Source organism: Oryctolagus cuniculus, chromosome 13 (assembly GCF_051225735.1).
Source record: "Oryctolagus cuniculus isolate XC-2025 breed Fujian yellow rabbit chromosome 13, ASM5122573v1, whole genome shotgun sequence".
In the NCBI taxonomy this organism is placed as follows: domain Eukaryota; kingdom Metazoa; phylum Chordata; class Mammalia; order Lagomorpha; family Leporidae; genus Oryctolagus; species Oryctolagus cuniculus.
The window spans coordinates 78,410,946-78,555,124 of record NC_142879.1 but is presented as its reverse complement, the minus strand read 5'-3'; the positions used below and the strand labels follow the sequence as shown (position 1 = coordinate 78,555,124).

General features: G+C 42.6%; 2 long non-coding RNA genes across 3 annotated transcripts; one reads left to right on the top strand and one right to left on the bottom strand.

Annotated features, from left to right (window-relative positions):
* The first annotated feature begins 59,375 nt into the window (after positions 1 to 59,375).
* LOC127487868 (uncharacterized) lies at positions 59,376 to 140,290 on the top strand. 2 transcript variants are annotated; one of them, XR_016219796.1, is made up of 4 exons: positions 59,376 to 59,593; positions 132,412 to 132,524; positions 137,027 to 137,289; positions 138,198 to 140,290. It is a non-coding gene; the product is annotated as an uncharacterized LOC127487868 (long non-coding RNA). The 2 variants fall into 2 exon arrangements; XR_016219797.1 differs by lacking the exons at positions 137,027 to 137,289; positions 138,198 to 140,290 and adding an exon at positions 132,952 to 134,122.
* Positions 121,179 to 125,379, bottom strand: LOC149122688 (uncharacterized). Its single transcript, XR_016219798.1, has 2 exons — positions 125,298 to 125,379; positions 121,179 to 123,675 (listed from the first exon to the last, which is right to left on the bottom strand). It is a non-coding gene; the product is annotated as an uncharacterized LOC149122688 (long non-coding RNA).
* Positions 140,291 to 144,179: the final 3,889 nt, after the last annotated feature.

The following is a 144,179-nucleotide window of genomic DNA, read 5'->3' as shown; positions in this document are numbered from 1 at the left end:
ATGGGAGAGGGAGTGGGAGATGGGATGGTTGTGGGTGGGAGGGAGGTTATGGGGGAAAAGCTACTATAATTCAAAAGCTGTATTTTGGAAATTTATATTTATTAAATAAAAGTTGAAAATAAAAGAAAATGGCATAATGAAAAAAATTGCACAAGAGCTCCTGAGTTTAGAGTTTTTGAAATCCTATATATAAGCTTCTTAGTAACATTGGATAGGTGTTCAGAAAGGAAAAAGGAAATGTACTTTCAGTCATAGAGCAGGACATTTGTAAGGAATTACAAAGTAGTTCTTCAAAACAAAAAATGTGTCCAACTGTGTTTCTCTCTGTTGTAAGCACATACTTACTGAAACAAATTTGTTGTGCATAAGTTAGTGAGTAGGAGAATGAATAAAGTGCCTAATGAGCAAGAATGGAGATCTAAAGTCAGTGTTTTAAGCTTACTGAAGCCAGAGATGCTCCTTTCTGTATAGCAGTCCTCCTCTTACTTCCATTCAAATAAACTCTATGATATATGGTCTTTAAAGAGGTCAATACCACAGTGCCAGGTAATCTAACTGACTGCCAGGGAGTATATGCAGAAAATTAAGTATTTGGTGTGTAGGGAAATGTCACAAATATTGATTGATTACATTCAGTGTGAATATACTTAACATTTTCATTATCTCTGCTTTAAAATGATATGACAGTGCAAATATTTTCTATGCTTACTAAAACAATCTCTAAGATAACCATTTTACTTAGATTATATGAAATGGTTATTCTATCTGTTAGTGTATTCATGATAGTGGTCACTTGAATCTGACTGACATTTGAATGGGAAACTCATATTTGTGTGTGTGTGTAAAAGGGAGACAAAAACACACACAAATTACAATTTGGGACTTCTTTAAAGTACAGTATATTCTTTCAAAGTCTTTTTTTTTAAAAAAACTTTTATTTAATGAATATAAATTTCCAAAGTACAGCTTATGGATTACAATGGCTTCCCCCCCCATAACGTCCCTCCCACCTGCAACCCTCCCCTTTCCCACTCCCTCTCTCCTTCCATTCACATCAAGATTCATTTTTAATTCTCTTTATATACAGAAGATCAGTTTAACATACATTAAGTAAAGATTTCAACAGTTTGCTCCCACACAGAAACACAAAGTGAAAAATACTGTTTGAGTACTAGTTATAGCATTAAATCACAATGTACAGCACGTTAAGGACAGAGATCCTACATGAGGAGTAAGTGCACAGTGACTCCTGTTGTTAACAAATTGACACTCTTGTTTATGGCATCAGTAATCAACCTAGGCTCTTGTCATGAGCTGCCAAGGCTATGGAAGCCCCCTGAGTTCACTGACTCTGATAATTTTTAGACAAGGCCATGGTCAAAGTGGAAGTTCTCTCCTCCCTTCAGAGAAAGGTACCTCCTTCTTTGATGACCTGTTCTTTCCATTGGGATCTCACTCATGGAGATCTTTCATTTAGGTCTTTTTTTTTTTCCCAGAGTGTCTTGGCTTTCCATGCCTGAAATACTCTCATGGGCTTTTCAGCCGGATCCGCATGCCTTAAGGGCTGATTCTGAGGCCAGAGTGCTGTTTAGGACATCTGCCATTCTATGAGTCTGCTGTGTATCTCGCTTCCCATGTTGGATCGTTCTCTCCCTTTTTCATTCTATCAGTTAGTATTTTCAGACACTATTCTTGTTTATGTGATCCCTTTGGTTCTTAGTCCTATCATTACGATCAATTGTGAACTGAAATTGATCACTTGGACTAGTGAGATGGCATTGGTACATGCCACCTTGATGGGATTGAATTGGAATCCCCTGGTATGTTTCTAACTCTACCGTTTGAGGTAAGTCAGCTTGAGCATGTCCCGAATTGCACATCTCTTCCCTCTCTTTATTCTTTCAAAGTCTTTTTAAGAAAATGGCCAAGGTGAGTTCCATTTATCAGACAGTATTATTCTGGTCTGACACATTATGGTGAACCCTTCAGTGGCAATGCTAGAAAATATTACTCTGTTTTTTATTCCAACATAATAGTGACAAAACTGGTCTCAGTGTTTTCACAGATATAATATATATAGGTTTGTGTGGTTTTGAGTGTGGGTATCTAAATTGAACTGGTAGAAGTTTCTGACTACTTCTAAAATGGTTTCTAGCTTGGTACAGGTGGTGTCAATGAAGAAAACCCAGCTCCTGTGTGTCATCTCCACAAATCATTTCTTGGTGGAATTCAGGGATGTCTACTAATCAGGCTCACTCCAGACAAGCTGCAACAGATGCCTTAGCACTGGATTACATTGGAAACCAAAATGGAATTGTGAGGTGAGATTTCATAGTAGAAAGTCATATAAAGAAAATTTTGACAGGAGCTATAGAATTTAGAATGTGTTCTGAAATACTACATGTAAGTCCCTGTTATCGTTGTGCAGGTGTTCTCAGAAAGGGTAAAGGAGGAATAGCTTCCACACCACAGAGTAGCACATACAAAAGGAGTTATGAATTGTTCCAAACAGCAAATGTGTTCAACCGCGTTTTTCTGTAAGGTAAGCAAATCTCAAGACAAACATCTTATGTGCAAATTAGAATTGAAGAATTAACAAACTACATAAAGTGCAAGAATACAGACCCAACTTTATTCCTAAATCTTCATATATGAAATACATGAAACCTGTATAATTTAAAGAATATTAAAAATAAATAATGATAAAAAGATTACTAGTGAAAAAATAAAGTCAGTGTTTTCAGTGCTTACTAAATCTAGAGCTGCTTCCTTTCTGTATAGTAGTCCTAGTCTTGTTTCTGTTATGTAAATAAGGTAAATGAAGGGGTCAATATCACAGTACCAGATAGTTTAATTGTGACTGCCAGGGATTATTTGAAAGCAATGAAGAATTGGAAAATGTGTGGGAAAGCTTACAACAAAGATTTATTGCATTCAGTGTGAATATACTTAATATTCTTATTAACTATGCTTAAAGTTAAGGATGATATCACAACAGAAATTATATTTGCATCTATTAAAATCACACCTAAGAGGAATGTATATGATCACCATATTACTTGGATTATGAAATGATTATTCAGTCTTAATTTATTTATTATAGTGGTCACGTTGTTCTCAATGATTTTTCATACAGGAACTTCAAATGCCAGTGTGTTTGAAGGCGAAAGAGAGAGAAAGATACAGAACACACACACACACGCACACACACACAAAGATTTCAGTTCTGGGCTTCTGCTTTAAAGTAGGAGAGGTTGTTTCTTTCATTCAAAGTTTTTCAAGAAAATAATTGTCAGGCTGAGATCCAATCATAGACCACATCCTCCTGGGTTTGTGACAAGATATTAACCCGATTAATTGAGTATGATAGGAAAATATTATTCTCAGTTTCTTATCCTTCATAATATTGGAAATCAATGTTTTCATAGATAAAATATATAGAGGATTGTGTGTGTGTGTGTTTGTGCATGTGTATGACTTTGAGTGTGGGTTTCTAGTTTGAAGTAGTTGAAATTTCTGACTCCTAATATGTTTGATAGATTGTTGTTTGCACATAGGTTTCAGTGAAGAAGCACACAGCTCCTCTGTCAGGTCTCCACAGACCATTTCCAGGTGGGATCCAGGGATATCTAGTAATCAAGCTTGCTCCAGAGAAGCTGCTACAGATGTCTTAGGCACTGGAGTCTATTAGAAGCCAAAAATGGGATTGTGAGAGATGAGATTTCATGACAGAAAATGGCATAAAGAAAAGTTGGGCAGGGGCTATACAGTTTAGAATGTGTTTTGATATATGAACTCCTATTAATACCTGTCAGTTAGTTGTTCTCAGAAAGGAGGAAAAGCTTCCAGGTCATAGAGCAGAACATAGAGTAAGGAGTTAAAAAGTAGTTGTTCCAAACAAAACATGTGTTCAGCTGTGTTTCTCTCTGATGTAAGCATGTCCTGAAACAAATTTTTTTTGCCTAAGTCAGTGAGTGGAAGAATTAATAAAGTACATTGTGAGCAATAACATATACCTAAAGTTCACTTTTTAAATATGTTTTATTTGAGATATATGTTTCATATATTTCATTTATACAGGTTCATAAATATAGTGGCATCCACCCACCATCCCTCCTGCCCACTCTCCAACCCTTCCTCCTCATCCCTCTCAGATTCCCACTCCTAATTTTTACAAAGACTTATTTTCAGTATACTTAGTGATTGCATAGATATGCATACCTTAAGTAAAAGAGTTTGACAAATAGTATGAAGAGAAAAGAAAAGAAATTACCACTCCTCAGTGAAAGAGACAAGGGCTATAAGTAATCATTGATTCTCCAAATATTGATTTCATTCCAATACACTATATTTCAGGTACTCTATTAGTTACCTTCGATCAGAGAAAACATATGAAATCCGTCTTTTTGGGACTGGCTTATTTGACTAAGTGTAACTGCTTCCAGTTACAAATATCTTGTTGCAAAAGACAGGATTACATTTTTTTAAAGATTTACTTATTTATTTGAAAGAGTTAAACAGAGAGAGACAAGAGGCAGAGAGACAGAGAGGTCTTCCATCCACTGGATCACTCCACAATTAGCTACAACAGCCAGTGCTGTGCAGATCCAAAGCCAGGAGCCAGGAGCTTCCTCCAGGTCTTCCTATGCAGATGCAGTGGCCCAAGGACTTGGGCCATCTTTTACTGCCTTCCCAGGCAATAACAGAGAGCTGGATAGGAAGTGGAGCAGCTGGGTCTTGAACCCGTGCCCATATGGAATGCTGGTACTGCAGGTGGTGGCTATACCCGGTATGCCACAGCACTGGCCCCCAGGATTACATTTTTTACAGCTTAGTAGTACTCCATAGTTTATATATACCATTATTTCTCTATCCAGTCAACAGTTGAAGGACATCTGGATTTTATTACATATCTTAACAACTGTGCTGCAATGAACATGAGGATAACAGATAACTCTTTCATATCTTGATTTCTTTTGGTTTGGGTAAATTCCCAGGAGTGGGATGGCTGGATCATATGGTAGATCATTAGTCAGATTTCTGAGGTATCACCATCCTGTCTTCCACAGCATTTGTGCCAGTTTACTTTCCATATTTCAAATGCTATATCTAAAAATTTAGATGATGGGCAATTTCCATATGGTTTTAGGAATAAAACAGATATTTATTCATCTTAACATACAGACATTTATTCTAATCTCATGTCATGTTAACTTTTTTCATTAACTGACTTTAGAATTGTATTACATATAAAATTTCACAATTTCCATACCCTAACCGTCAAAGGCAAGTCACAGATCCTGGCCACATTCAATAGAAAATTATATAATTTGAGAACACCAAACTGCTTCTCGACCTTTTGGCTAAGATCAAGTGTGAGAACAACAAGAGATAGAAATCATTTGGGCCAACCTCAAGTGTCCACCCCAATTATATTGAGGGTCTTCCTTTATTAGTTTCTAAATTTTTATCATGAGTGAAGGTTAAGTTTTATCAAATGTTTATTTTGCATGTCTTTAGATTAGACTTAAGTTTAGAGTAGGGTGCCTTAGAATTATGTGGTTTGATCATCTTTATGCAGTTTTAAATACTTTTGTTACCTGACCCTCCCTTAATGGTGGGTAGAATCCCAGGGCCTCAGGCTTGAAGCCTCTGAGGCTCTGACCACCTCACCTTTGCCCGCAGCAGGTTGAGAAAAAAAAGTCAGCTCCTTATGCGTTCTCAAAGATCAATGAATTAAAACTCATCCAGACTTCTAGACTTCCTAGGGTTTGAGCTGAAGTGTGTGTATGCATGGTACAGAAGGAAACTCATGAAAATATCCTGTCTGAAATTAGTAAGACCTTAAGGGGACATCAATCAACTTCCTGTTTTAATCTCTTCACCTCTAGCTTCTACGTTCTTTTTTAAAAGATTTGTTTATTTATTTTGAATGTCAGAGTTAGAGAGGAGAGAGAAAGAAAGAGAGAAAGGGAGAGAGAAAGAGAGAATCTTCCATCTGCTAGTTCACTCCTCCAGATGGCTGTCACAGCCAGCACTGGGCAGGCTGAGGCCAGGAGCGATGCTTCATCCAGGTCTCACCTGTGGGTGAGAGGAGCCTAAGCACTTGATTCATCTTCTGCTGCTTTTCCCATGACATTAGCAGGGAGCTGTGTCAGAAATGGAACAGCCCAGACATGAATTGGCACCGATATATGATGTGGACATTGCAAGAGGCAGCTTTATCCATTACACCACAATGCCAACCCCAGGCTCTGAGTTCTTAGCCCTTCAAATTATGATCTGAATGATGGTTACCCCACAGAAGTGAGGAGGATCCAGAAAGGTAGATCTGGCAGAGATGACAACACAACACTCAATCTGTTACAGCATGAGACCCACTGACAACCACTGGGAATAGCTTATAATCTCTTTATTTATTTTTTTTTTATTTTTGACAGGCAGAGTGGACAGTGAGAGAGAGAGAGTCAGAGAGAAAGGTTTTCCTTTACCGTTGGTTCACCCTCCAATGGCTGCTGTGGTTGACACGCTGCAGCCGGCGCACCTCCCTGATCCAAAGCCAGGAGCCAGGTGCTTCTCCTGGTCTCCCATGCAGGTGTAGGGTCCAAGCACTTGGGCCATCCTCCACTGCACTCCCAGGCCACAGCAGAGAGCTGGCCTGGAAGAGGGGCAACCGGGACAGAATCCAGCATCCCGACCGGGACTAGAACCTGGTGTGCTGGCACCGCAAGGTAGAGGATTAGCCTATTGAGCCACAGCGCCGGCCTATAATTACTTTAAATGTGGCCCCTGTTCCTCGGTCACCTCCTGCTTTCATCTTCTGGGCTTTGCTTAGGGATTGGCAATTCCCCAACCTAGTTCACATAGAACTGGGAAGGCCCACCTGCAGCTGCCCAGCTGTTCTATAAACAACTGACTGTGCATTTTAAAGCCAGGTAGACATTCCAAAATTAGTCATTTATATAAAAGATTCTTCTTGGAGTCTTTTGGATCCTCTATATATGGAATCGTGTCATCAATAAGTAGGGATAGTTTGATTTCCTCCTTCCCAATTTGAATCCTTTTGATTTCTTGTTCTTGCCTAAGTGCTCCGGCTAAAAATTCCACAAGACTATACTGAATATCAATGATGAGAGTGGGCATTTTTGGTTCCGGATCTCAGTGGGAATGCTTCCAACTTTTCTATACCCAGTTTGCTGGATTTTCTATCTGTGGAAACCCACCTTTCTCTCCCTACAAGGAGTAGGTTCCTACTTATCAGAACTTACTTAGGAGAAAGGAAACAGATTCTGAGGTGATAACCTCTGACTGGCCATCTGATTATATGTATAAGTTAACATGACACAAAATGTAGGTAATATTTATATAGATATATTATTAATATGACAATTCAAAAGATTATAAAAGCTTATATCTGATCCTTTTGTTATCAGCCATGGTGGTTATCTTAGTTAAAAAAAAAAAAAAGAACCTAGATACCTTTCAATAACTTTTGAGATAGTCCTTCCCAGCAAGGGCCTAGAGGCCAAAAAGGGACAGTTTTATAAACCCTTCAGATGTTTTTTAAAAATTGCATCTGCAGTACTGGATCTTCTCTAAAATCCTAACCACTAATTTTAAATACTATGTTTCTGATCTCTTTAAGATCAGTGGACTAGGTAAGACTGTCTAAAACTCGGGGGGAGGGAATCCTGGAAAATCTACAAAATGCCTAATGAAAAGCAGGAAAAAAATTAGTTACATGAAATTAAATGAGTTGATGAAATCTGAGGTCTTTCACTTAAAGAATTGTTGGTTCTGGATTTAAATGCTTCATTTTTTTAGTTTCAGGAAAACTTTTTCTTGTGATTTCTGTCATTTACAATGACTTGCTACAGTCTTATAACCAGAGAAGGAAGTGTTCACCTTCCTGTCTGCATAGCTAATTCCCCTCATATTCCAAAACGTTTATAAGTATTTCTGTGTGTGGCAATGTGATTGCATGAATTCCACAAGAATCTGTTCTCATAGCAGGATATAGTTAGAAACATTGGCATATCTAAATATCAGATATAAAATGCTTAGCTTGTAGAATTTCCAAGCCTGCAGTAATTAAATGGGCTTTAGTAGACTCTAAAACTTCAGAAGATTAGACACTGTAGTTAAAAAAAATCTTAGATTAGCCTTTTTTAAGTTTGATAATTTTCCAAAGCAAATTTTGTTACTTAATACAATCAATAAACTATAATATATGTGCTTTTAGACTGTAACTCTCTTCTTATGTTTTAGACTTGCTAACATTAAGTTTTCAGGGCATGATATTACTGTCTGGTTAGTCAATCTTTCATGCTGTAATTATATGAACAGTCAATTATAATGTGCCTATCATATTGTTTTTAGGATGTAAACTTGATTTATTACATTATTGGTGGTTTTGCTACATATTTTTCTAATTGAGTTTTATGCCTACTGCCTCTCAGAATTCTACAGAAGTATAATTCTCAGAAAGATAATGTTGGCCTTGCACTTTGAGGTGATGATTTGCACCTACAAACAGGTAAAGCTAAGTTCTATATTGTGCTTCATGTAAAGTTACCCTAAGTACCGACCGGTGCTGTGGCTCACTAGGCTAATCCTCCACCTGCGGCGCCGGTACCCTGGGTTCTAGCCCTGGTTGGGGCGCCAGGTTCTGTCCCAGTTGCTCCTCTTCCAGTCCAGCTCTCTGCTGTGGCCCAGGAAGGCAGTGGAGGATGGCCCAGGTGCTTGGGCCCCTGCACCCGCATGGGAGACCAGGAGGAAGCACTTGGCGCCTGGCTTCAGATTGGCCCAGTGCGCTGGCCATAGCAGCCATTTGGGGGGTGAACCAACGGTAAAGGAAGACCTTTCTCTCTGTCTTTCTCTCTCACTAACTCTGCCTGTCCAAAAAAAAAAAAAAAAAGTTACCCTAAGTACCACTCTTAAAACCTCTTTGTTTCTCAAATTTTGTTGGAAGCACTTTTGAAACTGTCAAGTGGTCATCAGTTACTTCCCTCCCAGCATATGAGCAGATCAACAGTGAGGTCGAGTCCGACTGGGCAATGAGGGGCAAAAAAACCCTAGTTACAGGATGTTGATCAGCAATGTACACCAAAAATTATCTTGATCACAATTAAGAAATAAAGATGAAGACACTGGTAACAGTGCTAAACAAAATTGGATAAATCTAAGAGGTTCTAATGAGAGGGTTATCAATTTCAATACTAACTAAATATTATACTTGTTATTCTCATATATAGCACTAGAATCTATATATATCACCCATGAGATTCTGAGGAAACTCTACAACCTCTTTGTACCTGAGAAGCAAGGATTAGGACTTGGGAGTATTCATCAAGGTGGCATGTACCAATGCCATCTCACTATTCCAAGTGATCAATTTCAGTTCACAATTGATCATAATGAAAGGACTAAGAGTCAAAGGGAGCACATAAACAAGTCTAGTACCTGCTAACACTAACCAATAGAATAAATAAAGGGGAGAGTGATCCAACATGGGAAGTGAGATACTCAGCAGACTCATAGAATGGCAGATGTCCTAAATAGCACTCTGGCCTCAGAATCAGCCCTAAAGGCATTCGGATCTGGCTGAAAAGCCCATGAGAGTATTTCAGGCATGGAAAGTCAAGACACTCTGGCAAAAAGATCTCTGTGAGTGAGATCCCAGTGGAAAGAACAGGTCTTCAAAGAAGGAGGTACCTTCCTCTGAAGGGAGGAGAGAACCTCCACTTTGACTATGGCCTTGTCTAAACAAGATAAGAGTCGGAGAACTCAGAGGGCTTCCATAGCCTTGGAAACTCATGACTGGAGCATAGGGAGATTACTAATGCCATAGACAGGAGTGTCAATTGGTAAAGTCAACAACAGGAGTCACTGTGCACTTACTCCTCATGTAGGATCTCTGTCCTTAATGTGCTGTACATTGTGATTTAATGCTATAATGAGTACTCAAACAATATATTTCACCTTGTGTTTCTATGTGGGTGCAGACTGTTGAAATCTTTACTTAATGCATACTAAACTGATCTTCTGTAAAAAAAAAAAAATTATCAATTCCCAACTTGACTCTCACTGGGATTAAACATGACAATAGGTCTGATCTGATTTCATCATCATCTAAAAAAATCATCTATTATTTTTCACTTTATGTTTCTGTGTGGGAGCAAACTGTTGAAATCCTTACTTAATGTGTGCTAGGCTGATCTTCTGTATGTTAAGATAATTGAAAATGGATCTTGATGTGAATGGAAGGGGAGAGGGAGTGGGAGGGGGGAGGGTTGTGGGTGGGAGGGACGGTATGGGGGGGAAGCCGTTGTAATCCATAAGTCGTACTTTGGAAATTCATATTCATTAAATAAAAGTTAAAAAAAAGGACTTGGGAGTATTGAGTCAAAATTTGGTGAAAATAAAATGAATGATGGCTTGCAATTCAAAAATCTGGACATTTCCACTCAAAGGTTTCTGATGTGTCTAAGAATAATGTAATGTATTGTAGGAGACAGAGTAGTTCACTTCTGGTCACCTCATAACAGTGCTTACAGTTTACTGTATGCTGCTACTTGTGGAACAAAGGGGAGGTTACTGGCTCATTTCAGGTCCTGTGGTAAATTACTAACCCATACTATTTGATTTCAAATGTTACTGGGAAACTACCATATTTTAACCCAGCCAACTTACTACCAGACCTCTCCATGGAATGTATATGTGACTGATTATAGGTCATTAAATAAGCGCATCCTAGCAGGCTGGACCTGACCAATATCCCTTTTCAGGTTTCAGATCTGGAAGAATTCATGTATGGAAAGAGCTTCACAAGCCAGAAAAATCAAATGTTGGATTTGCAGTTGTAACTCTCCTGGAAACTTCAGAAACAGTGGCATTGCCTCCAGATTTTTAGCCCAGAAGGCTGAGCTCAAAGCTCTCACCCATGCATTCTGCCTTAGAGCAGGTAAGACAGTAAATATCCACAGACTGTAAGTAAGGAAAAGGAACGTTGTTGCCTTCCCCTGGGATACAAAGGTTGAACTTTGGGACTTCTTTATATTCAAGAAAACTAGAAAATATATTCAGAAGCCTGCCAGTTTCCCAAATTTGCATCATAGATGAAGCAGATGTATCCTCCACTGGTATGATCTTATCTTTGTCCCACAAATGGACTGAAGAGTGCAATTTGGCACATTGAAACCCTGAACAATTATATCAACATGTTTCAGATGATTTATGGCTTAGTCAGTGGGTCTACTCTCAGTTTGGAACTGAAGGTTTCTGGTGGAAAAAGATTCATCTTTCTGGCTTTCATTATAGGTACAGAATGCTTTGTGTTATTGCTGTGGAATGATGATGCACCTGCAAGATAAAGCTGCACATAAAGTAACTGGGCCAAACTGTATCATGATTCTGAGTTCATCTTCACATAGTGGTCTGTCTATATTTTTTTTCACCTATTCCTGACCACTCCTTCCATGTAGCCTGCTTTAAAACCCACAAGTATCCCTTATTCAGCAGGGTGGAAGTTCTTGGGACAGATGTGTGCTATGCCCTCATCTGTAAATAGATTAAAATTTTTATTCTACCCTCAAATTTTGTCCTTTTTTTTAATTAGCACTGAAAACACAAACAGATCTCTCAGTAACAACCACTTGAGAGAGTAGAAGAGATCATTCCAATGTGTAATAAATAAATAAGATTCACAGTTGTCCATGATGGTGATTTTAAAAGTAGTAGATCTAACAGTGCTGAGCTTCTCTGTCTGCATCCAGATAAGATGGATACTATGCCTTCCTTGTCTTGGCTCTTTAAAAAACATAAAAAGGCATAGAGGTTCATGGAAAATAGAAAATCTCTGCAGGCTCTGGTGGGTGGAGAAAGCTTCCTCAAAAGGGGGAGAGGGAGCCAGAGCTTCCCTAGCCAAAGGAAGATATGGAGCAAGGCTGGGAAAGTTGTCCAGTGGAACTGTCCACCTGCAGCTGGGAAATAATCTTTCTGAGAGCCAGAAAGGGCTAGTTCAGAGATGGAGGTTAATGCCAGGTAGTGAAGGGCCTTGAGTGCCAGACAAAGGACTCAGATATTTTCCTCTCAGAAACAGAGAACCATTGGAGATTTAGAAGCAGAGAGTGATCTGTACAAGTCACATTTGGAGTAAAGGATAGTCTTAAGGAAAGAGAGAGGCATCAGGGAGAGGAGCATGGGCAGGATATGTTGGAAAGAAACTGAAAGGGCCACAATACAAGAAACTGAACAAAATGGCACAACTGATGTTGAGTATGAGATGGAGGTAGACATGGCTGGAATTTCAGCAAGTGAAAAAGAATAATGCTCAGGAGGAATATTAAATGAGACCCACATGGGCAGAGGTGAGAGTTGATGTGCTAGGGGATATGTGAAAGGTAGCATACAAATAGAAAACTTAAAGTTGGGTTTTAGGAGGGGGTGACTTATCAAAGAAAGAAAAATAATGTAAGAGATGGAGAGAGAAGCAAGACAGGGAAGTCAGCTCCTCACAGGAAACTTCTCAATTAGGCCCCTGGTTCTGTCCTAACACCAACTTCCTCTCCCACATCTAAGCTGGGTACATGCCCTAGTGTTAATTGGGTCCCATGGGATACCTACTATATAGAGGATACTGGGTACCATGGGATACCTACTGTATACATATAATACTGCTGGACTTTTCCAGACCTTTGCCAATACAGAACAAAGCCATGAAAACCAGATAAAAAGTATCAGCAATAAGAAAGGACAAACAAAAAGCTTCATAACAACTATGAAGACACCAGAGAAGAATGGCTTGAGGGAGATGTTCTGATAAAGCTTCAGGACCAGGAGGAAGGAGGGTGTGAATGCCTGTAAATGGATATCTAGTGGACAGTCCATTCTTTCAAGAACTTTCACAGTAAAGGGAGGGAACATTTTTTGGGAAGGAATCATCAATGAGGAAGGAATAATGAAATAGTTCTTTCAGTTAGGGTTAGGGTTAGGCCTCAGAGAAAACCTACCCACTCCTTGATCTCAGACTTCCAGCTTCCCAAACTGTGAGAGAGTAAAATGTCTATTGTTGAAGTCACAAAGTCTGTGATATGTTTATGGTAGCTGTAGCTAACCAATACAGCAGGAAATCCAGTCTGAAGAACCAAGTTTCTTTTCCAAGACCACAAAGTCAGAATATGGTAACATAGTTGTAACTAGGCAGAGAGGCAAGGCATTGAAGAGAGGTATAGAAAAGATGATAGCAATGGATGTAGCACAGAGGGAGAGGGACAGTTGAAAGTGAGGAAGAGCAGCAAGCTGGAGAAAGCAGAGCAGTTTGGGCTGGAAGTCTTACCATAGGCTCCAAACTCACAGGGCAATAACAGGCCACAGGAGAGACACCAGTCACCCAGTTGTCATTTCTTAGAACTGCTATAGTAGTAGACAAGTTCCCTGCAATTTTGTGGACAGGCACACTGAAGACATTTCTCTCATAACAAGATACCTGTAGTGGCTGTGTTGGGAAACAGGGATTGAGAAACAAAATAATAAAGCTAATGATAATAAAGGACTTACTTATGGCCATTTGTCATTATGTTAAGGACTTTATATTTTGCCTTTTGTTCAGTCCTCACAACAACTAGCGCTTTTATGTACATTTCAAAAATGGGTACATAGAGTGGTTTTTTCTTCATATTATTTGTTGAACTCCTTATTAGCTTAGGGTTAATCTTATGAGTATAAAGTAAACTGAAAGTAGATCTTTGTAAAAAAAAAATTAAGAGTGGGAATAGCAGAGGGAAGAGGAAGAATGTTGGGAGCATGGGCAGGAAGGAGAGTAAGATGGGAAGTCTCACTATGTGCCTAAATCTGTATATATGAAATACATGAAATGTGCTTACCTTAGACAAAATTTTTAAAAAGAAAAGGAGTTTAAATATCATATCTGTCCTTAGGATGTAAGCAGTGAAGTTAGATGCCTTGGTACTATAGAATCCAAGATTGTAACTGCAGTGCTTTGCAAGACTTACTACCTCCCAGGAATGCTGCAATACCTATAGTAACTGGAACCAAAGCAGTGATGAAGCATTCCTGAAAGTTTCCTTGAGGCCAGGGAAGATTATTCTATATGGAACACCCCTGGATTCTGTTAGAGGGGTTCAGCCTTTAAGAAAACTGGGTAATAAAAAACAAACTGAAGTAGGAATAGCACATTCAAGAAGTATCTTCTATGTACCTGGCTTCACATTAAGAACTTTCTAAATAGGAACTCAAAACTGCAAAATTATAACATAACAAATTTTGAGTCATAATCCCCAATCAGATGCTGTGAGCTAGTTGGGTTTCCCCAAAGTTTGTAGGCTGAATATCTGATAATGTGACTGTGTTTAAGTTTTTTAAGGAGGTGATTAAGTGAAAATAAAGTCACTGGCTTACTCCCTCATCTAGTATGCATGTCATCCTTACAAGAAATGGTGGGGCTGCAGACTCACACAAAAAGAAGACCAAGAGAGCACAAAGCAAGGTGGTGGCTACCTACAAGCCATGAGACAAGGCCTCAGAGAAAACCTACCCACTCCTTGATCTCAGACTTCCAGCTTCCCAAACTGTGAGAGAGTAAAATGTCTATTGTTGAAGTCACAAAGTCTGTGATATGTTTATGGTAGCTGTAGCTAACCAATACAGCAGGAAATCCAGTCTGAAGAACCAAGTTTCTTTTCCAAGACCATAAAGACAATGCTAGAGCCAACGTAGTCTGTGCGAATCCAAAAACACTAACAGAAGCCCCCTATTATAGTTGAAGGTCTAATCTCATCTTCACATCAGCTACACTGCTTCATTAAAATATGATTCATTTTAGAAAAGCCACTTATCTTTTAGGCAACGGTATTTCAAGCAAAGAAAATTTTATTTATTACCCTTGTGTTCCCTTTGTGAGTGACAATGTTTTCATCATGTTGAGTTTTAAGATATTTGATTTGATATCACACCATCAGGATGGTCTCTTATTAATCTGATACAAACAATGGTTGCATACTGATAAATGACTGAAAACAATCTGAGAAATGTAAATGATTTATTTTCTTAAATGGGGTGATGGGAAAGTGAGTTTTTAAGTGTTTATTTTCCACACTATATAAGAATGCCTGGAAAACAATCATTTAAATGGTGTTAACATTTTTGTCATTCATAATTTAGACTGTTTTCTCTAATTCTCCACTCAAAAATTAGCCTCCTCAAAACATTCCCTAATTAAATGCATACAGAATTTTTCATTTTATTTGAAAGACATAAAGAGAGTTCTTCCATCTACTGTTTCACTCCTCAAATGTCAAAACTCTGAGCCAGGAACTCAGTCTGGGTCTCCCTCACAGGTAGCAGTACTTGATCTATCATCTATTACCTCCCAGGATGCATGTTATTAAGTAACTGGAATCAGAGACAGAGGCAGAAAAGTATTCAATGGCAGCCAATATTTTTCTTCCTTTCCTCCTGCCTGCAACTGTCTGAAACACAAATTTGATGACTGGGTCGTGACTGACATTTTAGACCAAAAGCATGAACCTTTGTTAGGCCTATCCAGGAGCTGCCCTATAAGTCCTCGTCTGCCTCAGATTTGTTTTGTATGTCGCAAGTTGCACTGTGATTTCAGAAGTCTGTCATTTGTATAGAAATCTAGGCCTCTTTGATACTGGTAAAATTCATTCTCATCACAGGGTAGAGCATGGGACCTATATCCAGGCCACACAGCTGGTCACCTTCCATTATTTCAGAATTAGGCACTCACTACTCTGTTATCCATACAAAACAGCATACTTACAGCTGCTTTAGGACCACTATTCTGCTGGAAAAATCTTGGTTAATGAAAGAGTTCAAACTAAAAATCAGAAGTTCAAACTAAAATATATTTTTCTTCAATATAAAAGTCCATTTGATATTGAGACAAAGAAAAACAGGGAAGACTATATAAGGTTTTACAGGATGGCATTGAATAACCACAGGGTTATGCAATTAAAATAAACATTTGGAAACAATGCAACATGTTTTTCAGGTATCAAAAACATGTGATTAAGATGTGGTGTAGTAGGTTAAGACTCCACCTGTGGTGCTGGCATCCCATATGGGTGCCAGTTCCAGTCCTGGCTGCTCCACTTCTGATCTAGCTCCCTGCTGATGGCCTGGGAAAGCAGCAGAAGATGGAACAAGTGCTTCGGCCTCTGCATCAATGTGGGAGACCTGGAATAAGCCCTAGGCTCCTGGTTTCGGCCTGGCTCAGCTTCAACGATTGCAACTCTATCTCTGTCAATTCTCCTCTGTTTCTCATCCTTTCAAATAAATACATAAGTCTTTAAAACATATGGTCCGATGTGTGTTAAGCAATTTTAGAATATGTAGAATGCTGTGGCATCTGGCCCTTAATGGTATTAAGTGTTTTGTGGCAAAGCATTATCCATCCAGGCGATCTTCACAGTTTCCCTCCAATCAATCCTCTGGTTAGCCAGCTTGTGAGAAATATAATAAATAAGCTAAAACTTTTAATCTAAAGCTTTCCTGGCTAATAATACCAAGAAATATTGACTTCACTAAAGAAAACTTTCATGTCTTAATCATCAAAGAGGATTAAAATAAATTTATGGAGCACCTGAAATGTTATTTATAATTCATAGGCCTATTACTTAACAGTATTTACATATCTCAGTTATGATTAATGGTCCCAATTACATTCAACCAATATTGAATTATACATACTATTATTATGTAAAAAATACTATATGTGCTCTACATAGAGTACTAAATAAAAGAGAAATCTTCACTTCTGCAGAACTTGCATTTGAGTGATGATATTATATAAATGACCTAGCCAGGTTTTAGACCGGTTTAGGGAAATGGATTAGAGTAATGAAGAATGTAGAAAAATGCTTCTCAGATGAGAAGAAACCTGTTTTTCAGTTTCCATATTGACTAAAGCCTACTCAGGTAGTTTAGAAAATGACTGAGGGGTGGGTGTTATGGAATAGCCACCACCTGTGATGCTGGCACCTCTTATCAAAGTGCTGATTTAAATCCCACCTGCTCTGGTTCTGATTCAGCTTCCTACTATTGTGCATGAGGAAGCAGCAGGTGCTTGGGCCCCTGCCATCCATGTGGGAGACCCTGTTGCAGTCCCTGGCTCCTATTCATTTAAATTAACGCACATAATTTTAACATATGTACCAACAGGAATGGACATTAGGGGTAGTGGTTAAAACATATATGCAAATGGGAGTGCTCTTTCTTTAATTAATTAATTAATTAATACTTAAATATACACACTAATAAATATATTGTACAATTAGTTTCAAATCAAACTAATTGTACTTAGAAGCTTCACAGGAAGTGTTCTACAAATAAGTAAGTTGTGAAATAAAGCATATATATTTTTCTTCCTGACAGATTATCTTAAAACACAATAACAGGCCGGCGCCGTGGCTCAATAGGCTAATCCTCCACCTGCGGCGCCGGCACACCGGGTTCTAGTCCCAGTCGGGGAGCCGCATTCTGTCCTGGTTGCCCCTCTTCCAGGCCAGCTCTCTGCTGTGGCCCGGGAGTGCAGTGGAGGATAGCCCAAGTCCTTGGGCCCTGCACCTGCATGGGAGACAAGGAAAAGCACCTGGCTCCTGGCTTCGGATCAGCGTGATGCACCGGCCGCAGCAGCCATTGGAGGGTGAACCAACGGCAAAAGGAAGACCTTTCTGTCTGTCTCTCTCTCACTGTCCACTCTGCCTGTCAAAAAAAAACACACACACACACACAATAGCACTGAAATTTTGTCAATTATGATTTAAAGGAACATAGTTGGGTTTTTACTTTAATGATTGCACAAATTATTTGAGATCAAGCATGTTTTGCTTATTGCTTATTTTTACATAAGTCATACATTCTGGAAAATATTATAAGAAATATAAAAGAAAATCTAACATGTTAGGGGTGAGATTAAAGCTACCCAATATTTTTAAATATTCCAGCAAAATGTATTCTATAATGCTAATATTAAACATATAAACAATATAAAGAAAAACTCATTTCTTCAATATAGTAGGAATTACCTTACACAAATTGCCATAAACATATTGATAAATAGTAATTTTAAAATCTCATTGATGTAAATGACAGAGCACCAGAATGAGGTGGAGAGAGAGGGAGAGGGTAAGAGATGACAGATATAGGTGTAGTGTCCTTGATAACAAGAGAGTCCCCTTCAGATCCATCATTTTTTCCAGATCTGAGAAGAATATCTTTGGTATTTTGATTGGTATTACATTGAATCTATAAATCGCTTTTGGAAGAATGGGCATTTTGATGATACTAATTTGTCCAATACATGAACATGGAAGATTTTTCCATTTTTTGGTATCCTCTTCTATTTCTTTCTCTAGGGTTTTGTAATTCTCATTGTAGAGTTCTTTCACATCCTTGGTTAAGTTTATTTCAAGGTATTTGCTTTTTTATTGTTGCTATTGTAAATGGGATGGAGCTTAGAAGTTCTTTCTCAGCCATGGCATTGTCTATGTATACAAAGGCTGCTGATTTTTGTGCATTGCTTTTATATCCTTTTACTTTGCCAAACTCTTATATGAGTTCCAATAGTCTCTTAGTACAGTTCTTTGGGTCCCTTAAGTAAAGAATCATATCATCTGCAAAGGGGGATGGTTTGAGTTCTTCCTTCCCAATTTATATCCCTTTAATTTCTTTTTCTTGCCTAATGGCTCTGGCTCAAAATGCCAGTACTACATTGGATTGCAATGGTGAGAGTGGGCATCCCTGTCTGGTACCAGATCTCAGTGGAAATGCTTCCAACTTTTCTCCATTCAATATGATGTTGGCCATGAGTTTTTCATAAATTGCCGTGAATGTGTTGAGGAATGTTCCATCTATACCCATTTGCTTAGAGTTTTTGTCATGAAAGGGTGTTGTATTTTATCAAATGCTTTCTCGGCATCTATTGAGATAATCATATGGTTTTTCTTCTGCAGTTGGTTAATGCAGTGTATCACATTGATTGATTTGCAAAAGTTGAACCATCCCTGCATACCAGGGATAAATCCCACTTGGTCTGGGTGGATGATCTGTCTGATGTGTTGTTGCATTCTATTGGCCAGAATTTTATTGAGGATTTTTGTGTTTGTGTTCATCAGGGATATTGGTCTGTAATTCTCTTTCTCTGCTTCATTTTTTTTCAGGTTTAGGAATTAAGGTGATTCTGGCTTCAAAGAAAGACTTTGGAAGGATTCCCTCTTTTAATTTTTGGATAGTTTGAGAAGAATTGGAGTTAGTTCTTCTTTAAATGTCTTTTCGAATTCAGCAGTGAATCCATCTGGTCCTGGGATTTTCTTTGTTGGGAGGGCCTTTATTACTGATTCGATTTCTGACTTCGTTATGGGTCTGTTTATATTGTCTATATCTTCATGTTTCAATTTAGGTAGGTTGCATGTGTCCAGGAATCTATCCATTTCTGATAGATTTCCCAGTTTGCTGGCATGCAACTCTTTGTAGTAATTTCTGATGATTCTTTTTATTTCTGTGGTGTCTGTTGTTATATTCCCTTTTTCCATCTCTGATTTTATTGAGTTGTGTTCTCTCTCTCCTTTTTTTAGTTAGTTGGGCCAATGGTGTGTCTTTGTTCAAAAGCAAACAAAACCAATTTTGATTTTCCTTCAGAATTTTGTACAATATAGCACTAGGTATTATTTTGCATTATTTAAAGATGAAGCTAAGGGAGAACAATATGTTTGAGTTTTTTTATTTTTTTTTTTTTTTGACAGGCAGAGTGGACAGTGAGAGAGAGAGACAGAGAGAAAGGTCTTCCTTTTTGCCATTGGTTCATCCTCCAATGGCCGCCACGGCCGGCGCGCTGCAGCCGGCGCACCGCGCTGATCCGATGGCAGGAGCCAGGAGCCAGGTGCTTTTCCTGGTCTCCCATGGGGTGCAGGGCCCAAGCACCTGGGCCATCCTCCACTGCACTCCCTGGCCACAGCAGAGAGCTGGCCTGGAAGAGGGGCAACCGGGACAGAATCCGGCGCCCCAACCAGGACTAGAACCCGGTGTGCCAGCGCCGCTAGGCGGAGGATTAGCCTAGTGAGCCGCGGCGCCGGCGAGTTTTTTTATTCTAAGTGTTCTATATGCTAAGTGCATAATGGTCATGATTTGGAAAATCTGCATATAATTAAAATATATTTACCATAAAGTCATGTGCAAGAATGTAAGTCAGATTTTAAAACCAGAAAAAAAATTGCTTTTACACTAATGATCATTAAGAGAAATCACTTTTTACTATTCTAGGTATGTATTCATTGAATTTAGACTGTTTCTCTAGTTTAGTATTGTTGGATATTGAAATTACCCATTTTCTGAGGAGTATTAACATGGAGGCCTTTATCAAGAGTTCCACCAGGAGCCCCTGCTTATGAATCATGATGCAGGAGATGTCTCAGATACTGGTGACCAGGCACCTCTTTACTGGTTAATCTGTGCTGCTTAGCAACTCACATTATTGGAGCTATATCATGGGGGCACAAATTTATGGCAGTAAATTTTGTCACTTCCTGAAAAATAAAATAATTTTGTTTTCCTTAAAGATTCTTACTTATCACTGACCATTACTTGTATGCTTTGTTTCATTTTGACTCCTTAGTCCCTCAAATTGGTTTGCTTAGAAGTTTGGAGACCTGTGAGGGGAGATGATAACAACTAGTCCACACATGACATCTGGTTATGGGTGGGAAGTGTTGTCAACCTGTAAGCAAGTTAGCAAAGAATTTTCTTAGTCATTGTTTCTCCAATGCTTTGAGGAACAGTAAAACTCACAGCATAAAACCTGGAAGGTAAGGCAATAGTGCAAGGATTAATAGTAGTCTTGTTCCCTTCTGTTAGCTTGTGGATCAGAGATTCAGATGCTTGGTATTAGGTATACTTGTGGGAGGGTTAGTCAGGTAGAGAACAGAGGAACCAGCCTGGAAGGATGATGATCAGGAGTCAAGGAAAACTGAGGAAGAGGGCATTGAACACAACTCTGCTTGAGAATATTGGCAGATAACTCTTTTGATAATAATATCTGAAGATAAAAGGTTATTTTCATATATTTTATCAAAGAACCAGATCTGAGGCTCAGGCTTGGTCTGTTTGTGTGTTCCCAAAAAGAAGCATTGAACTTCCTGGTACTGCAGGGAGATAGAAAAATCAAAGAAACAACTGATAAGATAACCCTGAATATTAATTCCATATTTATCAAATACTTTTAGAATTTAAAATAAATTTTGACTTTTTATACTATGCCTTTAAATATCTAAATATAAAATAGCCCAAAAAATATGAAACCAAAAATATCCCAAAGCCATTAAGTCATGTAAATATTTAAGAAGCCAAGTTATATATAGAATCATCCAACTTATCCAAACTATCAAAATGATTTTAAAAGAGTACGTGTAATACCACACAATGCTTTATAATTTGCTAAGTTTGGAGAAGATCTTTTATAAAGATGCAAAATGATTGAGTAATTTTTAGTGGGACAAAAATAATCAACTATCTGTGGAGGAAACATTAATTTCAAGTAGTATCTCCAAAAGTTGGGCCAATGTCATGGCTGCTGGACAAAAAAACACAGAGAGAATGAAAACTGTTCAAGACCTGGGTGTGCCTGGAAACATTTAATCCTTCCGCTGTTTTTACCCTTCTGATAACCTTTTTCCTGTCAAATAGGGTTTTCCAATCCATGTCCTCTAGTTGAAACATCTCACCAAAATGTGTAGCCCACAATCTTTCTCCAAATAATTCATTACTAGGATTAAAATAAACTGTGAACTTGGAGAGCGCTGGCACATTTTTGGTACTTTTTTTTTAAATCTTCACTCCTTTCACTTGATGGTCATAGATATTCTAACTACATGAAAACATACAAAAAACATTACAAGACATAAGGACAGGCAAGGATTATTTGAATAAGTCCTCAAAAGCACAGACAACAAAAGCAAAAACAGACAACTGGAATTATATTGAACTAAAAATAATGCCTTTAGATAAAAGTAGAAAGCTAAAGATCCAGCAATCTTATTTAGTCCTAGTATTTACCCTGTTTCTACAAAAAGAAAAGGCAACAGGTAAAAATTTCTATTGGAGCCAAACTGAGAAATCTATCTTCCTTAATCTACCTATGTTTTCTGAGATCCTGCAGTAACTGTGTGGGAAGGGTCAGCTCCGGTGCCATGTGAAGGTACTGAAGTGACCTTGTCATCGCCCCGCCACTCAAACACTACACTCTAGTCCTCTGTGCCATTATGCTCTGGAGAAATGAATGTTTGGAACAGAACAAGCTTTTTAGTTTATACTTCATTTGGGAGTTGGGTATGAACTTGACAGTTAAGTTACATTAGAGAATGAATAAAAGTATCAGTTCGGAAGAGGAATAAAATGTTATCAAGATATAAACATATTCATCATGAAGAGAGTGTTTACAAATATATAAGAAATTTTACTGATTCTCTTAACAAGACAAACTAAAAATTACAAAAGAGCTCCTTATTGACAAACATGCATTGCATTTAGCTGCTTAAAATTCAACCAATCTGTATTTAATGAGAGTAATTTCAACATTCCATGGGGAAAATAACTATTTTTTCTTGATCTGATAGCTGAAAAAATATTTCCTATACAGTGCACTCAATTTCCATTCAGAAATTAATGTGAATAAGAATGAAGAAATGGTATCTTCTGTAACTGATCTATTTGTTCACTATAAACCTCAATCTTTTGTGAGCATTTGCAGAGGAGTCTACTGTCTCACAGATATTGATGTAACACCTTTTATTGGTCCCATTAGTTATTATTGGCTGTTTTCACCAAGTTATTCAGTATTCCCACATATTTGGCAATGTAATTCTACTGGAAGAAATGACGGTAATCTAAAAAATAATTTTTGTATTTCCTGCTCTATGAGGATGCTCACTACTGGACAAAAAAAATCTGCTGTTTACGAGAAAAACAGATCAAAGATTATTGCTCAAGAGTACTGAAAGTTAGTGCAATTTATTTGGTCACAAATCCTGGGTGATGCTTCAGGATAGGCCATGTGTTTCCTACCTAAAAGAAATTGGCTTTGTTCTTTCTCCCAGTGATGAACCCTATTCTCTCAGAACTATGTAGATCATAAGCCTCAGTCTATCTGAAAGTGGCAGCTTGAAGCTGATAAAACAGCAAACATTAGGTTTCATATCACATCTCTAGCACAACAACAGCAAACAAAACAGCATTTCAAGTAACTTAGAATTTATTTTCCATAGAAACCTTGAAACTACTAAAAACTAGGGGAATGGAAACTTTGATTTTTCTTTTCACAAATAACTAAAGTAGCAACCACCATCCCTTCCAAATCATGGAAATTTAACCATGACTTGGGTCTGTAAAAGAGTAAATAAAAATGGAAGTAAATTTAATATTTGTCTCTCTTAGACAATGCCAGCAATGACAGTAGCCAACAGTTTGATTAATTACTATGCAGTAATCAGGACTCTCAGTCAATTTAAATACCCAAAATCTTCAGTAACTAATAAAAGCAACAACAGTCCCCTGCACTTAATAGTATTGTACAGTTTTCCTAATTGGTATGACTTGGGTCTTACCCAAAAGAGCATTTTTTCCCACATTTCATTCAAGTGCAGTACCCAGAACTCAAAATATAACATGACCAGGGCAAAGGCAGGAACAAAGAAGTGGCAATTTTGCACTGGGAGATGGTAAATCCCTTGCAAAAAGAAAAGTAGTTAATGCATTATAAATAGCAAGTACTAAATAATATTCAATATTTTCATTGTCAGAAAGGGATATATACTTCATCATATTAATTGCAGCACTGTCCTAAATAGCCAAAATATGGAATCAACAAATATGTTCATCATGAACAGATAAAGAAAATGTGATACACACACACACACACACACACACACATACAAGCAAGGAAATACTAGTCAGCCACAACCAAGAATAAAATCCTGCCATTTGTAGCAAAATGGATGGAACTGGAAGACATAACCTTAAGTGAAACCAGGCAGATTCAGAAATGAGAATAGCATTGTTCTTCTTCATGTGTGAGAATTATAAAAGTATTTTTTTCTGAATGTGGAATGTTGAGTAGTAGAGTTTTTACAGTTTGAGGGGATGGAATTAGGATCAAAAATAGGGGAAGCTGGGTGTTCATTAAATTAAACAAATATATAAGGCTTAATATGAGATGCTAATTAATAAAGTGGAGTATATGGAAGATCTTTGTTCTACTTCATAATTTGTATTTTATAAATTAAAATTATATTGAAAATGTGTATTTTTTAAAGATTTATTTATTTATTTGAAAGTCAGAGTTACACAGAGAGAAGACAGGCAGAGAGAAAGAGGTCTTCCATCCACTGGTTTACTCCCAGATGGCTGCAATGGCCGGAGCTGTGCCGATCCGAAGCCAGGAGCTAGGAGCCCCTTCCAGGTCTCCCACATGGGCACAGGGGCCCAAGAACTTGGCACATCTTGTACTGCTTTCCCAGGCCATAGCAGAGAGCTGGGGCAGAAGAGAGCAGCAGGGACTAGAATGGGCACCCATATGTGATGCCAGTGCTTCAGGCCAGGGTCAAGAAAAGCAAAATTGCTCAAGTGGAGAATATCAAACTTAAACTCTTCTATACATTCAATACTGTAATCAACAAAATGAAAAGGCAACCAAAACCAATATAATGGTAGAAAATATTTGCACATCACAGAAAAAGAGGTCAATTTCAAGAATATAAAAAGATTTGTATAACTCAAGAAAATACCAAAAACCCACACATGATCAAATGAAATGGAGACAAAGAATTTAATACACATTTGCTAAAGATGACATACAAATGATCAATAGCATATGAAGAAACACTCAACATCACTAATCATTTGAGAAATACTAATCAATAGCATATGAACAAACACTCAATGTTACTAATCATTTGAGAAATACTAATCAAAACAATGATATTACATCAAACTCATCAGATCCACTAAGATTTTGAGGTTACTAATCTCTATAATTTATTGACTTTTTGTGGAAAAATATGTTGAGTTTGGTTAAATATGTTTTCCACATCTGTTTAGATGACCATATCACTTTTGTCTCCTTCCTGTTAATGTGGCATATCACACTGTCTGCTTTGCTTTATGTTGAACCATACTTTTATTGCAGGGAAATATCCTACTTTATCACAATAAAGATTCTATTTGATTACTGATAAATTTTGCTTGTCAGTCTAAGAAAATGCAACAAATAGGAGTTGATATTCAAAGAGATTACTTCAGTCCCTAATTTTTCTGCACTCCTTATCTTTGAGCTGCTGGTAAGGAACACCTGGACTCCTAGTCATTTTAAAAAGTATTCTTTTGACTTGAGCTATCCATATAGCTCAAGAATATCTATCCATATATATATATATCAGAATATATGCTGTGAATTTTCTTGTTCTCCAATATTTGCAGAGAAACGACGCCTAGTAAATATGTGCTAACTGCTACTTTCCTACAGGCCGAAAACCCCAAAATGTCAACAAAATGGCTCTAAAGGTCTAGGCAAATCAGTTTTTGTCCTAACGAGTCAGAAGGAAACAAACCATAAACGAAATACAGTCAGTGATAGGTAAGGATCTTTAGAAAACACAACAATCTATTGTTTTGCAGAAAGTGACAGAAATTTTGTGTGTTTCCTGCCCTATGGACATGGGTGTAACTGAGTGTGAATTGCTAAATAGCATGGATTACAAGAGAGATGTCCAATCACCGGCATCTGGGACACCTCTTGCATCATGAACCTCACATAGGGGCTTCCAGTAGATGTTATGACAAAGGCCTCCATGTTAAAATTCATCAGAAAATGGATGCATTGTTTACCTAGGAACACTAAAATTCAAAAGGTGCACCATCTGGGCTCAATGACTTCATGTCTAGGGTGCTAAACAGGTGATTTCTATGAAGCTGCAATTAAGGTGAAAGTTAATTTACTTACTGGTTATAGAATCTGCCCCACTTTCATGAATACAACTTTACAATAATTGTTTATTAATAATAATTGCTAAATTATTCAAATGGTATTCCCTTGCCTAGAACTTACACAAAACACAAAATGTCAACAACAGAAACATCTCCCTCTCCCTTAGTTACATCTATCAACTTAGGTGAGAAATATTCCGTTGTCTTTTAGTTCAAATTCTCAAAGAAAATGGAAACTGATCCTTCCAAGTTTAGAACATAAATCCATCTAGCTTTTTGTCAACAGTAAAAACTTAAAGGTGTAAAAATTTTTGGTAACAAGTTCACATCACTTTTACTAATTCATGGATTCTGTGTTCACTGTGCAGCATATACAACACTGTACTAGATTCCACAAATAGAAGGAATGATGTTTGCAAGACAGAATCCCAAGTTCAAGGAATTGAGAGATCTTCATACTTTCATAAAAGCATAATATATAAACTGATAAAATGATAATTTATTACAATACTTAACAGGTAAGAGTTACTAATTGTCACTGCTTCTGTCCCATTCCATATGTTTATACTTTGATCTTTATTTTACTTTGCACCATTAAAATATTAGCAATGATAACAATATATCTCTCATTTTTGAGTACATACAATTTCACACTGTATTAATCTGTTATACACTACCATAATAGGAATAGAAGTAGCTTTTATTAAAAAAAAATGGGAAGCTGGGTGTGGTTCATCAATCCTGGTGAGTACAGTAATATAATATGTTAATAATAAGGAAGTGGGGCTTCAGGGACAGAACTCTTTGTATTAAAAGAAAAGACTTCATATGATAGAATATAGTCTTGTTACAAGAGCCTAAAATTTATTCAATGTTTGATCAATTTTTTTTCCCAAAATAGCTCCTCTGGCTTTCACAATATTACTTTCTTGGCTTCAAATGGCTAACTAAAAGTAAATACTTCCTTAATTGAATTCCCATCAAATTTTTTTGTGTGTCTAGCACAATGCTTAATGATTAGAAGGAGGATAAAAATAATTATTTTCTGACTTAATAGTTACCTTAAAATGATACTTTAAAAGAAAAAAAATGTTGCTGATAAAGGTAGACAAGATCCAGCCCAGATCTGCCTCTCCTGTGAAGAATTTTTGGTATATTCAAATGATAGAAATATAAAAGTAAAGAGAATAGCTAGCATTAATAAAGTGCCTACAATGTATCAAACATTGTTCTAACTACTTTATGCATGTTATTTCACTTTGGTCTCCACAAAACCTTTGTGATATGAATGATCATTAGTTCCCTTTTAGTGAGAAAATCTAGCTAGTCTTTAAGTAACTTGCCTGAGGTCAGATGATACAATGATGGAGACAGTTTTGAACTCAGGCAGTCATACATCATATTCTCTGTTTCCTCTGGATTCTGACTGCATGAAACAAAGTGGGAACAAGGTCATATTTCCAAGGGATTATTTACTCATTCTCCAACTAGAATGGAAGATTTCTGTTGCAACTTTATTGAAACTGTATGCTCTTTCAAGCTCTGGATGTCAAGATATTCAATAAATATTTCTGGGCTGATTGCACTGAAAGAAGTTATAGGGATAGGTATAAATTCAAAAGCCCCCTCAAAATGTTGGATGTTCAGATAGAGGTGCAAATGGAAGTGGGAAAAAAAAGAAATTCCTAAGCATAAGGGTTTTTTTTCACATTGTAAAGTACTTGATCACTTAAAAATTAAATAAATGCAGGCTGATGCTGTAGCGTAGCAGGTAAAGCCGATGCCTGCAGTGCCTGCATCCCAAGTGGGCACTGGTTTGAGTCCTGGCTGCTCCGTAGCTCTCTGCTATGGCCTGGGAAAGCAGTAGAAGATGGCCCAAGTGCTTGGGCCCCTGCACCTGCATGGCAGACCCAGAGGAAGCTCCTGGTTCCTGGCTTCAGATTGGCACAGCTCTGGCTGTTCTGGCCAATTGGGGAGTGAACCATCGGATAGAAGACTTCTCTCTCTCTGCCTCTCCTCTCTCTGTGTAACTCTTTCAAATAAATAAATAAATAAATCTTTTTTAAAATTAAATACAGCATATAAGTCAGAAAACAAATTACTGACTTGTGCTACTGATAAAGTGTGTTCTCTAAAAAGCATGGTGCATCATTTAAGTCTCTGCTCGGTACCCTCACATCCCAAATGCAGTGCCTATATTCAAGTTCCGGCTCTGCTTCTGATTCCAGGTTGTGCGGATGCAGACCTTGAAAGACAACTGCTTGTGGATCAAACACTTGGGTCCCTCTCATGTGAGTGATCTTTATTGAGTTCCTACCCTTTGCTCCAACTGAAATACATTCCCAGCTGCACAGGCAAAGACTTCTTGGAAAAGACCCCAGAGGCACAAGCAGTCAAAGCCAAAATTAACAATTGGGATTACATCAAATTGAGACGTTTCTGTACTGCAAAAGAAACAGTCAGGAAAGTGAAAAGACAACCGACAGAATGGGAAAAAATATTTGCAAACTATGCTACAGATAAAGGATTAATAACCAGAATCTACAAAGAGATCTAGAAACTCCACAACATCAAAACAAACAACCCACTCAAGAGATGGGCCAAAGACCTCCATAGACATTTTTCAAAAGAGGGAATCCATATGGCCAACAGACACATGAAAAAATGTTCAGGATCACTAGCCATCAGGGAAATACAAATCAAAACCACAATGAGGTTTCACCTCACCCCGGTTAGAATGGCTCACATTCAGAAATCTACCAACAATAAATGCTGGCGAGGATGTGGGGAAAAAGGGACACTAACCCACTGTTGGTGGGAATGCAAACTGGTTAAGCCACTATGGAAGTCAGTCTGGAGATTCCTCAGAAACCTGAATATAACCCTACCATACAACCCAGCCATCCCACTCCTTGGAATTTATCCAAAGGATATTAAATCGGCAAATAAAAGAGCTGTCTGCACCTTAATGTTTATTGCAGCTCAATTCACAATAGCTAAGACCTGGAATCAACCTAAATTCCCATTAACAGTGGACTGAATAAAGAAATTATGGGATATGTACTCTATAGAATATTATACACCAGTAAAAAAGGAAATCCGGTCATTTGCAACAAAATGGAGGAATCTGGAAAACATCATGCTGAGTGAATTAAGCCAGTCCCAAATGGACAAATATCATATGTTCTCCCTGATCGGTGACAACTAACCAAGCACCAAAAAGGAAACCTGTTGAAGTGAAAGGGACACTATGAGAAACAGTGACTTGATCAGCCCTTGTCCTGACTGTTGATGTACAACTTAATACTTTACCCCTTTTAGTATTTTGTTTTGTTCTACTTAATACTATTGGTTGAACTCTTTAATTAACACACAATTATTCTTAGGTGTTTAAATTTAACTGAAAAGTGATCCCTGTTAAATATAAGAGTGGGAATAAGAGAGGCAGGAGATGTACAGTTTGGCACATGTTCAATCAGACTTGTCCCAAATGGTAGAGTTAGAAACGTGCCAGGGGATTCCAATTCAATCCCATCAAGGTGGCATGTATCAATGCCATCTCACTAGTCCAAGTGATCAATTTCAGTTCACAATTGATCATAATGATAGGATTTAGAGACAAAGGGATCACATAAACAAGACTAGTGTCTGCAAATACTAACTGATAGAATCAAAAAGGGAGAGAACGATCCAACATGGGAAGCGAGATACACAGCAGACTCATAGAATGGCAGATGTCCTAAATAGCACTCTGGTCTCAGAATCAGCCCTTATGGCATTCGGATCTGGCTGAAGAGCCCATGAGAGTATTTCAGGCATGGAAAGCCAAGACACTCTGGCAAAAAAAAGAAACCTAAATGAAAGTTCTCTGTTAGTGAGATCCCAGTGGAAAGAACAGGTCATCAAAGAAGGAGGTACCTTTCTCTGAAGGGAGGAGAGAACTTCCACTTTGACTATGACCTTATCTAAATAAGACTGGAGTTATCGAACTCACAAGGCTTCCATAGCCTTGGCAACTCAGGACAAGAGTGTAGGGGGATTACTGACGCCATAAACAAGAGTGTTATTTGTTAAAGCAACAACAGGAGTCACTGTGCACTTACTCCCCATGTAGGATCTTTGTCCTTAGTGTGCTGTACATTGAGATTTAATGCTATAACTAGTACCCAAACAGTGCTTTACACTTTGTGTTTCTGTGTGGGTAGGAGGGAGGTTATGGGGCGGGGAAGCCACTGTAATCTAAAAGCTGTACTTTGGAAATTTAAATAAAAGTTAAAAAAAAGACATTGAACCAATTATTGAAAACACTACACTTCAAAATGTATGTGACACAGCTGCTGGAGGGAAATATTTGGAACTAAATTTTACCTTAGAAAGAGGAACTGTCCCAAATTGATCATCTAATTAACATGTTGGAAACCTAAAGTTAAAAATGATCAACACCCAAAGCAAGTATAGGTTAACCAGGTGTAAAGTTCAACAAGCTGTGATCTATGCAATGTTCCTCAACACATCTGCCAATTGGGAAAGTAAACAAGAACAAAAGTCTTGGAAAAGCATCCTTGCTGGGGATTGTACTGGTCTCCAAGGGAGAACCAAACAAGAAGTGAGTCCACCCTGTTCTGACACCACAATCATGTAAACTGTCTCTTCTGCAGCTGGCTGAGCCAGCAGCCTCATGACACCATGAAAAGGCTTTGGTTTCTCATTCTTTGATAGCCAGATGCCTCCTCGTGCTATCTGGTCTCATCAAGAGTTTTGTCTTCTTCCTTCAGCTCAATTGGAGAGTGTGAGAGAGAATGATGCTCTCATCTTTTAATAATTTTTCTTTGCCCTAAACCTGTCTGGTTCTTCATCCACATGCAGCACATGCAGGACATTATTTTTCTATGATCAAGAAGACAGAAACATGCTTCTGTAGGAGCAGGTGTTGCCTGCTCCAGATGCCTGCAAGGCTGCACCCTGTATGAGTGCTGGTCAGTGTCCTGGCTGCTCCACTTCTGATCCAGCTCCATGCTAATGTACCTGGATAAGAAATGAAAGGTGGCCCAAGTTCTTGGGACCCTGCAACCATGTGGAAGACCCAGATGAAACTTCTGGCTCCTGGCTTTGGCCTGGCTCAGCCCTAGCCATTGTGGCCACCTAGGGAGTGATGCAGAGAAAGTATTTTTCCCCTCTCTCACACAATCACTCTGCCTTTGAAATTAAAAGATTTACTTGTTTATTTGAAAGGCAGAGTGAGAGACAGAAAAGGAGGGACAAATATTTTCCATCTACTGATTTACTCCCCAAAATGGCTGCAACACTTGCTGCTGGGGCAGGCCAAAACTAGGAGCCCAGAATTCAATCTGGGTACCCCATATGGGTGTCTGTAGTCCAAGTACTTGGGCTATCTTCCATAGGTTTTCCAGAAGCATTAGCAGGGAGTTGGATTAGAAGCAGAGCGGCTGGGACCTGAACTGGTGCTCATGTGGATGCTGGTGTTGTAGGCAGATGATTAACCCACTGTACCACAACACTGGCCGCGGACTCAATGCCTTTAAACACCACTAGACATTCATCACATCTCACAGTTTCAGTGGTCAAGAATTCAGGAACAATTTAGCTTAGCAGTGGCTGTATGGGATCTCATGAGGCTACAATCATGCTAACAATCAACACAGGGAGTAGAGTTGGCTGCCACATGGCTCACTCCAGGGTTGGACACTTGTGCTGGCACTGATGAGAGATGTCATGTCCTTCCCAGGCTGCTACAGTGGCCTGCAGATTGGGGGAGGGAGCTGAAGTGTATACACTGGAGTGTATGTACCATGAAGAGTGGGGTTGCCATTGCCTCTGAGACCCTCATCTTGAAGATGCACACCAATTCTCCTATTGAGTGTAGTTGGAAATGAGTCATTAAATTGCAGCCCATGCTCAAGGGGAGAGATATAAGGTACCACCCTCTCAAAGGAGGATTGCTCAGGAATTTGTGCACATCCTTTAAAAATATTGTATCTGGCCAATGAACACAAGTTTCTGGGCCTCAGTCAAATCTAATGAATCAGAAACTCCGCATTTCAGTCCACCGATCTGTCTTTATAAGTCTTCTGATAAATGTGGATGCTGGGTAATGTTGGAGAGCCAGCAGGTTAGACTGAAGAACATGGAGCAGGGAGGATGTGTGGGCAGCAGATAAATCCTTGCTTGGGATGCCTCCATGCCATGCTAGAGTCCATGCATCATACCCAGGCTCCTTTACTTCCAATTTAGTCTCGTGTTAATGTGCACCTGGGGAGGTAGCAGTGAGGGCTCAGTACTTGGCTCTGCCACCCACATGGGAGACCTGGATGGAGTTCCCAGCTCCTACTTCATCCTGGCTCAGTGAACTGGTGGCTGAGATATCCTCTCTCTCTCCTTTCTCTGTTCCTCAATGCTTTCTAAAGTGAAAATCAACAGATAAATATGTATGAAATAAGAACACTGAGCAAACCTCTGATAAATAATTTGTAGACAACCATGTAGTATGTCTCCTATTGTATAACGAAGTCTATTTAGCTCACATTTCTGGTGGAGAGCCCCTGGCCTTGCACGGTGGGAGTGTATAGCAAAAGGTATGATAGAGTGATGAGAAGCGAATCCAGAGATGGGTCAGGCATTTGTCCTTGCCAGGAACTCCATTTGGGTCTCCCATGCGGGTGGCAGGGACCCAAACACTTGGGCCATCTCTGTTGCCTTCTCAGGTGCATTAGCAGGTTGCTTAATCAGAGGCAGAGCAGCTGGGACTTGAGCTGGCACTTGGGCATGGGGTGCAGGTGCCCCAAGCAGCAGCTTAACCTGCTGCACCCCTCCCCGTCCCAGGTTTAAGGGATTTGTTTCCATTCAGGAAAGCATCCCCCAGCACTATCTCCCAGCACAAGTGCCCAGTGCAGTTTTCCCTTCCCTCTTCTGCACTAAATGGCATCATGACAGTAGCAAGCCACTAAGAGCTGCCCATGCATGCTGAACTCACCCACGTCCTCCATGGTATGTGCAGATGTGGGACTGCAACAGCCCTGGCAGCCCTGGCAGCCCTGGACACACCGGCCCCCATGTCAAAGCACCTGGTTTACAGTGCTGGCTCCTCTGCTACCCATCCAACTCTATGCTCACATTCCCTGGGAGCAGCAGAGATGCACAAATGCTCAGGCCTCTGCATCTTCGAGGGAGATTCCAAAGGAGCTCCTGGCTCCTGGCCTTTGCCTGGCCCAGCCCCGGCTGCTGTGGGCATTTGGGGAGTGAAGCAAAAGGTGGAACTTTGTTCTCTCTCCCCGACACCATGCTCTGCAGCAGAACTTGGTGTTTTCATCAACCATGAGCTCTTCTCATCAATCCAAAACCGGGGAATCTAAGACTCACAGGGGTGACCCCAGTAGCAAGAGCAGAGCCAGGGCTAAGGCTACAGCAGCTTTGCTGTTTGGAACTCCTGAAGGTCCCCAGGGCGCCCACACCAAGACCTGACCCTCCCAGTCTATGCAGCCCTGGAACCCTCCTCACAGTAGGCTCCTGGTCCAGGCCAAGGTCCATGAGCTGAGCCTCATTAGGCAGTTCCAGATCATGTGATTCATGGAGGTCATCTTTCACTCTTATTGGCCTGGATGGAGTTATGTGACCAGATATGAAGCCAAAACATGGCGTCCACCCAGAGAAAAGATAGCCTGAGTGTCACCTGGGGAAGAGGAAGCTCCAAAGGAGTCTCCTCATTCTCACTCCTTTCCCCCAGACCCTATGCAGAATGCAGATGCTGCCAATAGGTTCATCCTGAACACCTACTTCAGGATGTATGATGGGTGCACCAACAGCCCCAAAGGCAGCAAGATGGGCCAATGCTCCCGCCGCCTTTTCTGCATGTCTGTGGCACACCTGTAGTGGCTGAACATTCGCAAGCTCTTCAAAGATGTGCAGGACTTGGTGCTTGTGCACTACCTAGATGAGATCAACCTGCTGTGACGCAGGCGTGTCGTCCCATGACTCAGTTCACTTCCTTCCATAGGAGGGGCTTGGTGGCCACCGAGCTGCCAGAGAGGAGCCCCAAGCAACGTTGGATACAAAGATGCCCAGGGAGGGTTCCAGGTCCCCAGAGGTGGCTTCAGGTGCGGGCTCAGGTGCCCATCTTGTGGCCAGCAGGGACATGTGGCCACAGTGAGAGTCCAGAGTGAAGACTCAGTGCGTGGCAATTCAGGGCCAGCAGCTCCCTAGCCAAGGAGGGAGCCAGAAACCCAAAGCCCTCTCTTTTGTATCTACTCCCTGTCCTTGGGTGTGGCCTTTGAGGGATAAGCATGAAAGGAATGGCATGCTGGAGGCCTTATTTCTTCAGGCCGTGACCCTGCCTCCTGCTTGTCCTGGCTCAGGTTCATTGCTTCCCCCAATCCCTGGAGCCACTAGTTCTTTTTATCCACCCACTGTGAGGCTCCAGCATGGGGTTCTGTGTGGCTGCACTGAGTGGTGGATCTCCCTCTCCCCCGCACAGGGCAGGGGCACAGGCCTGCTGCCCTCTGCTCTGGCTCAGATTGTGCGGGATGTGATGGGCAAGACCAAGAGCAGGTTTCTCTCCTCCTGGGGTGGCCCCACTTTGTGTGCACTCAGGGACCTTGTGCTGGGAGCATGCAAGCCAGTGCAACACGTATGCTGGGTCCACTGCCCACATGCCTATGTCAGCCGCAGCCAGGAACCAGGTATACCTTCTGGGTCTCCCACGTGGGTGCAAGTGCTCAGGCACCTGAGCCTGTCACTGTTGCTGCCCAGGGCCTAAAGGCAAGGCTGGTCCTGGGACTGGGACCAATCCCCACAATGAGGGCATCTTAAACCGGGTGGCCATTTCAACTGGAGGCTCACGTGATGGTTGCGCCACTTTCAGTGTCTACTGCCACCAAGTGCATGCCAGGGCTGGGCAGTCGCTGCTTCCACCACCCACTCCAGAACCTCCCCTTCACCCTGAACCACAGCTCAGACTGCAGGGGACTCACACTCCCTGGCCCCGGCCCCAGCCCCTGGAGCACATGTGCACACATCTCACCCTGCTTCTGTCTCCAGGGATCCAGGCACCTCAGGAACTGCTGGGGAGGCTCCTGTAGGTTCTTTGTCTCTCTCTGGGTGTGACACCCTCTGGTCCTTCCCAGCCAGAGCAGGTGCCTGTACCGCTTTCCTTTTCCTCGCTTCCACATCTTCCCCAGGGTGGCCAGCCATGCTTTGCTGTGCATGGCCATCTTACCTGGAGGAACATGTGGGCCGCTCTCTCTGTGCCCTTTGCGGATCAAGCATGACTCCCACAGCCCTGCCTGGCTCCATCCCTCCCACTGCACTTTCACATCCTCCTCCCTCCAGGGACAGCAGGCCCCAGTGCTCCTGGTACTAGGCAGTTTGTTGGGCTTTCCTGACAGTATAGCCCTTTGTGGAGAACCACCCCTCAAGTCCTTACTGGTGGCCCCACCCCTCAAGTCAACACATGATGGACCAGGTCCCATTTGTAGTGGCTCCGCCCCTTGCATCTACACTAGTCCTTGTGTGTGGCCCTGTCTCTAGTGGTAAGCACTCTCTCCCATCTCCCATGTGCAAGGTTTCCAGGGAACAGGGGTCTGGCCCTCAGTGTCTCCTTGCGTCCGAGCAGCAGATGCCAGCACCCATGGACTCCCGCATCTGCAAACCAGGTGTGCCTGCTCTGCGCCCCTTGTTTCTGCTGGTGTGTCCAGGTGGACATCCAGGCCTCACCTCCTCTTTGTGCCCATGGGGAGCCCTGGCATGTGTTGGTAGAAGAGGGGGAGGAAGCATGCTGGGGTCCCAGGTAGCAAGAGGCGGGCTGTAGGAGACATCTGTCACTCACCCGCACATTTGGGGTCATGAATCCAATGTCCCCAGCAGTCTGTGCTTAGAGGCTGGGAGCTGCGAACTCTGATGCCACCTCTTCTCAACCCTCCCCTTTTGGGAACTCAGCACCCCCTCCCCTTTGGCATCCTCCACTGCCTCTTTGTGGGGGGGGGGCAAGAGTCTCGTGGCCTCACCATCCTGCCTGTGAGAGATGGGTTCTGTGTGGATCTTGCCTAGGTATGCCACCCAAAGAGCCCGTGTCCCAGGGACTGGACCTTCAAGTGAGTCGTGGTGGGCCCTGAGGCAGCCCCGCAGGGGAGGGGGCTCCTGGTTCCTGGACCCTCCGTCACATGTCTGTGTTATGGGTGTGGGTGGAGATGCCAGCGCACTGCACGCACACTGCACCAAGCAGCCACGCCACTGTCCTGGACAAGGTCATGCACTGGCCCTTCTGCACCCTGAGCCAAGGCCTGTAATTTCCTCCAGCTCCTGTGTGGGATGAGTTTATCTGGAGTCCCACCAGGGTGGGGTCACCCAAGGACGTGGGGCCAACCCCATGCCCCCCGGGCTTGGCTTAGGCCTGTCATCCCCTACTCCCGGGGCACCTACCTGGCCGCTCTTTCCCTTGTCAGTCCTCAGGTGATTGGCAGCCTGCCTGCTCCTGAGACTTCCAGGAATGTCTTCCTGGATCTGTGTTCCCGTCAATGCTCTGGACCCTCCCTCATCCCTCTTTTGCTCTGTGGGTCTCACCCTGTGGGTCTCCTGTGGGAAACCCCCTAGGGCCGAGTGCTGTGCATCCTGAACCCCAGCTCCCACCACCCAGGGCGGGCCCTCGAGCCATGTGACTGTTGATCCAGAGAGTGCACACAGTGGGTGCCATGGGGAGCAGGCCCTAAGCACAGCAACTTCCACCAAGCCTGCCTCTTCCTTCACTTCCTTACAGAACTGCTCCAGGAGGCGTGACGTGGGTGGCCCCTTGTGATGTGTGTGGCACTCCACCCACGGCAGCCAGGAGCCCCTGCAGCATCCAGAGCACAAAAGGTACTGGGTGTTGGTCATAAGCTGGGCTAAGGCAGGTGGGGGTGCTGGCCTGAAGCAGCCCAGATGGGGTTCACGCTGCTTCCTTTTCCTGGGCTGCCAGGAAACAGTGTGGCCAGGGCCTCCCACTCTGGACGCTGTCTTCAAATGGCACAAGCTTGCAAATCCAGAAGAATCCTCCACTGCTCCAGTCTGCCCAGCAGCCCTCCTGCAGCCCTCCCCACCCCCACCCCACCCCACCCCAGGCCTGTTTCACAATCCAAACCCCACACGGGGTATATGAGGAAGGCTCTGTTGTGGCCGTGACTGAAGCAACCCAACAAGCTGAACCCCAGCTGGGACCTCTGATTCTGACCACATCCTCCTGCTCTCCTGCAGAATGGGAATGAACGTCACCAGCTCGCAGAGGAGTTGGGAGGTTGACTGAGCCCCTGCCTTCCTACCTCTACTTCAGAGCCCACTAGAGTCCCCATCTCAGGGCGGCCCCAGCAGCACTTCTGGCTTTTTACAGTCCTCTGCTTCAGACGCTCCCCACCTGTGTCCCCTCCCTGAGGTGGTACAACAGAACTATTTAATCAATGAAAAGAGGAAGGGAGGCAGCAAGGAAGGGATGCAGCCTTGGGGAGCCAGCAAAGATGGAGGAAGGAGGCAGGGCACTCCCAGAGACTTCCCTAGGACAGATGGAGAAAGGGTGCTGGACGGAGGAGGGCAGGACAACATGGGCAGACTGCAGTGTTGGGGAACATGGCCCCTGCCTGGCAAACCTCCATCACCCAGTTCCCACGCAGGCACAGGGCCTTGTATGCATGCAGCATGTGCACCAATGTGGTGCACCCTAGGCAGCCAGGCAGTCGTGTCATATGGGTGCCAGCCTGGAGCGTTATCTCAAGGCTGGTGGCTAAGGCAGTATCCATGCAGCTGGGTGGGCAGGGCTGGGCCTGGGAGCTGGCTTTGGAGTAGAGGCAGTGGGGGCTGCTCAGGAGGTGGCTGCCTCCATCCTGGGCTTCTGGGGAGGAGACAGGAGTGTCCTCACCACCACCATGCTGACCCGGGAGGTGGGAAGGGGCTTCCCAGTGCAGCAGACCAGGAGGTCCCAGGTTCAGCTGTAGGCTGGGGAGATATGGAACAGACTCCCTGGGTCCCTGACAGCAGGCTGGCAGCAGAGGTTGGTGCTGGGGGCAGATTCTGTCCCTGTGGCCTCCTGCCCTCTCTGGGCTCACCCCAAGAGGTAGTTTCCATGGCAACCCCATCTTCATCTGCCCAAGGTGCTGAATGGGAGAGGTGAAGGCCAGCAGAAGAGAGGTGGGCAGGGTGAGGGAAGCAGGGTGCAGGCACTCAGGTGTACACCCCACCTTCCTTCTTCCATCCCCCCACCCAGGAGCTGGTCCCATCACTTGTGATAATCTCCCTCCTACCACCAGCCAGCAGAGCGTGGTATCCAGGTAGAGAGGGCCCCAGTGGGCGAGGGTGTGTGAAAGTGGGTGAGGGACCCAGGCAGACTGGGTTGGGGAAGGGATAGCAGAGGCCAGAGTCCCTCTGAGTGTGCGGCTGGAGGAACTGGGGCCATGGAAAGGATAGGGGGACAGAGACCTCTCTTTTCCTGGGGTTCCCAAGGCTGAATTGAAAACCAGGCAGCCCATGCATGGGGGGGACTCACAGAAATGGAGAAGGTTGCAGGAGGAGGAAGGGTGAGGACTCTGAGGATGGAAGGGCTCAGGGAAAAGGGAGGGAATGGAATTGAAATGAAGTAGGAGCTCACAGGGCTGGGCGCCAAATAAAGGAAGTGACTCAGAGCTGGGGTGGGGGTGTCAGGGAAGGGGTTGGGTGGAAGGGAAGCACAGAGGCAAGGAGACTGGGGATCCAGGATGGGGAGGGTGCTCTGCCTGTGGGAGCGGGTGGGAAGATGTCTGAACCCAGTTCCAGGACGCCTTACTCCACTCCCCCAACCCCCAGACCTCTGACAACCAACTTCTAATGGGGTGACAACTGTGCCTGTCTCCAAGCTGTCCCAGCAGCTGTGCAGTAATGGGCAAAGGGCAGCATTCTTCAGCGCCTTTCCTCTCTAGTCTCAGCAGTGAGAGGTGTCAATGGCATAGCACAGAGCCCCTGAGGCTGAAGAGGTGGGCACCCATCCTGGCACTGACAGTCCAGCGCACCTTCCAGCCCCAGATGCCTTTCCTTGCTAGGGGAGGTTGGCGGCTTGCTCAGGCCAGCAGATTCCTGTCACTGCTCTGAGTCCTCTGCTGTATGTCAGGTGATGCTGCAGGCCCTAGTCTGGAGGGAGACAGAACAAGACGACATACACACACAGCCTGAGGCAGTGGGAAGACAGTGCCCCAAGGACTGGGAGGATCTGCTGGGGGTGATCGAGCTGAATGAATAGGGGTTTTGGAGAACAGACTCCCAGGCACCCCAGGTTCTACTCCCAGTCAGGGCGCTGGATTCTGTCCCCGCTGCTCCTCTTCCAGTCCAGCTCTCTGCTGTGGCCCGGGAAGGCAGTGGAGGATGGCCCAAGTGCTTAGGCCCTGCACCAGCATGGGAGACCAGATGGAAGAACCTGGCTCCTGGCTTCGGATGGGCCCAGTGTGCTGGCCGTAGCGGCCATTTGGGGGGTGAGCCAATGGAAGGAAGAACTTTGTCTCTGTCTCTCTCCCTCTCTCACTGTCTAACTCTGCCTGTCAAACAAACAAAAAAAGAAGAAGAAGAAGATATCCCTTAGAAACAAATGATCGGTTGTCGCCATGGCTCAATAGGCTAATCCTCCGCCTTGCGGCGCCCAAGTGCTTGGGCCCCTGCACCCACATGGGAGGCCCTGAAGAAGCTCTTAGTTCCTGGCTTCAGATCGACCCAGCTCCAACAACTGTGACCATCTCAGGAGTGAACCAGGAGATGGAAGACCCCTTCTCTGTAGCTCTACCTTTCAAATAAAATCTTAAGACAACAACAACAAAAACACGACATGGCTGAGCCACGAGGAGGGGTAGAAGATCTGTAAAAGTGTGTTTTCATTTCTCTTGGAAAACGTGCAATGGTCACACCTCCTAAACTTGCACTCTGCCTGAGTCTCTGAAGCCACAAAAACTGCCCTTTGTTGTTGCCTCTGCTAAAGTGCCAGGGAGATGCACTGGAACCCAGCTGATTTGGGGGAAGTGAGGAGATCCATAGAGGTATTTTTATGGGAATTCTGTAGCGGACCATACCTTCAGTGTCCAGGGTTTCCCAGTCTAGAGCAAAGACTGCTCCCCTCCCCCACCCCACTTCAGTAAAGAGCTAAGACTGCTCCCCTCACCCACCCCACTTTTCTCCCCCTCGCTGCTTGTGTTTGTATGTTTTTGTGGTTGATTTTGTTTGTCTGAGAGGCAGAGAAAGAGCCTGGACAGACACAGGAGGGCTCCCATCGCTCCCTAAGTGCTGGCAGCTGAGGGGTATACCATGTATATACCAAAATACTTGAACAAGAGAGATCCAAGAGATACCTGCATCATGTTTTTAGCAGCCCTGTTCAAAATAGCCAAAATCTGGAACCCAGCAAGGTGTCCATCATTAGATGAGTGGGTAAAGACAATGTGGTATACATACACAATGGAATGTTACCCAGCCACAAAAGCAATGAAATTCTTATATTTGCAGCAAAATGGGCATAACTGTAGCACATCGTTTTGGGTGAAATAAGCTGGACCCAAAAAGAAAATACCACTTGTTCCCCCTCATATGATTTTAGGGGTAAAAAGAATTGCTTTTGTGCATCAGTATTGCTGCAAATACAGTTTTCTTAAACTTTATTGTATACCTTTGTGAAACCAATGGTTAACACTCTTATACTACCATAGTTTTAATGATAAGTAATTACTTTACAATTTACCACATAAGAGTGAAATGATCATTTTTTATTCAGTTGCTGCTTACAGTCATTGTCTATATTCTCACTAAACTGGTGGCATTTTGTTTTTTACATTTATTTGGTAAAGTATTAAGCCTTTTTACTGCAATGTAATTTGAAACTTGGCTCTCTCAAAATCTTAAACCAAAGACAAAGAAAAGGGAGAAGGAAACACGGCAGAAGGGAGAAAGGGGGAGTGAGGAAGGGACTATCATTAAGTTCTTACAACTGTGTCAACAAAGCACACTGAGTCTGAGAAACCCTAATCAAAATTAAAAGAAAATACAAAGAAAAGCGATGCACATTAATTTGTTCTCTGCATCACCACTTACCTATATGCTAAAAGAAATGCAAAATCTCAGTATTAGAACTAAGAAATGAGGTACATTAAATAAATAACAGACATAGAGACATATTAACTTTAAACATGATGGCACATAAACAAAAACTACATATGTCACAAGATGCATATCTTCCTTTCTCTTCCTTTAGCATATTATAACAATTATGACTAGCTTTCCTCTCCAATCTCTTCATTTTTAAAGCCTACCTGAAGTCAAGTCCTGAATTCATAAACAAGAGTACAAGCCCAAAACAACCATTTTAAATTGGCTACTATCTGTCTGGTTACTAACAATTCATGTCAAGAGAAATAAATAGGAAACGACAACAGCAGCAACAACCAAAAAAAAAAAATAATCTTAAAATGTTCTCCCCACATTAGTCACATAAAAAGATTTAAAGAAACTTTAAACTCTGTGACAACAGGAAAAATCCTCCACACTGTGAATCACGTAAGACAAATATTTCAAATACACTTGCCTATACTCATCGATTTAAAAATTATTCTAGAATGCGCTAGTAATTATTCGTTTTAATACAATCAAGGTGAGAGTTTTCATTGGAAATGACAATAAATAAACAAACAAAAATAAACCGCCGGGCTACATTCTGTCTTAGCAGGAAGACAGGAGTGTCCAGCCACTCTCCCAGGGTGCAGCCCACTGTGTGTGTGTGCTGAGTTCTGCTTCCCAGACCCTCTGTGAGTAGTGAGGGCCCCGCCAAACACTAGGGCTGCAACTTGAAATAGAGTTTCACTCCTGCCACAACCTGCAGCCACCGTCTCGTCAGCACCCAAATAACAAAGCCAGATAAATGCTGTGGACCACAACCTCTAGGCAAGAGTATGGTACCTGTACTCTTGTTTCTGCTAATAGCGTCTAAATGGAAACATATACAGAAATTTTTAAAATTTTCTATCTAACATGCCTTTCTAGCTAACTATAGAACTAAGAAATGAGGTACATTAAATAAATAACAGACATAGAGACATATTAACTTTAAACATGATGGCACATAAACAAAAACTACATATGTCGCAAGATGCATATCTAACACTGCGCTTCTTCGCTGACCGCTGACTTCTCGACCTCTCAGAAGTCAGCACCGCTGCTACTGTATACATCCTCGCTACCGCCAGTCGATGATCTGCGCCACTCCGCCCACAGCATTCAATGCTACGGACACAACACTGCACACGACTCAGCGTTGGGGTCGCGTGGGACGTCATGGGTGGAGCAGCTCGGTTCACTGGCTGGCGGCAGCGGTGCTGACTTCTGAGAGGTCGAAAAGTCGGCAGTCAGCGAGGAAGCCCAGGTAGGCAGGGGCGGTGGTGGTGAAGCCGTGGGTAGCGGCTGTGAAACAGGAGGCGGTGGCGGCTTAGGCCAAGGCAGAGCCGCAATTCCCGTCCAGGACACCGCCAAGGAGCCGCCACCGCCACCTGTATCCTGCCACCCCACACAGTCGTTGCCGAATTGCCCAAGGTTTCACCTGCACGGCCCCTACTTACCCGCGCTTCTTAGTTAACCAACCTCTCTCCTAACTTTCAGAAAAGTCGCCGCATCCTTCCTTGCCGCGCGCAGATGAACCCAGCCGCTCTGCCCCTGACGTTCCACGTCCCGGTCGCAGCGCTGTGTGCGGCGTCGGCATCCGCGCCAGAGCCGTGTGCGGCGTCGGCGTCAGCATCAGTGTCCATAGCGGCGTCGGCGTTAGCGTCTGTGTCCGTAGCGGCGTCGGCGTCAGCGTCAGCGCCGTGTGCGGCGTCGGCGTCGGCGTCGGCGTCGGCGTCAGCACCTTGTGTGGCGTCGGCTTCAGCGTCTGTGTCCATAGCGGCGTCAGCTTCAGCGTCAGCGCCGTATGCGGCGTCGGCGTCAGCGCCGTGTGCGTCATCGGCGTCAGCGTCAGTGTCCATAGCGGCGTCGGCGCCAGCGTCAGCGCCGTGTGCGGCGTCAGCGTCGGCGTCAGCGTCAGCGCCTTGTGTGGCGTCGGCGTCAGCCTCTGTGTCCATAGCGGCGTCAGCGTCAGCGTCAGCGTCAGCGTCAGCGCCGTGTGCGGCGTCGGCGTCAGCGTCAGTGACCGTAGCGGCGTCGGCGTCCGCTTCAGCGCCGTGTGCGGCGTTGGCGTCAGACCAGTGTCCATAGCGGCGTCGGCGTCAGTGTCTGTGTCCGTAGCGGCGTCGGCGTCAGCGTCAGCGTCAGCGCCGTGTGCGGCGTCAGCGTCAGTGTCAGTGACCGTAGCGGCGTCGGCGTCAGCTTGAGTGTCCATAGCGGCGTCGGCGTAGCGTCTGTGTCCGTAGCGGCGTCGGCGTCAGCATCAGCGCCGTGTGCGACGTGGCGTCAGCGTCCGTGTCCGTAGCGGCGTCGGCGTCAGCGTCAGTGTCCGTAGCGGCGTCGGCGTCCGCGTCAGCTCGTGTGCGGCATCGGCGTCAGCGTCTGTGTCCATAGCGGCGTCGGCGTCAGCGTCAGCGCCGTGTGCCGTCGGCGTCAGCGTCAGTGTCCATAGCGGCGTCGGCGTCAGCGTCCCTACGTCGGGGTTGCGTGGGACGTTTTGGGCGGGGAGCTCCGTCCATCGGCCGATGCTCACGAGAAAGGATGAAGAGGCGGCGCTGACGACTCTTGAGAGGTGAGCGGTGGTCAGCGTTTATTGAGGAAGCGCAGGTAGGTGGGGGCTGTGGTGAAACCTTGGTGTGGCGGGGTAGGCGGCAGAGGCGACAGCGACTGTGAGGGGAAGCAGTGAAACAGGCGGCGGTGGCGGCTCCGTGTCCGGCGTCCTGGGCGGGGAATTGTGGCTCTGCCTCAGTCTAACTGAAGCCTTTGGCCTTCTAAGCAGAAAGCCTCAGTGTTTGGTGGTGATGGCTGTGGCAGCAATTCGTCTTGTGGTGGTGGAGAACAGGTAGCAATGCTGTCAGTGTCAGTGCCCCGTAGGGGGGGGTCGTGTGTGGGTAGCACAGTTTGTTGGTGGGAGGTGGCGAGGAAATACGCGCGGCAGCAGGGCCATTCTGATGCAGAGTCTGGTAGTCTGTAGCGTTGAGCGGCTGGCAAGGAAGAAGTTTGTATGCCCGGCGGCGACGAATGAGGTGACAGCGGCAGAGAGAGACCTGGTGGTGGCAGCTTGAGTCGGCAGTGGCGTCAGCATCAGGTAGGTATTTCAAATTAACAGCTTGGTAGGAAAAGTAGTTATAATAGTCATATATGCTAAATGAAGGGAAAGGAAGATAGGCGGCCAGCGAGGAAGCAGTGTGTAGGTGCAGCAGTGGAAGTGTGTGCATTTCAGGCCCCCCACTCCCCCAAAACCCCTCAGCTGCCAGCGCTTAGGAAGCAATGGGAGCCCTCCTGTATCTGTGCAGGCTCTTTCTCTGCCTCTCAGACAAACAAAATCAACCACTCCAACCGGAGTCTGGTGGTCGGCGAGGTAGCAGTATGTAGGGACGGCGGTGCTGACAGATTCGGCAAGTTTCTGAGTTTGATATAATTCAAGTTTGTAATGTTTTGTTACCTATCCTTTAGAGTCTTTTCCGAGAAATTCTTGCCCATATCATTGTCTTGAAATATTTTTCCTGTACTTTTTTGTAATAATTTTAGAGGTCCAGGTATTTCATGCAAGTCATTAATGCACTTTGTGCTGATTTTTTATATATAATGAGAAGTAGGGATCCAGTTCCTTCCACGTTTTTATTCCATCACCACTTATTGAAAAGACTACCCTTATAGATATGTAGGCTCTGAACATGTTAGTGAAAATTCAGTTGGCTGTATGTATGTGGGTTGGTTTCTAGGTGCCCTGTTCTGTTCCATTGATTTGTGTGTTTTGTTTGCTTTAGCCTGTCCCATGTTGTTTTAATTACCATGGCTTTTCAGTATACTTTCAAATCAGGAATTGTGATGGTCACAGTTTGAATTGGTTTTTCTTTGTTTGTTTGTTTATTTGTTTTGTTTTCTTTTGGCTGGGGATAGCTGTGGCTATGATAGGTCCTTTATGGTTCCATATGAATTTAGATTTTTTTTCTGATTCTGTAAATAATTGCGTCAGTATTTTGGTAGGAATTATATTCTGTAGATTGCTTTTATATGCACATTTTGATGATGATATTCTAATCCCTGAAAAAAGTTTTTTTTCATTTTCTGTTTCCTTAATGGCTTCTGATTAGTGTTTTGGAATTTATTTTACTGTAGAGATCATTCACTTTCGGTTATCTGTTACTAAGTGTTTAAATTTTTGTAGCTTTCTGAAAGGTATTTCTTCTTGATATCTCTTTCACCAATATCGTTACTGGTGAATAAAAACGCTTTTTTATACCTTGACTTTATATCCTGAGATCGTACTGAATTGGTTTCTCATTTCTACCATACTTTTGATGATTATTTAGATTGTTTATGACAGGTTTGATAAAGGCCGATTACAAAAATTAAATGCACACGTATAGGTGTTAGCTAGAAAGGCATGTTAGATAGAAAATTTTAAAAATTTCTGTATATGTTTCCATTTAGACGCTATTAGCAGAAACAAGAGTACAGGTACCATACTCTTGCCTAGAGGTTGTGGTCCACAGCATTTATCTGGCTTTGTTATTTGGGTGCTGACGAGACGGTGGCTGCAGGTTGTGGCAGGAGTGAAACTCTATTTCAAGTTGCAGCCCTAGTGTTTGGCGGGGCCCTCACTACTCACAGAGGGTCTGGGAAGCAGAACTCAGCACACACACACAGTGGGCTGCACCCTGGGAGAGTGGCTGGACACTCCTGTCTTCCTGCTAAGACAGAATGTAGCCCGGCGGTTTATTTTTGTTTGTTTATTTATTGTCATTTCCAATGAAAACTCTCACCTTGATTGTATTAAAACGAATAATTACTAGCGCATTCTAGAATAATTTTTAAATCGATGAGTATAGGCAAGTGTATTTGAAATATTTGTCTTACGTGATTCACAGTGTGGAGGATTTTTCCTGTTGTCACAGAGTTTAAAGTTTCTTTAAATCTTTTTATGTGACTAATGTGGGGAGAACATTTTAAGATTATTTTTTTTTTTGGTTGTTGCTGCTGTTGTCGTTTCCTATTTATTTCTCTTGACATGAATTGTTAGTAACCAGACAGATAGTAGCCAATTTAAAATGGTTGTTTTGGGCTTGTACTCTTGTTTATGAATTCAGGACTTGACTTCAGGTAGGCTTTAAAAATGAAGAGATTGGAGAGGAAAGCTAGTCATAATTGTTATAATATGCTAAAGGAAGAGAAAGGAAGATATGCATCTTGTGACATATGTAGTTTTTGTTTATGTGCCATCATGTTTAAAGTTAATATGTCTCTATGTCTGTTATTTATTTAATGTACCTCATTTCTTAGTTCTAATACTGAGATTTTGCATTTCTTTTAGCATATAGGTAAGTGGTGATGCAGAGAACAAATTAATGTGCATCGCTTTTCTTTGTATTTTCTTTTAATTTTGATTAGGGTTTCTCAGACTCAGTGTGCTTTGTTGACACAGTTGTAAGAACTTAATGATAGTCCCTTCCTCACTCCCCCTTTCTCCCTTCTGCCGTGTTTCCTTCTCCCTTTTCTTTGTCTTTGGTTTAAGATTTTGAGAGAGCCAAGTTTCAAATTACATTGCAGTAAAAAGGCTTAATACTTTACCAAATAAATGTAAAAAACAAAATGCCACCAGTTTAGTGAGAATATAGACAATGACTGTAAGCAGCAACTGAATAAAAAATGATCATTTCACTCTTATGTGGTAAATTGTAAAGTAATTACTTATCATTAAAACTATGGTAGTATAAGAGTGTTAACCATTGGTTTCACAAAGGTATACAATAAAGTTTAAGAAAACTGTATTTGCAGCAATACTGATGCACAAAAGCAATTCTTTTTACCCCTAAAATCATATGAGGGGGAACAAGTGGTATTTTCTTTTTGGGTCCAGCTTATTTCACCCAAAACGATGTGCTACAGTTATGCCCATTTTGCTGCAAATATAAGAATTTCATTGCTTTTGTGGCTGGGTAACATTCCATTGTGTATGTATACCACATTGTCTTTACCCACTCATCTAATGATGGACACCTTGCTGGGTTCCAGATTTTGGCTATTTTGAACAGGGCTGCTAAAAACATGATGCAGGTATCTCTTGGATCTCTCTTGTTCAAGTATTTTGGTATATACATGGTATACCCCTCAGCTGCCAGCACTTAGGGAGCGATGGGAGCCCTCCTGTGTCTGTCCAGGCTCTTTCTCTGCCTCTCAGACAAACAAAATCAACCACAAAAACATACAAACACAAGCAGCGAGGGGGAGAAAAGTGGGGTGGGTGAGGGGAGCAGTCTTAGCTCTTTACTGAAGTGGGGTGGGGGAGGGGAGCAGTCTTTGCTCTAGACTGGGAAACCCTGGACACTGAAGGTATGGTCCGCTACAGAATTCCCATAAAAATACCTCTATGGATCTCCTCACTTCCCCCAAATCAGCTGGGTTCCAGTGCATCTCCCTGGCACTTTAGCAGAGGCAACAACAAAGGGCAGTTTTTGTGGCTTCAGAGACTCAGGCAGAGTGCAAGTTTAGGAGGTGTGACCATTGCACGTTTTCCAAGAGAAATGAAAACACACTTTTACAGATCTTCTACCCCTCCTCGTGGCTCAGCCATGTCGTGTTTTTGTTGTTGTTGTCTTAAGATTTTATTTGAAAGGTAGAGCTACAGAGAAGGGGTCTTCCATCTCCTGGTTCACTCCTGAGATGGTCACAGTTGTTGGAGCTGGGTCGATCTGAAGCCAGGAACTAAGAGCTTCTTCAGGGCCTCCCATGTGGGTGCAGGGGCCCAAGCACTTGGGCGCCGCAAGGCGGAGGATTAGCCTATTGAGCCATGGCGACAACCGATCATTTGTTTCTAAGGGATATCTTCTTCTTCTTCTTTTTTTGTTTGTTTGACAGGCAGAGTTAGACAGTGAGAGAGGGAGAGAGACAGAGACAAAGTTCTTCCTTCCATTGGCTCACCCCCCAAATGGCCGCTACGGCCAGCACACTGGGCCCATCCGAAGCCAGGAGCCAGGTTCTTCCATCTGGTCTCCCATGCTGGTGCAGGGCCTAAGCACTTGGGCCATCCTCCACTGCCTTCCCGGGCCACAGCAGAGAGCTGGACTGGAAGAGGAGCAGCGGGGACAGAATCCAGCGCCCTGACTGGGTTCCACTCTCATATCCTGGGAGAGGCCTCAGGTGGTGGCTCATGTACATTGGGTCACTGCCACACATGTTGTATACCTGACTTGAGTTCCTATCTTCGTTTTCTTTTCTGTCATCTCCCTATACCCACAGGTAGTATGATTTGCAAATAGTTGGTTACTATCCTGTGGCAAGACCATCTAATGCCCAGTAAAACTAATGCTTGACAGCAGAGAAGGTTCTAGCTGCTGTTACCAAGGAATCTAGTGTGTGTATATTTCACATATTTAGGTGGGTAGTGATGGAACAAGGACATAAGCCTTAGCCCTTAGCCATTTGGTTCTTGTTACCCCTTCCATCTTTGAAGAGACCGATTTTGTCTCATCTCCTGTTGTTCTCCACCCCACCCCATGCATTCTAACACATGTTTATTCTTACATATTGTGTATGTCATAATAATAAGTCATAAGGCTTATTATTCATGTTAGTCATGAACTCTGTTACCATTGTGGGCAAGAGGCCCACACAGGAAGAAGTAATACAGATTTGGGTAAGCTGAAAATATATTAAAAATTCTGGAAAAAGATTTGAATCTGTGTCTATCAGATGTTTCCTGCTTTCTTCTTAAAAACAGAATAGTTAATGCATTTGTACAAATAGCTACGATGGAAGAAGGATTCAAAGTTTGTAGCATACATTGGATGTTTTTGTAAAAGCTGCTTTGGTTTTCAGTCTTTTACTGTATTTCACTGCCTTTTCATTCTTGTGGTTAAACTATTGCACTGTGTTAGACAGTCTTCTTGCCTTTACATTTTACATAACTAATGTTTGTATGCTTCACAGTAAAAGTGTACTACACTCAAATTAGAAGAAATTGAAGCAAATAGCAGTCAAATTCACCTAAATGAATGTTAGGGGCTCAAGGAGTTTTAAGTACTGATTTGGCAACATGTGTTATAAGTGATGAGTGTATTTCTTTTTTTCTAACTTTTATTTAGTATATATAAATTTCCAAAGTACAGTTTATGGATTACAATGGATTTTCCCCCCATAACTTCCCTCCCACCTACAACCCTCCCATCGCCCGCTCCCTCTCCCCTTCCATTCCCATCAAGATTCATTTTCAATTCTCTTTAAATACAGAAGATCAATTTAGTATAAATTAAGTAAAGATTTCAACAGTTTGCACCCACACAGAAACACAAAGTGTAAAATACTGTTTGAGTACTAGTTATAGCATTAATTCACATTGAACAACACGTTAAGGACAGAGATCCTACATGAGGAGTAAGTGCACAGTGACTCCTGTTGTTGACTTAACAAATTGACAGTCTTGTTTATGGCATCAGTAATCCCCCTAGGCTCTTGTCCTGAGTTGCCAAGGCTATGGAAGCCTTTTGAGTTCGCCAACTCCGATCTGACTGAAAAGCCCATGAGAACATTTCAGGCATGGAAAGCCAAGACACTATTCTTATCTTCAAATGACCAACAACCTTACCCATAAACTGAATTTGTGATGTATAAAATAACATTTTGCTGTGTGTGAATATTGTGTAATTTCTAATCCAATCTATTTCCCATATATGAATTATCTCGCATAATTTTCCATTTTCCATAGTGAAATAACAGTCTACTCTTACAAATATTCAGGTATACACTATACTGCTACTATTGTGGTTACCACAAATAGGTTCCTGGAATGTGTTTCTGTTGTCTCATTGACATTTTAGATACTTTTCCAACATCTTCCAACTTTCCCTACTCTGCAGCCTCAGGTAACCACCATTTTCTCTGCCTTTTCTTTTAGTTTGACTTTTGATTTTTGACATGAGTTCCTCCTTCTGTAACCCTGAAAAGAATTCTGAAGTGTAAGAGTATATACACTACATGGTCTTTATCCATTCAGCAGTTGGTGGGCATTGCGGTGGGCCCATAGATAGCATATGGTGAATTCACTGCAATGACCATGAGTGGGCAGATATCTCTTTAACATACTGAGTTAATTTCCTTTAGATATGGATACAGAAGTGGGATCCAGTATTGGTATCATATGGTACTTTTACTTTTAGTCTTTTGAAGATTGTTCAGCGTCTTCTATAAAATTTGTTGTAATTCACATTCCAACCAATTTCAAGGTGCATATTTGTCATAGTGTTTAAGATGCCATTTGCGATGCCTGATTCCCATTAGATTTCCTGGTTTTGAGTCTTAGCTCCACTTGTGATTCCAGCTTCTTCCCGATGTCCACCCTGGAAAGCAGAAGATGATGATTGCTCAAATACTTGGGTTCCTGCCACTCTTAGGGGAGACCCAGATTCATTTGATGTTCTCATTGGTTTACTTTCTCCATTGAAAAAAGATATAGGTATTTATTTTAAAGGCAATGCAGCAGAGAGAGAGAGAGAATGTGTGTGTGTGTGTGTGTGTGTGTGACAGAGAGAGAGAGTTAGATAGATAGAGAGTATGAGAGAGAGAGAGAGAAGGGGAGGGGAGGGGATCGGAGAAGAGAGAAGGAAGGAGAATGGAGAGGAGATGAGGGGAGAAGAAGAGGGAGGGGAGTTTATTCTTCAAATGACTGAAACAGCCATGCCTGAATCAAGTCAAATACAGGAGCCAGAAAATCTTTTCCTGTCTCCCACATTGGTGAGAGGACCCAAGTATATGGGCCATGTTTTACAGTGTCCCAAGTGTCTTAGCAGTATGCTAGGTTGATGAAAAGAACAGCTGAGACTTGAATCAGTACTCCAGTACGGTATGCTTGCTTCCCAAGTAGCTACTTAACTTGCTGTGCCACAACATTCAACCCTCTGTCTTCAGTTTTCAAAGAACAGTATCCACATTTCCCATGTCTCCTTCATATTACCACCCACTCTCCTCCATTTCAGGATAATAGAAGACGTTGCTGGTACAGGCTGGGAAGCAGCAATTTCCACAGACCAGATTGAGCAGGTGGCTTGTTTTTGTACTGCTCAAAACATGAGAGGGCTTTTACATCTTAAAGAGTTGTTTAAAAAAGAAATATATGCAACAGAGATCCTGGTGCCTAAAATACTTACTAAGTATTCCTAATTTTTTTCTGTCATTGCTTGCAAACAGTGTTGCTATCTCCTGAGTATGCCATCATGATTTCTAAGATTAAACCAAAAGTACCTGGTCCTGGTCTCTGTTCTATCACTTGGTTGTGCTTAGCTTCACTGATAGCCTCTGTGTGGTCGTCTCACAAACTTGTATATAACACACTTCTTAGTTCAGAACCACATATCCAGTGGTTGTGTATTCTTGTGTTGGAGATAGGGTAGAAAGATGAAGTTTGTTATCCCCCAAACTCAGTTTAGGGTCATTTCCAAAGCAGAATTCATTCAATTGTATTTCTTCTCAATGAGAGATTTAACTGTCCAACCAGAGACTGGCTCTGTGGTGCAGCAGGTTCATCTGCAGTCTGCAGAGCTGGCATATGTGCATCAGTTGAGTCCCAGCTCTACCACTTTTAATCCAGCTCTCTGCTGATGTGCCTGAGAAAGCAGCGGAGCATGGCTCAGATGGACCCAGATGAAGTTCCTGGCTCATGCTTCAGCCTGGTTAAATCTTCGTCATGGCAACCATTAAAGGAGTGAACCAGTGGATTGAAGATCTGTTCTCTCTCTCTCTCTCTCACCCTCTCCCTCCTTCTCTCTCCCTTTCCCTCTCTCCCCCTCTCCCCCTCTCCCCCTTCTCCCTCTCTCCCTCTCTCCCCCTCTCCCTCTCTCTCGCTTCTCTCTCTCATCTCTCTCTCTAGCCTCTCTCCCTCTCCTTCCCTCTGTCCCTCCCTTGTCACTCTTTCAAATAAATAAATAAATAACCCTTTTAAAAAACTGCCCAACAAGAAATGTGGGTGAGAAACTTGTGAACTATCCTCCATTTATTCTTATTCTTATTCTTATGAATAAACCATTCTTTTTAACCATACAATCTCTTGAGATTGTCTGCAACTCCATTTCTAGAAGTCTATCTTCCTAGATAATTTCAACATCTCTTTCATGATTTTATCACTATTAGTGCTCTGGAAACCTCTCTGCCTTCCAGTGCACTTTCTTTTTTTAAGGTTTATTTATTTATTTATTTGAAAGAGTCACAGAGAGAGAGAAGGAGAGACAGAGATAGAGAGAGGGCTTCCATCCACTGGTTGACTCCCCAGTTGGCAGCAACAGCAGGAGCTGGGCCAATCCAAAGCCAGGAGCCGAGAACTTCCTCTGGATCTTTCCATGTGGGTGTAGGGGCTGAAGCACTTGGGCCATCTTCCACTGCTTTCCCAAACCAAGCAGAGAGCTGGATTGGAAGTGGACCAGCCAGGACTTGAACCATTGCCCTTATGGGATTCTGGAATGGCAGGTGGTGGCTTTTACTACGTCACAGCACCAACCCCTCAATACGCTTTTGTATATCTTTCAAACCCAGAGTGATTGTTTTGAAATATACATCCATTTATATCACACCTTATTTTAAACCCAGTGCTGATTTCCTTTGTTCACCAGGTATCATTTCTTTAATTTGATCCACATGGCTTTGCATGATCTTGCCCCTGAAGTTGCCATAATTTCCTCTTTTTTTCTCCCTTTCTTTGGAGTTATGCAGTCATCTGGTCATGTGTTCTTATCTTTGAATATTTAAAGCCTGTAACTTCCTCCTCCCTCTCAATTTTTTATATGTAATTATTTTAATCCTGGGAGATAAAATGAAGCCTCTTATTGCTCTGTGGTTTGCCAATTTTCCTGTTCTGTGATTCCAATGCACCCTTTTCATAGAATCCAGCATGATTATTATTCCATATTTATTGGGGCCATGACTACATGTCTGACCATCCCCTGTGCTCTTCTTTTTCATTAGGATGCCTGCCATTACTCATTATTCGGTATTGCCCATGGTAAAAGTACTGAGAATTTGAGGACCAAAGTTCAACTACTGATGGGGTGACTTGTCTTGCCTTTGAGAAGATATTCAAAGTAACAGTGGTAGGAGTTGTCCCAGGATAGAAAGTGTAACCTGAGGAGAGGTTAGCTTTGCAGTGCAAGGGACCACCAAGGTGCCTGTTTATAAGTATTGCAGATTGATCAGCCAAGTGCCCTGCTTAGAAACTGGTGGCAATCATTTCAAGTTTGCAAAATGCTGAGGTTCCTGCAAGATGAAGTTTGATATTGAGTGTAACAAGACTGCAAAAAAAGATGACAAGTGACTATCAATGAATTCATTCACACTTTGATACTATTTTACAAAACTCAATTTGATTACTACATGAATTCTAATTATATGGACCCCAATTGTTTCCCAAATAAACCTTTCATTTAATGAGTACAAATTTCATAAATACAAGTTTAGGAATATAGTGATTCTTCTCACCATATCCACCCTCCCATCCTCACTTCCATCCCACCTCTTCCTCCCTCCCATTCTCAGTCTCATTCTCCATTCTATACTAAAAAAAAAAGATTTCAGCAGTTTGCACACAAACACTTGCACAAAAATACTTGTATGAGAGCAAGTTTTACAGCTAACTTTCATAATAAAACTCACTGAGGTCAGAAATCCTGCATGGGAAGTAAGTGCCCAAGTGACTCCTGTTGTTAATTGAACAATTAACACTCTCATGTATGACATCAGTGATCACCTGAGGCTCTTGACATGAGCTGCCAAGGCCATGGAAGCTTATTGAATCCACAATCTCTGTCAGTGTTTAGACAAGGCCATAAGCAACGTGGGCGTTCTCTCCTCCCTTTAGAAAAACTGTACATTCTTCTTTTATGGGCCCTTCTTTCCAGTGGGGTCTCACAGAGATTCTTCATATAGGACATTTTTTGCCACAGTGTCTTGGCATTCCATGCCTGAAATGCTCTCATGGTCTTTTCAGCCAGACCAGAGGGCCTTAAGGGCTGATTCTGAGGCTTGACCTAGATTTATTTGATGATGATCATTTGTTTCTTTTTTTTTAATTTTTTTGGACAGGCAGAGTGGACAGTGAGAGAGAGAGAGGGAGACAGAAAGTCTTCCTTTACCGTTGGTTCACCCTCCAGTGGCCGCTATGGCTGGCGCGCTGCGGCCAGCACACCGCACTGATCCAAAGCCGGGAGCCAGGTGCTTCTCCTGGTCTCCTATGCGGGTGCAGGGCCCAAGCACTTGGGCCATCCTCCACTGCACTCCCAGGCCACAACAGAGAGCTGGACTAGAAGAGGGGCAACCGGGTCAGAATCCGGCACCCCTACTGGGACTAGAACCCGGTGTTCCAGCGCTGCAAGCCGGAGGATTAGCCTATTGAGCCATGGCGACAACCGATCATTTGTTTCTAAGGGATATCTTTTTGTTTGTTTGTTTGACAGGCAGAGTTAGACAGTGAGAGAGGGAGAGAGACAGAGAGAAAGTTCTTCCTTCCATTGGCTCACCCCCCAAATGGCCACTAAGGGCAGCGCACTGTGCCAATCCGAAGCCAGGGGCCAGGTTCTTCCATCTGGTCTCCCATGTGGGTGCAGGGCCCAAGCACTTGGGCCATCCTCCACTGTCTTCCCGGGCCACAGCAGAGAGCTGTACTGGAAGAGGAGCAACCGGGACAGAATCCAGCACCCCGACTGGGACTAGAACATGGGGTGCCGGTGCCGCAGGCGGAGGATTAGCCTAGTGAGCCCCGGTGCCGGCTTAAAGGCTATCTTCTTAAAATATCTTCAGTCTTCTTGGAGAAGAATTTCCCTCCCTTTAATATATGATAATTTACACAGACAGAATCTATTCAGGCTAGTGGCCTTACTCTCAAACAATGTATTTTGAACTTCAGTGTTTATGGTAGCATAAGTGAGTATATACATGATGCATTGGGGGCCCTGTAATCAATTGCTCAAAGATACTATTAACTATAAGGGGTGATCGTGGACCCTCCCCAGCCACAGTGCAGCTCCATAGTTCTCATATTTCATTTAAGAATTTGAACTTCCTAGAGCACATGGTAAACTTGGGAGGTTTCTGACTCCCTAGATGGAAAATGCTCATCATTACATCAACATTGTGTTACTGTGCATTTTCCTTCTATGTAACCTCAGAAACATTTCTCCTAATGAAATAGAACTTGATTCTGAAGCCTTTGGTCTGTACTAGGAAACTTTATATAGTTATTTTTATACACAATTTAATAATTTATATAAGGTGATTGTGAATTACACATTTAGGCATTATTAAAATGCTAAGATGATTATACACATTAAGTATTTTAGATAACAACTTATAATTTTAGGTGAAAAGATACTGAGGCTTTCCTTACTTGAAGTTCTTAGCAGATTTCCTAGTCATGTATTGGGAAAGGACCACATGATAAGACCAGCCCTACAAGATGATTGTAAGGTTAATTAAAATAACTACGTACTGTGCCTTATGATCCCAAAAGAGAACTTTTTCAAACTTTTAAAAAAATTATTGACTGATTTTTATGTATTTGAGCGATGCAGAGAAATCTTCTATCTATTATTTCACTCCCCAAATGCCCACAGCAACTCAGGCTGTGCTGGGCCAAAGCCGGAAGCCAGGAAATCAACCAGGCCTCTCAAGTGGGTGAAGGGACCTGAGTATTTGAACCATCATCAGTTCCCTTCCCAGTACTGTGTTAGCAGGAAAGGAGGTCATGGTCAGAGATAGGAATTGATACCAGGCATTCCAGTATGATATGGAAGCATTGTACTTGTCCATTGCAAGATAATACCCATCCTGGAAAAGAATCTTTTAAATGCATTACTTAATTTTACTTGAGTTCCATTGTATCAGAACAATAATCCTATTTGCCAATATGATTTGTGGTGTTTTGCAATACTGTCATTTAGGTTGTTATACAATATTGTGTGTGATGAACTGGAAAGACTCCAAACAAGATAGAAAGGCTGATTTTTAGTAGGTTGAATGAAATCATGTATATATGTTGAAAAGTTGCAGTATAAACCTGAAGTATGTGCAAATGTTATGTCAATCCAGAATTTAAACAAAATTAGAAGGAAACCTAAAATCTGTTGTTTTGGTTTCTTGACTGTGCTTCCATAGAAATGTCCTTATGAACTATCGAAACTAAATCCCTTCGGTGGTCATACAGATAACAGCACAGTGTCATTTCTGCCACTGTTGGAAGTTTCTTATGGTACAAAATTTGTAATTCACTTAAGTTTATTGGGGGAAACAGCCAAGCTACTGTGTTAGTGATCACCCTTTAGTCGATTGTCGCTCCCCGTCTTCGTGGAGGAACGACACAGGACCCTGCGCTGTTCTTTTGTCTGCTTGGCCCTCCCCGGGTTTGCTGCTGGTTCTTCGCGGGTTGGCTACCGTCCCTTCCACCTCCGTGGAAGGGAGGTTCCCCCTGCCACTTTCCCCACTTCCGCGGGGGAGCGGCACACCGCCGGCCGGCTCTCTCGGGGGCTGCACAGGTGTTCCTTCAGATAGATGTTCCTGGTGCATGTTGTCTCTCTCCTCCTTTATAGTCCTCTTCCATCAATCCCAACTCTGCTACCCACACGCCGAGTACGCTGCTCTCCTCCAATCAGGAGCAGGTCCTGCTGTTTATTGGTTGAACTGAAGGCAGCTGTGTAGAAGCTGTTTCCTCCTCTCCCAGCGCCATATTGTGGGAGAGCAGATGCATAGAATAAGTCTTAATTCCAGTAACAGTCTAGTCCGAGTTGCTCCCCACAGTCGATGTTTTTAATGAGTGCCGTGCAGTATAAATGGGAGACAAAGCACTATATGTGTGTGTATTCTGGATAATTTAAAAGTGCTGAAAGGAAAGAGAAACTATTTTACAAAACCCACTCTTAAATATGTGATGTAATAACTCCTACCAATATTTTTATTTTTTTAAAATATGTATTTATATACTTGAAAGTTAGAGTTACACAGAGAGAGGAGAGTCAGAGAGGGGTCTTTCATCCGCTGGTTCACTCCCCAGTTGACCGCAATGCTTGGAGCTGTGCCAATCTGAAGCCAGGAGCCAGGTCTCCCATGTGGGTGCAGGGGCCCAAGGACTTGGGCCATTTTCTCCTTTCCCAGGCCATAGCAGAGAGCTGGATCAGAAGTGAAGCAGCTGGAACTTGAACTGGCAAGAGGCAGCTTTACCCGCTATGCCACAGTACCATTCCCCATTATTTTTATTTTATATACTTTATTGCATATGACATGACAGTAGCTATAATTACGACTTTATCTTCAGTCCTACTCAATTCATCACTTATTTACCAAATTTGTTCTATATGCCAGTGGATGTTCTCAGTACTGGAACCAAGGCATTAACTGTCTGGTAGATTGACTTCAAATTTTCTTGTATGATTACATGCTGGTCACAAATAGTTTTGTTTGCTCTCGGTCACAAGTATTTAAAGCCATCCCATCTCCAAGCATTTGACTTTTCTATAGTTCAGGATCCTTTGCAAAACATCACCGCTTGTTATTTCCATTCATACTATCTCCAATAGGATGTTATCCTTAATTTTATGCCAATTCCATATGCTCTAATGCACCACTGGCTATTTCTTAGAGGTACTCTCTAGGAAAATTTTGATCAGAAAGTTAGGTAGGGATGTTTTTTGGACATGATGCCTAAGAATAGTGTCCAAAGAGCATAATACATTTATTTTAATAGCTTGTTTGACTATATAACCATACACATTGGGCAATGCTTTTGATAGAATGCATTAATGTTTCTGAAGTTCATTAACTTTCTATATTCTTCAAAGTTTAGGTTCAACTCTCACCTCAGATTCAGCCCTTAAGCCTTACTGGTGAGGCTGAAAAGCCTCTGTCTCTGCCTCTCTGTTTATGCTTTTCAAATAAATAAACAAATCTCAACAAAAGAAACTCTCCACAAAAAAATAGTGTTCCTTAATTTGCAATGCCTTGAAAATAATTCAAGTATCTGTGGGGACACATACATGGCACGAGAGGAGAGGACACAAGGACATGTGAGCACAGGATGAGAAACCTTCCCTGTCCTGCCACACTCTCGAAAGGCCCCCAACTGCCGGTGATGGTCCAGGAGGAAACCAGGAGCCAAGAACATCAGAGGGTTGTGCCGTGTGAGCGGCAGCATCCAAAGCACTGTGGCACGTATGTGCGTCTTGGATAAGATCACAACAGCACGGGCCATGAAGACAAAAAGAGAAAAATGGGATTCCATTTTTAAACAGATGTTGTTGGCCAGCTCCGCGGCTCACTAGGCTAATCCTCCTCCTAGCGGCGACGGCACACCGGGTTCTAGTCCCGGTTGGAGCGCCGGATTCTGTCCTGGTTGCCCCTCTTCCAGGCCAGCTCTCTGCTGTGGCCAGGGAGTGCAGTGGAGGATGGCCCAGGTGCTTGGGCCCTGCACCCCATGGGAGACCAGGAAAAGCACCTGGCTCCTGGCTCCTGCCATTGGATCAGCGCGGTGCGCCGGCCGCGGCGGCCATTGGAGGGTGAACCAATGGCAAAGGAAGACCTTTCTCTCTGTCTCTCTCTCTCACTGTCCACTCTGCCTGTCAAAAAAAAAAAAAAAAAAAAGAAACATGTTGTTAATTTTTTCAAAACTCAGAGTTAGGGGAGGCAGAGGAAGACAGAGAGAGAAGGGACTTCGGTTTTCTGGATCACTCTCCAAATGACCACAATGGCCGGAGCTGGGCCGAACCGAAGGCAGTGCACTCCAAGGTGCACCCTCTCTCCCACAGATCCATTTCTCGAGGTCTGATGGGGGCCACCCGTGTCCTCTGCCCATGGAAATGGTGCATGTGAGCAAGCAGAAGTGGAGAAGCCACACTGGCACAGTGAAATAAAAGTGAACCAAAAACAAAAGTTCAATTTTCAGAACATTGAACTGAAGGAGCATGAGGTGTGTACATGCCAAAGATCAAATGTGCTCAGGCGAAGAAAAGTGATGTTAGGTTCCATAATCCGATTTCAGTGCAAGCCCCAAGGCAAGATCTAAAGCAAAGCTTGATGGGTTGCGTTTCTGCACGTGAAACGTCTTGCTTGGGGATAGCATGGAGGAGTGTGGCTGGTGCGAGCCGGGGCTGCCAGGTGTCAAAGGTCAGGCAGCTGTCCAGAGGTGATGGGGGTGGGGGTGGGTAGGTGAGAAGAAGGGGGCGGAGCCTCGGGCTGAGGGGCGAGTGCTGGGGTGGGTCTCCTGGGCGGCGCTCTCTGTGACGTCAGGACGTGCCTGCGTGCGTGGGCGGAGGGACGGGGCGTGATCCCGAGGAGGCGGCCAGCTTTGCGGGTCCTGGAGCAGCGAGCGGAGGCGAGTCGGAGCACCGGGCTGAGTGGTAGATGATCTTTGGAGGGGTCTCCTCAGCCCGCTGTGCCCCCGCCTGTCGCTGTCTTGGGACCGACTTTCTCCCGACACCCGGAAATGGTGAGTTTCTGCGAGCGGGAGGTCAAGAAGCTGCGGCGTCGGCGCCCCAAATGCCGTCGAGTCCCAGGCCCAGGCCCAACCCAGCTTGACCTGGAGCGGGCAGCCCCGGGCGCCGCTGGCAAGGTGAATGTGCTCGGGCTGTTGGGTGGCTGGGCACTGAGGGCCCGCACCCAGGCCGTCTAGATGTCCAGAGGGGGTTGGGTGAGCCGGTGCCTGGAGTGTGGGTTCAAGAGGTAAGGTGTGGGGGCCAGCAGAGGCTTGGTCCTCGCGCGAGGGTCGGGAGGGTAGGGGGAAGCGGCATGCTCTCGGATCCTCCCCTATGGGGCATGGCGGGTTTTTCTGCCAGGGTCCAGAGGGTGCTTGCTGACATTCTGTGGGAGCCAGGCAGAACGGCGGGTGCGGGCTTCAGGTGCCAGGCACCCTGCTGGCCACGTGGATGGGCTGCCAGTCCCATGGCTCTTGGTAGGACAGCGGCAGGTGGCGGTGGGAGTTGTGTTTGCGGTCCGTCGGGACGCTGGCCGAGCCTCTTAGCTGGTCTGCTCTTAGACAGAAGGAGTTTCTGGGATTGGAAGCCGAGTGGGCTTGGGTGGGCTTCCTTGGATTCAGGAAACACGCGCCCTCCAGCCCCCTGGAGGTTGTCTCCGGTAGTCCTGCCACACAGGGCTCAAAGGGCCGCTGGGCCAGAGGATGAGAGAAGCAGAAGGGCAACAGTCACCCCCAGCTTTCCACGGAGACTAAAGAGTCCCACTAGCGTGAGGTCAAGGGAGGACCAGCGGGTAGGCATTGGACTCTCTCCGACCTCTCAGACAGCTGGGCCTTGCGGCTGGCAGGAGTTTGGGCAGAGGCGCCAGATGCTCCCTACTGGCACCCACAACACCGGGCCCTTCATTCAGGAGGTTTTCAGTGACGTCGCCTCTTTGGATGTGTGTTGGGGAGGGAGCTTGTGCAGGGAGACTGGAGAACACGCGTTATCCTTGTCAGACGTGTGTTCAGGTGATGTGGGATTTCGCATCTGTTGCTGTGATAGTGACCATGGCCCCCTGGTCCATGGTCTTCATAGGCATCTGGGAGTTGTGGCCTGAACCTGCTTGGAAACTTCTCTTGGGTCTGCCTAGGTCCTCCCCCTCACCTCCCTCCCGCAGCCCTTCTGTTCACAGCTAGATGCACCTTTTTGGTCTCCTGTCCCAAAAGGCCTCCAGTGATGTGGGCTTTGAAGCGGGTACCCGGCTGAAATGAGGGGGCTTCAGGTGCGGGACACGCATTCCAGTACATGTGCCTCCCTGGGATGTGTCCCAGGTGTTGGCGCATTGTGAGGCCAGAGGCAGGAGTGGCTGGGTGACGCTTACTGCCCTGCTGACCTCACCCGCCAGATTGGAGGACACGAGACGCTTTGCAGTATTCACTGGGGCACACGTCCTTTCTTGGTGCTCTCTGGTGAAATGGCCCAGGCCCAAGACCAGAAAGACCAGAAGGAGGTGCATGAGAAACCCAAGGAAACTGCAGGTGTGCTGTGTTGCCTTACAAGATGGACTTGGTATGTGCTGGGGCGGTTTTCCACCTGTGCTAACTGAGTTGAGTTCAGTGCATGTTGGGGCACCTCGGGAGAGGAGAGGCCTCCTGTCTTTAGTGCAGCTGATGCTCCTTAGAACTGTATCCCTGGGCCAGCGTCGCGGCTCAATAGGCTAATCCTCTGCCGTTCGGCCCCGGCACCCCGGGTTCTAGTCCCGGTCGTGGCACCGGATTCTGTTCCGGTTGCACCTCTTCCAGGCCAGCTCTCTTCTGTGGCCAGGGAGTGCAGTGGAGGATGGCCCAAGTCCTTGGCCCTGCACCCCAGGGGAGACCAGGAGAAGCACCTGGCTGCTGCCTTCTGATCAGTGCATTGCGCCGGCTGCAGCTTGCTAGCCGCGGTGGCCATTGGAGGGTGAACCAACGGCAAAGGAAGACCTTTCTCTGTCTCTCTCTCAGTTTTCACTCTGCCTGTCAAAAAAACAAACAAACAAACAAACAAAAAAACTGTATCCTTGAAATCATTGAATTGCTTTCCTGGTCACTAACTGAAAAGATGTAAAAGGGAAAAAAAAATAAAAGGCCAGCTGCGGTGGTGGTGTGGAGGCAGGGTGAAGGGGATTGGGCTTTAGGGGGTGGTCCCTCGCCCTGGCCACCTGTTTCATCCTTACGAACCAGGTGTAAGGTGGGGGAATGTTCCAGTGCTGGTGGCAGCCCCAGTGTATGGCGGAGCCCTCACTAATCTTGTAGGGTATTGAAAGCAGCACTCTAGTATAGTTGCTGGGCACTCCTGTCTTTCTGCTATGTCAAAATCTCGTTTGCTAGTTTATTTATTTTTGTCTTTTCCAGTAAAAATTGTTACCTTGTTTTTATTAAAATTAAAAGGGAGGCCGGCACCATGGCTCAAAAGGCTAATCCTCCACCTAGCAGCACCGGCACACTGGGTTCTAATCCCGGTCGGGGCGCCGGATTCTTTCCCGGTTGCTCCTCTTCCAGGCCAGCTCTCTGCTGTGGCCCGGGAAGGCAGTGGAGGATGGCCCAAGTGCTTGGGCCCTGCACCCCATGGGAGACCAGAAGCACCTGGCTCCTGCCATCAGATCAGCGTGGTGCGCCGGCCGCATTGCGCCAGCCGTGGCGACCATTGGAGAGTGAACCAACGGCAAAGGAAGACCTTTCTCTCTGTCTCTCTCTCTCACTATCCACTCTGCCTGTCAAAAAAAAAATTAAGAGGGAAAATAATGAATGCATCTGGAATATTTTTAAATTAATGGGATAGAGAAGATGTATTTGAAATATTTTTGTCTTAGACGATTTACACTGTGGAGAATTTTTCCTGTTGTCACAATTTGAGTTTCTGTTCATCGTTTTATGTAGCCGGAACATTTTTAAATTATAAAGTGTATGTGTGTGTGTGTTTTGTTGTTGTTTTTGTTTTTTTTTTTTTTTGCTTATTGCTGCTGTTGTGTCCTATTTATTTCTGTTGACACAAATTGTTCCTATCAGAGAGATATTAGCCAGTGTAAAATGATTGTTTTTGGCCTGCACTCTTGTATGAAATGAGGCCTTTACTAAAGAGGAAAATTCATCATTGTTATAATATGCTAAATGGAAAAAGGGAGATATTCATGCAAATCCAAGGCAGTTTTTCTTTAGCTTTCAAAGATCACCTTAAACTAGTTTTAGGCTTTCTGACAGCCTTTGGGTGTCATTTGTGAGTCTAAAAAGTGTTATTGGGGGCACTCCTTGGTATGTCAGACCCTGTGTTAAAGTGCCTAGATTTGAATTCTGGATCCATTTTCAATTCTGGCTTTTCTGGTAATGTGTGTCCTGGGAGACAGTGTCTGGATCCTTGTCACCTACATGGGAGACAGAGTTCCTGGCACCTAACTTCAGCCTGACACAGTTCCAGCTGTTTGCAGGCATTTGAGGTGTGAGGGAGTAGATGGGAGAGCTCTCTTTGCCTTTCAAATGAATAAACTTTTTCAAAAACGTGGTTTTTATCTATTCTTAAAATTTATTTCAGAGGTAGACACTCATGCATGCACATACACATATGCACACACACAATATGCAAGAAACAGATATAAAGGGGACTCCTATCTGCTGGTTCACTTCCTAATTCCGACAACTACTGAGCCTGAGCCTGGCTGTGTTGAAGAGTTGGGAACTCATCCCGTGTTTCCCACATGGATGATGGGTACCCAAATATTTGAACCCTAACCACTGCCATCCTGGTCCACATTACAAGAAGCTAGAGTCAGGAGCCAGAAACAGGTACCCAATTTCATGAGCTATCACAACATACCTTCTAAGTCCCCATTAATAGGAAGTAGTGCCAGGAGCCGGAAGTGAATACTGAACCCAAGTACTTCTGGTAGGAAATGCAGGTGAACCTAATGAGCATGTTAACTAAGATTTCAAATCCTTTTCCCTTGAATTATAAAAATCATTACAGTTCTCAACAGTTTTAAAAGGAAATTGAGAACTTACATTGTGTTTTAATTTTATTTAGTTCATATAGTTCTCTTTGTGAATTATCTTCATCTTTTTCATATGTGTATACACATTTTATGTAAATGCATTAGTACTATGTGAAGTTTTCTCTTCTGACATTATATGAAATTTATTAACATATCACACTGATTACAGTTAATATATTTCAGTATTTGTTATTTACTTAATGTACCTCATTTTCTTAGTTCTATACAAAGTTTGGCATTTTTTGCAAATAGGTAAGCAGGGATGTAGGGAACAAATTAATATGCATTGTTTTCCTCAGTATTTATTTATATATTGTTTTTATTTTAATGGTGTTTGTAACAGACTCAGTGTGCTTTTAGACACATTGTAAGAACACAGGGACATTCCCTTCCTCCCTCCCCATTTCTCCCTTCCACCATGTTTCCTTCTCCCTTTTCTTTCTGTCTTTGGTTTAGTTTTTGAGAGAGCCAATTTTCAAATTATATTACAGTAAAAATGTTTAATACAATATCAGGTAAGTTTAACAAGTAAAATCAAAATGCCAGTTTAGTGAGAATATAGACTGAATATGAAGAGTGCTTTTCACCTTTGTGCAGTAAATTTTAAAGTAATTACAGATCAATAAAATATGATAGCATAACATCTTTAACTGTTGGTTTCACAAAAGTATAAAACAGAGTTTTACAAAACTGTATTTGTAGCAATACTGATACACAAAACATTTCTTTCTTCTTTTTTATTTTGTAAGATTTCTCCCTCTTCCAGAGGGAGTGTTCCCATTTCACCACATCCTTGCCAGCATTTTTACTGTGTTTTGGATTTTAGCCATTCTAATAGGGCTGAGAAGAGACCTCCTTGTGGTTTTGATTTGGGTTTCCCTGAAGCCTGGAGATGTGGAGCATTTCTTCGTGTGTTTTTTTGCCATTTGTATTTTTGCATTTTGAGGATGGTCTGTTGAAATCCTTTTCCATTTCTGAACTGGATTGACTTCATTGTTGACTTTTTTAAGTTGTTGATATATTCAGGATATCAATCCTTTGTCTGATGGTTTGCAAATACTTTCCCCATCCTGTTGGATGTCTCTCCACTCTAATTATCATGTCGTTTACTTCTGAGTTTGATACAGTCCCATTTACTTTGTTTTGCTTTTGTTGCCTGTGCTTCGGGGTTCCTGTCCAAGAAGTTGTTCCCTGCACCAGTGTCTTTGAGTGTTTCCCCTATGTTTTCTTTCAGAAACTTCATAATGTCAGGTCTTAAATTAGGTCTTTGATCTATGTTCAGTTGATGTTTGTATGTGGTGAGAGATACAGATCTAATTTCATTCTTCTACATATATGAATCCAATTTTGTCAGTACCATTTTGAAGATATTATCATTAACTCCACTGTGTATTCTGAGCACTTTTGTCAGAAGTCAGTTGGCTGTAGGTATGTGGATTAAATTCTGGGCTCTGTCTCCTATTCCATTGAGCTATATATCAGTTTTTATGCCAGTACCAAGCTGTTTTAATTATTATAGCTTTGTAGTATGCTTTGATATCAGTTATTGTGATGCCTCCAGCTTGTTTCTCTTGTTCAGGATCACTTCAGCTATTCTTGGTCTTTTGTGATTCCATATGAATTTTAGGATTGTCCTTTCTAATTCTGTGAAAACTGCCATTGGTATTTTGATAGGGATTCCATTGAATCTGTAAATTACTCTGGCGTAGATGTTTTAATGATCCTAACTTTTCTAATCAATGAGCAAGGAGTATCTTTCCATTTTTGTTTGTATCTTTCATCAATGTTTGATAGTTTTGATTGCAGGGATCTTTCACTGCTTTGGTTAAATTTATTTCTAAATATTTGATTTTTTTCAGTTGCTATTTTGAATGGAATTTCTTTCTTGAATTCTCCTTCTGTGAGTTCACCAGTAGCCTCCAAAACTACTGTTTTTGGGGCCTTCACTGTGGAGCCACCACCTGCAGCTCCTGCATCCCATATGGCTGTTGGTTCATGTCCTGGATGTTCCATTTACGATCCCGGCTTCCACTTTGGAAGGTAGCCAAAGATGGCCCAACTGCTTGGGTCCCTGCCCATGAGAGAGACCCAGATGGAGCCTCTGGCTCCAGGCTCTGGGCTCCTGGCTGTGGCCTGGCTCAGCCTCAGCCCTAGTCCTTGTAGCCAGGCAAGGAATGAAGCAGCAGGTGGGAGATCGCTCAATCTCTCTCCTCTTTTACTCTATTTCTTTCTAGCTGTATCTCTCACTCTGTAAATTGGACATTCAAAAAAATTAAAACAGCCTTTTAAAAAAGTTACTTTTCCCATGTGTTTATTTTATAATGCAAGTTTACTGAATTGAAGAATTTTAAAATTCTAGTCCTTGCAGTCATATTTTTTCCTCTGCTTTGTTTATTCTGCTGTTAAAGCTATTTTTTTCCACTGATTGGGTGTTTCATGTCCAAAATTTCTGTTTGGTTCTTCTTGGTGAATTTTATCTCAGTAATATTTTCATTCATGTTACTCACTGATTTTCTCATTTCTTTATCTAGCTGAATTCTCCTGCATCTCACTGAGCTACACTTATTATTTTGAATTCTTTTTCTTTCATTGCAAAAATTCCCTTCAGTTTAGGATCTGATTCTGGAGGATTACTGTGTTGTTTGGAGATGTCATGCTACTCAGCTTTTTCATGTCTCCTATATGTCTATGTTATTGTCTGCCCACGTTCTGTATTTGCCCTTTCATCTTTATGATAAAGAATGTATGGTTTAACTGGTTTACAGGGTATCACTTGTGTTGTTCCTTTTGGTTTAGATCTGGATGAGGCCAGGGGTATAGTCTCTGAGTGATTTCCTTTTGTCTTAGTATCAGCTGTGTTTATCCTTTGCCCCACACATTGCCCTGAGTCTGTGATACTGGTAGAAGAACAGAGGCATACTGCATGATTTTTCACTGTGGAATTTGTCTCTCTGAAATTGGGGTAAGGAAAGGAAGCAAGGCGGTTTCCCTGCTGTATGCCCAATGGTTGCTCACATCCCAGTCGGCCCTCCAGGCTGAAGTACAAGTGAGTGAGTCTCTCTCTGCCTCTGGCTCTCTGTAACTCTGCCTTTTAAATTAATAAAATTTTTAAACCGGGGGAAGCTGTGGCATAGTGGATAAAAGTGCCAGCATCCCATATGGGCACTGGTTCAAGTCGCTACTGCTGCAGTTCTGATCCAGCTCTCTGTTGTGGCATGGGAAAGCAGAAGGTGGCCCAAGTTCTTGGGACCCTACACCCAGGTCAGAGAACTGAAGGATGCTTCTGTCTCCTTGATTAGGATTGGCCCAGCTCTGGCTATTGTAGCCATTTTGGCAGAGAAACAGTGGATGGAAGACTTCTCCACTCCTCCTTCCCCCTCCTCTCTCCTCTCTCCTCTCTCTCTTCCCCTTCTTCTCCCCCCCCTTGCTCCCTCTCCCTCAGACTTTCAGATAAATAATTAAAACTTTAAATAAACATTCAGTGGGTGGCTATGGAATTCCCTGTAAGCTAAAAGAGTGAGCAGCACAGTTTGTTTCAATTTCTTTTTACCTTTACCTCAGGTGGAAGCTGGCAGCTGGCAGCTGGCTTTGCCACTCAGCTCTCCTTCCAACTCAGCTGGCTTCAGTGGGGCCTGTGTCTTTTCTAGTCCTGGGGAGGCTTCCTTGTTTGTTGCTCCCCCCCATAAGTCAGACCCCTGGAAAGGTAGTCATTCTTTTGTATTTTTCATATTTCAGAGCAACTTGTTAGTGTGGCCATGCTCAATTCAACCATATTGAATCTCTCTATATAATTTCTTGGAAATGGGATTATTTTTTCAAATTGTGTGAGTATTTATGTACTTTCAGTGATATTGCTTGTATGTAACTTACAAATCCCTTATTCTCTACCTTCATTCTTGACAGTGAAACACAGGGGAGAAATACAGAAGGAGTACAGTGTTTGAAAAGTAAAAGAAAAAATCTGATTCACTATCAGCAATTCTTCCAACTTCCTGTATTTGTGATTTCATTTTAAAAAGCAAATCAGTACTTCCTACACTTAATCAGATAAAGTTTTTTTTTCTTGCATTGTGTGAATTCACAGGCTTGTATTATTCATTCAGCAAATCTTTGAGGAGCTATATCCTGCTTTGACTAATAGCTCTTCAGAAATTCATATTCTTGGAGGTTAACCACACATAAGAATGTGTCTGGTATAGTGTGGTGAATAAGCAACAGATTCTCTGTATAAATTTTCATATCAGGTTTGAACTGCTTGTATGATATCTTGGTAAGTAAGTGTCAGCTCTTAGCTGCCTAGGGCTCCCACCGTCTTTAGTAGCAGGATGGGATTAATGGGAACTTTGGCATTGTGGACTTGAAGCTGCTTTCTTTAAGGGACTCTTCGGTGGTAGATAACCAAGTGGGAGTGTGCAGAAGAGAGAATCATTCCCTTTTTCAGTTTCTTGTGGGCTCAATTCATTTTACTTAATTATAATTAGAAACATGGGAACTGTGAGTAACTGCTTGTTTGGTTTGGAGTACTACATCTCTCTAGAATCAAATAGGTGCAGTGAAATACAGGACAGAACTTAGGAAACCAGAATAGCTTCTTTCTCTAATGGAGCTCATGGTTTGTATCGGCACCCTATTCTTTTACATAGATCAATTTTGTCATATGCTGTTTTTCTATTAGTGCTGCTTTTTAAATTGAAATGTTTCTTCTTTTTTAGCACTCCTTAAGCTACAAATCTTTATAAAATTACTAAGCAAACACCTTTAGATTTTCTTAACATCCGGTGGCTCAGTGGACTCTCTATGGTATTTTCATTGATTTTCAGTCTTTTTTCCAGCGATACTGGCAGTGATGCACAAACACTTTGAGTTTATGTTCTTAGTGCGTTAATAGGTTGGTTTGAAAGTCCATGATACAGCAGTTGTGTTTGTGCAAATTTGCATTTTTAAAAACAAGCATTAATAGAACTGGATAGTTATTTTTAAATAATCTTCTGTCAAATAGAAACTCTGCCAAAGTAGGCAGTGAAATTTGGTTATATGGATTATCCACCTTGTGTTCCGGTTGTCTAGAATAGTCCTGACACCTTGCAGCATTTTAATAAGTGGATGTGTTAAAGAAAAGTGAGATTGTCACATTAGGGAAAATGCAAGTTTTCTGCAACAGTGCCTCTCAGTATTCAGTGTGTCTATTGATCAACTGGGCGTCTTGTTAGGATGCATATTCTCCTTTAGCACTTCTGCAGTGGGGCCCAAAGATCTGCCTTTGAACAAGATCCCAGGTGATGTCCATGCTGCTTGCTTTAGTTGAATAATTTGGTCACAGAGTGTCACTTTACAGTGAAAAAAGACATTAGTGCCAACTTTGTGTTCATTTCTAGTAGTCTCATTTGAAAATGGTGTGAAGTCAATTTGTGGTTTTTCTTTAGCCTAATATACCCAAAGTATTATCGTTTCTACATTGAATTGATATGTTGAAAACTATTAAAGGATTGTTACAATTTTGGCCAAGTGTTTCAAGTCCAGTGTATATTTTGGATTTACAGCACATTTCAGCTTGGACTAGTCCTATTTAGTGTGTCCAGTTTGTCACCCATGATTGGTAGTGGCCGCTGGATAGGGCAGGGGAGTTCTGCAGAGTACTATTTAGCTTTGCCTCTCCCTGTAGTGCTATAAAGTTAGTTTTATGTGCCTGATTTCTGCTGTATTGTATGTATGCAAGGCAAGGTCTGGATTGATGGGAACTTGGCCTATAGAATGCAGCTCATTCTAACTTTATTCTTTGTTATTACACATTCAGTACAGAAGACTTAGACAATGCAGAGAATGGAGGAAAAGTAGGCAGTTTTTGTGCCATGAAATACTAGGTTTGCTTAAAACACTTCCAGAGCCTATTCTAAAACTTGTTTGATACACCTGTATTTAGTATTTACATAGTAGATTCAGCAGATACTTGGTGTTTACAGTATCAGCTTGAGAGGCTGACCAGGAGTACTTTTAGTGTTCAGGGAATAGTAGTACCTACATTTACCCTTAACTAATGTGTGATATAATTTTTCAGTTAGGTTTGTGTTTAAGTCTGAGTACCTGTACTTAGATGACATTAGGCAAAACTCTGGAGTTTTGTGTACGTTTCCTTGTGACTGTTATGAATTTGAATGAAACCCTGTATATATAAGATTTTAAAGCAGTTAAGTGTGTGGTCGTTAATGCTATAAATTATTAGATTTACTCTTATTCAACTGGATGTACAGTGTCAAGGAACAGTTATTTGGCATTGTTTGGGACACCAGCACAGAATATTGGCATGCCTGTTTTGTGAATTCTGGTTCCACTGCCATATCCTGGGTGAGGCATCAAGTGATGGATCATGTGTGTTGTATTTCTACCACACATGTGGTATACCTGGTTTGAGCTTCTATCTTAGTTTTCTTTACTATCTCCCTAGACCCACAGGTAGTATGATTTGTATGCACATTATATAGTTGAGGTAATATCCTGTGGCCAGGCCATCAAATGCCCAGCAGAAATGATGACACAACAGAGAAGCTTCTAACGGCTGTTACCAAGAAACTTAGTGTGTGTATATTTGACCTACTGGAACAGTCATAAGCCTCAACCATTTTTGGGTTTTGTTACCCCTGCCTTCTTTCAAGAGACCAATTAAGATTTATACCCTAATTTTCTCCACCCCATCCCCTATTATTTTTTCCCATGTTTGGAAGCCAGGGGACTCAACTTGAAAAACTTGTATGGAGAAGCTCACCTCTGCCTACTGCCCTCCCACCCCACCGTGCACCTGAGATATAAAAAGGTCCAGCCTACTGGGGTCTGGGCACTCTGCCATGTGTTTTGTGTGCATGCTAGCAGTTGAGTACCCGCATGTGCAGATTTATCTTCTTTGAATAAGTATGGTCTGGCTGAGAGTTCGTATTCTGTCTTTGCTCTGCTCTGCACCCTTTTGCTTACCTTTGGTGTTCCGTGTGAGGAGCGGAGTGAGGGATCACCATCTTGCCCCAGTGTGCCACTCCTGTATTCCCTGGCTAAGAGCTGTGACCCCTCCCCACTCTTCATCTGAATGTTCTTCTGCTTCCTGAACTCCTTCCCCTTTGTACTATCTCCACCAACCGCTACCTTTCTCTTTCCTACAGTCTCCTTTTTCCCTTCTGACCTGGATGGCCCTGGGAGAAGGCTCTCCAGAATATTTTTTCACTCCCACTTGCGCTTCTCATTTCCCAGTGAAGTCACTGCCAGTGCCTTTGCCACATCTCATTGCTACATGCCGACATAGGACCTAATTATCAACCCCATCAGATTGGAATAGAGGCCTCTGTCACCTCATGGTGTTCAGTCGGTTTCTCTCACTGTCTCCTCTTAGAGGACTCAGAATTTAGGTTCTGGGTTGGGGTGATTCTTTCCTAGGGAAGCTATGGGAATGGACCCTATTCCCTCAGACCCTCTTTTGCTTAATCCATGGGTTCAAAAGCCCTTGGAGGAGGGCATGACTTCTAGATCCAGAGCCATCATGCAGGAGCAACACAAGGCTGCTTGCTTTCCTTCCCCAATCAATCCGATCCAGTGTATAGATATCCTGTCCCATGTCTACACCCTATATCAGCAGGAAGTAGCCAGAAAGAGACTGACGCCCCACCTCCTTATCTATACTCAGAATCCGGATTGAGGAAACAAGTATACAAGCCTCAGCCATTTTAAGTTCTGGTTATTCCTGCCTTATTTCAAGGGGCCAATTTCATCTCTCATCCTATTATTCTCATTCTTCCCCAGGTTTCAAAGCCAGAAGGAAAAACTTGAAAAACTTTTATGGAATGTTCCCCTCCGCCTATGGCTCCCCACCCCCCAGCCCACTTAAGATACAAAAGGGCACAGCTTCCTGGGGTCTGGGCCATCTGCCATGTGTTCAGTCTGCGTGCTTGCTGGCAGTTGGTCCAACTCTGAGAGTTTATTTTCTTTGACTAAATTTGACTTGGCTGTGAGTTTGTTTTCTGAACGCTGTGGATCTGCACCCTTTTCCCTACATTTGGTGCCCAGTGTGAGGAGGCACTGCTCTGCACACACCCTTTTCCTTACAGTTAGCACTGGACTTCTGTTTAGTCTTTACTTCAAAGTTTGTATGACAATATGTCAGAAACAACCTGACACTTGGCAGCTTCTGAAAGGTTGTGGCCTGTTCCATAATTGCTTTGACCTGTTCTTTAGTCTTTTTTTTTATTTTTTTTGGTAGCTGATAGCCAAAAAAGCAAAGCAATACTAGTAAAATTATATTTCTCTGGGATATTTTGGGTAGTATGTGAGGTGATGAATAAAATTTTTTTAACTTAATGGTTAACTTTTGAAAAACGTTCTTTAACATTTTTGAAAGGCATAGTTACAGATAGTCACAGAATGATGGGGGCCGGGGAGTCTTCCATTGACTGGTTCATTCCCTAAATGTTTGCCATTTCAGGGCTGGTCAGAGCAAAAGCTATGAGCCTGGAACTCTATCCAGGTCTCCCACATTGGTGGGAAGGCTCAAATACTGAGCCATCTGCTTGCTTGCTGGATACATTAGCTGGAGGTTGGCTCAGCAGTGGAACAGCTGGGACTTGAACCAGTGCCCATATGGGTTCAAACCAGTGCCCATGTGGGATGCCGGCATCAGAGGCTGTGGTTAACCTGTGCCTCAGACCAGCTGAGGAGCAGTATTGCAGATAGTTTCCAGGATCATAGAAGTATCTGCCTTTTTTTTACAGTGAGAGAGAGAGACAGAGAGAAAGGTCTTCCTTTGCTGTTGGTTCACCCTCCAATGGCCGCCGCGGCCGGCGCGCTGCAGCCGGCGCACCGCACTGATCCGATGGCAGGAGCCAGGTGCTTATCCTGGTCTCCCATGGGGTGCAGGGCCCAAGCACCTGGGCCATCCTCCACTGCACTCCCTGGCCACAGCAGAGAGCTGGACTAGAAGAGGGGCAACCGGGACAGAATCCGGCGCCCCGACCGGGACTAGAACCCGGTGTGCCGGCGCCGTTAGGCGGAGGATTAGCCTAGTGAGCCACGGTGCCAGCTGTATCTGCCTATTGATTGTGGAGAGATGCATTCAGGTTTGGGGTGGTTAGGGAAGTAGGAATTCAGCGTAGATAGGTTGAAAGGAATAGGGTTCTCTGTTACCTTCTGCCTGTTCTCTAGGTCTCGTGCTGATTTCTGTTTCTGCTATCTCTTGCTCCTTAGAAGTAATCAAAACCATCTGTGTTTAATGCTGAATTCAGAAATACCTGAGTCTATATCCATGAGACACTGAAATGATAAAGGCTAGTAAGTACTAATTCATGAAACTTCCCTTTTTAAAAATCTAGGATTAATGGCTGGCGCCATGGCTCACTAGGCTAATCCTCCGCCTTGCGGCGCCAGCACACCGGTTCTAGTCCCGGTCGGGGCGCCGGATTCTGTCCCAGTTGCCCCTCTTCCAGGCCAGCTCTCTGCTGTGGCCAGGGAGTGCAGTGGAGGATGGCCCAAGTCCTTGGGCCCTGCACCCCGTGGGAGACCAGGATAAGTACCTGGCTCCTGCCATTGGATCAGTGCGGTGCGCCAGCCGCAGCGCGCCGGCCGCGGTGGCCATTGGAGGGTGAACCAACGGCAAAGGAAGACCTTTCTCTCTGTCTCTCTCTCTCACTGTCCACTCTGCCTGTCAAAAAAAAAAATCTAGGATTAATGGTTTTTAAATACAGTGCATGTGACTTTTAATATTTTGGCCCTCTAGATTCCCCATTTAATTTGACCTGGACTAGTTTTATATATGCCAACATGTAAATTTTTAAGCTTTGCTGTTTCGTTCTTACTGGATAGATTCTTATGCAGAGCTGTCATTTTTCATTCAGGCCAAAATGTAATTTCAGTTTTAATTTGTCTGTTTGGCCCAGATCTACTTTTGTCAAATCTAATTTTATGGCTTTTTGTAATTATCATTTTCTTTTTATCTCTGAATACTTTAATTGTGAAAATGTGTGGCACAGAGACCTCGGTCCACTGATGAAAGTCTTTATAGAATAAATATATAATACAAAGCTTTTATGTCAACTTTTACTTGATCTGCATTTCTTTCCTTACAAGTGGAATTGGCATTCTAATACACTGGGTTTCATTTCTTGCTTACAAAGCTTTATGTGTCCTGTCTTTATGTTTTCATGAATGTTTGTAATTGTTTTTGTAATTTGCTGTCTGAGTCTATATCTGGGGACATGCCTGAAGAATGGTTTCTTTGTATTTATTTGAAAGGCAGAGTTGTGGAGAGGCAGAGAGTGAGTCTTCCATCCACTGGTTTGTTCCCCAGATGGCCACAATGGTCAGAGCTGTGCTGTTCCGAAATCAGGAGCTTCTTCCAGGTCTACCACATAGGAACAGATGTCGAAGTATTTGAGCCATCCACTTCCACTTTCCCAGGCCATAGCAGAGCTGGATCGGAAGTGGAACAGCCGGGACTCAAACCAGTGCCCATATGGGATGTTGGCACTGCAGGTGGTGGCTTTACCAGCTATGCCACAGCATCGACCTCAAGAATGATTTCCTGAAGTTTATATAAATGTATAGTGTGTGTATGTAGGTAGGTATATAGGTAGATAGATAGATACATTTCTTGAAGTTTATATACATGTATAGTGTGTGTGTGTAGGTAGGTAGAGAGGCAGATAGATAGACAGACAGATAGATAGGCAGATAGATAGACACACACACACGATAATGTGTGGTCTGTTATCCACTGATTCACTCTCGAGATGGCCACAACAGCCAGGCTCGGCCAAAGCAAGGAGCAAAGAATTCAATCCAGGTTTACCCACATGGGTGGCAGATGTTCAAGCACTGGGGTTGTCATCTTCTGCCCTCCTAGATGCATTAGCCAAGAGCTGAAGTAGACGCAGAAGAGCAGGAATCAGACTGAATGGTCCATATGGGAAGCTGGTGTCTCAAAAGCAGTTTAACCCTTTGTACCACACCTCCAGATCCACTCAGCTTTATCCAATGTCAGACAAAATCTACTTTGTATTATTGAGTGTTAAGTTCATTTTCACACAAGATCTTGCACTAGTATTGGATCAGGGAATTCTGATAAATGGGAATTTGGAAAGCAGTATGGAAGTAGATCTTCAAGAATGCAAGATTCAAAAGGAAGATTGGGCCAGAGGTGGGAAAATTGTTTCTCAGGTCCATAATTTACCCTCCAGGAAGGTAGAAATAGCAGGCAGCATGTATTCTCATCTGTTACCGAGTAACCCTTCATGTTGAAATGTTCCCCTCTGCATATTCTGGAAGTGTTTTTATTTTTGCATAAATGAAAAAAAAAAATACTCTCTGTACCAGTGATGCCAGGAGTTGCTTCTCTTCCAGACCTTTTTTAGAATCTTTAAATTTTTATATCCATCTGTGTAGTTGAGGTACACATTTGAACATCTAGTAGATATTTCTGCCTTCTGGACTTGTCCCCAATTCTGTTCCACCCAGCATCTTTCTCCTTTTCAGTTGATGGCAACTCTACCTTCCTGTTGCTTTTTCCTTTTCTTTCACATCCCATGGCCAATGCATTGGGAAATCCTTTTGGCTCTACTGCTATACCCAGACCACTTCATCACCTGAACACATGCCAGTCTCCTTCAAACGCATCATCCTTCCCTTGCAGTAGTTTAACAGGTTTTTGTGTACGTCATTGCTCTAGTCATTGCCTTCTGCTATAATTTGAATATGCCTTGCCCCCCCAACATCATGCAGACATTTAAACTTAAAGCCATATATTAATTGCAATCAGAGGGTAGCAACTTAGTTCAATTATGGTGTCTTAAAAGATGGACTAAGAGAGACATCCTTATGCCATTAGGGGTGTGTCCTCTGAGCACAGTTCTTGGGAGATTTTGGTTATGACTGAATTGGGCCTAGCTGCTTTCAGCCTCCCCACTTGCCAGCCAAGTGTTCCTCCACATACATTCTGCCTGTGCCATACTTCTCCCTCAGTCTTTGACTTGAAGCTCCAATCTGTGAACTGAATAAACATTTCTCATTATAAAGTTAGGTTGACAATCACCTGCTACCGGACAGGCTACTCCAGATGTTACAAACATTAGAAACAGACTATCCAAAACATGCTTTCCCTGCTAATCAACCTATACCCATGGCAACGTTTACGGATGCCAACAAGTTACTGTTTGGAATAATGATCAAATCCTCAACAGAAAGAGATAAGATCCATGTAGAACCCCACGGGGGATCAGTACAATTGGGAGAAATAAGGGCAATAATCAAGGTTCTACTTCTTAGCCAGGATGGGCCGGTAAATATATTTTCAGACATCAAGTACTCAGTACAGGTAGCAAAGATGATCCCTTTTGCAGTCTTTAACCCGACCGATAAGCCAATTGACCAGATGTTCACAACACGTAAAGAGCTAACTGAGAACAGAAAACACCCATGTATATCTCACACGTAAGATCACATACTGGGTTACCTGGCTTTATTAACCAAGGCAGCAAAAAGGTTGATCCTCTTATCTCCTGCAACACAGCTTCCATTGGACACCTAGAACAAGCCCGCATTCTACACCAAAAATTTCATATGTCGGCAAGCAACATAAAATTGCTTTTCCCGGAGCTAACAATGAGCCAATGCAAACACCTAGTGCACTCTTGCAAGAATTGTGCACCCCTTACCCCATTAGGCCCACTGCAACAAACCCGCGAGGCCTTGCTCCTAATAAGCTCTGGCAAGTGGACGTCACCCACATTAACTCCTTTGGTAAACTTAAGTTTGTCCATGTGGTAGTAGATACTTACTCAACAGCCCAATCTGGAGAAAAGGCTAGTAATGCGATAAAGGCGGTTAAATCAGACATGTTGGTCCTTGCTATCCCCTGGACCATAAAGACTGATAATGGGCCACCGTATACATCACAGGAATTTAATTCCTTCCTGAAATCCTGGAACGTACAGTCTGCCACAGGTATCCCATACAACCCACAGGGACAGGCAATCATTGAAAGAACTCATAGGACGATTAAAGATCTCTTACAAATACAGAAAAACAATCATATGCCCAGACCCACAGCTTGCTTTGAATGAGGTCCTTTTCACTATCAGTTTTTCTTAGTTTTGATTCCCAAGGGATTAGCCCAGCTTATAAACACTGGGGATGCTTTCCATCCCAGACCCCAGCCCCTATGGCTAGGTGGAAAGACCCCCCCTGACAGGAGAATGGAAGGGACCACACCCTCTGCTAACCAAGGGTCGAGGATATGCTTGTGTCTTTCCAGAGAATGCAGGACAGCCCATTTGGGTACCAGCCAGAAACATCAAGCCTGCAACTGACAGCCAACCAGAACCAGCTGAACAAGACTGAGAGTCTGCCTATCCTATCATCCTACCCTGAGGAACTGCCCATAGCGACATCCGTTACTGTTTTATACCCCACTAGCTCTGGTCAGCCACTCAAATGGCCCACAGCCCACGTGCAGTCAAGCCATTCCTGATGAACATTGTTCCTCATTCCTACCCCCATCTGAGCAAGCACTCCTGTGGTCTCCCATTTTGAGCGCTGGTTAGTCAATGACGGGTAAGATCCCCTGGGGACAACCTAAGACAGGCACAGCCACATATGGAGACCACATGGAAATGGGGTCAACAATGGTATGGCCACGAATCATGTCTCCCATTGCTCAAAAATAAACTGAAAAGGGGGAAATGCGGTGGAATGAGAAGGCCATGCCAAGATGGCCACTGGCAACAGAGTCTGCCTGGCAACAGGCTGTGACTGGATGGTTTCGGAAACTGCATGATAACAGGGTGTGATTGGTTAGGGCATAGACGGCCCCTTGACTGGATTGGCTGCCTTGGCTATATAAGCTGTTATAGCAACTGAAATAAATGAGTCTTCGGGCTGCTTGCCTCAGGCCTGCTTTCACCCAACTCCCGGGGTCTGTGTGGTGACTCTGTACCTCTTGTCCCCACCAGGCTCCTCCTCACAGAAATGAATCCACAGCAACAGTTAGTTGCCTCTGATCTGCCGATGCAAAATTGAGTTATACACCTTCTTTTCATGTGAACATGGTAGGTGAAAGAAGTTTTTTAGATTGTCAGATCTGCTGTTGTCAACCCTGATTTTCAACAATCCTACATTTTTCTCAGAGGAATACTAGTCATACGCATAACAAACTCACAAGCGTCCATAACCTGGCTCCCCACTGCCCTGTAACTTTGAGATCTTTGCCTTACTCCAGCTGACTGTGCTTGTCTGCTGTTCCTTGAACAATGCATTCACGAGCAGCCCTCAGCACGTTTGTAATGACTCTTCTGATACTCTAGTGAACTCCTTTACGTCCTTCCAGTCTTTGCTGAGATGTCATCTCATTGAGCTGTGCTCCTCTCATTGCCTGCCTCCCGTCAGCCCTGGCTTTCTAATTTTCCATACCTGATGCTACACCTTCCCATCAATACGGAGTTCAGAGCTTTTTCTCACGCTGTTGGTCATGAGGGTGTTTCATGAGGGGACTTTCCATGAGCTTTTTGAAGTTCACATGCATGGATTTTAAAAAAAATTGCACCAAAATAAACTTGTAAACATCAGTTTCCATAAACTTTGTGAAGTACTCTTGTATTTCTAATTGTTTTGCCTTTATTGTCTTAAACCTCATTAGAACATAAGCTCTCTGAGATGACAAAAAATATTTTGTTTTGTTCAATAGGGTGTTAGTAACCCCTAACGCAAAGTATGTGCTCATAAACATTTGTCAGTTTCATTGAATCACAGAGTAAGTCCCAAGTCTAGCATTGAACACAATAAATTAGAAGGGCGTATAATTGAAAAACAGTGCAATCCTCTGTGCAGAAAGAAATTCGTTGCAATTTTTTCATCCCATGTAACAAGCCATCCTGAAACATTGTGGATTATATGATAATTATTAATTTCTCACTATTTTGGGCATGGAAGGGAGGTTCTTAACTTGGAGTCCCTTGTGTGTATAGTCTGATGGTGAGTGAGGCTGATGGTTCCTTAATTCACGAGGCTGCTGAAAGATGGCAGAAGGTAACCCTTTATTCCTCTAGGCTGCTTCTCTACTTGGCTCACTTTGGCTTCCTCACAACAAGGTAGTAGGTGTAATGTCTTATTCCAAAGCTGGATCCCTGTAGAGCCGGTGTTAGGAGAGGCCTCGGTGGCAGCTGCTGGTTGTCTTGTTGCATTAGAAGCCTTAAGACTAGGCCGGCACCGCAGCTCACTAGGCTAATCCTCCGCCTTGCGGCGCCGGCACACCAGGTTCTAGTCCCGGTCAGGGCGCTGGATTCTGTCCTGGTTGCCCCTCTTCCAGGCCAGCTCTCTGGTGTGACCAGGGAGTGCAGTGGAGGATGGCCCAAGTGCTTGGGCCCTGCACCCCATGGGAGACCAGGATAAGTACCTTGCTCCTGCCATCGGATCAGCGCGGTGTGCCGGCCGCAGCGCGCCGGCCGCAGCAGCCATTGGAGGGTGAACCAACGGCAAAGGAAGACCTTTCTCTCTGTCTCTCTCTCACTGTCCACTCTGCCTGTCAAAAAAAAAAAAAAAAAAAAAAAAAAAGAAGAAGAAGAAGCCTTAAGACTATTTATGCATGTTCCAGGAAAGAAAGAATTTATCCCTAAGAGACAAGCTACCCACAGAATAATAAACTCATGATGTTATAGCCAAAGTGACCTTATGAACAGAATGCCATGGAAAATATGATGCAAATAGTATTGAAGCATATGATTAATAATGGTGTGTCTGGTCAGATTGCCTGGGCAAGTCCTGACTTCACCATACACTGGTTATCTTTTTTGTTTAAAGATTTATTTGTTTATTTTACAAAGTTACATAGAGAGAAAAGACGGCGGGGGGGGGGGGGGGGCGGTGTCTGCCATCTGCTGGTTCACTCCCTAATTAGCTGCAATGGCCAGAGCTGCACTGATCCGAAGCTAGGAGCCTCTTCTGGGTCTCCCACATGGGTGCAGGGGCCAAGGACTTGGGCCATCTTCTACTGCTTTTCCAGGCCGTAGCAGAGAGCTGGATCAGAAGTGGAGCAGCCTGGACTAGAACCGACGCCCATATTGGTTGCCTTCACATCAGGCAGCAGCTTTACCTCCTATGTCACAGCACTGGTCCCTGTTATTTACTTTTATACATCTGTGGTAATTAAGTTTCCAAGGAAAGATTTCCAAAAATATTTCTCAGTGATGCCCTGGAATGAATAAACATTTATGCATCATTAAAACTGCAGGGAAAAGCTACCTTATGTGCCGTCTTCTCATTGTTTTTTTTTTGTCCCTTTTGTGATGTGTAAATAGTCTCAAAAAAAAGTAACACTGCCTCCTCTACAGCTACAATTTCTCCTAAACTCCATCATGTGCATGCCCAAAGATGTCTATTGTCATGGGAACATTTAACACACCATGTGTGGCCTGTGGCATGCTAGGATTGTTAATTATGAAAACTGCCATCATCCAATAACTTTGAACAAAGGATGTTAAGAGCAAATATTTTTTCACTATCAGTTGTTATTCTTGGAAACTATTCAAAAGGAGCATACGACAACAATATTCTGAATTTTAAAAAATCTGTTTATTCATTTGAGATATATATAAGAAAAAGACAGAGAACTCCCATCTTCAGGTTCACTCCTCAAATGCTCATGGTGGTCTGGACTGAGGCCAAAGCTGGGAATGAAGAACTCAATCCAGGCTTCCTGTGTGGGTGACAGGAGCCCAATTACTTGAGCTGTTACTGTCTGCCTCTTACTGTCTGTGTCAGCAGGAGCTGAAGCTACCTAGGTACTCTCATGTGGAATGTGGGTGTTTTGATTGCTAGGCTCAACTCCTAAGAAACTTTTTATATGTCTTGTTTTTTTTTCTGTTTAATGTAGTATGTTTAGAGAACTATAACCTATTACCACTCATCTTCTAAAGTCCATTTGGAGACTGGATTGACCATTTTCACTTTTGGATGTGCTTTATAGATGTGCTTTTATTTGGAGTCATTTCCTGTAACCCCCTTTGGGAAGGTAAAATTTCAGTCTCCTGTTGCCTTTCTTGCAGTAAGTACAGCTTAAATTAATGTCTTTTAGTATAAGGAATTCAAATTAGGTTGTATTAAAGTTTAGAAACTCTTAAATTCCTTAAATACATTGATAAATAAATACTATCAAGGCTTTGGGTATAACTATCCCTTCCTGCACTTGCTGCTCCAGGAAACCCATCTCGCTCACTGTTCCTCGGATTTGCCATAGGTTTTCCTACCCCATCCCTTTTCTACACTGTGCATCTACTTCTGATTCTGAGAGTTTGTGGAAGAGCTGTTGCTTATCTTGCACCTTAGATTCTGTATCCTGGACCACATGGATTACAGAAAGTGTTTTATTATCTGTAAAGTAGGAAACCACCTCAGATCAATTCAGCGTTGTAAACCTTCACTGAATGCTTCCTTTGTGTGAGTGCTACCTTTTAATATATACTTTTTAATTTTTTTAAAAATTTATGTCATTCATTTGAAAGAGTTACAGAGAGAGGTAGAGACAGAGAGAGGGGTCTTCCATCCGCTGATTCACTCCCCAAATGACCGCAATGGACGGAGCTGCTCTGGTCTGAAGCCAGGAGCCAGGAGCTTCTTCCAGGACTCCCACATGGGTGCAGGGGCCCAAGGACTTGGGCCATCTTCTACTGCCCTCCCAGGCCACAGCAGAGAGCTGGATCAGAAGAGAAGCAACCAGAACTAGAACCTGTGCCCATATGGGATGCCGGCACTTCAACCAGGGCTTTATCCCACTGGGCCACAGCACCGGCACCTTAATATATATTTAATATATATTTACACACTACATAGAACTTTATGAAAGATGGTGAAAACTGTGGGAAAAAGACATTGCTTCCAGACATTTTGAAAGCCCACTACAACACCAGAAACCCACAAACTGCTGATAATGACTTGTTGATAGGTTTAGTAAATGGGCATGCAGGAGGAGAGTGGTTAGTGTATCATCATTAGTAGAAAGGCTGGACCAATTAGCTTTGCTCACCTCCTGAATCTCTCAAACTGCATTTTTCATTCTCTCTATTCTCTGATTAATGCATGCTGTTTCCTTAAAGTCTAAGAGAATTTGGTTGACTTGACCCAAATCTAGCACTACTGGAATAGTTTATTCAGCAAGTACTTATTGGGCACAAAATGTGTGCCAGGCACAGTGATTGAATAGATGCTTTTTTTTCTGAGACTAGGAGGCTTTTATGAAAAAGCCACAAATGGCTTCTTTGGTTACTACTAAATTATGCTGTCAAGCAAAACTATTGCTAGTGAGATGCGTTTTTAGTTTTCTTATGAACAAAAGGTTCAGTGAAAGCTGAAGTGAGGTTAGTGTGGATGTTTTAATTCGCCATTTAGTTTGCTATTTATTTGCAAATTGCCTTACCATATTGGTAGCACTAGGTATACCAACAAACTATTTAAAAAATACTTTTGTTTTTTTAAAGATCTATTTTCTTTATTTGAAAGTCAGAGTTACACAGAGAGAGGAGAGGCAGAGAGAGAGAGAGAGAGAGAGAGAATTCCTCCATGTGTTGGTTCACTCCCCAGATGTCTGCATCAGCTAGAGCTGCGCTGATCTGAAGCCAGGAGCTTCGTCTGGGTCTCCCACACGGGTGCAGGGGCCCAAGGACTTGGGGCATCTTCTACTGCTTCCCAAGGCCATAGCAAAGAGCTAGATTGGAAGAGGAGTAGCCAGGAGTAGATCCAGCACCCATATGGGATGCTGGCACTTCAGGCCAGGGCTTTAACCCACTGCGCCACAGCGCTGGCCCTGAAAATTACTTTTGAAAACTAAAATGGTGAGAACTTTTATACCTTAATGGTTGGAAAACTGAAGTGAGTAAATAGACTACTAATCTGGAAGCTATGTAATAAGCCTTTTCCTTTATTACAAGCTTTTGTATTTTTTAAATTTTTGATAGATATTTTTATAACCTTTAGTATCATTAATTACACATTGATCTTAAGGATAGCTTTAGGTAATATACAAATGGTTCAGAATGTTTTTCACTAAGTTTCAAAATACCAATATTTCAGCTTGCTTATGGGAGCACAACTATTCCCCCATATGCTTCCTTAAGTGTTATTGCTTAACTAGTAATTTAATATTTCCAAATAATTACAGCTGATAGAATTTATGATTGAAAGTTTTGGCATAATTGTAGCATTTATTTTAAAATTTAAATAGTCTTGAAATTTATTCTCTCACATAAATATTTATTGAGTACTTTTTAGGTGCCGATTAACTTTATGCTAGGCACCTCATAATCATACAGTAATGAATGAAAATAAGTTCACCACATTTGAGGATTTTAACATATATAGTTTATACCATTTTTTCAGGTTATAGAATTAAATTAATCCAATGTATACCCAAATATTTTCCCCCATTAAATCAATTAGATTTTGCTTACCTAAATTTATCAAAGTTGAGATCTTACAGAGATTCTGTTATTCTAGGGTTTTCTTGATTTCATTGTGCTGTTTTATTATTATTATTATTTTCTCACGACCAACAACTTTATTTTCACAAAGTAGTTGACTTTCTGGTGGCCTTATACTTATATTTCATTACTATATCATTAAATTGTTAATTTTAGCCTGAAAGATAGCTCAGTAAACTTTATTTTTAAAACTTTTATTTATAACTTAGTTAAGCAGAAACAGAGACAGATCTTCTTCCTGCCAGTCATTCCCCAAATGCCCAACAGCCAGGGATGGGCTAGGCTGAAGCCAGGGATCTCCTATCTAGGCAGCAGGGACCCAGGAACTTGTGCCATCAACTGCTGCCTCCCAGGATATACCGTAGCAGGAAGCTGGAATTGAAAGTTGAGCTGGGTCTCAAACCCAGGCACCCTAACAGTGGATGCAAGCGTCCCAGTATTTCAACCTCTGTGCCAAACACCCCTGCCTCTGAATAAACTTTAATCTGAATTTATATCACCACCTTGCTTTAGGGAGCAAGGTACATGACTCAGTTTTATTTGCCAGGGATATCCCTATACATATTCTTGATCAATAAGTTGCATGAGATTTAATAAAAAAAAAATAGGTTTTAAGTAGTAACTAACTGTATTGAATGTCATCAGCAGGAATTGGTACAACTGACAGATTATGAATTGTTTCACAAATGAGCCATTACCCGCTGCTTCCCAAGTGCATCAGCAGGGGGCTGTACCAGAAGTGGAATAGCTGGCTGTTAAACCAGCATTCTGAGATGAGACATGGGCATCTCAAGTGGCCACCTAATCAGTTGTGCCACAAAGCAGGCCACTCTGTATCCTTTTTTAAAATGGATGATGTTTTGTTGTTAATTTGGACAAATTTCTTTATACATATTCCTTCTATATTCTTTAGATGTTTCTGTAAAAGTAGAGGAAAGATAATGTATAAAAGCTCATTACTTAAATGCCTTTGGTTTTGGCTTTTAAAAACAAGTAACACAATTTAGTTCCCTATGTTTCTGTCTCTTCCTTGTTTCCCGGTGAAGGTGATAAAGATAACTTAAGAGCAAAGGAACAGCAGATAGAGAAAGGGATGAGGCTGAAAGCTGTTCTTTTTTTTTTTTTAATCTATTTATTTGAAAGATTTACACAGAGAGGAGAGGCAGGGAAAGAGAGCACACAAGAGAGAGGTCTTCTGTCCTTTGGTTTACACCCTAGTTGGCTGCAATGGCCAGAGCTGCACTGATTCCAAGCCAGGGGCCATGAGCTTCTTCTAGGTCTCCCATGTGGGTTCAGGGGCCCAAGGACCTGGACCATCTTCTACTTCTTTCCCAGGCCAAAGCAGAAAGCTGGACCAGAAGTGGAGTGACCAGGACATGAACAGGTGACAATATGGGATGCTGTTGCTGCAGGCGGTGTGGCTTTACCCACTACACCACACCGCCGGCCACCGAATCTGATCAAACTGTACACTCATCCTTTGTATACTTTTAAGTAGCCTAAGTACAACTCTTAGCTCCCATAGATTAATAGAGAAAAGAAAACAAAAAAATAGATAAAAAATAAATATCACTGCATGGAAAATAAAAATAATTAGTATATTACCTTAATTATGTTTTTAAATAAAGCACATAATTTGAGGCATAGTAACTAAATACATAACATTATAAGGAGATCATTAGAAACAGTTTTCATAAAATCTCAAAGAATAAATGGGATTAAATATTTTCTCATGGGTGAGACTTTTTAAAAATACAGTTTTTATATATCAAAATTATTTACAGAAGAGTGCTGAATAAGATAGTATTCTTGGGATGTAGTTTTTAACATAAAAAAATCCTGTGGGCTTTAGTGAATTATTTCACTTCTTCATACTATTGTGTCTTTATTCTGTGACATCTTTCTTTTTTTTATTTAGTAAATGTAAATTTTCAAAGGACAGTTAATGGATTACAATGGCTTACCCCCCCCCATAATTTCACTCCCACTCACATCGCTCCCATCTCGAACTCCCTCTCCCATTCCATTCACATCAAGATTCATGTTCAATTATCTTTATATACAGAAGAACAATTCAGTATATATTAAGTAAAGATTTCATCAGTTTGCACCCACACAGAAACACAAAGTGTAAAATACTGTTTCGGTACTAGTTATAGCATTACTTCACATTGGACAACACACTAAGGACAGATCCCACATGAGAAGTAAGTACACAGTGACTCCTGTTGTTGACTTAACAATTTGACACTCTTGTTTATGGCATCAGTAATCTCCCTAGGCTCTAGTCATGAGCTGCCAAGGCTATGGAAGCTTTTTGAGTTCGCCGACTTCGATCTTATTCTGACAGGGTCATAGTTAAAGTGGAAGTTCTCTCCTCCCTTCAGAGAAAGGTACCTCCTTCTTTGATGGCCCCGTTCTTTCCACTGGGATCTCACTCACAAAGATCTTCCATTTAGGTCTTTTGTTGTTGTTGTTGCCAGAGTGTCTTGGCTTCCCGTGCCTAAAATACTCTCATGGGCTGTTTAGCCAGATCTGAATGCCTTAAGGGCTGATTCTGAGGCCAGAGTGCTGTTTAGGACATCTGCCATTCTATGAGTCTACTGTGTATCTGGCTCCCAATGATGGATTGTTCTCTCCCTTTTTGATTCTATCAGGTAGGATTAGCAGACACTAGACTTGTTTGTGTGATCCCTTTGACTCTTAGACCTATCAGTGTGATCAATTGTGAACTGAAATTGATCACTTGGACTAGTGAGATGGCATTGATACATGCCACCTTGATAGGATTGTATTGGGATCCCCTGGCATGATTCTAACTCCACCATTTGGGGCAAGTCCGATTGAGCATGTCCCAAATTGTACATCTCCTCCCTCTCTTATTCCCACTCTTATATTTAACAGGGATCATTTTTCAGTTAAAATTTAAACACCTAAGAATAATTATGTGTTAGTCACAGAGATCAACCAATAGTACTAGAACAAAAAAAAAATACTAAAATGGATAGAGTATTACATTGCACATCAACAGTCAGGACAAGAGCTGATCAAGTCACTGTTTCTCATAGTGTCCATTTCACTTCAACAGGTTTCCCCTTGGGTGCTCAGTTGTCACCGATCAGGGAGAACACGTGATATTTGTCCCTTTAGGACTGGCTTAATTCACTCAGCATAATGTTTTCCAGATTCCTCCATCTTGTTGCAAATGACCGGATTTCGTTGTTTTGACTGCTGTATAGTATTCTATAGAGTACATGTCCCATAATTTCTTTATCCAGTCTACTGTTGATGGGCATTTGGATTGGTTCCAGGTCTTAGCTATTGTGAATTGAGCTGCAATAAACATTAAGGTGCAGACAGCTTGTTTGTTTGCCAATTTCATTTCCTTTGGGTAAATTCCAAGGAGTGGGATGGCTGGGTTGAATGGTAGGGTTATATTCAGGTTTCTGAAGAATCTCCAGACTGACTTCCATAGTGGCTTGACCAGTTTGCATTCGCACCAACAGTGGGTTAGTGTCCCTTTTCCCCCGCATCCTCTCCAGCATCTGTTGTTGGTAGATTTCTGAATGTGAGCCATTCTAACCGGGGTGAGGTGAAACCTCAGTGTGGTTTTGATTTGTGGGTTTTGTTCCTTAACCCAGTCAGCCAATCTGTGTCTTTTAACTGGACAGTTCAGGCCATTAATGTTCAATGTGACTATTGATAAGTAGTAACTTTGCCCTGCCATTTCCCAAAGATATTTTCTAATATATGCTTTGAACTTCCTGTGATCTTTTGCTGTGAGGTTTCCTTCCTTTACCTTCTTTCATATTGATGGCCATGTTTCTGTGTTTCTGAGTGTAGCACATCTTTAAGTATCTTTTGCAGGTCCGGACAAGTGGTGGCAAAGTCTTTCAATTTCTGTTTGCTATGAAAGGTCTTTATTTCACCTTCATTCACAAATGAGAGCTTTGCAGGATATAATATTGTGGGCTGGCAGTTTTTCTCTCTTAGTACCTGGGCTATGTCTTGCCATTCCCTCCTAGCCTGTAGGGTTTCTGATGAGAAGTCTGCTGTGAGTCTAATTGGAGATCCTCTGAGAGTACTCCGACGTTTCTCTCTTGCACATTTTAGGATCTTTTCTTTCTGTTTCATTGTGGTGAGTTTGATTACAACGTGTCGTGGTGAGAATCTCTTTTGGTCATGTTTCCTAGGGGTTCTATGAGCTTCCTGTATTAGGATGTCTCTGTCCTTCTCCAAACCCGGAAAGTTCTCTGCTAGTATCTCACTAAAAAGGCCTTGTAATCCTTTCTCCCTCTCCATGCCTTCAGGAACTCCTAGAACCTGAATGTTGGGTTTTTAATAGTATCCTGTAGACTCCCAACAATATTTTTTAGATTTCTAATTTCCTCTTCTTTTCTTTGGTTTGACTGTATGTTTTCCTGTGCTCTGTCTTCTAAGTCTGATATTCTCTCTTCTGCTTCACTGACTGTTTTTAAGGCTCTCTAATGTGTTTGTCATTTGATCTATTGAGTTCTTCATTTCATTTTGATTTCTCTTCACTATCACACTTTCCTGTTTTACTTGTTTCTGCATTTCATTTTGATTCCTCCTTAGGATTTCATTTTCATGAATGAGATTTTCTATCCTGTCCGGTAAGGATTTCTGTAGTTCAAGCATTTGTTTTTGAAAAATTCTAAATGTTCTTATCATAAATTTTTTGAAATCCGTATCTTGCATTTTCATCTCATCATCTTCATTCTCGTGGCTTGGGGTGTCTTGTTCATTTGGGGGTGTCATAAGATCTTCCTCATTCTTGTTTCCTCAGTTTCTGCATTTGTTGCTTGGCATTGTGGAGATATTCTTTGGATTCCTCTTCCCTCACTGTGGTGTTTTTTTCTTGTTATACTATGACTGTGTTAAGTGGACTGTCTGCTTTTGATGGAGCCTTAGAGGCTTGAGATGGGTGTGGCCTGAGAGCTCTGTTTGGTTCCTCAGGGTTAAGGCTGTGCCAAAGGTGACACACCCAGGTTAGGAGTGGTAAATCTCTCTCTCTTTATTTTTTTTTTATTTTGAAGGGAAGTAATTCCACAAAGCTGAGAGGAATTAAAGGTAGTTAGCAAGCGAATGATATACCTACAAGAGCCAGAGATCGGAAGCTCTTTCCCAAGAACCACACAGGGAATCTGTCCTGCCCTCAGTGTGGGCTCAAATTCTCCTGCAGTCTCCCACTGAGTTGCCAAGGTTACCAAATTGTAGCGTCTCTGGAGAGTACTCACGTGAATTCTGTTAGTTCTCTCACCCACCGTCTCTTTTTTCACAGTCTCAGTTCATTAGCACCACACATTCACTAGGTCCTAATCTCCTGTTAATTCACCCCCCCACCCAGAGTCAGGTTTCTCTGCTTGGCTGAGGGCAGGTGCCCTGAGGTTGTTCGGCTTATTACATATGTCCAAAATGGCGCCTGCTCTTTGTCTTGCTCGCCTTTGAGAGGTGAGCAGAGAGAGAGAAACTCGTGTCCGTATCGGTCACTTTTTTTTTTCCCTCTCTCTTCTAGTTAGCCTGGTGAACTTTTCCCCACGGGGTTTCAAGCCTTGTTCCCTCTAGTCTCCTCTTTCCAATTTCCCGCCGGTGTCTCGGGCTATTGAGGTTTGGCTCACCTCGCGTTCCAGCGCTGGTGCATTGATTCTGCCGCTGGTGTCCCGAGCCATGGGCTCCCATGCCCTCCATGCAGGTCCACCATGAATCACTAGTTCTGGGGAGTTTCCTCTGCTGTTTCTTCCCCTACTCTTCCTTGAACCTGCAGTATCTCCACTTTTATTAAACTGTCTCTTCCCGGACTATCAGTGTGCTCCCTTCCTATTCTTCCATCTTGCCGCTCGGAAGTCAATAAAGGTTTTGTATATGTATGTTTTGTATGTGTCATCAGGAAGTAGAATTTATGGGTTCAGAATGGTCTAAGATGAACTTTACAGTGTGCTTGACAGTACGTGAGTCATATAATCTAAAGTGTGTAAATGGGAAGACTGCATGATCTACTTTTTTTTTTTATCACATTTGAGCTTCTCAAATGCAACAGTGCTCCACTAGAATCTCTCCAAAGAGTTTTCTTTTAAAATTTTGTAATTTTATATTACTGTTCTTTATATCATACAGCAAACTTTGATTCACTTGAGATGCCATCTATGAAATAGTTATTGTGAATTCTAAATGCAAAGATCAATTTAAGTTACAAAAGAAAAAGTAAATTCTTCAAGGAAATAAGATAGGGACAAATATTCAGTGTCTTTAAAACTAGAAAATTTCATCCCCCAGGAGTGTTTCAGGTTGCATTTTTCTGCTGTTAAGGCTAACAAATTTTAAAACTTGTGTTAATGTACAAATACAATGATGAATTAATTTAAATTAACACACTAATAAATGAAAAATCATAAGAAAATTTAGGAAGAATCAGTGTGGAAGAATTTTATTAGTAACTTCAAAATACTCAGATTGTACATCTAACCTAAGAATGCTCCTAAATATGTGGCACTCAATTGTCTGGCTCCTGTTCTTGACTTTCATGCATTTACTGTTCTGAGTAATAGAGCTGTTTAGCAGTACTTCCACACTAATAGGACCTGTTCCTAAAACTTCCCTATTATAGCTTCTTTTAAAAATATTTCAAGTGAAGATACATATTTTGCAGGAAACATTACTTTAAATTAGATGTATAGAAAACATTACAACTGAACTTTTAAAGTTGGATGTTAGGCCTCATGGACTTTTTTTTTTTTTTTTTTTGACAGGCAGAGTGGACAGTGAGAGACAGAGAGAAAGGTCTTCCTTTGCCGTTGGTTCACCCTCCAATGGCTGCCACGGCTGGCGCACCGCGTTGATCAGAAGGCAGGAGCCAGGTACTTATCCTGGTCTCCCATGGGGTGCAGGGCCCAAGCACTTGGGCCATCCTCCACTGCACTCCCGGGCCACAGCAGAGAGCTGGTCTGGAAGAGGAGCAACCGGGACAGAATCCGGCGTCCCGACCGGGACTAGAACCCGGTGTGCCGGCGCCGCAAGGCGGAGGATTAGCCTATTGAGCCGCGGCGCCGGCCAATGGACCTTTTTTTGTATGGATTATTATAGTGTACACATTAGGCAGATATTGAAAATGAGGGAACTTAACTAGTTTACTAAAACTCACCTTTTGGAGTTTACCTGGACTTTCTGTCAATTTAGTACATACTGGCTTATCAATGTTGGCTTAGTTCAGAGTAAGTTATGTTTGAGGCATTTATACTGACTTTGTTTTAAAATATTTTTCTTAAGGTTTTTTAAAGATGTATGTATTTGAGAGGCAGAGTTACAGAGAGACAGACAGAGAAATAGGTCTTCCATTCGCTGGTTCACTCTCCAAATGGCTCAATGGCCTGAGCTGGGCTGATCTGAAGCCAGGAATCAGGAGATTCTTCTGGGTCTCCCACATGGCTGCAGGGACCCAAGCACTTGGGCCATCTTCTGCTGCTTTTCCAGGCCACAGGCAGAGAGGCAGATCAGAAGAGGAGCAGCAGGGACCCAAACCAACACCCATAGGGGATGCTGGCGCTTTGGGTAGAGGCTTAGGCTGCTACACCACACCACTGGCCGTTACACTGTGACTTTTTGTTTTTGAAGTAGCTAAAGAAAAAAATGTGATGAAGGCTATCTCTGAAACTATGGGTGGATGTTTACTTCTGAATTCAGTTTTCATGCTTTTGCATGTAAACAGTATAATTTATTTTTAATTCCAAAGGTAGAGAGAATGCTCATTTAATGTTTAGAATGAAATGGTACCAGAATACTAATTGAAAATTGGTTGGCCAGTGCCACGGCTCACTTGGCTAATCCTCCGCCTGTGACACCGGCACCCCGGGTTCTAGTCCTGGTTAGGGTGCTGGTTCTGTCCCGGCTGCTCCTCTTCCAGTCCAGCTCTGTTCTGTAGCCCAGGAAGGCAGTGGAGGATGGCCCAAGTGCTTGGGCCCTGCACCTGCATGGGAGACCAAGGGGAAGCACCTGGCTCCTGGCTTCAGATCGGTGCAGTGCGCCAGCCATAGTGGCCATTTGGGGGATGAACCAATGGAAAGGAAGACCTTTCTCTCTCTCTCTCACTAACTCTGCCTGTCAAAAAAAAAAAAAAAGAAAATTGGTTGAACATAATTTGCTTCATTATATATCCACTATAAAAGTGTAAATGCTATTTTTTCTGGTCTGTTTTCTTATGTTAGTGTGGGAAGTTTGTTAATATTCTCACCCAAAACTAAATACCTTTGCTTTCAAGATATTTATTAGCAAATCTAGATAGAGAGTTGATTTTCTAATGAAATCGAAGTGCAAGCTGTTCTTTTCTTTAAATGGTGGCCATATGTAATATTGAAGCCAGTAATAAACATTAAAAATTTCATAATTTTTAAACAAAGCTATGTCATTTCATTTAACTTATACTCTAATCAAAAAGAAAATTAATTTTAAGAATTTTTGTTTAAACCAGCTGCTTTTATAAAGCAGCTTTGTTGTTCATTACAAGTTTAACCAGAGGAAAACAATGGAAACATTGATAAAGCCAGATGATTTTTAAAAACTGGATATAGGTTCTAAGATTATAAATTGCTAAGTAGTGTTATCTAATCTCTATAAATTCCTTTTATCCCACCTAAGCAATAAATAAAAAGTTCATCTGTTTACTATATTGCCTTTCCACTATGAATTTAAGATTATTATGGTTAAAAAAAAAGGACTGGATATGGGCATGAAATGTTTTGGGTAGCAGTGTATTTTGTCTTAGTGGTATATTTTCTGGTGACTTGTTTAGACTCTTAATTGAACTTTATCTTTTAACTCCAAGGGCATGAGATATTAGTAGTCCAGTTGATTCCTTTATCAGGATAGTTACAACTTCATTTAAATAACAGGAAGTTTATTAGTGTTTCCAGTATTGGGGAATTGAAAATATGATCTAAGTACAGTTTCCTGCTGTTGTCTCCATAATGCAAAATGCACAGAGTGAGGATTTGAGGGAGTTCAGAGGTAGATAGGAATATAGGTGCTGGGTATGAGGCCCTCTAAACAAAGAACAACTGTGTGTCTGCCCTTGTTACTAAAACAAGCATAGAAACTACTTTCAGAAAGGAATGGAAATTCCACTGAGACACACATTCTGCCTCTTCCTTTTTAATCTTTTTCTTTAAAGACTCATACAGGAGGAAGAAAGAGCCTTAGATACAAATCTTGTGTTTCATAGAATTTTTCTGACTTCCTCTTTTATTCCCCAATCTGATGGCAATCCACAAAGGGGCCTGCAGTTACCTCCAAATGTGCTTTCATGCTCAACAATAAAATTTCTGACATGCATGTCTCCTTTATCTCTGTAGCTAATAATATTTTGGCAATTTCTTTATGAATGTGTAACCATAGTGGATTCTAAAATACTGATGTACAGTTTGGGACATGCTCAATTGGACTTACTCCAAATGGTGCCAGGGGATTCCAATTCAGTCCCATCTAGATGGCATGTACCAATACCATCTCACTAGCCAAAGTGATCAGTCTCAGTTCACAATTGATCATAATGATAGGATTTAGACACAAAGGGATCACATAAACAAGACTAGTATCTGCTAATACTAACTGGAAGAATTAAAAAGGAGAGAATGATCCAACATGGGAAGCAGACTCATAGAATGTCAGATGTCCTAAACAGCACTCTGGCCTCAGAATCAGCCCTTAAGGCACACGGATCTGGCTAAACAGCCCATGAGAGTATTTTAGGCATGGGAAACCAAGACACTCTGGCAACAACAACAACAAAAGACCTAAATGAAAGATCACTGTGAGATCCCAGTGGAAAGAACAGGTCTTCAAAGAAGGAGGTACCTTTCTCTGAAGGGAGGAGAGAACTTCCACTTTGACTATAACCTTGTCTAAAGAAGATCGAAATCAGCGAACTCAAAAGGCTTCCATAGCCTTAGCAACTCATGACAAGAGCCTAGGGTGATTACTGGTGCCATAAACAAGAGTGTCAATTGTTAAGTCAACAACAGGAGTCACTGTGCACTTACTCCTCATGTAGGATCTCTGTCCTTAATGTGTTGTCCAGTGTGAATTAATGCTATAACTAGTACTCAAACAGTACTTTACACTTTGTTTCTGTGTGGGTGCAAACTGTTGAAATCTTTACTTAATATATACTAAATTGATCTTCTGTATATAAAGAGAATTGAAAATGAATCTTGATGTGAATGGAATGGGAGTGGGAGCGGGAGATGGGAGGGTTGTTGGTGGGAGGAAAGTTATGGGGAGGGGGGAACCACTGTAATCCAAAAGCTGTACTTTGGAAATTTATATTTATTAAATAAAAGTTTAAAAATGTATTTTATACATTGTAGTCTGTTCTATGACTGTAAAACTACTTTGAAAACCTGTTTCATTAGTTGTTAATTTATGTTAGACTGGATGCTGCAAAGCTGCTTATACATCTCATTCCCTCTTTTTGAAGGTTATTTATTTATTTGAAAGAGTTGGAGAGAGAGAGAGAAATATATGTTCCATCCACTGGTTCTCTCCTCAAGTGGCCACAATGGTCAGAGCTAGGGCAGGCCAAAGCCAGAAACCAGGAGCCTCAAGCCTCATCTTGGCTTCCCACGTGGGTGCAGGGGACCAAGAACTTAGCCATCTTCTGCTGCTTTCCCAGCCACATTAGCAGGGAGCTGGATTGGAAATAAAGTAACCAGCACCCACACATATGAGATGCCAATGCTGCAGATGGTGGCTTAACCCACTGTGCCACAGCGCTGGCCCCTGCCATCTGATATTTTATCTCAGTTAATACTTAACATCCATTGGAGATGAAATAGTTGATTTGTTACTGTAATAGCATTCAGTGTTATTAGGTAAACCTGGATGAAAAAGCTTTGAAACACTGTGCATTAGTAATTCCCCATGATTAACATTTTAGACCATGGGAGTGGCATGTGAGTGAAGTTTCATTTGCCAGTATACAACAAGAATCCACCCTGAGATATTCTTACTTGTTTGAATTATCCTCCAAGTCTCAGCACTTACTTATAAGAAAACATATCTATGACAGCTTACAGGAGGCTTTTAAGCTTAAATTCTGTTAAGTTAAAAAAACTATTTTCAGGAACTTGAGTGTGAATAACTTGTTGCATTGGTTTACATGCAAAACTGGGCAGGTCAGGTTTTCTGCTATTAATGCCAGCAATAGGTGTGATGTACTGCTCTTCGGATCCTGTAGATTAGATTTTATTTCAGTGTGTCAGTACTGAGAGTAAAAAAAAAGTGAACATAAGTATATTTTTAGGAAATAGTTCTAGAGAGTGATTTTCATTGATGGGTTACAGTGAGTTTCCATGGTTTCAAGGGAGAATTCATAGGATTGGGCCATTCATCACCTCTTCTGCTAGACCACCTTTACTTTAAAGTCTCAGACATTGGGGTTTCTTCAAAATTCTTTGTGATTCCATTGTGACAGGTGGATCTAGAGGATACTGCAGAGCTTCTTGACATCCCTAACAACATACACAGTTTTTGCAGATTAATTTCATTTTGATTCTTGTGTTCTATGATTACAATTATAGAGGAGATCTTGGGCCTTCTTGTTTCCTAAAGTGATACAATAAATTTATATGCAGATGAGTGTTTCTCCAAATAAAATTCAGAGGCCACTTGTAGCAAAGTACCTGGAGTGATTTTTTTTATTTTTTTTTATTCTCTGCCAAAATATTAAAACTGGGTCTAGAGGAAGAATTGAAAATTTCAGACCAGTAAAGGCATTTAGTTCTGAGTGTTTTTTCAAATAGTGATCCTGAGTGTTCCTTCAAATAATGATCTGTGGGCTTCATTAGTAGTCTGCTATGAATAGACAGAATGAACAATCTCTGAGACTTCCAGCCAAGGCCACTTATGGCACTTGAGTGTGACTGAGCTACTAGACTCAGACTTTGTTGTGTCTACCTGGAACCATCTGATTTGATATAGCCAAACAATTACTTGTCATTGTCTTGAGAATCCTTTGCTAAAGAACATGTATAAAATTTTCTGTTTCTTCTCTTAAAGTAAGGAGGGCAACTGGTCAGTTATCTATAACATTAAGAACATCTTACTTCAGTAGATGTCTTGCACAAATATATGTGCTTCATGTATATAGCTTCAGCTTATGTTTATTGCCACATTAAAAGCTGCAGCAACTTTGCTGTGTAATGAGAAGTTCTTTCCATTTGTAGATGTTGACCAAAGACATTCCATATGCTACTAGGTAATATGAACAGGTACCACTACTTACTAGGCCTTATTTTGGTGGATTCTGACCTAACACTGATACAAAGGCCTTTACAGAAGAATGCTGAGGCCTGCATTGTAGAGGATAGGTATAAATCGTATAAGCCTGTGAAAGCACTAAATCTGAAGCAGTCTGCAGATATTATGGAGCACTGTTTTTACGATGTGCTAACCTTGTTGTCGGAAACTGTTTGCTTAGTTATGTTATAAACAAAATAATGTTTATCTTAGAAGCTACTCCTGTAATTTCTGTTAGTCACAGTAGCTTTTACTCAAAATATTTTAAATATCTTAGTTTGGCTGGCAGACACCAGCTGAAACACTTCTCTGAGAATGCCAATGAGGCGTCTCTACAATCCATAACCCAAGAAATACCCAGAAATCACAGTCCTATGACAGAAGGTAAAACATTTGATTTCTCTTGTGAAATACTAAATTTAAACTATGGAAGTATAGGAAGGCAAACCAATAGTTTATCAAATATGAGAGAATGTCATAGCAAATATTTTGTTCTTACAAATTAGAGATATTTTGCTTCTTTTAAGGATCCTCTCATGTTTGTGTCAATTCACCAGGAAAGCTTCTGAGCCTTTACATCTGGGAAGCAGAATCTGTCAGCCACTGTGGCCCAGCCTTGGGTAGTGGGAGGTCTAGGACCACCATGCCATGATCAAATAATGTGTTAATGGGCATATAAGTTCTTGAGAATGGCCCTATAATGTCTGGAGTAGAGTCTTTTATTTGTCACTTGAAAAGACATATTGGGCAGTAATTAAAGAATAAATACACAAGGGCACATGGAAGCTTTCAGTAAAAATAATCCTGTTCACAAAATTTCTTTTGGTCCATCCTTTCATATAGCCAAAATCATTGTAGTTTCTCACTTTGGTAACTGAAAAGAGCCAAAAAACACTAAAACACAACTACCACAGCAATTTTGGCATATATAGTATTCCTTTTTGTGTAAGTAATCAGATTGAGACCATGCCGGATATGACAAGGATTTTTAAATAATGCAGATTAACCTCAAAATCACTTTCAAAGAAAACTTTTCAAGATACACGACTTTATGCTTTGAGTACAGCAGCAAAGGTTAACGTTGGAACTGTTGTCCCATTGTATGCCTGCACATGTTTCTTTAAGCAGAATGTTTTATAAAGTTGAGGTAGTGCTTCTCAGGACTGCATATCAGGAAAACTGAAGGATTTTTATAAAGTATGAATACATAGGTTCCAACCCTCAGCCAATTTTATCAGAATCTCTGGAAGTGGTACCTATACCTTGGTGGCTTTTTTACTTTAAGGTAAAATCTACTTTGCAGTGGCATGCAGAAATGTTCAGAGTACCATTTGAGTAATAGATAATGGCATACACTAGTGTAATCCCAATCCCATTGAGCCATAGAAAACTCACCACTCTTGTCCCTGCGATGGTACCCACTGCCATGCCCTTCTCCCCAGATCACCGTTGATCAGATTATTCTCCATTGTAGATAACTTTTGCCTGTTTTAGGACTTAATATTTATGGACATTGGTGCTTTTTGAAAGGCTCCCTGGGTGGTTCTAATGTAATAAACACACAGGTGTAAAATATCTCAATCTGAAGAGCACAATGCTAAATGAGGTCAAGATTTTCCTGGAGTAGTATATTGGAAGGTAATATATTGAAAGCATTCTGGATAGTTTCCATCAGATAGAGCTGAGAAGAATGGGAGTGGGTCTTACCCAGTCAAATTTCCTTGCACACTTTGCTGAAGGGTTCATTTTTCCAGACTCAATACCTATTTTAATTGTACTTAGAAGGAAAGAGATACTCTAGCAACCTACCTCTAAGCAAATTTGAACAGAATGTAAAGTCAGGTTTTCATTATTTATTAGACTATTTTGTTTTCTGAAGTTAATTCCATTGGCATGAATTGTGTTCAGTCATCCCAAAAGTAAGCATCACTACAATTGGTTAACACTAGATTAGCCATTCATCTAGAAATGTTTAAAGAGTTAAAATCAAAGTGTACGAGAACATATACTATGAAGGTTGTGTAGATTCTATATTGAAAGAGGGTAGGGATTGAATATAAACCTTTATTTAAACTAGATAATTATATCAACAAGTTAGTACACAAACTACTAACTTAACCAAAGTAAAGTAGGGGTTTCCATAACTGCTTCAGAGTGTTTGAATATTTGTTGTTGTTTCAAAGATAGAACAGTCTGGTTAGGATCTTTTAACTATAGTGATACTAAATCTGGTTCTAGCAATGCGTTATTTTTGTCCAGAGACAAACACTGGATCACTTTATTTTCCAAGGCTCTAAAAACAACAGAACTTAGATTCAAGCTAACAGAGTGAAGTACTTCATTGATTTATGTTTAGAGTGCAGGAAGGAAAAATATTCTTATGCACAATTACAGTGCACCGCAGCTCTGGGACTGGAGCATAGAGCTTTTGTACTGGATGTGGTGAGGCCAGTCAGTAGTGCTCAGACACATTCTAGTTTGTCACTGGTCAGGTGACCACAGACAGCCTAGAGCTTAGCCCTCTGATTGATCATTCCACTTAATGTTGAATTATTCAAAGGAAGGTCCAGAGAGCAGGATTTTTCCCACCCTGTTTAATTGCCAGAAGGGCTGGGGATAATATTTAATGAACATTAGAATTAATTTCAGCACTACATAGGGTTTTTTATTTCCTCTGAATAATACATTGCATTAAAAAAAACTATAACCCCATTGATGGTACCAAGTATACAAGATATCTAACCTGCTAGAGATTGCTATTATATCTGAATTTGTACAAATTCACAATCTAATGATGAGACCAAGATTGGAAATCAGTTTTAATAGTATACATAAAATGTTTTAGACATAGCATGGTAATAGGATACATAGCTAAAGGATTTGTTTTTATTCTCCCATTTTTTTAAAGAAAAAAAAAGGAAGATAGATTTTCTAAATGCTGAGAAAAAAGCACCTGCCTCTGACTTTGTTATTGCTTTCTCTTTCCTATATCTAACATTTTACCAGACTCTTATTTAGTGTAGAGAGCAATGCATTCAAGGGTATCCATGCTACTTGTAAAAACATTTGTCCCAAAGCTTCAGTAGCTTATTGTGTTTCAAATCCACTGAGAGCTCCTGTGTCAGTCACTATTGTAGGCTGACACATAGAGTGACCAGCCAATAACTCTCATGTTTGTATTAGAATCACTGGGACATCTTGCTAAAAATGAGAGTGATTTAGTGTTTTTACTATGACAAAAATGATCAAGTATGTGAGGTCACACCTTTAATTAGTTCAATTTAGCCATCCTACAGTGTGGATGTATTTGAAAACATGTTGTATACTCTAAGTACATACAACTTCTGTTTTGCAAGTAAAACGTTTTTAATTTAAAAAATGAATTGCTAATATAGGCCATTTCAGAAACAAACTTATTAGAGCTCATTTTTTTAAGATGTATTTTATGTATTTGAAAGAGTTACAGAGAAAGGTAGAGCCAGTGAGAGAGGTCTTCCATCCACTGGTTCACTCCCAAAATGACTGCAACAGCCAGAGCTGAGTTGATCTGAAACCAGGAACCAGGAGCTCCTTCCGGCTCTCCCACACAGGTGCAGGGGTCCAAGGAATTGGGCCATCTTCCACTGCTTTCCCAGGCCATAGCAGAGAGCTGCATCAGAAGTGGAGCAGCCAGGACTTGAACTGCTGTGCATTTGGGATTCCAGCACTCGAGTCCAGGGGTTTAACCTGCTGCACCACAGCACCACGCTCAGTGTTTGTTTTAAAGTTGTTAGGTGCTTGTGGCTAAATACTGTGCATATAAGCTATTTGAATTGGATCTTTGTTTTTCTTTTCATGTGCTTATGTTACTCATTTGAAATTCTGTTACATCTACTTTTTCCTGTTTGTTTGAAAAAGAGAATATCTCCCTTCCAAAGATTATAAACCTGGGGTCCAGGAAGAGAGGTTCCCAGCAGCCAAGTACAGGCAGCAAAGCACAGGTCTCCAGCAAAGATGACCCAAAAGCCTGGGCCAGCGGGACTTCAAGCAGGTCAGTGGCAGCCTCGGCAGCGGGGCAGGAGCAGAGGCGTGGCATGCAACGTAGGCGTCTGCGTCCAGGTAGCGTGGGGCATCATGGGAGAGCGGGGATGCTCAGTTCGTCTGCAGGCAGCCAAGGAGAAGGATGCAGTGGCGGCAGCAGCGACACTGGGGAAGTGTCTGGTGGTCAGCAAAGAAATGCGGGTATGTATCCATACCGACAGTGACATTGGGGCACCTCCCTGCCCGCTCGACTCCCGGCTCAGGTATCCCTCCCCTTCCCCGTGACCAGGTAAACTCACCGTTTGTTGACGTCCAGGGAGAGTGGAGTCTGCCCAGCAGAGTCCCAAGTTCGTGGCCACGCAGTGGGCCAGCAGCGAAGCACTGGCCCGCTAAGAAAGTTAGCGAAAACCTGGGCTGGCAACAGCCTCGCGCAGCTTAGCGTGGGAGCAGCGTCCCATGTGGCATAGGCGTGGGTACTTCTGGGGCGTCAGCGTGCATGGGACGTCAGCATCAGTAGTATCAGCAAAACAGGCGGGGAAGCACAGTGCAGCAGCCAGCCGCTGCGAGGAAGGATGCGGGGGCAGCAACTCGGGAAGCGTTGGGCAGTCGGCCAGGAAGAGCAGGTATGTACTGGTATTGTGGTGACAACATTGGACAGCAGTGGCGAAGCAGGCAGTGGTGGCGTTGAAGCGTCCCGGGTCCTGGGTGGTGAAGAAGACTTCGGTGGTGGTTACCTGTCTGGCAGCAGGGGGAAACCAAGGGGTGTCAGCAGTCTCAGGTCTTTGTCATCAGGCAGCAGCGTCAGCATTGGTAGCAGAGGCCTTGGGGGCATCAGTGACAGCATCCCCTGGGGCGTCGTGGGCGGGGAAGCGCAGTTCAGTAGCGTTGGGCAGCGGAGAGGAAGGATGAGGCAGCAGTGGTGACTCCGTAGCCTATGGCTGCCTGCGAGGCAGTGCAGATCTGTATCCGCGACGCATAACACAGTGGTAGCGAGGTAGGCGGCAGGGAAGCATGGCTCAGTGTTGGCGTCTGTGAGAATTGCGGCATTCTGGTCAGGCCGTGGAGCAGAAGTCTTCAGCGGCGGGAACCAGGCAGTGGCAGCAGCTTTGCTCAGTTCCGTGTTGGCCGGCAGCGGTGGCAGCCTCAGCGTCTGGGTGGCTAGCGGTGTGGGTGTGGGTGTCAGTGTCGCATGGGGCGTCATGAGCAGGGAAGCGCAGTTCGGTGGTGGGCAGCGGAGAGGAAGGATGAGGCAGCAGTGACTCCGCAAAGCATGGGGCGGTCTGTGACAGTGACACATTGAGCAGCCAGGGTTACGTAGGTGGTGGCAGCGACCCCTGGGGCGGTTTTGGTGAAGTGTCGGCGTCATTGGTGGGGAAGCATGGCTCTAAGTCGGCCTCGATGAAGCGTGGGGCTTCCTAGGCAGGGAGGTATAAGTCTATGGTGGCAGCAGCAACACAGAGGGCAGCTAGGGAGAACCAGGTGGTGGGAGAGCTGGTGAGACTAGGGGCAGCGGCGCTAAAGTGTAGTTCCTCATGGGCGGCGGCAGCAGCCGTGTCTCGGAAGTGTGAGGCCTTGTAGGCTGGGAAAGGCGAGTCTGCGTTGGTGGAGCATGGGGCGTCGTGGGCAAGGACGTGGAGTTTGGAGGTGGCATTGACTGTGGCAGTGTGTTGGGTAGTGCAGAGAAGCAGGTAGCAGTGGATAAGCACGAGTCTGAGGCAGTGGCAAAGAAGCCTCAGGCCATGGGCACGGAAGTGTGGGCTGCAGGTCCCCTTGGAGCCGGTGGGCCTCTTGGGTCTTCATGGCCTGCACACAGAGATGCTCCCCCTCCCCCTGCCTTTGCATCATGGCGTCCAAGAGGAAAGCGAGGGTGGGGGGGTCAATATTCTTTGGATGCTAGTTGTACACGCCACTGCCTGGCCATCAGCTTTTCACCTGGGGACAGGCTGCCTGCTAGCAGTCATTTCCCTGATCATCTGGGAACCGCCAGCTTCCAGAGTTGGTGATCCTGGTCGTGCTGGGTTGAGACCGTCCTGGTGTTGGCAGTGCATATTGAGAGTCAGATGGCAGGTGTGCCAGGACCAGCCTCTCTCGCCTGGAGGTTGTGGTCCACAGCATTTAGCTGGCTTTGTTATTTGGGTGCTGATGAGACTGTGGCTGCAAGTTGTGGCAGGAGTGAACCTCCATATCAAGTTGCAACCCCAGTGTCTGACAGGGCCCTCACTATTCGTGGAGGGTCTGGGAAGCAGCAGCCGGCACACAGACGGTGGGCTGCCACCCTGGGAGAGTGGCTGGGCACTTCTGTATTCCTGCTGGGACAAAATGTCCGGTGGTATATTTTATTTATTTATTTTTTGTCATTTCCAATGAAAACTCTTACCTTGGTTTTAATAAATTAAAAGGAATAATTACCAATGCATTCTAGAATATTTTAAAATTGATGGGATAGGCAGATGCATTTGAAATATTTTTGTCTTAGATGATTTACAGTGTGGAGGATTTTTCCTGTTGTCACAGAGTTTGAGCTTCATTAAATTTTTTTTATGTGACTAATGTGGGGAGAAATTTTAAGATTATCGAGATTTTTTTTATTTTTTGGTTGTTGCTGTTGTCATTTCCTATTTAATTCTGTTGACATAATAGTTACCAACCAGACAGATATTAGCCAGTGAAAAATGATTGTTTTGGTCTGTACTCTAATATTATGAAATCAGGACTGGAATTCAGTTAGGCATTACAAATGAAGAGATTGGAGAGGAAAACTTGTCATAATTGTCATAATATGCTAAATGAAGGGAAAGGAAGATATGCAGAAAAATCCAAGGGAGTTTTTATTTAGCTGTGAAAGATCACCTAATAACTAGCTTTAGGCTTTTTAACACCCTTTGAGTGTCATTTGTTGGTGCTAAAAGCTTTCTTGGGGGGGTGCACATTTGGTGTGGGAGTTCAGTCAGTCCTTGGGATGTCTGTGTCCTGTGTTGCAGTGCTCAGACTTGAATTCTGGATCCATTTTCAATTCCAGCTTTCCTGGTAATGTGTGTCCTGGGAGACATCAGGTGATGGCAAAAGTATCTGGGTACTTGTCACCTACATGAGAGACTGAGTTCCTGGCTCCCAGCTTCATCCTGACCAAGTCCTAGCTGTTTGCAGGCATTTGAGGTGTGAGGGAGTAGTTAGGAGAGCTCTCTTTGCCTTTCAAATCAATAAAGTTAACATTTTTTCAAAAATGTGTGATTTTTATCCTGAAAATTTATTTCAGAGGCAGGTACTGATACATGCATGTACATACACATATGCACACACAATGCAAGAAAAAGATACAAAGAGGACTCCCATCTGCTGGTTCACTTCCTAGTTCCTGCAACTTACTGGGCCTGAGACTGGCTGAGTTGAGAAGTTGGGAACTCATTTCATGTTTCCCACACGGGTGATGCATGCCCAAATACTTGAGCCATAACCATTTCCCTCCAGGTCCACAATACAGGAAGCTAGATTCAGAAGCCAGAAATAGGTACCCAATTTCTTGAGCCATCACAACTGCCTTATGGGTCTACATTAATAGGAGGCTAGAGTCAGGAGTTGAAAGTGGATACTGAACCCAAATACTTGCGGTGTGCAATGAAGTGACTTTTTTAATTGGCATGTTAACCTATGTTTCAGAGTTTTCTCTTGTGACATCATATGTAGTTTTCCTTATGTACCATACTGTTTCTAGTTAATATGTTTCTGTAACTGTTATTTACTTAATATACCTCATTTTCTTAGTTATACTGAGTCTTTACATTTCTTTTTGCAAATAGGTGAGCAGTGATATAGGGAACAAATTAATGTGCATCATTTTTCTTTGTATTTTCTTTTGATTGTAATTAGTATTTCACAGACTCAGTGTGCTTTGTAGTCACAGTTGTAAGAACTTAATGATAGTCCCTTCCTCCCTCCACCTTTCTCCCTTCCACCATGTTTCCTTCTCCATATTCTTTGTCTTTGGTTTAGTTTTTGAGAGCACCAATTTTCAAATAACATTACAGTAAATACGTTACCAAATAAGTTTAACAAGTAAAAAGCAAAATGATGTCAGTTTAGTGAGAATATTGACAATGATTGTAAACAATAATTGAATAGGAAAATGATCATTTCACCCTTATGCAGTAAATTTTAAAGTAATTACAGATCATTAAACTATGGTACCATGAGATTGTTAACTATTGGTTTCACAAAGTTATAAAACAAAGTTTTACAAACTGTATTTGCAGTAATAACTGATGCACAAACATTTCTTCTTTTCTTTCCCTATATTCAAATAAGGGGTAGGCCAGTGTCACAGCTCATTTGGCTAATTCTCTGCCTGAGGCATTGGCACCCCGGATTCTAGTCCCGGTTGGGGTACCGGACTCTGTCCCGGTTGCTGCTCTTCCAGTCCAGCTCTCTGTTGTGGCCCAAGAAGGCAGTGGAGGATGGCCCAAGTGCTTGAGCCCTGCACCCACATGGGAGACCAGGAGGAAGCACCTGGCTCCTGGCTTTGGATTGGCGCAACATGCCAGCCGTGGTGGCCATTTGGGGAGTGAACCAACGGAAGGAAGACCTTTTTCTCTGTCTCTCTATTTCTAACTGTCTAACTCTGCCTGTCAAAAAAAAATTCAAATAAGGGGGAATATATGGTATTTGTCTTTCTGGGTCCAGCATATTTCACTCAACATGATGTGTTTAGTGTCCATTTTGCTGCAAATAGTAGAAATATGTTATACCTGCAATATTACAGAAAAGTGGCTTTTAGTAACTTGGTTTTATCTTCTTGTGCTATGGTTTCATTCTTTGCAGTGTTCTCAAAAACCATACATCACAAATCTGTAACAAACAACAAACTTTAGGTTAGAGGTGAATGTATCAGAACACTCTTAATTACCAAATTAAAAACTGGACCCCACCCCATCACAGAAAGAACACATGCATGTATATGTGTTGTTTATACACATAACAAATCATTGACCAAAATCATATAATAAATGCAGATAATTCAGGCATTATATTATGAGTAATATTTGGGGATTTCATCATAACCAAAACAAGTTTTTTATAGATTTACCAATACAACTCATCACAACGTACATATTAAGCATAGTGGCTGATTATAAGATTAACTTTTCAAAAAAATTTTAAAGAAATGGAGTATTCTAAGACAGCTTCACAATATACAGCACTATTACAATGACTGCATGATTATGTCAAAATAAAAATACTTTCTGTTGAAACTGGCAAATCATTTTAATTTTGAATTACAGAAAGTCTGTGTATTCACATACTATTCAAATGAACAATGTCCCAAACAGAATTACTTTTTAGTCTCCTGTAACTAATAAATGATAAAATTCTTGAGGGTAAAAGGTATTCCAGGTTTCCAAATTACAGAAAAAAATTATGGTTTTAACCATACTATCTTTTTCACAAGTCACCCTCAAGATAAAAAATAACAGAAACTAGAGAACAGGAAAGTGGAAATCAGGAGAAAGGCGAATGGCAGAGCTAGGGGGAGACAAAGGCAGACCTCTGTATACAGGACAGGGGGCCAGTTCTGATGAGGATTCAAAGACAAAACACAAGGAAAGTCTAAGGATGACAGCTGTGCAGATGTTAAGTTTCCAGAGAGGTATCTATGGAAACACCATACAGTACTGAGAAGCACTTCACAGAGCTACTGGAGAGTGTGGGTGGCTACAACAGATTTTTTTTTTAACTCAAAAATGAAGCAAATATCAAATGAGGCCATTAAATATTCCAAGAATAACACAAAGCTGCATGATATGGGAAATCTAATAAGTGCTTTACCAGGGTCAGAAAACCACAGACAATATTCTTATTGTTATTACTGTGGAACAAATTTATGTTGGGATGGTAAAGGAAGAGAAGGAGTGTTAGTTACCTCAAATTATCACCTACTCTAACAGGCAATCAATAAATGCCTAAAGCTGATTAACAGGGAAACAGCAAATGTGCATACTGCTTAGAAACAGAGAAAAAAATAACAGAAGAAACTACTGCTATTCAAAAGTAGCTGATCTAGGAAAGAAGACAAAGAGGACAAGGGATGTACCTAATGTTTTCATCACAAATCTTTTAAAACTATCTGGCTTTTTTTGTGTGTATCATTTGTGTGAAATACTTTGATAAATATAAAACTCAACAATTCTTATGGAACCACATTACCTCACTGCTTGGTGCAGCAACAGAAACATCCAAGGAATCTTCCAGATCTTCTGCTAATATGGACACATTTTCTCTTGATGTAATAGACACCAGACCACTGTTCTAGAAAAAATGACAGGAACACCATCAGGAACCAGCACCTAAAATACTATCTCATAAGAGACAAAAATATATACAAATACATGAAACCATGACAAATGCTCTCTGAAATCCACCACCTTAAGCAAAAAATCATCTTGATGATATATTAAGACCATATTTTTCCTTTATAATATTATTCCTACTTTTTTTAAAAAAATTTATTTATTTTATTTGAAAGTCAGAGTTAGAGGCTGAGGCGGAGATAGAAGAGAGAGAGGTCTTCCATCTGCTGGTTTATTCCCCAGATGGCAGCGACAGCAAGAACTGTGCTGATCTGAAGCCAGAAGCCAGGAACTTCTTCCAGGTCTCCACATGGCTGCAGGGGCCCAAGAGCTTGGGCCATCTTCCCCTGCTTTACCAAGCCATAACAGAGAGCTGGATCTGAAGTGGAGCCATTAGGCTTGAACCGTCACCCATATGGGATGCTGGCACTGCAGGCGGCGGCTTTACCAGCTATGCCACAGCACCAGCCCCTATTCCTACTTTAAATTCAGCTTATTATTCCCAGTATCACATGTCAAGAACCTGTTGCTACTTGAAGCAGGCTGTGTGTCCTTCTGCTTAAAGAGCAATAAAAACTAGCTTTTGCAAGACAACAGTAAATACAGAAAGAAAATTCTGCATATGCATAGCGTTTTTAATCGGTCAGAGCCTTCTTGCCCAATTCTGTCTTTATATATTAGGTCAGCCAGTGGATGGGGGAGACTCAGTGCCTTAATAACAACCTATTACCAATGTCAAGGCTCTCATAGGAGGATTAGAAGGTCCACACTATGGCTTCATCTGCATTCTGTTATCTTTCATCTGCCCAACTTTTTTAGATTAGAAAATCTAGCTTTTTTCCACTCCTGGCCAGCTGTACCCACCCCGCACCTCCTCCTATAATAACCTGCTACCTGAATCTAGCATCTGGGATTCTTCTTACTCAGGGATCCAGACATACCAACTTAAAGAGTAGCAACTCAGAATTAGTCACTCTTACTAAGAATAAGCAAGTAAATCTCTTGCCTTCTGTTCTTTTCCTCTTGATCTCTATCACTGAGGTAAAAAATGTTAACTTTCTTTAGTAGGGCTCTGACTTCGGCTGCCAGAGATGTGGTGGTAGATGTCTCGGTAACACTTGGAAGTTTCAGGTCTGAAGCAACACTTATGGAAAGATAGCAAGAACTATGAAGAATGACTAACAAGCTCACAAATCATGCCGCTACTGTACCTTGTGTAAAAGCAGTTTTCTCCCAAGGAAGAGAAAATTTCCCAGTTCCTGTGCAGCACACATAGACAGCACTTCCAGTCCAGATATCAATCTGATTTGAAGTTTGGGATGAACAACTGCCACATAATCATGTCTTTAGATTGAAAGTTAAATTTAAGATTACACTTAATGAAAATGGAAACAAAAATACTTGTATCATTTTACATTTTATATGACATTATCTCATAAAAATAATAAAATGCTATGTCATTGGCTCGCCTAACCCTTAACACTATCCATAAGATGACTTACAAAATAGGACAGAATAAGTCTACAAACACTGGTGTGGCTTGAATGTCCCTCCAAAATTAAACACTGGTGTGGCTTGAATGTCCCTCCAAAATTCACATACTGAAACCAGTCCCACACTGATGGTATTAAGAAGCAGGGACCCCAGGAGATCCTGAGGGCTCTATCCTTGTGAATGGGATTAGTGTTCCTTATAAAAGAGGTTTGCTGGAACCTGTGTGTCCCTTCTGCCACGTGCAGATGCAACAAAGAGGGCCCTTCTGTGGAACAGGACCTACCTGACATCACAGCTGGAACTTTTTTTTTTTTAAGATCTATTTATTTGAAAGGCAGAGATAAAGAGATGAGAGACGGAGACACACACACACACACAGAATGAGAGAGAGATGTTCTGTCTGTTGGTTCACTTACCAAATGGCTACAACAGCCTGGGCAGGGACCTTCATCTGGGTCTCCCATGTAGGTGTGGGGCCCCAAGCACTTGGACCATCTTGGGCTGCTTTTTCAGGTGCATTAAGAGGGAGCTGGATTGGAAGTGCAGCAGCCGGGACTCAAGCCAGCATCCATATGGGATACCGGCACTACAGGTGGAGGCTTAGCATTCTACACCATAGCACTGGATTCTGTTGGAACCGTGAACAAGACTTTCAAGCCTCCAGAACTGTGAAAAAGAATTTTTTCTTGCTTATACTTTACCCCATTTAAGGTACTTTGCATTAGCAGCCCAAACAGACTAAGACAAACACCAATTAATCATTTGAGTTAGAAAAAATTAGCAAATATTTAAAATATTTCCATGGGGCCAGTGCTGTGGTGCAGCGGGTTAACACCCTGGCCTGAAGTGCCAGCATCCTATATGGGTGCTGATTCGAGAACCAGCTGCTCCACTTCCTATTCAGCTCTCTGCTATGGCCTAGGAAAGTAGTAGAAGATGACCCAAGTCCTTGGGCCCCTGCACCCACTTGGGAGACCCAGAAGAATCTCCTGGCTCCTGGCTTTGGATCAGCACAGCTCCGGCCATTGCGGCCAATTGGAGAGTGAACCATCGGATGGAAGACCCCTCTCCCTCTCTCCCTCTCCCTCTCCCTCTCCCTCTCCCTCTCCCTCTCCCTCTCCCTCTCCCTCTCCCTCTCCCTCTCCCTCTCCCTCTCCCTCTCCCTCTCCCTCTCCCTCTCCCTCTCCCTCTCCCTCTCCCTCTCCCTCTCCCTCTCCCTCTCCCTCTCCCTCTCCCTCTCCCTCTCCCTCTCCCTCTCCCTCTCCCTCTCCCTCTCCCTCTCCCTCTCCCTCTCCCTCTCCCTCTCCCTCTCCCTCCCCCTCCCCCTCCCCCTCTCCCTCTCCCCTCTCTGTGTAACTCTTTCAAATAAATGAATAAATATTTTAAAATAAAATAAAAATATTTTCATGGTTTTTGGAACATAGGTAGGGGCCAGCACTGTGGTTTAGCAGGTGACGCTGCTTCTTGCAGTGCTGGCAGCCATGTGGGCATTGGTTTAAGTCCCGGCTATTCCACTTGCGATTCTGCTCTCTGCTGTGACCTGGGAAAGCAGTGAAAGATGGCCCAAGTCCTTGGACCCCTGCTCCCACTTGAGAGACTCGGAGAAAGATCCTACCTTTAGATCTGTGCAGCTCTAGCCGTTGTGGCCATCTGGGGAGTGAACCGGCAGTCAACTCCATGTAGAGCATCGTAACTCAAAGACTAAACAGAGACTCTGAGAAACACAGGAGACATCAGGTAACATAAAGAAAATGTGGTGTTCTGTTCTGAAAATAGGTGGACTGGATGAAAATCCATGTCAGATGAGTTAGATGTTAGTCCTCTACCCTATCACATGTAATCAAGAAACCAACCCCATTCACCATATACAAGATACAAGAGATTTATCCCCTTATAAATTGAAATCAAGCAACTTTGAATCTAAGGGCAGGTTCAGTACAAAATAGAGAATGATAGACTCAAAAACAGAAGAATTAAGTGAGATTTTTGCAAAATATGCTACTTGTAGCTCATTTTTCCTGCATTGCTCCTAGAAAGGGAGCAGTTGGTTAAATAATACTTGCTTCTAGCCCAAGAAAGAGATTGAGGGAAATCTTCTTTAAAGAAATGGAATAGCCACTGAGAAAATGTCTATATGAAGTATTCCTGCCAAATTTGACTAAATATCAGGCTGGACATGATACAGTAAGTCAACCAAAAACAAATTAACAAAGCTCTACTAACATATGCAGTGCTTGCAATTACAGTACAACAGAGATATTTTGGTTCTTCCTTTGCAAATTTTAATGACAAGACACCAGATATTTGAGGAAAGTCTCCAATAACAGAGAAACGGAAGCATATATCCAGAGAAAAGAAAACACACAGAAAATGCAGGCAATAGTAAAGAACTTCAAATACATAAGTAATCAGTAACCCTCAGAGTCAAAAGAGAAGGTGTTTCATACTTCAAACCAGAAAAGGAGATCACAAAGGGAGAGCAATGAGCAAGAATAAAGAGATTGAGGAACCTCAGGTATGTAAAATGGGTAGAAAATCAACACAAATGTAGAAAATGTCTCAGAGTACAGAACATAATGAGGAAGACTTAGAAAGGGGAAGGAAGACGTAAGAAAATTATCTAATAAGCCAAGTCTCAGGTTGTTATGAGTGGCAAAATAAGTGAAAAGAGAAAGCAACATAAGTAGAAACTGGAAATAAAATAACACAAATTTCATGGCAAAGGGGTAAAGATTGATGGCACCTAACAAGTGCTCTGCAAAATTGGTAAAATGGGCCCCAGCGTTATAGCACTGCAGATAGAGCTGCTGCCTGCAACACCAGCATCCCATATCAGAACACTGGGTTGAGTCCCAGCTGCTCTGCTTCCCATCCAGCTCCCTACTAATGTGCCTAGAAAGGCAGCAGAAGATAGCCCAAGTGCCTAGGCCCCTGCCACTCATGTGGGAGACCAGGATGGATCTCAAGGCTCCTTGTTTGTGCTTAACCCAGGTCCTACCGTTGTGGCCACTTTGGGAGTGAACCCAGCAGATGGAAGATCGGTCTCTCCACCCTGTCACTCTGCCTTCCAAATAAATAAATCAATAAATCTCTTTCTAAAATGAGCATAAATTTCCAAACCAAAGCACTGAAGTGTAAACACTGAGATTTCACTCCTCTGAGGGTGAGAAGATCCTAAAAGCTTCAGGAAAGAAAAAAACAAAACAGATTACATACAAATGACAAAGAATTCAAATAACATCAGCTGTCTTTGTGGGGAGCAAACCGGACTAGACTGAGTTACTGGAATTAAGACTTATTCTGTGCATCTGCTCTCCCACAATATGGCGATGGGAGAGAAGTAAACAGCTTCCGCACAGCTGCCTCCAGTTCAACTAATAAACTGTAGGACTTGCTCCTGATTGGAGGAGAGCAGCGTACTCGGCGTGTGGGCAGCCGAGTTAGGATTGGCGGAGGAGGACTATAAAGGAGGAGAGAGACGGCATGCACGGGGAACATCTAAGGGGAACATCTAGCTGAAGGAACACCTGTGCAGCCCCCGAGAAGAGCCGGCCGGCGGTGTGCCACTCCCCTGCGGAAGTGGGGAATGTGGCCAGGGGGAACTGCCCTTCCACGGAGGTGGAAGGGATAGTAGCCAACCCGGGAAGAACCAGCAGCAAACCCGGGGAGGGCCGAGCAGACGAAAGAACAGCGCAGGGTCCTGTGTTGCTCCTCCACGAAGAGGGGGAGCGACATAATGGTGCCGTGACTCGGATATGAAGCCTAGGCAGGGTCCTGTGTCGTTCCTCCACGAAGAGGGGGAGCGACATAATGGTGCCGTGACTCGGATATGAAGCCTAGGCAGGGTTTAGTGTCGTTCCCCCATGAAGATGGGGAGCGACAGTCTTAGAGTACAATTGGTTCATAATAGTCACTGCAGGAAAGCTTTTAAAACTATCAAGGAAAATAGTTCTCAACTATACTTCTTTTTTTTTTTTTTTTGACAGGCAGAGTGGACAGTGAGAGAGAGAGACAGAGAGAAAGGTCTTCCTTTGCTGTTGGTTCACCCTCCAATGGCCGCCGCGGCCGGCGCACTGCGGCCGGCGCACCGCGCAGATCCGATGGCAGGAGCCAGGAGCCAGGTGCTTTTCCTGGTCTCCCATGGGGTGCAGGGCCCAAGCACCTGGGCCATCCTCCACTGCACTCCCTGGCCACAGCAGAGGGCTGGCCTGGAAGAGGGACAACCGGGACAGAATCCGGCGCCCCGACCGAGACTAGAACCCGGTGTGCCGGCGCCGCAAGGCGGAGGATTAGCCTAGTGAGCCGCGGCGCCAGCCTCAACTATACTTCTATATCCAGCCAAACTCGCGGTATAACTACCATTCTGCCTTTGCCCATTACCTGGTACCTGGGCCTCTCAGTGACTGCAGGGTGCAGGGCTCACCTCTCCTTAGTCTATGGATGCTCACATCACTGCTATGCTGGAGTTGGTGGCCATTCCTATCTGCACTTCTGCTTTCAAAAGTCATTTTTAATCTCCCATCCACTGTTGTCTTTGCTCTTTATGTCATTTTTAAATATAATTTTTGAATTACTTTCCAGGTTTATTTTATTTCTGCTAGAAGGGTACTTTCCCCCTAAAAAGGGGTGTTTCTGGGGGCAGAGAGTGGGCAGGGGGAAGAGATCACTCTCTAGTGGATTTGTCACATTATACAATCAAGAGTGAGGGTAAGGGGCCGGCGCTGTGGCATAGCAGATGAAGCTGCCACCTGCAGTGCCAGCATCCCATATGAGTGCCAGTTCGAGACCCGGCTGCTCCACTTCCCATCTAGCTCTCTGCTGTGGCCTGGGAAGGCCGTAGAAGATGACCCAAGCCCTTGGGCCCCTGCACCTGCGTGGGAGACCTGGAAGATGCACCTGGTTCCTGGCTTTGGATCAGCGCAGCCGATCCAAATTATGGCCAATTGGGGAGTGAACCAGCGGATGGAAGATCTCTCTCTCTCTCTCTCTCTCTCTCTCTCTCTCTCCTTCTCTCTATGTGTAACTCTGACTTCCAAATAAATAAATAAATCTTTTTAAAAAAAGAGTGAAGGTAAAATAAATAGATTTACTGTCATGGAAAGATTTTGAAGGATTATCTCTGTTTTAAAGGACTTGTTTCATCAAAAGGAAGATGCAAAGGATGTCCAAAGAGGCGAGTGATGAAGAAAAGCTCCAGGCAAAATCTTCTGCTGCAGCTGTAGGTAGCAAACTCTGCAGGTGCCAGCAGGAGAATGGAGGGGTGAAAGAGAGTTATGGAGCAGGAGAGAGAAAAGGAACAAAAGTACAGTGAGACCCAGTGAGAGAAAAAAAGAGAGAAATTAAAATAGTTTATTCAACGTCAGACAAATTTTGAAACAAATTTAAAATTTTGATAATTGATCAAACATTTTAATTAAGGTTAAATATGTGATCAGTTTTTTTGAGCATTTTATGCTATTTTGGGGGGAAACAGCCATCAGGATGAATAAACCTAAGCAAATAAAACAAGACATAATTATAAACTTGAGGGAAAATCCAACAAGTTGTTTGAATTATTTGGCTAAACTACAAATGAATTTTCATAGTAAGAATAATTCAAACATTGACTGTAGATCTTGAAAATTTTCTGGGGCTGGCATTGTGGCACAGTGAGTTAAGCTGACACCTGGAATGCCAGCATCCTATATGGACACTGGTTCAATTCCCAGTAGCTCCACTTCAAATTCAGCTAGGAAAGCAGTGGAAAATGGTCCAAATCCTTGGGTGCCTACACGTACCTGGGAGACCTAGATGGAGTTCCAGGCTCCTCTTTGGCCTGGCCCAGCCTCGATCATTGTAGCTATTTGGGAAGTGAATCAGTATGAAGATTGATATCTCTCTCTCTCTCTTCTCTCTCTCTCCCTCTCTCTGTAACACTGCCTTTCATGTAAATAAATAAATATTTTTTTAAAAAAAGTTTCCATATGACTTCATTGAGAGAACAAGAGAAGAGAAAGTGACAGGGAGGGTGTGATGACACAGAAGTGTGAAATTACCAACCAGCAAGAGAAAAGCAACAAATGCTGTCAAATATCAGTAAATTAAGAAGGAGTGATAGTAGAATTTATTGAGTGTCCCATCAGATGCCCACCCAATGAAGTTGATAAAATTATTATTCTCTCTTGACAGGCAAGGAAACTCAAGCCCTGCCAGAGGGAAGTAACAGCCTACAGCTAGTAAGTGGCAGACTCAGGGTGTAACCAGACAGCCTTTTCCTGCTATGCTCTTTAAAAATATGATATTCTTTGCTGGAAAAACCTAGCAAGAGTTTTAAGTGGTTGCCTCTGAAAAAGTGCAGGAGTTAGGGAAGATTGAGGCAGGAAATTTCTGTCTTGAAAACTTTTATATTTTTTTAGCACAATGACACTTTTTAAAAATTTGTGTTTATTTATTTGAAAGGTGGAGAATCAGATGGAGGCTGGGGCAGGGAAAGATGGAGAGAGACAGATCCTCCAAACGCTGATTTCTTTTAAATCCCCACAACAGCTGGCACATGACCAGGTCAAAGCTGTAGTCAGAAACTCTGTCCAGGTCTCCCCCATGGGTGGCAGGAGCCCAACCACTTGGACCACCTTCTGCTCCCTCCAGGGCACATCTGCAGGAAGCAGGGTAGAAAACAGAGGTGGAACTCCTCCCAGATACTCCATTATGGGATTTGGGCCTCCCAGGCAGCAGCCTAACCTGCTGAGCCACAATGACTTTGCCCATGTTTGTGCCAGTTGTCAATTTATTGTCACTCAACTCCAAAGTCACTCTTCTGTGCCCAGCTGTGTGATTGCGAATCAGGGGGAGATAACTATTCTGCCTTTAAACACCAGTGCAAATTGCTGACTTTGCACATAGATGGCGCTAGAGAGACATTAAAAGGAAGAGCTATTCTTCCTGGTTCTGGAGGACTTTTCTCTTCCTACAGCAACCAGTGGGAAAATCTCTGGTTTTCACCCTACACAGAGTATCTCCTGCACCTTACTGAACCAAGAGATGGCCTTTGGATTTTCACGGACTTGCCTGTGCTTCAGGAAATATATGCATCAAGTGGGCCACTTCCCACCCACCAAAGTTTTGTTTGTTTAACAGAGAAAGATGAGGAGAGACAGAGATTTTCCACCCACTGATTCACTCCCCCAAATGGCCACAATCCCCAGGGCTGGACCAGGCCAAAGCCAGGAACCAGGAGCTTCTTCCAGGTCTCTCATATGGGAACCAAACACTTGAGCCATCCACCATGTTTTCCAGGCTCATTAGCAGGGACGAGATCAGAAGTGGAGCAGCCAGGACTCGAACCAGCACTGTTCTTGGATGCAGGTACTACAGGCAGCAGCTTTACCCACTATGCCACAATGCCAGCCTCATAAGTTTCTTGTCCATCAGGAAGCTGCATGCACCTGTCAGGCCCATTACCCTCTCCTGCTAGCTCTGGTCATTCTCTTGGGAGGCTGTTTGCCAAGCTCTTAGTTCCTTCCTTGTTTCATCTCTCTCTGCAGTGGAGGGAGCAGCTGCTCCTTGACTTTGTGTTTATAAACTCCTCAGCACCCTGTCTTACCTCTTTAATTAGGCAACATCCTTTCACTGCTTGATGATGCTTCCATTAAATTTTTTCCTATTCAAGAATAGAAAGGGGCCAGCGCCATGGCTTACTTGGTTAATCCTCCGCCTGTGGTGCCGGCATCCCATATGGGCGCCAGGTTCTAGTCCTAGTTGCTCCTCTTCTAGTCCAGCTCTCTGCTGTGGCCGGGGAAGGCTGCAGAGAATGGCCCAAGTGCTTGGGCGCCTTCACCTGCGTGGGAGACCAGGAAGAAGCACCTGGCTTGTAGCTTTGGATCGGCATAGCTCCAGCCGTGGTGGCCACTTTGGGGGTGAACCAAAGGAAGGAAGACCTTTCTCCCTGTCTCTCTCCCTCACTAACTCTGTCAAATAAATAAAAAAATAATAATAGAAAAAAGTCAGTATCACAAAGATGGTAAATCTCCACCAATTCATCAATAGATTAAGTGTAATTTCTTTTGAACTCGCAGTGGTATTCGTATGTGTGTTAGAGGTGAGGAGCATTTTTGTTTGGGGGACTGGAAATATTGCTCTTAAAATTCATATGGAATTTTAGGCGCTGCAGTGTATCTGGTAAAGCCACCGCCTGCAGTGCTGGCATCCCATACAGGCACTGGTTTGAGTCCCGGCTGCTCCACTTCTTTTTTTTTTTTTTAAAGAAAACTTTTATTTAATAAATATAAATTTCAAAAGTACAACTTTTGGATTATAGTGGTTCTTCCCCCGATAACCACCCTCCCACCCACAAACCATCCCATATCCTACGCCCTCTCCCATCCCATTCTTCATTAAGATTCATTTTTAATTATCTTTATATACAGAAGATCAACTTAGTATATACTAAGTAAAGATTTCCACAGTTTGCACCCACACAGACACACAAAGTATAAAGTACTGTTTGAAGACTGAGTTTACCGTTAATTCTCATAGTACAACACATTAAGGACAGAGATCCTTCGTGGGGAGTAAGTGCACAGTGACTCCTGTTGTTAATTTAACAATTGACACTCTTATTTATGACATCAGTAATTACTGAGGCTCTTGTCATGAACTGCCAAGGCTATGAAAGCCTCTTGAGTTCGCAAACTCCAGCCTTATTTAGACAAAGCCATAATCAAAGTGGAAGTTCTCTGTTCCCTTCAGAGAAAGGTACCTCCTTCTTTGATGGCCCATTCTTTCCTCTGGAATCTCACAGAGATCTTTCATTTAAGTCATTTTTTGCCACAGTGTCTTGGCTTTCCATGCTTGAGATACTCTAGTAGGCTTTTTAGCCAGATCTGAATGCCTTAAGGTCTGATTCTGAGGCCAGAGTGCTGTTTAGGGTATTTGTCATTCTATGAGTCTGCTGTGTATCCCGCTTCCCATGTTGGATCATTCATATAGAAGGCTGGGGGGCCTTGGTGTTGTAGTGCAGCAGGTTAAGCTGCTGCCTGAGGTGCTGGCATCCTGTATGGGTGCTGGTTTGAGTTCCGGCTGCTCCACTTCCATTGTAGCTCCTGCTAATGCTCTTGGGAAAATCAGCAGAAGATGGCACAAGTGTTTGGGCCCCTGATGCCCATATGGCAGACCTGGAAGAAGCTCCTGGCTTCGGACTGGCCCAGCTCCAGCCATTGCAGCCATCTGGAGAGTGAACCAGTGGATGGAAGACCTCTCTCTCTCTCCCTCTCTCTTTCTTCCTCTCTGTAACTCTCTCAAATAAATAAATAAATCTTGAAAAAAAAAAAAAAGTGGTCAAGTGGCAGATGTTGCAACTTGGGATACCCACATCCCATATCAGAATGCCTGGGTTCGAATTACACCTCCTCTTCCAATCCAGCTTCAAGCAAATTCACCTGGAAAGTAGCAGATAATGATCCAGTTCTTGGATCCCTGACACGAGGGAGCTTCTGGCTTTGGCCTGGCCTAGTTCTGGTTGTTGCCAGCGCATGAGCAACCAACTGATGGAAGATCTCTCTCTCCCTAGTTTTCTCCTCTCTCTGTCTCTCTCTCTCTCTCTGTGTGTGTGTGTGTGTGTGTGTGTGTGTTGCTCTGCTTTTCAAATAAATTTTTTTAAGTGATCCATTTCCTTAAGAAAAGACTCACATGCCATGCACGTCTTCACCTTATGCAAGAAAGATTTGAAACAGAAAAAGTAGTTACTATCACTCTTCTTGGAAATTTTAAATCTTCTTTGCTGCTTTGTATACAAAGAGGGGTCACCAGAACAGCTCAAATGTAAAATTCAGGTTTTTATCTTTGTGTTCTTGGTATTTCACGCAGTATTTCATATACTAGGGATAAATAAAGGAAGGAAGGATGGGGTAGATGCAACTCAGCTTTTTTATAGCTTCTGTGTTCCTGCAATAATTCCCAACTGTGATATACATAAAGGATTTTCAAAAAGTTCTTAGAAATGCATGTGATGTAAAAACTATGCATAATTTTGAATTTTTTCACCAATGTGAACTTAGTTTTTTATTCCATTTTCCCATGAACTTTCCAAAGTCTTCTCATACAATTTGCATGTACAAAAATAGTAATTTTGGACCTGGATCGCTAGAGGGAGGCAAAGGAACATGAGAAAATCTCCTGCAGCAGCCACTAGCCTGGATTTGGAGTGGATGTATGTAGTACTTCAGCAACCAGGCGAAGTCAAAAGACAGATTCTTCAGCCTTCCCCTGAACTCAAAATATGTATCCTGCCTTTAATCAGAGTGTATTCTATATTACACTCTGATGTAATATGTGGGAAATGATAGGGGAAACACTACTCATGGCAGAGCAATGCAGAATAATTGGGTCAAAATCTGAAAAGAGGTTTCTCAGGTCACCTGCTCAACAGCTAGCAGCCAACAGTGTGACTCGGCAGAGAAATGTGCAAGAATCAGAGCCCTGGGACCAGGCCTCTCTGCCTATGCAACCATCACCAAGCCATTTGTCCTCTAACAGACCTATTTCTTCATCATTAATCACTTCTATTTCACTGGGTTACTGTGTGCAGCATATAAAGTCATCAATGAGAATCGAACGGCAAAGAACCAGATGGATGTCAAGTCCAGGTTATTATTAGCCATGCATTCAGGTCATGAGGTTGTCTATTTCATTCTGTCTTTGCAGGCAATAAGCTCTGGAAAGGGAAGAATAATGGCGTTGCTCTTAGTATTGAACATTGTATTTGGTAAATAGGAGCTAATTTTATTTCTCACATTGAATGAATGAGAACACATGTAGAAAAACCATATAATTTACCAACTAAAATAAGATTCCTTTTTTTCTAACTGACAGAAAACATTTTTATAATTACTCCAGGAAACAGGTTAAAAACAGGATTGTCCTGGACCAGTTGAGACATGGGATACACGGCAACTCTGCACTCATCATGCTGTAAGGGTAGGCACTGCCCAGCACATACTACAGTATGAGTTGATTTCATCTTCATGTTGGTGTATATTAACTATATTCAATAAATGTTTATTGACCACGTGCTTTGGGTCCCAAGTCTCCTAGAATCTTGGACTCCATCGAAAAACAGCAACCAGAACAAGAAAGATTTCTGTTCTTCGAGAACATGGAATGAGGAAGAAAGTAGCTAATAAACATAATAAATAAGTAAATGACACAGCACAAAGGGCCAAACACAGGGGATTCAAAGTGTTGAACTAGGAAACTTAGGTAGAAGAATATCATGTAAGCTGCCTGCCTCTCCAGCTGCTTAGAGAGAGCCTCAATGCTCTCTCAGGGCACCTGGCTCCAGCTCCTGCTTTTCACATGAATGTTGCTTTCTTTTTCGATTCTGCTGTGCACCTTGCTACATATTCAAATTCATTTCCTCCCTAAGTGGCAGAGAAGAGGGCACACAGAACCCACAACACTTCCTGAACTTAGCTCAGAAACCCCCATCTCTACCAGACATTTGCCACCACTGAGGATTTGGGCTACAGCTGAGTTCACACTGGGCCCTAGGGAATTGCTTGCCTACCCAGATGGAATAAGGACCACATCTCTGTTCTATCTAAGGAACTTTGTATTCATGAGTTTGGGGAAATGACCAGACAAGCCCACCAGACAGAACTAAACAAATGATGCTAAAGGGGAGGGCCAAACTTCCCGAAAGTCTAAATCGCTTGAATTAATGCTGGCATTTAAGTGTGTTTGAGCCATTCAAACCACATGATGTCAAACTTCCTCTGCCCTCCCACTCCTCTGCCTCCTCTCAGTTCAGTTCTTTCTCCTACTTCTTGCCCATCCTCATCTTGTGGCTCTGGCGAAACGCCAGGGTGGTTATTCAACCTGTTTCAAGATACCCTGTGCCAAAAGAAAGAAAGAGAGAGGGAGGGAGGGAGGGAGGGAGGGTGGGTGAGTGAGTGCAGGCTCTAGGAGAAGAGCTGCTGGGCTTAGCCAGTTTGGTAAGGCTGACACTGCCAAGGCCCTTAGTGACCCAAAGCTAGGCAGGGAATGCAAAGGAATCTTTAATTTGAAATACAGTCTGCAGAAAGAAATCGAGCACTTTCTCAACATGCTAAGTCTATGCATCTAAGGTGCAGTGTCCCAGCCTTTAGCCTTTGCACCATCCAGTAAACAAATCATGGCAAATATTTGTTTTTTTTTTAACTTTTATTTAATGAGTATAAATTTCCAAAGTACGGCTTATGGATTACAATGGCTTCCCCTTCATAACGTCCCTCCCACCCTCAACCCTCCCCTTTCCCACTTCCTCTCCCCTTCCATTCACATGAGGATTCATTTTCGATTCTCTTTATATACAGAAGATCAGTTTAGCATACATTAAGTAAAGATTTCAACAGTTTGCTCCCACACAGAAACATAAAGTGAAAAAAAAATAAAAGATGATTTTTTAAATGATGATGAAATCAGATCAGACCTATTGTCATGTTTAATCCCAATGAGAGTCAAGTTGGGAATTGATAATTTCTTCTTTTTTTTTTTTTTTACAGAAGATCAGTTTAGTATACATTAAGTAAAGATTTCAACAGTTTGCACCCCCATAGAAACACAAAGTGAAATATATTGTTTGAGTACTCGTTATACCATTAAGTCTCAATGTACAGCACATTGAGGACAGAGATCCTACATGAGGAGTAAGTGCACAGTGACTCCTGTTGTTGACTTTACAAATTGACACTCCTGTCTATGGCATCAGTAATCTCCCTATGCTCCAGTCATGAGTTTCCAAGGCTATGGAAGCCCCTTGAGTTCTCCGACTCTTATCTTGTTTAGACAAGGTCATAGTCAAAGTGGAGGTTCTCTCCTCCCTTCAGAGAAAGGTACCTCCTTCTTTGAAGACCTGTTCTTTCCACTGGGATCTCACTCACAGAGATCTTTCATTTAGGTGTTTTTTGTTTGTTTGTTTGTTTGTTTGTTTGTTTGTTTTTGCCAGAGTGTCTTGGCTTTCCATGCCTGAAATACTCTCATGGGCTTTTCAGCCAGATCGGAATGCCTTTAGGGCTGATTCTGAGGCCACAGTGCTGTTTAGGACATCCGCCATTCCTCATGGCAAATATTTGTTGAGGGCCTACTATGTGTGTACCACCATGCTCACAATTATTTATGTTCATGGACACTATAGCTTTGACCCAAATTTCTGTCTCTTGGCTTCTTTTCCAAGCAAAGGAGCTTGAGTTGGCAATCTCAAGAAATTCAGCTCGAAAATTCTGGCTGGTTCTGTGTTAGTCTGTGTTTCTTCATCTTGACAAAATACCTGAAGCAGGCTAAACTTGTAAAGCAAAGAAGTTTAATTTGGCTCATGGTTTTGTGTTCAAAGTCCAAGATTAAGCAGGCCTCACTGGATTGGCTATTAGTGTTCTTGCTGGCAGAATCCTAAGGTGTCAAAGGGCATCATATAGCAAGAGACAGGGAATGCACATCTGTCCATGTCTGTGGTCCCTTGTGAAGTCACTGGGACTTAATCAAGGGGGATCCACTCTAATGAACCAGTTCAATCACTCCCAAACACTGCGCCTCCAAAATCATGATTGAATAAATATTTCCTCCTCTTAATAAGAGCTATCATCTTTGGGGACCAAACACCTGAGTTCAAGAGGACAAATATTCAAACCAGAACAAGTTTCTACTATATGTGAGCACCCTAAAAGCAGACATTAGGTCTCACTTGTATTTCTCTGTCAATTAGCACAGGCCATGACATGGAGGAAAATGATGGATAAACTTCTGAAATAAGGCTCTGCATGGTTTCAACAACCACTCAAAGGGTGACTCATATGCCCATTCCTAATGCATGAGGAAACAAGTTATACAATTTTCCTATTATTGAATACCTTCACATGTAAAGCTTTTAATCTCCACAAAAGACTATTGACTCACTTCTTCAAATTTTAAAATCTAAATGTACTTCAAACACACAGTGCAATTATATAGCAATGCTTTATTTAAAAATAAGAATCATCCTTATTTGAGCAATACACATTGTATACAAGTATCAAGTGATTACACTGTATACTATAAATATGCAGGATTAAAAATGAAAATAAAAATAAGTAGAAAAAATAAACACCCATCTTTTTAAAAGAATTATCTATTAATTGACAGAGAGGAGAGGGAGAGAGATCTTCCATTCTCTGGTTCACTCCCTAAATGGCTACAAAGGCCAGAGCTAGACCAGGCAGAAGTCAGGAGCCTGGAACTCCAACCAGGTCTCCAACATAAAAAAAGGTTAGAGGGGTCCAAGTACTTTGGACCATCTTCCCCTGCTTTCCCAGGCACATTAGCAGGAAGCCAAATAAGAAACAGAGTAGCCAGGGCTTGAACCTGCATGATGATAAGGGATACCAGTGTTGCAAGCGGTGGCTTACCCAGCTGCATCATAACATCAGCCCAAACGCCATCTCTGAAGAACTAAGAGGACTTATGTTTATTAATTTCAAAACTTACTACAGGGTATGAGTGTTTATCATAGCAGTTAAGATACTTATATCTCATATTGGTGTGCCTAGGTTTGATCCCCGACTCTGGCTCCTGACTCCAGATTCCTGCCAGTGCAGACCCTTCGAGGCAGCAGTGATGGCACAAATGACTTGGTTTCTGCCACCTCCATGGGAGATCTGCATTGAGTTTCTGGCTCCCGGCTTCAGCCTTGGAACAGCCATGGCCACTACAGGCATTTGGGGAGTGAACCAGTAGATGGGGGTTTTCTTTCCTTCTTCATCTATCTATCCCTCTCTCTCTGTCTCTTGGCCTCTCAAATAAATAAATAAGACAAAGCTACAGCAACCAAGACAATGTGGTACTGACATAGGCTAAAGATATGAGGAGTCTTCAAAACATTCATGGATGATATGTATTATGAAAAAAATTATACACAGATTTCAAAAGTTTTGCTCCAAAATAATCATCTTTTAATTCCATTTTTAAAATAACTTTTTGAAGAACCCTCATATAGTTCAATGAATGCAAAAAGTTGAGAAATAAGGCCCTACATTTATGGCATTTGATTTTCAACAATGGCATCAGGAAATTCGATGGGGGAAAAAACAGTCTTTCCAACACATCATCTGGTGAACAACTGGATATTCACATTCAAAGCAATAAGTTCTGATTCCAGCTTCACAGCCTGTGTAGAAATTACTTCATAGGCATAAAGGTAAAATATAATACTTTAAAACTCTTAGAAAAAGAAAATATGGGAGAAGGCCGGCGCCGCAGCTCACTAGGCTAATCCTCCGCCTGCGGCACCGGTACACCAGGTTCTAGTCCCGATCAGGGCACCAGATTCTGTCCTAGTTGCCCCTCTCCCAGTCCAGCTCTCTGCTGTGGCCCGGGGAAGGCAGTGGAGGATGGTCCAAGTCCTTGGGTCCTGCCACCCGCATGGGAGACCAGGAGAAGCACCTGGCTCCTGGCTTTGGATCAGCGCGGTGTGCCAGCCGCAGTGGCCATTGGAGGGTGAACCAACGGTAAAGGAAGACCTTTCTCTCTGTCTCTCTCTTTCTCACTGTCCACTCTGCCTGTCCAAAAAAAAAAAAAAAAAAAAGGAAAATATGGGACAAAATCTTTATGACCTTGGGTTAAAAAAGGATTGCTGAGATTGGTATTGGGCCACTGCCTGTTATGCTAGCATCCATTATGGGCACCAGTTTGAGTCCTGGCTGCTCTACTTCTGATCCAGCTCCCTGCTAATGTGCCTGGGAAAGCAGCGGAAGATGGCGCAAGTGTTTGGACCTCTGGATGAAACTCCCATTTCCTGGCTTCATCCTGGCTCAGCCTTGTCCATTGCAGCCATTTGGAGAGTGAACCAATGGATTGAAGATCTCTTTGTCTCTCTCACTTTCTCTCTGTCTCTCTCTTTCTGTAACTCAGCTCTTCAAATAAATCTATTTTTAACAATTTAAAATGATTTCTTAAGCATGATATCAAAGGCAGAGATGATAAAAGAAAAATTAACACTTAAACTTCATGAAAATTAAAAATATTTATTCTTCAAACAATACCAGCAAGAAAGCCAATAGACTAGAGAAAATATGTGCAAATCATATATCTTATAAGGACCTACTATCCCAAACATATAAATAACTCATACAATTCAGCAACAAAATGGCAAAAACGCAGTTTTAAAATAGGCAAAAAATTCGAATAGACATTTTTCAAAGAAGATATACAAATGGCCATGAGGCACACCAAAAAATGTTTATTGGTCATTATAAAAATATAAATAAAGCCACAATGAGATGTCACTTCATACCCAATAAGACAGTTATAATAAAAAAGGCAATTATATGCAGACAAGGACTTGGAGAAATTGCAGCTATTATATATTTCTGGTAGAAAAGTGAAATTGAAAAATAGCTTAAGATTTACAGTTGAATGTTAAATATGTAGTTACCATATGACCTGGACATTCCTCTAATAGTTATCTGTAGGAGAAATGAAAGCATATATCAACACAAAGATTGGCACACTGAGCTTCATTACAATACTATTGATAGTAACCAAAAATTACAGACAATTCAAGTGTTCATCAAATGATGAATGAACATAAAAATGTGGTTTACTCATACAACGGGATGCTATTTAGCAGTGAAGAGGAGTGAAACTCTAAGACATGGAAGAATACTATTGAGCCTCAAAAACTAATCAAGCTAAGTGGAACAAACAGGTCCTAAAAGATTGCATATTATGATTCAACTCATATAAAATGTCCAGTATAATCAAATCTATTGAGAAAGAAAGTAGATGAGTGGCTGTGTAGGTCTAGGGTTAGGGGCAATATGCAATAATGACTTATGGGTCCAGATTTTTTTAAATCAGCATAAAGCGATGATCACAGGACTCTGTAAATTATGAAAAGCATTGAATTGTATACTTTGAAAGGGTAACTTTTATGATATGTGAATTATTCCTCAGTAAGATTTGTTTTTAAAAATATATCAGTGTTGGGGCCGGCGCCGTGGCTCACTTGGTTAATCCTCTGCCTGAGGTGCCAGCATCCCATATGGGCACCGGGTTCTAGTCCCGGCTGCTCCTCTTCCAGTCCAGCTCTCTGCTGTGGTCTGAGAGGGCAGTGGAAGATGGCCCAAGTGCTTGGGCCCCTGCACCCGCATGGGAGATCAGGAGGAGCACCTGGCTCCTGGCTTCGGATTGGCACAGCACCGGCCGTGGCGGCCATTTGGGGGGGTGAACCAATGGAAGGAAGACCTTTCTCTCTCTCTCTCTCTCTTTCTCCCCACCCCCGTCTGTAACTCTGTCAAATAAATTAAATGTATATTTATATATATATATATATATCAGTGTTTTTAAAGATTTATCTATTTGAAAGGCAAAGGTCGCAGAGGGTAGGAGGGAAAGACAGAAAGAGATCTTCCATCTGCTGGTTCACTCCCCAAATGGCCACAACTGCCAGTATTCAGCCATGCTGAAGCCAGGAGCCTGGAACTCCATCCAGGTCTCCTACAAGGGTTCCAGGGGCCCAAGTACTCCCAGGCACATTAGCAGGGAGCTGCATTGGCAGCAGAGTGGCTAGAACTTAACCCAGTGCTAGGAGTTGGGATGCCAGCACAACAAGTGATAATTTAACCTGCTGTGCTACCACAGCAGCCCCCCAAAATACATCAGATTGTGAGAGCAAAAAAAGATTGTTAACCAAGATTATTTATTATTATTAAAATTTAGAAAATTATAGAAATAACTTTAAAACTTTGTTATCTGTTCATGTATGATAATAATAGCATTTATCTTCAAAAGAACAGAGATGACACCATTATCAATAGCCATTTGTTACCAGGCAGCATTAGTAGCTGATATTTAAATGAATGATGACACCATTATCAATAGCCGTTTGTTACCAGGCAGCATTAGTAGCTGATATTTAAATGAATGCCTGATCCTTAAACTAGGAGGTCTTTCTCTTGAGGATTCCATTAAGTATGCCTATATCTTGCTGATAGTGACTACAGTGGTTTTTTCAGAATACTCATGATAGCTTAAGAAAGTGAGAACAGAAGTAGCCAAAGAGATGATTTCTGAAAAATATACTCACCCAGTATACGTACACTGATGGCTGGGATCTCAGTGGTGTTGATACTGATGACAGTGGTGCTGTCCTGGCACGTGGAAGACCTTTAGCAAATATTCATTAAAAGAAGGAGTCAGACATCTGTGTCTGAAAAATATATTCTCCAGCTCTTCCTCTCAACCAGTCTTAACCTAACACAGTCATCACTTGATATTGAGAAAATAGGTTATACATTCTCCCTGCTTCTTGAGGCAGCATGGAGTTCCGTCCTCCTCCTGGGATTCTATTTGTAACTGGCTCTGTTCTCCATCAGTTGTTGAGCTAACATCACTTAATGCAACAGTTGCCCAGTGTGCATGCCATAGTATACATTCCAGCTGGCACATCCTTATTTACAATGCACCTGACACTGCCATTCCCCAAGTTGTGCTTGTTGCTCTGGAGGAGAAATGCTGTTCTCATGGAAGCTGACCATCAGGAAGGCCATAGTTTTTGGCCTTTCCTGCATTTTCAGATAACTATGTGATAATTCTTCCCCTCTATCTACTGCAGGAGATAAGTGGCAGATTAGAAAAGGCTGATTTAGTTCAAGCCCTCTGTGAGAGTCAGCACACAGCCTGTGGAGGCATAGGACAGCTCCCCTGTGGAAACCAGACCTCCATACTTCAGACAAGCAAAGCCTAGAGTGTGTCAAAGTCAAAGCACTCAGGCCCCTGCTAAGCACTACTTCTCCCAGAAGCTAAGAGACAGACTGAAGGGCACCTCCACTGATAACCCAGTCAGAATATAGTACTGATACACAAATAGCAGAAACAGAGAAATGGAAGAAATACTTGTTTAAAGATTTATTTATTTATTTGACAGGCAGAGTTACAGAGAGAAAGGAAGAAACAAAGAGAGATCTTCCATTTGCTGGTTCATTTCCCAAATGACTCAAAGGCCGGAGCTGGGCCAGATCCAAATCCAGGAGCCGGAAGCTTCCTCAGGTTCTCCCCCATGGATGCAGGGGCCCAAGTACTTGGGCCATCTGCTGCTGTTTTCCCAGATACATTAGCAGGGAACTGAATAGGAAGTGGAACAGCAGGGACTCGAACCAGCACCACCGCTTTGGTGGGCTGTAGTGGCTCCACCTGCTGTGCCACAACACCAGTCTCAGAAGAAATCATTTCTAAGAAATAATTTCAGTGGCATGTGATAACCATGTTATTTGTTCCTCTTGGTTCTTGAAATGGTCAGTCTATTTGATGAGTGACCTTCATGACAGTGAAAAGAGTAATTGCAGTTGTTTCTGACCCAATTGGCCTTGGTAGAGTGTTTTCCTCCTTTTCTTTCTTTAGGACTTTCTTTTTTTCTTTTTTCTTTTCTTTTTTTTTAATTTTTTTGGCGGAGTTATAGACAGAGAGAAAGGTCTTCCTTCCATTGGTTCACTCCCCAAATGGCCGCTATGGCCAGCGCTGCGCCCATCCAAAGCCAGGAGCCCAGTGCTTCCTCCTAGCCTCCCATCGGCACCGCAGGCAGAGGATTAACCAAATGAGCCATGGTGTCAATCCCAAGACTTTCTTTTTTTAAGCAAGATTCAAAATGGGGCTGGCGCTGTGTCATCACAGGTAAAGCCGCTGCCTGAAGCACTGCATCCCATATGGGCACCAGTTTGAATCCCGGCTATTCCTCTTCTGATCCAGCTCTCTGCTATGGCCTGGGAAAGCAGTGGAAGATGGTCCAAGTCCTTGAGCGCTTGCACCCCTGTGGGAGATCTGGAAGAAGCTCTTGGCTCCTGGCTTCAGATTGGCGTAGCTCTGACCATTGCAGCCAATTGAGGATTGAACCAGTGGATGGAAGACCTCTCTCTCTCTCTGCCTCTCCTTCTCTCTGTGTAACTCTGACTTTCAAATAAATGAATAAATCTTTAAAAAAATTCGTGATATTTGTGTTTACTAGGTCAAGTGAGAGAGGGGCATAATATACAAGGACTAGCCCTTTGAAATCCTTCTCCTTGGGCCCTCCTGTGCAATAATCCTATTGGATAGATTTTAGGTAACTCTTCCGTGAAAAATAAACTGCTCTCCTAGGTACCCAGTGAGAATCTGAAACCTGAAAAAAAAAAAAAAAAAAGAAAAACAACTCATTTCTCCCTACATCTTCATTCATTCATGTAACTAATAGGTATCAATTTTTTATCCCATGCCAGAGAGATACTACAGTTTCCAGGGATGCAGACCTGAATACCAGCAAATGCACTAGGCTATGAAACATGCCACAGCTGGAAGACACTGTGGGAAAACTAGGGATGAAAATGGTGTTCTCCAGTAAAGCTTTCTGACCCCAGGTTCTGTGAGATGCACCTGAGACAGGTTGATTCAGGACCCAGATTTCGTGATGCATTTTCAGAATAGGCAGCTATTTTTCTATGAAGGAACTTCTAAAGCATAGTCAGCAAACTACAGCCCACGGACAGCCATTTAGTCTCCTGTCCATTTTTGTAAATGAAGTTTTATTGGAACAGAGCCACATTAATTCACTTAGGTATTGTCACTGGCTGCTTTTGCATTGCAGTGGCCAGGTTGAGTAGTTTCAAAAGAGATCATAATGCCTACAGAGCGGCAAATAGTTATCATCTGGTCCTTTATAGAAAAGGTTTACTAAACCTATAAGAAAACTATTCAATAGATTTTATAACAAAAGCTTTACACAAATAAAACTAAAATCTAATAAAAGTACTTAAAGCAGATTCTAAGTGAATAGTAGCATTGTATGATAAAAAGAAATAACATAAATTTATATCAATTCTCTCAAAAAATAACCTAACAAGTTTAATGTCCTTCCAATAAGCATCTCATGAGATTTAGGAGCTTTTTGTTGTTTTACTTTGTTCTGATTTCTTGCTGTATGCTTAAAATTGGGTAATATCTTAACATTTATACAGGAAATAAATGTCCAAGAACAATCCACAGTTTTTGTAAAAAGAGAAAAAGGAGGGAGACTTGCTTTAGGAGATACAAAAATTACTTAGATCTACTGTAATAAAATCAACAAACATTGCCAACATAAACTAGTAGAAAAAAGAATCCAAAACTAGAGTTCAGTGGATGTAAAAATGTAACCTATGGAGAAGGTGGTGTTTCCATTTTATGTGAAAAGGGTGAATTATTAAATACTGTTGGCAAAACTTTAGACAAAGATGGCGGATTTAATAAGTACATCTATTTTCACGGTTTGTATCCCAAATATCCCACTAAAATAATAATGCGTGACTTTTTTTTTAGCATACACCTCAAAGACAAGGAAGAAAGAAGCAGCCACCATGATCACATTTTGGAAGATAGAAACCAGTAAAGGAGTAGGTAAAGACAAGCCAGAAGTAGAGAAAGCCTAGAAACAAACTGATATATATTGCAGATTCTCACAGTCTTGGAAATTTCACCCATCTAGATAAAAATAAGGAGAAAGAAGGGCTAAAATAAAGAGGGCTTGTGGACAATCTATTTAAGAAACAGAGTTACATGTCTTCCCTGTCATTCCAGCAGCCAGATTGTCCAGATGGCCTAACCATTGTTCTGTATGTGTGTTTCACTTAAATTTGCTGTGTATTAAAGAGTAGGTAAGTTCTAGTGTGTAATGTGGGTTAAAAGTAGAGATAGTAAAATAATTCTTATATCAACATCCTTTTCTCAGTTTTAGGAAGAACTGTCTTCTGGCAGTGGACTTTTTTAAATCCATATCTTGGAGATAGATGTCCTAGCGCTGGACTTTGTCACTGGCATGGTGGAAGAGGAAGAGGAGGAAGTGGGAAGGGAGTTGCTCTTGGCTAGCATCTCCATATCTAGAAGATTGCTTTAGGTTACACCGATCAGTCCATAGGTGCATTTTTGGCAAAGTGCCTGTGCTTATTTGACACAATATTCATTCTTTACAGCATCTAAGGGTTATATATGTCCAGATGTGACAATGTATGATAAAGAAGAAGAGCTAACGGTTTAGCCAATTTGTAAATCTCATTTTGTTACAATGGAGAGAGAAAAAGAATGCACCCTGGACCTGAATTTGTGAAACCACTTCTGAGAACCATATGTCAAGATGGAGCCATCAGGAAGGCATCAGAGGGACAATAGGAAGTACAAAGAGAGAGAAGTTTGCAGAGGTGTTCACACAACATACTGAAAGCAGCCATTGATGTGTTAACATCACAGCTTTTGACTGTGGTATAGGAGGAACACAGAGTGTCCTTCAATAAGAACATACCTTCTGTTAAAATTTAGATAGGAGAAATCTGGTAATGTTCACTTAGAAATATTAAACTTAGTATATACAGCTGCTCTGTCTCATTTTAAATGGAACATCAAAAGAATACAGTATTTTAATTATAACTCTGCCTTTATTTAGAAGTCTGTTGCCATTTTTTTTTTCATGAAATTTTTGTATCCAAGAAAGGATTACATTTTTTTCCTAACAGTTTGAGTTGGTATAGTGGATACCTAGTTATCGAAATATTCATACATCTTTGAGATTTTTGAATTGGTAGATATTCTTTTTTTTTAACTTTTATTTAATGAATATAAATTTCCAAAGTACGATTTATGGATTACAATGGCTTCCCCCCCATACCGTCCCTCCCACTCACAACCCTCCCCTTTCCCACTCCCTCTCCCCTTCCATTCACATCAAGATTCATTTTCGATTATCTTAATATACAGAAGATCAGCTTAGTATACATTAAGTAAGGATTTCAACAGTTTGCTCCCACACAGAAACATAAAGTGAAAAATAATAGATGATTTTTTTTAAATGATGATGAAATCAGATCAGACCTATTGTCATGTTTAATCCCAGTGAGAGTCAAGTTGGGAATTGATAATTTCTTTTTTTTTTTTTTTACAGAGGATCAGTTTAGTATACATTAAGTAAAGATTTCAACAGTTTGCACCCCCATAGAAACACAAAGTGAAATATATTGTTTGAGTACTCGTTATAGCATTAAATCTCAATGCACAGCACATTAAGGACAGAGATCCTACATGAGGAGTAAGTGCACAGTGACTCCTGTTGTTGACTTTACCAATTGACACTCCTGTCTATGGCATCAGTAATCTCCCTATGCTCCAGTCATGAGTTTCCAAGGCTATGGAAGCCCTCTGAGTTCTCTGATTCTTATCTTGTTTAGACAAGGTCATAGTCAAAGTGGAGGTTCTCTCCTCCCTTCAGAGAAAGGTACCTCCTTCTTTGAAGACCTGTTCTTTCCACTGGGATCTCACTCACAGAGATCTTTTGCCAGAGTGTCTTGGCTTTCCATGCCTGAAATACTCTCATGGGCTTTTCAGCCAGATCCGAATGCCTTTAGGGCTGATTCTGAGGCCACAGTGCTATTTAGGACATCTGCCATTCTATGAGTCTGCTGAGTATCTCACTTCCCATGTTGGATCACTCTCCCCTTTATTTATTCTATCGGTTAGTGTTAGCAGGTACTAGACTTGTTTATGTGCTCCCTTTGACTCTTAGATATTCTTAATATGTGGAGAAGCATGATGAATTCTGCATGATCTCAATCCCACAAATCGGATCTTGTGTATACACACATAGGACCGGGAAGGACATGTCAGATTATACTACTTGTGATTTTGGGGGACTTTGTTCTTTGCTTCCTATGTTTTTCTATTTCCAATAATACACTTATTAACTTTTTAAAAATAAGTTATTTTTAAAATGCAAATAAGAAAGAAAAATAAAACATAAGTCTATTTTGGCTCACAAAATGTCAAGATCCAGCTATGTTTTTTTTTTCCCGGTACACATTTTTCTAGGGACTTTTTGAAGACCTTCGTAAGCATGGATAAAGCTTTGTGCAGCAAAATAAATTTGTCTTTTGATTCCATTTTGCATGAACTTTTTGAAATATCCTCGTAGCATCCTTCTAAAGTAACTGCTAAAAATCTAACCAAACTTGGAAGTCTAAGGGATGGGAAAGTGCATTGTCCAGAGGATGGTGGGAACCAAGAGAAGCCTTGCTTCCATAGCAGGAAGCAAACAATGGAGGTGGAGACTGAAAAAACATGATGCAGCAATAAATGATACAAACAAGGCAAGGAGGGGAGGAAGAGAGTGGGAAATGCTGTTATTTTTTTCTTTTGTCATGAACTTTGTGTAACAAGGTGATTCTTTAAATTTGGTGTATGTTTTATCTTTGATCAACATTTAAACTTAGAAGGCATCCTTTGCCACACAATCCAGATATGATTTTTCCATCTAATCTAAGTATATTTTGCTGTCTTTCACAAAACTGCAAGAATTGAATAGTTTCCTTCAATAATTTTTTTCCCTTTATATTATGTTTTCACCCTTTTTACAACCCCAAACAGTTTCACTCTGGATCCCAGCTTCTGTTTTCCTAAATTCCCAGTCATTTCATCTTTGTTTCTTTCTTTTGGTGGTGTATGTGTGCACATGTGTATAAGTGCATATGTGTGTTGGCATGTATATGTGTGGGTAGTGTGCATGCATGTGTATGTGTATATACCACACTAAATACTTTTCATTTTTCCCTTCCTCCTAACGAAACAGGGCCCCCACAGTTGAATGCATAGTCTTAATCTCTAGCCAATGCCTGGCAGGAGGAGGTACTCAATTCATGTGTAAATGAATGAGGCCCCTAACTGAGCACTCTCCACAACAGAAACCTGGAAGTTACGACAGTGGTCAGGGCTGAAAGAGCAGGGGAGAGGAATGCCCCTGGCTAAGTCGATCACTTCAGCCCTTGTGAAGGACTCTGGCTGTTTGGCTCAACATCAAGCTGTGTGAGGCCAAGCCCAAGGTTGCACCAGGCTGATGGCCAAAATGGGCAAAGAAGTGGCCAAAGCTGAAGCCAAAGAAAGACCGTATTCAACACAGGCCAGCAATAAGCTCAGTGAAAATACTGGGGAGGAAGAAGTAACAGTCACTAGATGCTGAACCCACTGCTCCGCAGACAAACAAGGAGAGCAAGGAACCTCCAGAATGAATTCTACAGAGAGCAGTGCAGTGTACCAAAGACAAATCAAGGATTCTCACTCCAGCAAGTCAGGCAAATTCCTGTTAATTTGGGCCCTTGATGCCAGGAACTGGTGAGTTAGGAGATTCAGAGTTTGAAAGGAACTATTTCATTTCACAGAGCCGCGAGAGACCTTAGAAATCATCCAAGCCCAGAAACTTTCAAAAACGCTTTGATTAATGTCCACCTGTACCACTAGCCTTCCAGCTGCAGGGCTGCAGACACCAAATCAGGTAGGTGTCTGATTTAGTTCTCTGTGCATTCTCAGCTTGAATGGGAGAACCTAGAATACAAGAGGCACCCGGTTAATACTGGAGAGTTTGTGGTGTGAGTGAAATCCCTGAGAGCTCATCCCTGCGCTCCTCAGGAGGAATTTTGGCTGGATATTCTGAAGGGTGGGGAAAATTGATGTGTTTGTTTATATGTCTGCTTGTTTTAGTTAATTTTTTAGTTTATTTATTTGAAAGGCAAAGAAACAGAGAGAAAGAGGGAGAGGCAGAGAGCAAGGGTTCACCCATTCACTGGTTCACTCTCCAGATGGCTACAGCAGCCAGGGCTGGACCAAGCAGGAGGCAAGAATTCCATCTAGGTCTCCTATATGGGTGGCAGGGGCCCAAGTACTTGAGCCATCATCTGCTGGCTTCCCCATTGCATTAACAGGGAGCTGGATCAGAAGCAGGGAAGCCGGGACTCGACAAGCACTCCAGTATGGGATGCCAGCATTGCAAGCAACAGCTTAACATGCTGCTACACAACACCAGTCCAGGATTTTTCTGTAATGGACAAGAAGAAACATTTCAGTTGTCCTATCTTCTATCACCACAGAATCAGATGTTGGGAAGAAGATGGTAAAATAACACTAAAAATAACAAAACCAATCATTTATTGGAAGGACAAGTTTCTTTACACATATCCTTTCTTTTTTTTTTTTTAGAGAATTATTTATTTATTTGAAAGTCGGAGTTACACAGAGAGCAAAGGAGAGACAGAGACAGAGAGAGAGAGAGAGATCATCTTCCATCTGCTGGTTCACTCTCCAATTGGCCACAATGGCCAGAGCTGCACTGATCTGAAGTCAAGCCAGGAGCTTCTTCTGGGTCACCCACGTGAGTGCAGGGGTCCAAGGACTTGGGCCATCTTCTACTGCTTTCCCAGGCCTTGGCAGAGAGCTGCATCAAAAGTGGAGCAGCTGGGACTCAAATTGACACCCATACGGGATGCTGGCACTGTAGGCGATGGCTTTACCCACTACACCACAGCACCGGCCCCTTCACCTATCCTTTCCAACTGTCTAAAGAAGACTAAATTATGTTCCAGAGTCTCCTGATCAGTGGCACTTGTATTTGCCTTAGCAGTGCTCAAAAACCCATCTAATTATTTGCTCAGAATTTAGCTTTCTGTCCAGGCCAGCATTGTTCTGGAAATACAATGCAACCTACATTGTTAAAATGCAAAAAAGGTGAAATTAATTTTAATGATACATTTTATTTTACCCCTTATATCCAAAATACTGTTGTTTCAACATATACTCAGTACTCAAATTATTAACGAGATACTTTAAATTTCTTGTACTATGTTTGACATCTGGTGACTCTTTTATCTTTCAGTATCTCTCAGTAAAGATTAACTGTAGGGGCTAGCATTGTGGCATAGTGGGAAAATCAATCACCTGCCAACATCAGCATCCCATGTAGGCTCAGGTTCTAGTGCCGGCTACTCCACATCCCATTCAGCTCCCTGATAATGTGCCTAGGAAAACAGTAGAAAATGACCCAAGTGCTTAGGGCCCTGAAGCTACGTGGGAAACCCTGAAGAAGCTCCTGGTTCCTGGTTTCGGCCTGGCCCAGCCGCAGCTGTAGCTGCCACGTTGAGAGTAAACCAGCAGATAGAAGGTCTCTCTCTCTATCCTTCTCCCTCTCTCTCTCTCTAACTCTTCCTTTCAAATAGAAAAAATAAATATTTTGTTTAAAACAAAATCTTTTGTTAAAAAAAAAAGACTAATTGTGGATCAAGTATTCAGCAGTCGAAAGTAGCTGGTGGTGGCCAGGGCATAGCTCTAAGGGCCCACAATCTTAGGGACTTCGTTGCTTCTGTTCACTGTTGTGCCCTCAGGGCCTCATTATTCCATAGCACAGTGACCAGAAGGAGCTCCAGAAATATGTATTTGATGAACAAATGGATGGATTTCTAAATGCATGATTGATTTGAAACCTTAAACCTGTGAACATACTGTGAAACTGGTCAGTGTGGATCAGCCACAGTCACACAGCAACCTGGGGAGCAGCAAGGCCATTATGTTGTCACTGTGTCTTGTGCTTCTAACAGAAAGGTCATGGGCTTCTAGGTAAACAATGAAAATTTTACCAAAAGCATGCTTGATCTTGACCTTGGCATTCTTTTCTACCTACATAAGGTTTTCCTGTCATTGAAAGTTTGGCAAGGGTGGTGGACTGTAGTAGAACATGAGGAGGTAGGGAGAAGCATTTGTTTTCAAAAATTTTGTTTATTATTTGAAAGGCAGACTTGGAGGGAGGGAGGGAGGGAGGGAGGGAGAGAGAGAGAGAGAGAGAGAGGGAAAGAGAGATCTTCCATCCACTGGTTCATTCCCCAAATGGTCACAATGGCCAGGGCTGAGTGAAGACAAATCCTGGAGCCTGGAACTCCATCTGTGTCTCCCATGTGGGTGCAGGGATCCAAGCACTTGGACCATCATCCTCTGATTTCCCAGGCACATTAGCAGGGAACTGGATCGGAAGTGGAGCAGCCTGGAATTGAACCTGCACCCACGTGGAATGCTGGCATTGTAAGCAGTGGCTTAACCCACTGTGCCACAATGCCAGTCTCAAGAAACACTCTCAGAAACATCTAAGACGTAGCTTCTTGTCTTATCTCAGCCTCTGTCAGGTGTGGCCAGTAGTCTTATCATTTCTCTCTTCTCCATCTCAATGTTCCTACCGGTGGAACCCTTTCTTCAAGTGAAATCTTATGAGGAAGTCCAAGATGCACAACAGAGATGATCAAGTTGCAGACACTCAAGCTGCTCTCCTGGCTCTAGGTTCTGGAAATTTCAGAAGCACAGTGGATCACACTTAGAAAGCAGTAGATTAAACTTTCCCTCTTGAGCCCCTGCAGTTCTGCCCTCAATGCCCTGCTCCCCAAGTGCCTAGAGCCCTTCCTTTCTTTACATTGTTGGGTTGTTGTTCCTTACAGCAGTGCTACAAGACCACATGAGGCCTCTTCTTGCAGGAGCTACAGCATGGAAATGGCATAGACCAGCTCTGGGCTCCCCACTACCTAGATCTGAATTCTGTCTCTAGCACCCTCCAGCTGTAAAACCCTAAGCAAATCACTTCGTCTTTTTCTATCTCAGCTTCCTCATCTCTAAAAACTGCAATCCAAATAAAGACCTTAGAATAAGGTCAAGCACACAGTAAGCGCTTCATCAGCATATTTTTATCATTCTTCTTTCGCATCCTCCAAGGCTCCCCATCAGCTCTTCCTTTCTCATCATTGCAAATTAGAAGTTGGGGCTGAGATAGCCATCAGGGCTTCTCACTGAGTCCATTTGCTGGGCACCAACTCCCTCTTTTCTTCATCCTCCTATATTGTCCAACCTGCCCGTGCTTTACATTTTCTGTTCTGCCTTTTCTGCTCTTGTTTCCTAGTTCTGGGATAACTTCTTATTCTCTAACCAGGGAACTCCCCCAAACTAACCTGCACATCACCATCTTCCTTAAGACATCTTGGTTACTTCTTTGTAAGCTTTCCCAGGATTGACTATCACACTCTTGAGAAATACAACATGGGGGATATTCACCTGTGTTTATATTTTCTGCACTACAGCACATCTTAGCTGTCATTTGTTAAGTGGTCACTGTCCCAGAGCCTAAATCATGGAAAGCTGAATTCTGTACTGAAAACAGCCAAGATAGAATTTACCTGGGAGGCCCCAGTAGTGAAGAACAAACACTGCCTGCCTGCAAAAGATGCCCAGGTGGCCAGGCTACAATAGCTAAAAATCCACCTCCTTTGTTTTATCAGAATTTCTTCTGAGTGGGTCTCATGTTGTGGTGTAGTGGGGAAAGCTATTGCTTGCAATACTGGCATCCCAAATGGACATCAATTCATGTCCCAGCTGCTCCACTTCTGATCCAGCTCCCTGCTAATGTCCTGAGAAGGCGGTAGAAGATGGCAGAGTGCTTGGGTCCCTGCACCCACATGGGAGACCTGGGAGAAGCTCCTGGCCATTTCAGCCATCTGAGGAGTAAACCAGTAAATGGAAGATCTCTCTCTCTGTCTCTGTGTCTGTCTCTGCCTCTTTTTATGTAGCTCACACTTTCAAATAAATAAATCTTTTAAAAATGAAATAAATAAAATAGATTTTCTTCTGAACATGCCATATTCAGCTGTTCCTTCTAATAGATCCTCCCCTTCTCAACAAACTTAACTTAAGGATATAGTGTGGCTGCTTTTGTGCCTTTGAAAGCCATGAATCCAAGGATCACCTGCTGGGAAGGGGGCCAGTAATCCATGAGTTGACCTGACTCAGCTCAAAATATTTGCACAATAAGTGAGACAGATAGTCATTGGCTAAGTCAAGTAGTTTGGCTCCTTAGGAGATGTGGCATAGCAAAATGGAAGGAATTGGCTAATCAAGAAGAACAGGTTGAAGCAAACACATACAGAGAATGAGATGCATAATAATAAATATAACCAGGTTATTCTCTTCCCACAGTCACTTATGATGTCCACAGGCAGATTCAGTTAAAAGAAGAAATCATGGGTGGGCATTTAGCATGGTGCCTGAATTTGAGTCTTGGCTCCTGACTCCAGCTTCCAATGAATATGCATCCTAGAAAGCAGCAGTGATGGCTGAAGTCACTGGGCTCTTTCCACCCATGTGCAAGCCCTGGATTGAGTTCTAGCTCCCAGTTCCCAGCTCCAGCTTTCCCACCCCCACCCAAGAAGTTGTGGGCATTTGTGGAGCAAAGCCAAAAGGTGAGCACCCTTCCCCCCAACTACCTGTCTTTCTTCCTCTCAAATAATTTAAAGGGAAAAAAGAGAAACCATATGTTCTATGTTCATAGCTTCCTAGTTACACTTGTAAACCTTGCATAATAAACCAATTTGTAGCCTGTTCTCCCTTGAAAACAAAACCCACGGCACATTTTCCTCATTAACGTTTTAGAGGAGGTGGGTGCAATCCCAGAGCAGCATGAAAGGGCACAGAGAGAGAAAGGAAGCGAAGCAGGAATGGGGAAAAGCAAATACAAGATGTGCACTGCTCAGATGTCCGCAACCTCAAAGGAAAACACAGTTCAGTCAAATGGGACAATTCAGAGCAGGTGAACGGGGTCACTACGCTTACAGCAGTTCATGTGTGTCTGCAAGAGGGAAGTGGGGAAGAATCCACCACAGCTCACCATCTCCTGCCACACTAACCATAGTTCATGAAGTCTCCCTGTCCCCACTGTTTCCACCTGGGCTGTGTTAACTCACCTCTGCTGACAGGTGGAGTCCCAGGATCTCTGGCTTGCAACTGGAACCCAGAGCCCATACCACACAGTGCACACCTCAACAGAATCTGGGGTCAGTGGGAGCACCCAGAAGCACCATGTGACCATCATATTGGGACAAGGTGTTTGGTGCCAGAGCTGCTGCAGCCCTGACAGTGAGCCACAGCAGAGGACCCTGGGGTGGGAGTGGGGGGTTAGGAGGGGGGACAGACAACACCAAGTGAAAATAGGGAAGTGCATGCATGCATTCTACTCAGAACACCCCTTTTTTAGTAAAGCAGTCTGAGTTTTCCATTCTTAATGTTAAAAAGAAAAGCTAACTTGGAATTTACCCAAAGGAAATTAAATTGGCAAACAAAAAAGCTGTCTGCACATTAATGTTTATTGCAGCTCAATTCACAATAGCTAAGACCTGGAATCAACCCAAATGCCCATCAACAGTAGGCTGGGTAAAGAAATTATGGAACATGTACTCTATAGAATACTATACAGCAGTCAAAAACAATGAAACCCGGTCATTTGCAACAAGATGGAGGAATCTGGAAAACATTATGCATGAATTAAGCCAGTCCCAAAGGGACAAATATCATATGTTCTCCCTGATCAGCGACAACTAACTGAGCACCAAAGGGGAAACCTGTTGAAGTGAAATGGACACTATGAGAAACAGTGACTTGATCAGCTCTTGTCCTGACTGTTGATGTGCAATGTAATACTCTATCCATTTTAGTATTTTTTTTTTGTTCTAGTACTATTGGTTGAACTCTGTAATTAACACACAGTTATTCTTAGGTGTTTAAATTTTAACTGAAAAGTGATCCCTGTTAAATATAAGAGTGGGAATAAGAGAAGGAGGAGAAGTACAATTTGGGACATGCTCAATCAGACTTGCTCCAAATGGTGGAGTTAGAAATGTGCCAGGGGATACAATCCCATCAAGGTGGCATGTACCAATGCCATCTCACTAGTCCAAGTGATCAATTTGATCAATTTCAGTTCACAGTTGATCACACTGATAGGTCTAAGAGTCAAAGGGATCACACAAACAAGACTAGTGTCTGCTAATACTAACTGATAGAATCAAAAAGGGAGAGAACGATCCAACATGGGAAGCAGGATACACAGCGGACTCATAGAATGGCAGATGTCCTAAACAGCACTCTGGCCTCAGAATCAGCCCTTAAGGCATTCAGATCTGGCTAAACAGCCCATGAGAGTATTTTAGGCATGGGAAGCCAAGACACTCTGGCAACAACAACAACAAAAGACCTAAATGGAAGATCTCTGCGAGTGAGATCCCAGTGGAAAGAACGGGCCATCAAAGAAGGAGGTACCTTTCTCTGAAGGGAGGAGAGAACCTCCACTTTGAATATGACCCTGTAGGAATAAGATCGAAGTCAGCAAACCCAAAGGCTTCCATAGCCTTGGCAACTGATGACTAGAGCCTAGGGAGATTACTGACACCATAAACAAGAGTGTCAAATTGTTAAGTCAACAACAGGAGTCACTGTGTACTTACTTCTCATGTGGGATCTGTCCTTAGTGTGTTGTCCAATGTAAAGTAATGCTATAACTAGTACTGAAACAGTATTTTACACTTTGTGTTTCTGTGTGGGTGCAAACTAATGAAATCTTTACTTAATATATACTGAATCAATCTTCTGTATATAAAGAGAATTGAAAATGAATCTTGATGTGAATGGAATGGGAGATGGAGTGGGAGATGGGAGGGGTGCGAGTGGGAGGGAAATTATGGAGGGGAAAGCCAATGTAATCCATAAACTGTACTTTGGAAATTTATATTTACTAAATAAAACAGAAGAAAAAAAAAGAAAAGCTAACAAAATATTGAGGGTTATTCTCACCCTCATCTTGTCTCCTCACCTCCTGGTGCCAGCTATAATCACTTCCAACATCAGCTCAAGTTGAACCTTATTATCACTTCACATGTTCCAGATGCATGTCCTCTTATTTTGGCACCACGAAAATGTCCCCTGCTGCAATACTTTTTTATCTAAATACTGTATGTTCCACTAAGAGGCAAAGCATTCTAGGGCTATGTGCCCCAATAACGTTATTAGGAAACTATGAATGTATTCCCCCTCTTGAGGTGCAGAGACTGTGGATATAAAGCTCACCCATCCTCTCTTAAGTGCAAGAGTAGTCAGCAAAGGTTAGAATGGTAAATCTGAGTGGTATAAATCCTGCTACACCAAGTGTAGACTTGGTCAGGTGGTTGCTACACTGCCATTCACTTTGCAAGGCTATACCAATTTTAGCAAGTACTAAATACAGTAGCAGCTATAAATGGCTCACTCAAACCTGAAAAAAGAGAGGCTCAACCTAATAAGGACTTGCTTTTCTAACAAAAAATAGTATTTCACACTTTGTGTTTCTGTGTGGGAGCAAAATGTGGAAATCTTTACTCAACATACGCTAAATTGATCTTCTGTATATAAAGATAATTGAAAATTAATCGTGATGTGAAGGGGAAGGGGAGAGGGAGTGGGAGAGGGGAGCGTTGTGGATGGGAGGGAAGACACAGGAGGGGAGGAGGCTATTGTGGTCCATAAGCTGTACTTTGGAAATTTATGCTCATTAAATAAATAAAAAAAAATATGTATGGAAGGGCTTTCTCACTCTTCTCTGCAACCATTCAAATAGAAAGAACACTCTTCAGACTCTAGAGATCACAGACAACACAAAAATTTGTGTTATAAACTAATAGGAGTCATGGCAAGACTGAGGACATCATCAGAAATTATTCTCAGTAATATGGTATAGATATGCCAAGGGTGTGTGCACATGCGCTTAACAATAGAAAGTAATTTTTACTTCTCTTCCTTTAAAAAAATTGTTTATTTTTGTTTTACTTGAAAGGCAGAAAGACACAAAGATAAAGATAGAAATAGAGAGAGAGAGAGAGAGAGAGATCTTCCATCCACTGTTTCATTTTTCCAAATGCCTGTGACAGCCAGGCTGGGTTAAGCTGTAGTTAGGAATTGGGAGTGGAATCCACGTGCTCTGATATGAGATGCAGGGTGGCCCAAGCGGCCTCTTGACTGCTGTGCCAAACACTCGCCCTTGTTTTTCTTAACTATAGCACATTAGTCCTTAATGGAGCCCCTTCAGGTTGATGGATGATTAACTGTGTTCAACTTTATACACTTCCTTCGATTTTATTTAGAGTAGATGGGATTTACAATGAGGACTAAATCCTCAATCCCTTCGCTCACAATCTTGTAATCATTAGCTCGAGACAAGAGTGGAACAGAAGGTAAATGCCAGGGATTATGGGTGTCTTCAGGGCCAGCACTCCTGGGTGGATTCACGATCTAAAATGAGAGTAGTGTAAAGTGGATTAAGGCTTGATGGCTAACAATGAAAAAGCACAATGATATTAACGACGGGGGAAATATCACTGGCCTGGAAATTAGGAGACCTGCATGAGAGCCTTGTTCCTATCATTTACTCTCTGTAAGACCTAAGTCATCGATTCACTTGTCTAGATGTTTCCTTATATGAAAAAGAAGGGATTGGGTCATGCGAGCTTTCATGGCCTTCCAGCCTTCCAGCCCTGAAAGGTGATTCTGTAGAATTGTTTGGCCTTCTCTGGACAAAGAGCTGAATCTTTTCATACAGCCCAAGGTCATGTTTAACAAAAATTAGTCACCAGGCCTAATGTAACCCAATGGCTAATGCACCTTCTAAAATAAATATGTACTGACTCAGGTAATCCATTCATCAAGAGGCTCTGTAAACACAATTTTCCAGACTCTTCCTATGCACTAATAATGTATAAAACAGTGTGCATGACTCAATGGAAAACGAGTTACTACCTGTGACTACATCAGGGAAAGGCTGCAGTTCAGGAGAGGAAAGAGCTTTCCATCCATCAGACTTCACAACGAACAGCTGCTGGAGTCTCTTCTATTTTCCTGCAAACTGAGAGGGCTGGAGAGAGCTTTGGAGTCCCAAAGATGGGGGCATACAGAGATCAACCACCATAAAGGAGACCCAAAATAAAGTCAAAGTAGAGCTGATGAATGGCTTAGTAACAACCTCTGAGTACACAGAGGGCCCATCTCGTCAGACTAGCACGTTCCCCGTGCACAGCAGAATCTGCTGACTTGATCTGTCTGAGGAGAAGGTAACAGCCCCAGGGATGAGTAACTCCCTGTGCTCAGTCAGCCTGGGTGCTTGATCAGGGTTTCCCATGCATCATTCCTTACATACTCAGCCAGATCTAAACCACTCCATGTGCCCTGAGAGTAAAAGCAGGTGTTCGGGAAGGTAAGAGCTGCCTGTGCAGCTTCTGCAAGTTCTCAGGTGACCGGAACATCTAAGCTCTCACAGTGGCTCCCAAGGCAAAGTCTTGTGACATGGCTGGATACAATATTCTCTAAGAAAATTGCAGGCAGGAGTTCTGCCTCCTCTTTCTTTTACCTTGGCTCTCTTCCTAGGTTTTCCAGTCTCAGACAAGCGTGTATTTCAGAGTTTTTGCCAACTCCTCTATAGACTGGAAGCTCCTTGAATGGGAAGATTGTGTCTCAACCTGCTGTGAACATTTGCTCACTCCTTGCATGGAGAGGCTAAGCTAGGGATCTGTTAAGCATGGCAGAGCAGCTGCTGCATCTCTCTCTGTAATATGGCAGTCCCCTCTCCCCATCTTCCTAGCCAGAGGATCAGCACCAGGGATAAGAAAAAAATTTCAGTTTCTTTTAGTGGGAAAAGTAATTCAAAATGTTTATCCCCTTCGTGCCCTCTCATGATGCATTCCTGTGAAGCATTATTTTTTTTTTATTTTTTATTTTACAGGTAGAGTTATAGACAGAGAGAGAGACAGAGAGAAAGGTCTTCCTTCCGTTGGTTTACCCCCCAAATGGCTACTACGGCCAGAGCTTCTCTGATCCGAAGCCAGGAGCCAGGTGCTTCTTCCCAGTCTCCCATGCAGGCCTCTGTAAGCACCTCATGTACCTCACACCATGAACCTGGGCCTTGGTTACACACCCAGAATCTTAAAGGCTCTATCAGCCCAGAGCTCAGCCTTAGGACCCCTGCATGTTCCAACCATTCCTGTCTTATCTTGTGGTGAAGCAACATGACAACTAGTTCCCTCAATGACACAAGCTCAGGAACAGCAAACAGGTTTTCCTCTAAATCTTGGTGCCATTAGAGGGTTTGAGAAAAGAGGAGGAACCTGTGCAACCCTGTGACAATCTCCTGCAAATCTCTTAGTAGAGAAGGCAGCTAGTCTAGTACAATTTAAGGGATGTCATGTCAAAATGCTTCCCTGTCCAAAACACCTCTTTCCTAAGCCAGGTTCACTATTCCTGATTGGTTAGCCAACTTTTCTGCATAAGTTTCCATACACCGATGTCAGATGTTATTATTGTTGTAAAGACATTTATTTGCATGTCAGAATTGCGGAAGGGGCGGAGGGAGATCTTCCATTCAACAGTTCACTCCCTAGATGGCTACAATGGCCAAGGCTGGACCATGTTGAAGCCAGGAGCCAGGAGCTTCATACAGGTCTTCCACGTGGGTGGCAGGAGCCTAAGCACTTGGACCATCTTCCACTGCTTTTCCCAGGTGTATTATCAGGGAACTGGATTAAAAGTGGAGCAGCCAAGACACAAATCAGTGCCCATATGGGGTGCCGATGTTTTTAACGGTAACTTTACCTGCTATGCCACCAGGCTGCCCCCCACCCCAGATATTATTTTTTGCAAAGAGGTCCCATCTGGTTAGCTGAAACCGTAACAGGGCTGCGTCTAGCCATTTAATTAATGACAACACTTTGCAACACAGAGCAGAGACTGAGGCCACAGAAAAGAGCAGTCAAGTGTTAAGCAGAGGAAATCTGCGGGGGTCATGAGAGGTTGTGTTTCCAGCGGGGGTGTGGTGTCATAGACACAGTGGGGAGGCGTTGAACATCTGAGAGGGAATGGGAGACTCTGGAAACTGGGCTCTGGGGGCACAAGAACAAACATTGTGAGCGTTGACAACGTTGCCCAGGCAGGCTCTGTCCCATGGTTACGTTTCCACTCCTTCACAATGAATGCAAAGCTCTGGAGAATGAATGGGTTTTGTTTGGCTTTTTTTCTGAGGTGCATCTTAATTCAAGTGCTTTGCCTGAGTGAGTCAGATGCAGGAAAGTCTCCAGCTCCACACCAGCTGGTACTTTTCCATGCCTTCCCCTGGATTATATAACAGGGCACAATTTTAGAAACTTGGTTTTGGTTGCAGAGACTTCTGAGCTAAAATTTCAGCTTTCCAGTCCTCATACTCCCAGCATTTTCAGTGAAGAGATGCTGGTGTTTTGAGCTGTGGAGGAGAAAAGTTGGAGAGGAATATATTCTTATTACATGT